This window comes from Carica papaya, chromosome 9 (genome assembly GCF_054855325.1).
Source record: "Carica papaya isolate Zhongbai chromosome 9, ASM5485532v1, whole genome shotgun sequence".
NCBI lineage: Eukaryota > Viridiplantae > Streptophyta > Magnoliopsida > Brassicales > Caricaceae > Carica > Carica papaya.
In genome coordinates, this window is record NC_142317.1 from 1,038,831 (window position 1) to 1,169,823 (window position 130,993).

General features: G+C 34.2%; 14 protein-coding genes across 33 annotated transcripts; 4 read left to right on the top strand and 10 right to left on the bottom strand.

Moving 5' to 3' along the window:
* The first annotated feature begins 509 nt into the window (after nt 1-509).
* Nucleotides 510-12,227, top strand: LOC110823965 (uncharacterized). 4 transcript variants are annotated; one of them, XM_088210612.1, is made up of 12 exons: nt 511-794; nt 2,619-2,901; nt 3,995-4,183; nt 5,716-5,808; nt 5,920-6,102; nt 6,183-6,285; nt 6,384-6,569; nt 7,256-8,737; nt 8,849-9,618; nt 10,285-10,648; nt 10,754-10,874; nt 11,763-12,227. In XM_088210612.1, the coding sequence occupies exons 2-12, from the start codon at nt 2,671-2,673 to the stop codon at nt 11,770-11,772; spliced, it is 3,732 nt and encodes a 1,243-aa protein (XP_088066738.1). In that variant the 5' UTR covers nt 511-794; nt 2,619-2,670; the 3' UTR covers nt 11,773-12,227. The 4 variants fall into 4 exon arrangements, with proteins under 4 accessions (XP_088066736.1, XP_088066738.1, XP_088066737.1 ...); XM_088210611.1 differs by having other exon boundaries at nt 7,256-7,930; nt 8,006-9,618; XM_088210610.1 differs by having other exon boundaries at nt 510-794; nt 7,256-9,618; nt 10,300-10,648.
* A 648-nt stretch (nt 12,228-12,875) lies between these two features.
* Nucleotides 12,876-19,853, bottom strand: LOC110823955 (putative trehalose-phosphate phosphatase C). 2 transcript variants are annotated; one of them, XM_088210613.1, is made up of 10 exons: nt 19,633-19,853; nt 15,198-15,443; nt 14,921-15,061; nt 14,714-14,785; nt 14,444-14,572; nt 14,297-14,350; nt 14,100-14,201; nt 13,816-13,893; nt 13,560-13,700; nt 12,876-13,317 (listed from the first exon to the last, which is right to left on the bottom strand). In XM_088210613.1, the coding sequence occupies exons 2-10, from the start codon at nt 15,441-15,443 to the stop codon at nt 13,132-13,134; spliced, it is 1,149 nt and encodes a 382-aa protein (XP_088066739.1). In that variant the 5' UTR covers nt 19,633-19,853; the 3' UTR covers nt 12,876-13,131. The 2 variants fall into 2 exon arrangements, with proteins under 2 accessions (XP_088066739.1, XP_088066740.1); XM_088210614.1 differs by lacking the exon at nt 19,633-19,853 and adding an exon at nt 15,851-16,832.
* Nucleotides 19,854-23,271: 3,418 nt separating this feature from the next.
* LOC110823946 (DnaJ heat shock amino-terminal domain protein) lies at nt 23,272-28,929 on the bottom strand. 3 transcript variants are annotated; one of them, XM_088211264.1, is made up of 2 exons: nt 28,770-28,929; nt 23,272-26,026 (listed from the first exon to the last, which is right to left on the bottom strand). In XM_088211264.1, exon 2 carries the CDS (start codon nt 25,882-25,884, stop codon nt 23,587-23,589), a length of 2,298 nt encoding a protein of 765 aa, XP_088067390.1. In that variant the 5' UTR covers nt 25,885-26,026; nt 28,770-28,929; the 3' UTR covers nt 23,272-23,586. The 3 variants fall into 3 exon arrangements, with proteins under 3 accessions (XP_088067390.1, XP_088067392.1, XP_088067391.1); XM_088211266.1 differs by having other exon boundaries at nt 23,272-25,920; nt 28,770-28,927; XM_088211265.1 differs by having other exon boundaries at nt 23,272-25,930; nt 28,770-28,927.
* Nucleotides 28,930-30,638: 1,709 nt separating this feature from the next.
* On the top strand, nt 30,639-36,841 carry LOC110823937 (uncharacterized). Of its 3 annotated transcripts, XM_022054445.2 has the most exons (8): nt 30,639-30,793; nt 32,802-32,924; nt 33,352-33,507; nt 33,636-33,741; nt 34,408-34,590; nt 35,063-35,231; nt 35,552-35,901; nt 36,591-36,841. In XM_022054445.2, the coding sequence occupies exons 2-8, from the start codon at nt 32,919-32,921 to the stop codon at nt 36,689-36,691; spliced, it is 1,071 nt and encodes a 356-aa protein (XP_021910137.1). In that variant the 5' UTR covers nt 30,639-30,793; nt 32,802-32,918; the 3' UTR covers nt 36,692-36,841. The 3 variants fall into 3 exon arrangements, with proteins under 3 accessions (XP_021910137.1, XP_088066779.1, XP_088066780.1); XM_088210653.1 differs by lacking the exon at nt 36,591-36,841 and having other exon boundaries at nt 35,552-36,078; XM_088210654.1 differs by lacking the exons at nt 33,352-33,507; nt 36,591-36,841 and having other exon boundaries at nt 35,552-36,078.
* Nucleotides 36,842-37,108: 267 nt separating this feature from the next.
* On the bottom strand, nt 37,109-47,623 carry LOC110823927 (Protein phosphatase 2C family protein). The gene is made up of 9 exons (XM_088210655.1): nt 47,257-47,623; nt 46,253-46,563; nt 45,453-45,580; nt 44,572-44,670; nt 44,187-44,345; nt 38,729-38,815; nt 38,374-38,465; nt 37,989-38,063; nt 37,109-37,391 (listed from the first exon to the last, which is right to left on the bottom strand). Exons 2-9 carry the CDS (start codon nt 46,510-46,512, stop codon nt 37,233-37,235), a joined length of 1,059 nt encoding a protein of 352 aa, XP_088066781.1. The 5' UTR covers nt 46,513-46,563; nt 47,257-47,623; the 3' UTR covers nt 37,109-37,232.
* Nucleotides 47,624-62,296: 14,673 nt separating this feature from the next.
* CNGC1 (cyclic nucleotide gated channel 1) lies at nt 62,297-72,171 on the top strand. 2 transcript variants are annotated; one of them, XM_088211982.1, is made up of 8 exons: nt 62,297-62,552; nt 63,230-63,481; nt 64,405-64,966; nt 65,226-65,438; nt 66,412-66,692; nt 69,417-69,528; nt 70,937-71,173; nt 71,307-72,171. In XM_088211982.1, exons 2-8 carry the CDS (start codon nt 63,453-63,455, stop codon nt 72,003-72,005), a joined length of 2,133 nt encoding a protein of 710 aa, XP_088068108.1. In that variant the 5' UTR covers nt 62,297-62,552; nt 63,230-63,452; the 3' UTR covers nt 72,006-72,171. The 2 variants fall into 2 exon arrangements, with proteins under 2 accessions (XP_088068108.1, XP_088068109.1); XM_088211983.1 differs by lacking the exon at nt 62,297-62,552 and adding an exon at nt 62,698-62,720.
* Nucleotides 72,172-72,376: 205 nt separating this feature from the next.
* Nucleotides 72,377-77,510, bottom strand: LOC110823181 (pyruvate kinase family protein). 3 transcript variants are annotated; one of them, XM_088211979.1, is made up of 5 exons: nt 77,300-77,510; nt 76,947-77,053; nt 76,047-76,456; nt 73,835-75,481; nt 72,377-72,711 (listed from the first exon to the last, which is right to left on the bottom strand). In XM_088211979.1, exons 2-5 carry the CDS (start codon nt 77,004-77,006, stop codon nt 72,576-72,578), a joined length of 2,253 nt encoding a protein of 750 aa, XP_088068105.1. In that variant the 5' UTR covers nt 77,007-77,053; nt 77,300-77,510; the 3' UTR covers nt 72,377-72,575. The 3 variants fall into 3 exon arrangements, with proteins under 3 accessions (XP_088068105.1, XP_088068107.1, XP_088068106.1); XM_088211981.1 differs by having other exon boundaries at nt 77,264-77,510; XM_088211980.1 differs by lacking the exon at nt 77,300-77,510 and adding an exon at nt 77,153-77,255.
* A 1,852-nt stretch (nt 77,511-79,362) lies between these two features.
* Nucleotides 79,363-84,268, bottom strand: SPDS3 (spermidine synthase 3). Of its 6 annotated transcripts, XM_088210863.1 has the most exons (12): nt 84,069-84,268; nt 82,776-82,996; nt 82,577-82,621; nt 82,153-82,229; nt 81,902-82,024; nt 81,206-81,310; nt 81,021-81,093; nt 80,868-80,939; nt 80,450-80,645; nt 80,195-80,324; nt 79,740-79,797; nt 79,363-79,666 (listed from the first exon to the last, which is right to left on the bottom strand). In XM_088210863.1, the coding sequence occupies exons 2-12, from the start codon at nt 82,963-82,965 to the stop codon at nt 79,650-79,652; spliced, it is 1,086 nt and encodes a 361-aa protein (XP_088066989.1). In that variant the 5' UTR covers nt 82,966-82,996; nt 84,069-84,268; the 3' UTR covers nt 79,363-79,649. The 6 variants fall into 6 exon arrangements, with proteins under 6 accessions (XP_088066989.1, XP_088066990.1, XP_088066985.1 ...); XM_088210864.1 differs by lacking the exon at nt 79,740-79,797; XM_088210859.1 differs by having other exon boundaries at nt 79,363-79,797; nt 84,069-84,267.
* Nucleotides 84,269-90,205: 5,937 nt separating this feature from the next.
* On the bottom strand, nt 90,206-92,811 carry LOC110823243 (protein phosphatase 2C 51-like). The gene is made up of 4 exons (XM_088211530.1): nt 92,304-92,811; nt 91,744-92,225; nt 90,774-90,879; nt 90,206-90,620 (listed from the first exon to the last, which is right to left on the bottom strand). The coding sequence occupies exons 1-4, from the start codon at nt 92,809-92,811 to the stop codon at nt 90,304-90,306; spliced, it is 1,413 nt and encodes a 470-aa protein (XP_088067656.1). The 3' UTR covers nt 90,206-90,303.
* Nucleotides 92,812-93,798: 987 nt separating this feature from the next.
* EMB2261 (Tetratricopeptide repeat (TPR)-like superfamily protein) lies at nt 93,799-96,765 on the bottom strand. Its single transcript, XM_022053820.2, has 2 exons — nt 96,627-96,765; nt 93,799-96,460 (listed from the first exon to the last, which is right to left on the bottom strand). Exons 1-2 carry the CDS (start codon nt 96,645-96,647, stop codon nt 93,839-93,841), a joined length of 2,643 nt encoding a protein of 880 aa, XP_021909512.2. The 5' UTR covers nt 96,648-96,765; the 3' UTR covers nt 93,799-93,838.
* LOC110823443 (RING/U-box superfamily protein) lies at nt 96,514-99,211 on the bottom strand. Its single transcript, XM_022053821.2, has 2 exons — nt 98,419-99,211; nt 96,514-97,016 (listed from the first exon to the last, which is right to left on the bottom strand). Exons 1-2 carry the CDS (start codon nt 99,113-99,115, stop codon nt 96,589-96,591), a joined length of 1,125 nt encoding a protein of 374 aa, XP_021909513.1. The 5' UTR covers nt 99,116-99,211; the 3' UTR covers nt 96,514-96,588.
* Nucleotides 99,212-99,823: 612 nt separating this feature from the next.
* On the bottom strand, nt 99,824-100,499 carry LOC110823244 (succinate dehydrogenase assembly factor). Its single transcript, XM_022053592.2, has one exon. The coding sequence runs from the start codon at nt 100,370-100,372 to the stop codon at nt 100,019-100,021; it is 354 nt and encodes a 117-aa protein (XP_021909284.2). The 5' UTR covers nt 100,373-100,499; the 3' UTR covers nt 99,824-100,018.
* Nucleotides 100,500-100,584: 85 nt separating this feature from the next.
* LOC110823144 (uncharacterized) lies at nt 100,585-102,888 on the top strand. Its single transcript, XM_022053464.2, has 3 exons — nt 100,585-100,741; nt 101,788-101,945; nt 102,633-102,888. Exons 1-3 carry the CDS (start codon nt 100,663-100,665, stop codon nt 102,648-102,650), a joined length of 255 nt encoding a protein of 84 aa, XP_021909156.1. The 5' UTR covers nt 100,585-100,662; the 3' UTR covers nt 102,651-102,888.
* Nucleotides 102,889-103,103: 215 nt separating this feature from the next.
* Nucleotides 103,104-115,300, bottom strand: GLT1 (NADH-dependent glutamate synthase 1). Of its 4 annotated transcripts, XM_088211827.1 has the most exons (22): nt 114,272-115,300; nt 114,025-114,144; nt 113,687-113,800; nt 113,390-113,542; nt 113,028-113,128; nt 112,825-112,921; nt 112,220-112,329; nt 111,515-111,618; nt 111,218-111,397; nt 110,764-111,107; nt 110,618-110,688; nt 110,057-110,526; nt 109,064-109,933; nt 108,626-108,780; nt 108,210-108,371; nt 106,464-108,053; nt 105,916-106,134; nt 105,561-105,829; nt 105,052-105,357; nt 104,637-104,904; nt 104,017-104,274; nt 103,104-103,847 (listed from the first exon to the last, which is right to left on the bottom strand). In XM_088211827.1, the coding sequence occupies exons 1-22, from the start codon at nt 114,656-114,658 to the stop codon at nt 103,560-103,562; spliced, it is 6,636 nt and encodes a 2,211-aa protein (XP_088067953.1). In that variant the 5' UTR covers nt 114,659-115,300; the 3' UTR covers nt 103,104-103,559. The 4 variants fall into 4 exon arrangements, with proteins under 4 accessions (XP_088067953.1, XP_088067952.1, XP_088067954.1 ...); XM_088211826.1 differs by having other exon boundaries at nt 110,618-111,107; XM_088211828.1 differs by lacking the exons at nt 113,028-113,128; nt 113,390-113,542; nt 113,687-113,800; nt 114,025-114,144; nt 114,272-115,300 and adding an exon at nt 112,622-112,763 and having other exon boundaries at nt 112,847-112,921.
* Nucleotides 115,301-130,993: the final 15,693 nt, after the last annotated feature.

A 130,993-nucleotide genomic window follows, 5' to 3' on the forward strand; every position in this document is an offset into this window, starting at 1 on the left:
TCGTCACTTGAACATGAGAATTGAGGCCCACTGTTAGAAAAAATCCATCACATTTATTTTCTTTCGGGATAGACGTGTTGGATCATTCGTTACTTGAACATGAGAATTGAGACTTACTGATATAGAGGAGAATCGATTACATTTATTTATTTTTATGATAAAAATATTGGATCATTCGTCACTTGAACATGAGAATTAAGGTCAATCGGCATAGAGAATTCAGTACATTTATTTATTTCGCAATAAATATGTTGGATTTATATATGAAAATTTTGTACTAACCGGATAACAGTTTTATTAAATAATAAAAATTGTAAGTATAAATATATTATTTTTTTAAAAAAAGGTCACTTACCACTAGATATAGTTAAAAGAAAAAAGTATTTATGATATTTTTTTTAAAAAATATTTTATACTTTTATTACCAATATACCATCACCACCATATTTCTAAGCCGTACTAATACGCCGGGAAAGGAAAAAAATATAAAAGGGAAAAACCCCATTTCCACTTCCATAATTTGAAAAAACAAAACAATAAAAAACATCTTTACCGCACAGTGAACCTGGTCATATTCTTTTTCTTCATCTTCATCTTCATCTTCATCTTCTTCGTTTTCTCTCCATCTCCGAAACTTCACCATTTTTCTCTGCAATATCTTTTTCGCGATAACAGCGATAAGCAAAAATTTCCTGCGTTTCGGGAAATATTGGCCGTAAAACGGCGTGGAATTTGTCAAAAGGACGGGGCGTGAACTCGCGTAATTACGAGAGCATTTGATCAACATTAACGAGGTATCGCCCGTACTTGAAAGTTGTACTAGTTTCTTAGTTGCATATGGCGATTTCTTTTTTTCTTTTCATGATTTTGTGAACGTACTTAGCAGATAAGCGTTTGTGGGAATTTGAGCAGATGTTATTTGCTTGTCATTTTCAAGTTGTTGTTAGGTGTTTGGTTGGTGAGCTTGTTAATATTGTTTTTTATAATGTGAATTTTCATGGTAGAGTATGTTTCGGATTACTGGTTTATATAAATTTACTCATTTGGTTGCGAAGAAAATTAAGAGGTAAGAGGATTGTTGTTCTTTTAGCGTTTTATTTGTTTATGTTTATTTGAATGAATGTCGTTCAGCTGTCTAAGGTGAAAGACCGTACTAGTTTTGGTTGAGAATGGTTTATCTTCTGTTTGCTGCAAGGTATTGTAGGGGAATGATGAAGTTAAAGTCTGATTTCACTTGTTATTTTATCATTTATCAACAATAGGACTTGGAAGAACCAAACAGATTTAGTCAAGAAAACTAATTTTTTTAAAATTTTAGACAATGGCTCAATTTTACTTTCTCTTATGTGAAATATTGGTAGAATAATCAATTATCAAAACTTTGGAAGCTCAATATGACAAGAAAAGTATAACAAGTTTACCACCATACAACGAGAAAAATATGTAGGTGATTAATATCTTACAAGTTTAAAGTCAATAATAAGAAAACTTTATCACACATGAACATAAATCTAAGTAGAAAAGTTAATTCTAGTAAGATTATCTTACTGATAGATTATGGTTTGCCACAATGTGACTATGCACTTGCAAAAAGCCTAATTACAGGCGAGAAGCAGGTGAGAAATGAAGAGTATGGTTTTGATAGTTTGAACTCAAGACCTCAACTTTAAGAATTGATTCAGTGACCAGGTAACTGAAAAGTTAAACTGATAAAAACAGGCTCAACTTTACTAATTAGACTTTGGTAGATTACAGATGGATGCTCATAAATGTTGGGAGTTTTGTGTGCTTCTGTCTCTTTTTATATGTTTTGAGGAATTTTTTTCTGTTTCTTTTTTAGTTATTAATGCATGAATATAAGCATCAGAGTATTCATTGTTTCAGTTTTTTATGATACAGCTGTTAATACGAAATATTAATCATTTTTCAATCTGATTGTGCAAATAAGACCTGTAGAAGCTTGGACTTGGTGTCTACCACCAATTAGACTTCAGCATCGATGCTGATTACTTGTTTACGGTTCCTAAGATCTAGTTTTGAGAATTAGGAAATATATCTACAAAATTAAAAATGGAGAAGCTATAATGCAAATGAAACTATTTGTGTGTAATTAATGCTTGTTGTATACATTTTAGAAAATGTTGCCTTAAAGGTGTTTTGCGGTCCTTAGCTGAGAAAACTATGCTATTTGTTTGAACCCTTATACATGTTATGTGGTAGTAAGTAAAGCTAGAATATTGCAATGGAAGAAATACCGAGCAAAGGTTAGGTAGTTAACAAGAATCAAGAATTGTACCTGCTACTTGAATAAATACATGGAGGCTAGCCTGTAATAGGCATGCCATTGGTGAAATGTCCATTGACCCTTTGTTCCTTGGTGAATTCTCTCTCTCTGCCTCCGATTTCTTCTATGCTTCCTGTTCTCTTCTCTTTTCTGAGTTTACTCCTTAACAATACCTCAACTATGCGATTAAGTTTTATTTTCCTTCCTTCTCTATTGGTCTTGTTTTCATGCTGCAAATTAGTAGATAATATGTTATTTTAATTTTTTTTTGTCCAAATGAGGAATCAAGGTAGAGTTCTGGCTGATTGCTGTGTTATTTTCTCCCCTCTATAAGGACTTCAAGCTGGAATTCATTAAGACAGCAGCACGACACAATAGCATATTCCATGGGTGGGCATAAGGGCCGCGCACATTCAGCTGACTTTTTACCTAATGGTCTCTTGTCTAATGAAGTTGCCTCTGTGACTCAAGTTCTTGACCTAGAGAGATGGTCACTAGCCGAAGAGAGAACTGCTGAGCTCATTGCATGCATACAGCCGAATCAGTTTTCTGAGCAGCATAGAAATGCTGTTGCAAATTATGTTCAGAACCTCATTATGAAGTGCTTCCCTTGTCAGGTAATACCTCCCCTCAAAATTTGAATAGTTTTTGGTTCTCTCTCTCTCACCCTCTCACCCTCAAACTCTCTCCAACTTCACTATCAACCCAAGTGAAATTTGTATAGTAATTTTCACTTGAAATAATATCATATGTATTTATTCATCATGGGTATAAAAAGTAGGCTATTTACTGAGTAGACTAATGATTACCACAGGACGTTGTCAGTATGTTATCATGACACATATGGAAATTTATATCGTCCAGTTATGTAAGCTTTTTGTAAAGTATGCCATGTAAGTTACCTTGTAAAAGAGTGCCATTCATCGTTACGCAGGGTATTCTTAATAGTTTACTTGTATATACAGATTCGACAAGCAACATGAACATTAAGATCATGTTTATTTGTAGGTAACTGTTTTTTTTCTTAATTCATATACATAAGTAAAAAACATTTATAACTGTTTGAAAATGACAGTGGAAGGATGGTATGAGTTTGAAAAGAATAAAGAGTTATTTTCAAATAACCCATACATATTTTCATAATCATTTTTCAAAATGTGCATTCATGTTCAACGACTATATATTTTAACATAAACCCTATATAAATTTAAAAATTAAAACTCAAAATAATTATCTACAACTAAGCAAGGCATTATCTTGAATATGTTTTTTTTTTTTATCTATTTGGACATCTCAAAATTTTATATAATCATAATATTTTTGCTGATAGACCAAGGATTATTGTCCCATCATAAGTGAATATACAGAGTGATTTCAAGTTCTCATGACTCGAGTGAAAGCTGAAGACAAGAAAACCCTTGTACCAGTTGAGAGGGACATGGGCATGCGAAAAGTAAACAGTAGATAATGTTCCCAAAGTAAAGTCATGAACCAAGCAGGATGAGAATGCTTAACAATAGTTTTCACTGTGGTTCCCTTGTATGTGGAAACATTTTTAATTGTCTATATATGCAATCTCTTAGGCTGACTGAATTTTCTTGGCATGGGAATAGCTTCTTTCTGCATCTTTCTTCACATGGCCCAGTTGGAGTTATAGAAAAATTTCTGGTCATGTTTAGCTATTCTAATCTGACCCTTTCTGCTCTACAGGTGTTCACCTTTGGCTCTGTACCTCTAAAAACTTACCTGCCAGATGGGGATATTGATTTAACAGCATTCACTGAGAATCAAAGTTTGAAAGACAGTTGGGTCAAAGAGGTACTAAATATTTTAGAGAGTGAAGAGAAGAATGAAAATGCTGAATTCCATGTGAAAGAGGTCCACTACATCCAAGCCGAGGTTAAGTCCTTCTGCATGTCTATTTTTTTCTCTTTTCCCCTACTGAATGTGTTAATCTCCTGCTTTGCTAATAATAGTAAGTACCATGACAAATAGGATTAGTGGGGCAATTAATTGATTTCCTGCATTGTCCAAGTGCACGATTTTCTTGCTGGTCCACCTTTTTTCAATTATTAATGGTTTTTATGTCTTCTGGGCTTGCTAACCAGGTGCAAGGACTCGCTTCACCGTCTTTACTTTAAAATATAGGGCAAACCTTGGATAGTCATTCATTTTTGGATTTTCCTTTTGTTTGTCCACTGAATATCTGTAAATCTGTCTCTATGCTTTCCTAATTCCTTGTCCAGCTGTGATTGCTTTAGGATTTTCCCTTTTAAAGAAACAAAAGAACTTGCTTATTGTTTAAGTGTTTTTACCCTTTCCCTACCTATTAATTTTCAGGTGAAAGCAATAATATCTGGAGGATATATTGACTAGAATTTACATCTAATCACTCTATTCAGCTGCACTTGTGTGTTAAGCATGACACTATTGAATTTCCGCCGTGGATCTTGTTCAGCTGTCATTTGTTTAATTAATTTCTTTCTTTTTTTTAGTCTTTTGAAATTACAAAAATAACATGCGGCAGTCCTTGTGTGTCCTGCTGGCAGTCCTTGTGTATTTTTTCTATTACTTTTCCAAATGCCATTTCTTTAAGGTTTTTCTCTTTCTTTTTTTTTAAATGAAAGTTTCTTTGATCTTCCGGTCTTTTTATCTTTTCCTAACCTATGAGTTTGTAGGTGAAGATCATAGCTGATAGAAAATTTCATCTAGAACTTGCCACTAACTATTCAACCTAGGGCCTTCTATAATAAGGGAAAAGCCTTCCCATTTCCGTCAAATGACTCGGCCTCCCCTGGCTCTTCCACTGTCCGAGCTCCCTTTCCTCCCTATGCTATGCTCCCCCGGCGCAGGCCTACCATGCTTCGTGCCTGCAGCGTTTTTGCCAGACGGTCTTTGCCAGTAGTGCCATCCTCTCCGCTGGCTGTATGGGCGGGTTGTCCCTCGATGATTTAAGCATGATACTATGGGGTTTCTTGGCTGTATTGTTCCAGTAATAGGTAGATTAATGGAACAGTTAGTGGATAAGGACAAATAAAGAGATATATATATATATATATATATGTATATATATATATGGTTCAGTGACTGTGCCTATTTCCATGGGAGGGATGAATCTTTGATTCACTGTAAAAATATTTAGGAATTTATATACGAGATCTTGCTACATGAAAAAACCCAAATTTACAGGTATCTTGATGTGGTGAAATCAAGACACATCTTAACATGAATATTGTTTAACTGCTGTCTCTTTTGTTAGTGCCTGTTGTGTTCATCTATGGCGTATACATAAACATTATGTAACTGTATACATGTGTGACACAGCATGTCCATCTCTATCTTTACCTAATTTTTGTTCCAATGCCACTTTTTATTAATCAGTGCAAGTTTCCTTAATGTTTGATTTACCCCTTACCCATTTCTATTTTCAGGTGAAAATAATAAAGTGTCTGGTAGAAAATATTGTTGTGGACATATCGTTCAACCAGCTTGGTGGTCTATGCACTCTTTGCTTCCTTGAGGAGGTGAAATTCTGAAAATAAGTTGCTCATTACTCACTGGTCTTTTGGGTCAAATATTGATAGAGTTCCGCCCCCTGGTAGAGCTTTAACTAACAAATTCTTCTCATCTTCTAGGTTGACAATCTGATAAGTAAAAATCATCTATTCAAGCGTAGCATTATCTTGATTAAAGCATGGTGTTATTATGAGAGTCGTATCTTGGGTGCTCATCATGGCCTTATTTCAACTTATGCACTGGAGACTTTGGTCTTGTACATATTTCATGTTTTCAACAATTCCTTTGCTGGACCACTTGAGGTGAAAAGTTATATTTTTTCCATTGATGTAACAATTACTTGTTTTGCATTCCTTGCTAAAGAGTTTTGGCAAACCTGCAGGTACTTCATCGTTTTTTAGAATTTTTCAGTAAATTTGATTGGGATAACTTTTGTGTAAGTCTCTCGGGCCCAGTGCCCATTAGTTCCCTTCCTGATATGACTGGTATGTGTAGATCCAAGTAGTCAGATTCATGTTATCTTCCACTTGAACTTTATCTATATATGTGCAATTCTGGGTCTGAATGTTTAAATGTATTCCAGCTGACTCTCCAAGAAAGGATGACGGAGAGATACTACTTAGCAAAATGTTTCTTGATGCATGTAGTTCTGTTTATTCTGTTTTGCCCGGTGGCCAAGAAAATATGGAACAGTCATTCATTTGTAAACATTTCAATGTCATTGATCCCTTGCGTACAAACAATAATCTCGGTCGCAGTGTCAGTAAAGGTAACGCCATTGTAAACTCAAGATAAAATGATTATGTTTGAGCAGATTCAGTTGTTTGTGTCAATTTTTTTTGCATTGGTTTATGTTTGTAGCCACGTTTTTGTCAATTGTAATGTGATATTGTGCAAGCCTAGAGAGATAAGCCTATGCTGATTGTTCTTGTTGTTCAACTAGCTCCAATGGTTGGTACTGATTTGTTGCCACTTTCTTCTCTTCTTTATATGTTTGAAAATTTATATCAGTTATGGAATATTGTATGGTAAATTTCACGACAAAATAACTTATCAAATCCAACATCAGAAGAGTAAAAGCAATGAATGTCATTCTTTTGCATCCTGACTCATTGAAATACCATTTCTCTTATACTTTTATGGGTGAACTGTACAGTTTATTTCTTATATTTCAGTAACTATACACAGTTTATGAGTTAGAGATTTTAAGATGTCTCTAGTAGTGTGAGGTGATTTATGTTTTAGTGACTATAAGTGTTTCCTGGTTAGTGAAGTTGCACTTGGATGCAAGCATTCAATCACAGGCTCATTCTTAGCATGCATATGGTGCCCGTAACTGGATATCCATTCTTATGTTGACTGAAAATTATTGTTGGTGCAGTTGTATCTGTTTATTTTGGTGCCAAAGTTTTCAAAATAAATTGTCTCGATTCTTTACCTCTAAGTTCCTTTCAGGTAACTTCTATAGGATTCGTAGTGCTTTTGCTTTTGGAGCCCGTCGGCTGGCAAAGTTACTTGATTGCCCAAAAGAAAATTTAATTGCTGAAATCAACCAGTTTTTCATGAACACATTGGACCGACATGGAAATGGTCATCGTCCTGATGTTCCTGATATCTATAATATGCAGTTGGTGTATTTTGATGAGCCTGATGGGTCTGAAAGTTTTAGAAACCATTTGAGCAATAAACACGGGAAAGAAAATTCTAATTGTCTTGAATCTGTGGTGGAGGTGACTCGAGTATCTCACAGATCAAATGTTTCTCCATTCCTGCATGATGATGCCTCCTTTAAACAGCTGTCTAGGCCGGATCATGTTTCTGGTGTTTCTCATACTGAGACTCAGAAGACTAATGCTGGCTTAAATGGTTCCATCACCGCTGATAAGAGGCAGCAGAAGTTACAGAATGATTCTAATGGGACTGGAAATACCCATAAAGGTAAAGGTTCTAGACCAGGCTTCTCAAGGAATGAACAACATGCCATATTTCATCTTGCAAGGACACAGTCTAGTCCAGACCTGTCATTAAATGAAGCTCCATATAAAGGAAGGCATGATAGGGTTGTCACTCCAGGAATCTCAGATAACAGCAGGAGAAGGGATAGGGGCCCTGAACTTTTGGACAATCATGGTACAAGATTTTCAACTAAAAACTCACCATCATCATTGTCAGGTGCTAGTGTTAATTACCATCATTCTGTTGCAGAGACCATGCAAATGCATCAGGAAGAGCAAGATTTGGTCAACATGAAAGCTTTCAGGAGCTATAATTCAACTGGGCAGGTTCCGGTGTCTGTGAATGTAACTTCTGTTCTTCCATGTCATTCAAATCCACTTTCTGTATCAGTTGGATATACTCAGAAAAACCTTGCTGCTATGATGCCCGCAGACATTCTTTCTTTTGAGTCCAATTGGGACCGAAATATGCATTATTCTCAAGGTTTAATGCATCTGCCAGTATGCCAATATCTTCCAAGCGTTGGGGTAGCCTCAGATCAAGAAGAAATGGATGGGCTGGTTGATGGTAGTTTGTTATCAACGGAGCCGAATCAAGTGGGTGGTCATAATGGCTTCTGGTCTGCACAGAGTGTGATGTCTGTGAGAAGTGGTGAGTGTAGTAGTAAACCTCTCCAAGCTCAATCTTTGGAGGACAGACAGCAGTTCGCTTCAGCAAATTCTAACCTTTCGCAATCATCTCAGGTAAGCGGCTCTAATCATTTTACACTGAAAAGTCATGAAGTGATTCCTGAAGAGAGAGGATTCACTGGGGAATATTATGGCGAACAGTCACAGTTTCAAAGTATTGGAGAAAATGACTTATATTCTACATCCAAGTCAAGGAGCACATCCACCTCAGAGTCTACTTCCTCAAGAAACGAATTGTCTTCTGAAAATTACTGGGATGGATCACCTTTGGGAATGTCCAAGCCAGTAGCAGGTAAATGGCAAAAGAAACTGGTTACTTCAGATCCTTCTGTTTTATATGGATTAGGTAATAATGGTTCCCAAAATGGGTTTGAATCAGCTGATATTGGCTCTTCTCATGCAGATGACCACATAAGAGATTGGATTCCACTTTCAACAGTGGATACTGATGTGGATGAAAGGTTAATTTCTGAAGCTACTACTCCACATTTTCAGACTCACCCTACACATGTTTATAAATCAGCACTAATGAGGGGATCAAATTCAATTTTCCCAGTTGCTCCAGTGCTTGTAGGTTCTGAATCATGGCAGAGAACTGTTGGTAACCATGGGATTTTACCATTTGCATTTTGTCCCGCTGGGCTACCAGTCACTTTTGTAACCATGCTTCCTGCATACAATCTAACTGAGATAGAAGCTTCAAGTAATCATTCTGAAAGGGGAGGTGAGTTTAAGAATCAGCAAAATGGACTACTGGATCATTTGAATTCAGTCAAAAATCTTGATCATCCAGAAGCTCTTAATACTGGTACAACTATTCAGAATGTTGCAACTACGGAGGGCTTTGGCAATTTCAAGACTGACATGCTAAATAGTGATTTTGCCAACCATTGGCAGAATTTACAGTATGGGCGTTTTTGCCAGAATGCTCAACAACAGTGGCCCTCACTTTATCCGTCTTTTTTTGGACAACCTGTCTACTTACAGGGATATTTTCCTGGGGATCGTCCTGAAAGACCTAGGAACAGGAACCTCTTCACTACGCTTATGACTTATAATTCTCCCTTCATTCCCATGTCACCACTAAAGCCAGATTCTAATGGTCCTTATCAACATTATGCTGATGAAATTCATACATATCGAGCTGGCACTGAAATGTATCTGCCTAATCCTGTAAGATTATTTGCGTCAAATCACTTGTGGATTATTTTATTTGTCTTTAGAATGAGCTTTTCATTTTAACTATAGTACTTGCATGTTGAGTGGTGCATGTAGGTTAATGCTTGCTCCCAAGTCACTTATCCCTTTGTTATGTGCTTTCTATTTTGCTATAGAGCTAAGTGTAACAAATGTTAGTTAAGTATTACTGAAGTAATGATGCATTAAGGATGAAGTTAGAATAAGAAAAAAAAAAAAAAGAATCAGTGTGCCTACTGCTTATGTGAATCAATTGATATGATACATAAAGCTGGATTTCCAGTAATATTTCTTTACTATGTCAGGTTCCAAATGTTGCAAGTACAGTCTCTAACTTACTACTGACGTGACCTTGGGATAGTGCATTAGGTTCTGAAGTACTTAAAATCCGTTTGCGGGGGCTTGGACATTTTTAGGCTACTTGAATGTCTATTTTGGTAATATACATAATTGAAAAGTGTGAAACTTTTACTGGCTAGATGCTGTGAATTATTTCTGTAGAGTGTTGTGGCCTTTTGTTTGGTTGTATATTTATGGTTGATTAAAATTAATTTAACCTGGCTTCTAGATAAGACTTTGGCATGCTGATGTCTGTAACAGTGTAGGTAATTTTGTTTGATTTACAATTCTTTTATCCTGCAGAAATTTTCTTTTCAGAACAGGGAATCCACAAATAGCAGGCACTACAGGGGCAATTACAACTACCCTAAGAAGGATTTCAGTATTGATGGGGAAGGGAGGTGGAACATGAACTCCAAGCCACAATACACTGGTCGTGGCCAAGGTCTCAACCGAGTTGATAAACCTAACATGAGGACTGATAGGGGACCAAACAGTAGGCGGTCTAATAGGCAGAATTGGGGTTCACGCAAGCGTGATTCATTTCCATCAAGCTATTACCAGAATGGTTCTATTGGTCCCTCAAACTATATAAACAGCAGTTATTCGAATGTGGCTGACGGCATGTACCCTCTGCCAGTTTATCCCAATGGCCTGTATCCATCTGGTACAACCTTGCTATCTAGCCGTTCTATTTATATCATCAAGACATGGATTTTAATTCTTCTTCTAAGCAGTTTGATTTTGGCCCACTTGGTCTGTGCATTTTCAGGTGTAGACGAGGCATCACATGTTGATGAAAGTTCACCAGGGAGTGTCAATGAACAAGGATGTTACCAAGGAGATTCTGGACATTCTTCCCCAGATCTATCCTCCTCACCCAAGCTCCCAAGGTGATTGCTCTTTTCCTCAACATACAAGATGAATTAAAATGTCTGAGGTATTAATATGCCCTTCAAGAGATTTTCCATAGGAGATGCTTGCAGGCTTACTAGCCTGCTTCTGGTTTTTTACTTAATTTGGTCATTAATCAAGCACAATCCAATTTACTAATTTGACTTCACTCCAAGACCAGTGGGAAACTAGGTGATTTGATATAGTAATTAAGATGCTACTTGAGTAAGTGTATGACCAAGCTTTATGAAGATTAACAATAAACAAAGGGCATATTTAGAATAAATTTAAAAATTTTGTGGAATTTATTTGTAAATTCAAATTCAACGTAGCTATTATAGATGTAATTGTATTAAAAGGCTACATAATTAACCTCATATGGATTTTCAGGGGAAATTATATAAATAAACTCTAAATTCCATCTATTTTCACAGACTCAGGTATTTGCTGTATAAATTTCAAGTTAAATTCGTTATAAAGTTACTTCTTATCAGTTTAAGAGAACCTTTCACACTCTTCTTATTGAAGTAAGTATGAATTCACAGTTGAGTTGTAGAAAATTTATAAATTTATCATAAACAGAGAAAAGATATTTATGGAATTCTCTTGGTTGTTCCCGAACTGTTACTCCTATCGGGTTTCTAAGGACAACATAAGTAGGGTTAGGTTGCATATTGAATATTTTCTAGTCTTCCATTTTTCAGGTACAACTTACCTGGTAGCAATAAGAATTACTGGCATTATTCTGGCATTTTATTTTGACGACTGATGTGCATGCACCTTAAACATGTGGATTTAATTTTTTTTGGGTCATTTCTACAGATTTTCCGTCTGACTTGCTAATTTTCTGGGATGTCTCTGATGCTTTTTACTCGTCATTTTGACAGTGTGGGTTGAGTGTTCTGCTGCATTATCGGGCGAGTAAGACACACAAGATGTCAGTAACCTTGCGAGTAAATCCTCCCAACTTGCTTTCTTTAGGAAGAATTTTTGATCTTCTGCGGGGATGCTCTTTTCATCCCCTTCGATACACAGGTAAAAGGGTCATCTTACTCCACAGTCATGGCTCATGAATGTACATTAAAAATATGATGTCTCTTTTTGTGAACTATATAGAAAAATCGTCTGTTCATTCCTTAGGTGGTAAAAATAGTCACCTTACACCAGCCTTGTTGATGGATGTACATTAAAAATTTATATCCCATTTTGTTAACTACAGAAGGATGCGTTTAGTTGGGAAAGGCGTTTTTACCGGAGAAAAATGTAGAAAGTCTTCCGTAGCTTATGGTCCGTTATCTTTCTTATTTTTCACCTTTCTCAGATGAAGAATACAGGGTATAGTTAGGAGATTACTTGTGTTGTATGCCTTGTGTAGTATTAGTTCTCTTGATGGAATATATATATATATATATATGATGCATTAGGTCTTACTGTATTATTATCAGAAAAAACCGTGAAAGTCTTTTACATACAAATTTACCAGACCGTCTTTCAAAAGAGAATGCAATTTCATTGTTCTCATATGATCATCTACTACTAAAAACTTATTGCTTAAAGCTGTATTAATGTGGTTTTTTTTAGTGTATGTTTTGAATTAAAATTGAGTTGGAGAACCTTTTTATCATGTAAATTTATTTTATTATTTTTTTAAAGATAAAAGTGAGTAGTAATATTAAAAAACGGCTAAGAAGATGAATCCATGTACAAAAGAAAGTATTTACAGATAAGTAAATATATCTATAATGTGACTAAGATCGTCAAAAGAGTTAAAAGATTACGACCAAAGATGATGGATCAAAGATTATTGTCTATCAAGTTTCTGTACAGAGATTTGACGGTAAATTTATTTGATCATATTTTATAGTTTTTGTTATCAAACATAAAATAATTACTTTTCCGAAAGATATTTACACATGTCTAAGCTTCCAAATATACATTTAAAATTAAAAAAGAAATTTCAAACACAAAGTACTGAAGTTCTACCAAGCAAATAATCTAAATTTAAATTACAATAATATTGATTTTACCAGTAAAGATAATACAAATTACAGAACAATAGTTCTTTACTTCCAAAAGTCACCTATATCTTAAAATAACTATAGGCCCTGAAAGCAAAGAACAACTAAGAACAAACACCTTCTTTTAAAGAAAAAGAAAAACATGGAGGAATCATATCCTCCTCCTTTTATACTTGTCATTTTCTAAAACTTTACACAAGTCCAAAACTATTTGAACTTCATTGGACTTCTTCTGACTTCAATCCTCTACAGCCCAGACCTGAGAAAGAGCCCTAAAAGAAGTAGAAGAAGATCTCCTCCATCTGGCTAATTTTAGCAAGAAGGATAGTACCTCTGAAGGGTCACGAAGAGAGTGGGAAGCTTCAGTTTCTTTTGCAACAGTAGATACAATGATTGGATACCCTTGTCCTCTGCTTTTTAGAGCCTGAAAACACAAATCACTGTTTGATCTTTTTCTGTGAACTTCAATTTTTGGGAGTGTGTTTATTGAAATATTAATATGGTAAAAGTTGATTTGTGTTTATAATATTTGTATTTAATTCTTAAATTAAAACGAAAACGCTCCAAAAAAAAAAAAAAAAAAAATTTATTCATATTCTTCTAGCAGCTATTAACTATATATATATATATATATATATATATATATAGAGATAAGGAAAAGATTACCTTGAATGCATCTTCGTCTGTTCGATCATCCCCAATGTAAATTGGGAGAACGTCAGAAGATTTGCTTAACCCTAAAGCATCCAGCAAGTACTCTAGGGCATGACCTTTGTTCCACTCAATGAATGGTCGTATTTCTATAACCTTGACTTGAAATTTAATTACAAAAAATAATTAATGAGGACGAAAAGTTGAAGTTCATAGATTTATATATATATATATATATATATAATCATTTGAAAAGCATGCATGATAATACCTTTATGCCCTCACGTGAGCAGAAATCTGGATAGCCCACCAGTACAGATTTCACCTTCTCCTCCAATAACCCATAATCCTACACATAACAAGACTTTTTATGGCAAGTAGTATAAATGCTCTGGAAGAATTAAGCAAAAAACAAAAGTTGAAAAGAATGGGATTACTGAGGGAATCAGTATTGATCTTTATAGTTCTCTGTGTCTGTGTGTGTGTGTGTATATGTTTACATATATATATATATATATATATATATAGAATAATGGGTAATCTGAAAATTATTACCTCTTCTCGGACATTTCTGAAGTGGACTGAAATGCAAAATCTGTTGTTCTCTACTTTGGCACCTTTTATTTTCCTAACATTTTCTTCCAGTGCTGCTTGCATCTGTTACAAACACACGAAGAATCGTCTTTACAAAATTTTAAAAACCAAAACCAGTGGATATATACATATATATATATATAATAATAATAACTTACCGATTGAATTGCAGGCAAAAATTCCTTGGCTGGTTGAAAAGGGACTTGATTTGCCTGCCATGGAGATTAAAAACTAAATAAATAATCAAATACTATTTAAACATTATTTATAATCATTATAAATGAGATTTAGCATTAATTAAATACCTTATTATCAATGGCTATGGTGCTGTACTTGCTAATATCAATAGACTTCGCCGCTCTCGGTGGCGACACTATGTCCATTCCATGACTCCCAGCATAATACACGTTGTTCAACTTCACAAATTCTTTAACCTGAATTTTTTTACAATTAACATTTAATTACTTAATTAATTAAGACGGCCTCGTAATAATTAGTGATAAATTGTATTAGAAATTAATAACTTAAAAGGAGAGATTTAAAAATTAAATTAGAAAAAAAAATAATAATATTACTTTCTCTCGGCTTCTGCCGCTGATAATAGCGGTTGGAAAATATTTTGCGACTTGACGCACCGCTGCACGCATCTGGATTTACATAATTAATAGAATATCAATTACAGATATTCTTGACGTATAAAAATGATACGCGATGCGTTTTAAACGTATATATATATATATGTATATATAATGTCTGTGAATATATGTAAAGAATATATTTACCTCATCAGACATGAAAGCTCGGTCAGGCTCATCTACAATTGGCGAGAGAGTCCCATCATAATCTAAGAACACCACCACTTTTTTCCCTTTCACTTCTTTCATCATCAGATCAAACGATCCCAAAGCAGACGGGTGTTCTCTCTGGAATTTTTAGAACAATATTTGGCAAGTATATTAGACACGTGTGTGTGTGTGTGTGTATATATATGCATACAAACACATTATACGTATATGTTCATAAATTGTGAAAATGGAAATAGAAATCATTAAAACCTACCACCCATGAGTCGTAAGTGGCATCTGAATAAGTAGGATTGACGACACTAGGAATATAATTCTGTAGATTTGGGAATGTTATTGTGTTTTCGGAGATTATGATTTCACCAATAATGTTATTGTTTTTCTGATCATCTTCAACCTTTGACTGATCTGAAATAGGCTGCACTTTTTGAGTAGTAATGGCGTGTGATCTCTGGAAACCCATTAGCTGGTTAAGCTTTGCCAAGTTTCTGATTATCATCATCTGTGCGCAATGAGTGAAAATTGAAAAGAAATTAATTAAACCAAAACATATATATATATATATACACACACACACACACACATATAGCTATCAATCATATTAGTTTTTCATACATTTTTACGTAGTTTTCATCAGAGAACCTTACCATGAATAAGACCCTTAAGGCCTACAATTTTTTTTTTTTTTTCAGAAGGAAGATAATTTTTATGAAACTTAAAAAAGTATATACACTACTCCGCCACGGATAGGCTAGATGCATTCCTCTACACACACACACACACACATATATATATATATACCCAGAAACACACATATATACAGTGTGTGTGTGTGTGTGTGTATAAATTGAAATGACATTAGGGAATTAAACGAGAAACAAAGACATCACAAGAGGCAAGAATACTCACATGAAATCAGAATGCAGGGAAGTGAGAATATCCGAGAAGCCTCCAATTAGATTCAAAACCTCAATACTTGAAAAATTCTCTCTCTCTACTCGTATACATGTAGATATATACATACATATATATATATGAAGGAAACTTTTCTGTAATTATCAAGCAGATCTCCCAAGAAAGTTTTTCTTTCCTTTTTTTTTTTTCTAAACAGTAATTAATTACGCGTGATCTTAATTGATTCTAATTTCCTTTTCTCTTTCTTTAATCAGTTCATCTAATCACCCAATTAAGATACATATTACAAAATTAATTGTTTGAGAAAGTTTGTTCCACCCATCCATATAAGAACTAATCTCCATCTACTAATTACATTCTTTTAAGTTAAATCTTATTAATTCCCTGAAACAATTGTTCTCTATTTTCAACAAAGAAAAAGTTAAATGTAAAGATAAAAAATATACTTGTCAAAGACAAGTACGTGCACGTGTAGAACACAAAGAATATCAAACAAAAAGTAGTAATAATATATATATATATATATATATATATATATATATATATCTGAATTTCAATGACTTGGACATAATCACGAAAGCTTGTCTCATCTTACTAAGGTTAACATCAGCTGAATCAGCGTGACTACAACATGTCCGGGGGTTTATTTCAGGGTGACAATCAAATAATTACTGGATCAAGAGAAGATCATAAAAGTTAATGTATTAGCTTCACAAGGTCGGCATCCACTCACACACATATATATATATGTATATATAATTACAGAAACACACCTATATGGATATATATATATATATATGTATGTAAGGAGATATCTATGTATGATCTAATTCATCCATCAACTCCTATCAACTCAATTATAATCTACATGTATGTAATCAATGATTATAAAAGCAAAACAAAATGTAGATACTCTTAATCGACAATTTTAAAATTATGAAAATGAAAAAGAGAGCTATTATTATTTTTATGGCTACGCATTTCTATATGCGTGTATATATATAATCACAAACATATAAAGATCCACAGATTTAGCAAACCGATGTGCTGCCGCTGCCCTACCAAAACAAGCTAACTCGTTTTTAGTGGACAATCAAACTTTTTAATTATTTATTAGAAAAAAAGGGAGCACACAGATTGTCCAATGCACACGCATGCACAAATTTATTAAAAAAAAAAAAAACAAAAGGGAACATTTGCGACGGTAATTTTCTTTTGCGACACTATCGAAATCGCCGGTAATTTTTATCAACCGAGATAGTTTTTCCACCCTTTTTAAATGAAGAATTCCATAAATTTAACTAAACAAAAGGAAGAAGAAAACGCCCTAATTCCGTAATTAGGGCTTCATCTTCTTTTCACGGAGCCGCTACCTCTACTTCATCTCGCCTGCTTCCTCAGCAGCAGAGATTCTTCTTGCTTTATCATCACCGACTGTGTCAATCACAGCTGCCACTTGGCGGAACTTGTCGCGGGGTTGCGCAATGTACGCCGTTGTGTTACTTTTTCGAAGTGCCATCATTACCGGCAGTTTTAATCATTCGCCACGAAAAGTAAACCGCCGGTAATTCTCTTTTGTAGTGTATATAATATTCCCCACACACTAGGGAAAAAACAGTAAATTTCTTGCACGTGTGAAACGCGACCACGTGTGTCATTTGAAACAAAGAAATTTTAACTTCTACTTTATTTGGTAAGCTAATAAAGCAAACGAATAAAAATATAGAACCCTTTATGACTTTAGAACTTAATGTCCGAACAAAAAAGAAAATATATATATATATATGAAAAAGACAATCTAGACTTTGTAAGATGTACACGTCTAAACGTGGGTTCGACTTTAACTAGATACGACGAAAATGATGTTGTCTGAATCTACGTGGAACTGAATTTTTTTATTAGGGAAACCAGAGTCAAGACAATAACTTGAATCCGTAGTTAAATTTTTTTAAAAAATAAATAAATTAGTATTTTTACGTTGTAAATAAATAATTTTCATATTGCTAATAATGCATCGAAACTATTGATTATTAATTAATTAAGTATTTAAAGTAAACCATTTGAAGTAGACTAGGCAGAAGTTTAAAATGAGTTTAATTAATGATACTTCTACGGACATATATACATATATATATATATATATATTATAAATATAATTACTTTTTAGTTGTTTACTTACAATAAACCTTGGGTTAATCATGGTTATCGATTGATTAATTGTCTAAATTAAGGCTCAAGTAGCTTTATCATGATTCAGCTCATAGTAAAACAGGTGGCCCATAATTAATCTTGTATCTACATGCATGTTGCATATATATGTGTATATAGATAGAGAATATATATATTTATATATATAGTAAACACGTTCTTTAAATTAATATATATGTATGTATGTATGTATGTATGTTGATTATGTGTGTACGTGAAGATTTCAGAGAAGTAATAATTAGGTTTTAAAAAATAAAATTTTTTATGTCACATCACACATGCATGTGATCCAACATAATGACTCGCTTGAAAATTCTGCAAAAAAGAAAAGTTCTAATGATACAATAGATCATCAATATACAACTATATATATATATATATATATATATCATATTCGATACATTTACGTCCTATAAAATATCAGCCACACACATATATATATATATATACACACACACACACACCACTATCTATATATATATATATATATCAACAGCTTATGCCTTACTTTTTGTTTTAATTTAGTGAATTAGCATAACTAAACATTCTGGCTATTTGAAGTTGGTTTTCAAAAGGTCGGGCTTTTCAAGTTTAAAGCCGTTTATTTACGTTAAACTCCGTTATCTTCCGTGAAAGCGACATCTTTCCCCTTCCTCCCTTGTGCCTCCTCGCCAAATGCCACGGACGTGTAACGGTCGTAGAAGCTGGCTTGCCTCCGAAGAATCTTAGCCGTACAAGTGGCAGATCCAGTCACAGTCATAACACGTGTCATCCATCGTGGGGCTTAATAAAAACCGGGTTTGTTGAAACTTGAAATCCCCATATCTTCCAAAAAAAAAAAGCACAGACAACGATGTACCACGTAACGTATGAGCACGTTGGGTCAGATGGACTCCAAGGACAGTCAACTCTACGGTCTGGAAAGTGACACGTGTACGGTCAGATGGGAACCGTTGTCGAAAACCGGTGACTTTCTTCCCTGTTGCCTGTTGGGGCAAGAAACCGACGCTAACCGCTTTTTTGTTTTCTTTTTCGCAGTACTTTGGTCGGAAAAATTAATTTCTTTTTTCATTTTTTTAAATTACGACTAAATGAAACCGGAGTTCTGATAAGAACACCCATGAAAAAATATGATGTCTGTGCACCCAAAAAAAAATATATGTATATATATATATATAATGTTGAAATATATCTATAGCGGCTAAATGAGCAGATAGATCAGATCAAGTGATAAAAATCTGTCGGTTAATTTAGCACGTTGTGATTATCAGTAGAAACCTAGAAACGGTTGCTCCCCTATTTGAAGACGAAAAACCAGAGAAAACTTATTTTTCAGTAACTTGAATATATATCACGCGATCATCCGCAATACAGCTTGAAAGTCAAATTTAGCTAAAAATATGAAGGATATCACAGGAAATCAACATATATGTCAGTGTTTGAAGAGTGAGATAGTGCATATATATGGAAGATTGAGCTTATGTATACACACACACACACACACGCACGCACGCACGAACAGACATATATACAGAAGTGTAAAAGGCGAAAGGAAGAGATCAGCTTACCTCGAAAGCTTGACGAATGATCAGCTATGTCTTCTGGTTTCTGGAACGATTTAGATGTGTATATTTATGTATAATACACAGTATCTATCTATCTATATATATATATATATGCAATCTGATATGATAGCAAGTGAAAAGGAGAAAAAGCTGAAGGAGTTTTTACAGAGAGAGAATGGAGGTGAGTCGTTGATGATGAAAAGAAAAGGGAGTTTATTTATAAGGGGAAATTTTGGAAGTATGCTCAACGTTCTTCGTTCATTGCATTAAAACTTTCCTGGCTACAGCTATATATAATTACCAAAATACCCTTACGTGTATATAAGTAATTACTTAATAACTTCGAAATTTTGAATTTTGTATTTAAAAAAAAAATTATGAATTTTATATGTGTATAATTACTCAAATACCCCTGCATATAATTAAATAATTAAACTTCTTAATTTAATTTTTAAAATTACGGTGTGAGTAATTTAAAAAAGGTTCAAAAATATATTATTTTATTATATTTTGGAAAAGTTTGTGCTCAGTTTCATTTAAAAATAATATTTATCAGAGCTCCTGCTCATTATGTTAATTTATTCTACTGACACGTAAACAGATGTCTATACATATATATATATATATATATATATTTGGTTCTATACGTATTTTACAAGTAAACACAGTTGAATTACTTATGTAGCGGATTTGTTAAAACCTGGGTTATTTTATAGATATATTATAAATTATCATTTATAATATTTAATTTAGTAAATTTAATAATTTAATTTAATAATATATTAATAAATTTATATATATTTTCAATAATAATTAAAAACTTAATTATTTTTATAAATAAATTATAAATTAACATAGAACGATTCATAATATTTGATTCAATAAAATTCGAAGCTGCAAATAATTAAATTAAATTAAATTTTAACGAGTTTATTATATTTTTTTAAATTTAATCTTATTTTTTTATTACTAAATAGAGAGTGTATTTTTAAAAAATAAAATAAAATCTATTAAAAATTGTAGTAATAAGTTTATTTTAGAAGTGGTGATTACAACAAAATATACTTCAATTGTAATTGTTATTAAATAATTACGTGAAATTATGAAAATAGATACTATATATTCATATACTAATATATACATATATATATATATATACGTATGTATGTATATGAATTTTGATAATAATAGAGTCATTATCATAGATGAAAAAATTAATTTCAAGATTACAATATCATTTGATAAGAAAAATGTTGGATTAGAAGTAAACGGTTTTAAACCCAAAAAACCAACATCTTTCGTATACATGAATATTATAATTTAATTATAATATAAAGAATAAATATTCAATAATAACAAATAATAGTACACTTGAAAAAATAAATTTAAAAAGTATAAATAAATCTCGTACTAAATTAAATAGAATAAATACGTAAGAGTACATGAATATATGGTAAAAAACTTATTTTTACTACTGACGGGTTAAGAAGAAATAAATTAAGCGCATATGTGATATGGGACTACAACCGCTTTTTATATTGTCGAATTTTGTTATTTTTTATTTTGTTCGTTATGAAACGAGAAATTATAAATATAGTATATGTACATGTTACAAACTCATACTTAAATTTAAATCTGATGCATTAAGCCTCAATCGTTTAACTTAATTGATCACTTTTAAACAAACTTTATAATTAATAGTCTGTTACGCACACTGAATCCCATATTAAATTCACTTATAGATAAAAAAATCTAAAGGTACAACTTAAATTAAAATCATAATTTCTTGTAAAGAAATAAACTTGCTAATAGTTGAGATAAATAATAGTTGATAATAAATACAAAGTTTTGAAATGATCTAAAGAAAGAACTGAGAAAATAAACTAATTTTAAAAATTAAAAAACTCAATTATCATATATATATATATATATATATATATATTCGTGTAATTTGGGGTGTGATTTATGACTCTTATTTTCTTCACTATAAAAATAATTAATAACAATTTTGGAAAAAAAAAATTATTTGATTTGACCAGATTTTTAAAAAAAAAGGAATATCCAGGAAACTTCCTTAGCCATATATTTTAATTTTTGAATTAATTATAATACTCTCCATATTACATAGACTTTGAACCATTATGTATTCCCTACCAACTTTACACGAAATTGTACCAAAAAATTTCCATTGAGAAACGACCGACTATGGATTAAACTAAATTGATTTAATATATAGATATAATGCATATAAACTATATATCATATATAAATAATATGCTAAAATCCAAAATTAAAAAGAATAAAAACTTTGGCTAATTTTTCGGTTCTTCAATATTTTAAAAAATTTAATTTTTAAAGTATGCGCAATCAACACAAATTATAATTAAAAATAATAATAATATAGAATTTTACGTAGTTCAACAGTGTGCTTATATTTACGAGTAAGACCAGTAAAAAAAAATATTCTACTATGATCAAAATAAACTATATATAATCTATAAATAATATGCTAAAATTCAAAATTAAAAAAAAAATAAAAACTTTTGCTAATTTTTCAGTTCTTTGATATTTAAAAAAAAAAATTAATCTTTAAAAAATGCGCAATCAACACAAATTATAAGTAAAAAAAAAAATAATACAGAATTTTACGTAGTTCAACAGTGTGCCTATATTTACGAGTAAGACCAGTAAAAAATATATTTTACTATGATCAAAATAAACTATATATAATATATAAATAATATGCTAAAATCCAAAATTAAAAAGAATAAAAACTTTTGCTAATTTTTTGGTTCTTTGATATTTTAAAAAAAATTAATCTTTAAAGCATGCACAATCAATACAAATTAAAAGTAGAAAAAAAATAATACAGAATTTTACGTAGTTTAACAGTGTACCTATATTTACAGGTAAGACCAGTAAAAAAAGTATTATACTATGATCAAAATAAACTATATAATATATATATATAAGATAATTACTTAATTAATTATAAAGAAATTAACATGCCGAAGCACATGTATGATGATGCCGTGGTTCTTTCGTTGAATTTGTTGCAGGTTCTAACTTCAGATTCGGTGCTGTAGTACTCTGTATAATCTTTTATTCAATTCAATGTATGTGGTAACATATGAATTTTCTTTTTTAGAGTAAAATATAAAAATCTTATTCAGAATTCGAATCTTTCCCTAAGAAATGTTTGAAGTAATTAATAAATTGTATATTATAAGCCATTTAATTTTCGACCCACATGCTGCCGGTCCAGAAAATTTAATTCCAAAAAATTTCAAGAAGCATGTTTTAGTCTAATGAAAACAAAGAATTTTCTTGACAAGGATATATATATATATATATATACATATGTGTGTACACTTTACAATTTCTTATAAACAAAGACTTGTAAAGTTGCAGACTCTTGGTTTCTTCCAAGTCAAAACCTGTGGGAAAAAGAAACAAGTTAAAAGGCATATTTATTAAAAGTAACCGACAGATTTGTTTTCTTTGGTAGCTTCCTTGAAAACTTCGTAACACGACACAGCATTTTACCAAGTATCATCTCAAGAAAATCTGCCAATTCACATACCGCAGGGACGGTTCCATGATGTCCCAAGAAAATCTGCATGCGCGGTGACAGTGATACAGTTTAAAAAACAATTCATGTTTCCCAACTTTCTTTTCCGGTATGGTTATCCACGAGCTTTTTATGCATAGTTTCGACTGTGCAACAAAGGACTTATACATCAATAAAATCCAGAAACAAAAAGAGGTCATGCATCGCTCTAGATCCAGTTATGGCACAAAAGAACGATTCTACAATTTGGATCAGGCTACCAATATAAAAAAAAACTCAATCACCTGAAATTGGTGTAACTTAGCAGTCGGGTGTATCCTAACTTCTCGGTTTTCCAGCCTCTCAATAAATCAGTTCTCTCCGTTTCTGTAGTGCAGCTTGCCCCGTTATCTATCACCAGAGGCCTCTTTGTCTTTCTTGTTTTCCTCTACCCTCTCTACCTTCATGGCTTCAGGAGGATTAGCGACCTTCTCATCTTCTTTTGATACTGGAGTTACTTCCTCAGCTTTTCTGTTCTCTCCTGCCAATGTCTCCTTGGCCTCCGTGACCACCTGAAGTAGTTCCAAAGGGGTTGCAGCTGGGTCTAACTCCCGGAATCCTGCTGGAGCATTTGGTGCTTCTTTGCCGGTAAGCACGTAATTAGGAACCTGGTGTGAGAATCGAAACATTTCTCCCTTGGGAATTCTCCTAACTTCGTTGGAGTCAATGCACTTACGGAACACTGTCCTGAGACCAGCAACCTTAACTAGCAGACTGACAGTCACACCTTCTTCCTCATTATAGTCATCGAGCACCTCCACCATGTCGTATTTATGAATCACCTCATCTGGAGTATGCTCATCCCAATCAGAGGACCAGTTTCTGTAAAGAGCCCAGACATCCCCCTTTCTAGGATATATGCGAATAACCCCGCGTGAACCCTTCATCCATTGAACTTTGTGAGAGAAAGAATTCAATGTTTCAGTGATTTCATGTCTGCCACACCTGAAATCCCCACAAGTTTTGGAGAAACCAGAACCTACCCAATCTAGAGGGCCCAACTCAGTGTTACTTCTTGAGTTAAGCCAACTAATCTTCATTTTAAATGGTTTCAAAGAGATTACCTTGTGGATTCGAGCATAGTAACGAGGCATCCCATCATCATCATCATAGGCAGCCCAGACTTGATCATCTGCAAAGGAATTTTCAGCTCTATCCAGATCAAAATTGTGAAAATCAGGATCAGGAACATTGATTGACAGTGGTTCATCTGAATCATCAGCAACTGAGACAGGGCAGGAGTTCTTGTCCTGGTATTCTTTACCAGCAACAGCTGATCCACCACGCTCATATATGCTTCTATGTCCTCTTTTCTCTCTATCTCGTGGCTTTTCCTTCTCCTTATTTGTAGCCCTGACTTCAGTTACTGAACTCCCTTTGAGATTCTTCAAAATAGCATCTCGAGCCTTCTTTATCAACATATCACGAATTTCAAGTGGTGACAAGTCTCTCTCAATTTTGGGCTTATTATAGAAGCCGGAAAACCCAAAGTTACTTGCTGCATCAAACTTACCCCTTCCAGATTCATATGAGCTTCCCGGGCCAGTTCCAGTTCCCATTGACATTTGATTTGTCATGCTGCCTACATATCCATTAACACGAATATCCTCACCTCGTCTTTTCTTAAAAGCCCTATTTGCTTTAAGAGCAGAGCTTCCTGCTCTCTTAGAGGCATCCCACTCCGAAGTAGCCCGTGCTTCCTCAAGTTCTCTTTTCACCTTCTCATGTGCTTGCTGAACCACACTTGCCGCTTGAGCAGCAGTGGAAGGTGACGCAGATGTGCCATTAACACCACCCGATCTGGAAAAAGAACCCCATTGGAAGTTCATATTATTAGATGAATGAGGACCTGCAGAATCTCTTCTTGGATTAAATGTTTTTCTACCTGCAGAATGATGCCCTGAATTCTGATGCTGTTGGTTAGAAGACCAATTGGATGCCTTCAAAACATTTGGTGGTGGAGCTCTCTCCAAAGCTAAGAAGGCCTCATGACAATTAGGGCAAAGTAGAGTGTGATTGAGATAAATTCTGAGATACTCATACTGTGTCTTGCATCCATTGCAAATAGTCCAAAAAGTTGAAGGTTTTTGATGTAATGGAGAAGAAAATGAGGCCGGATCTCCCTGAAGATTACCATTGCTAGCCCGAACTTTCGAAGTTGTTGTATTTGTTGAATTGTGAAAGCCATTTGCAGACGGTGCCTGTGATGAGACCCCACTTTGGGTTGCAAACTTTTGCTGAACGGCCCCTGAACCCCTCTTCTGGTTATAATTTAATCTCTTAGCCTTATCCGACAACAAACTCCAAGCCTCGGAAACCAACTTAAATGCACCATCTGCACCTCTTGATTTGTTTTTGTCAGGGTGAAGTATCAAAGCCAACTTTCTGTATTGTCTCCTTACTGTCTCCTCATCAGCCAGGGGGTTCACACCAAGTACACCATACCAATCCGCTTCCCCATTAATTTTCTTCTCTGCAGAGATGTGAACATCAATAATTGTCAACATTTGCGAGAGACCATCAAGCTGAGGATACAAATTCTGAGCCTTCAAAGTAAACTTTCTTGCACCAGTATAATCCTTTTCAGTAATCTTTCTTTCAGCGATTTCCTTAGCCCTAACTGCCTCATCCTTATTGCATTCCATAACTACCCCAGGTGTTTTGATATGCTTCTTGCTCACCTAGTTACAGCTATATGCATCAACAAAGTTGCAAGAAGTAACCAAAATAAAGTCAAAGCTTTTCCACACCTTGGAAAACAAGAATTTAACCTTCAATGGTCGACATCTGATTAAAGAGAAAATATTTGTAAACACTATAGTCAGAAAATCAATCAATGCACCAGAATATTTGTTAATCGAATAACCGAAAGATCTATTAGTTCAATCATCATGGAGGAATTCTCATCTCAACCTTAGAATTCACCAAAAGCAAGCCATATTTCAAACAGAACTTTTGGCACAGACCTAATGTTTCTTTGCCAACTAGAATCAACAATAGGGAACATCTTTTACTTAAGTGGAAGAAAATAAGTATGACATTCATCTAAATTTAAGCAAAAATATCAATGCTAGCAGCAACATGAAGAAATATCCAATCAAAAAAAATCTCAACCAAAAATGATATTTTAACTACACCAGTCCAGTTCACAAAGAAAAAAAAACTACACTAGCTCAAAATTAGAAGCCTTTCACCATATATATTTGTGCCTAATTTAGAAATTAGATTTTCAAATTCCATCAACAAACAACAAACCAATTACCATTAACAAACCCATGCATATTTGTGCCTGATATAGAAAAATAGGTTTTCTAAATAATCAATTAACCAGATTAACACTGTCTATATAAAGCACAAATCTTTTTAAGACAGCAAGTAATAGGAAAAGGGCGAGAGTGGAATGCAGCCCAGGGTACAAATGAATATCAAGTGTACCAGGGGAAAACAATCTTAAAGAAGATACTTTGCAAGTTCTAACAGGAAATAGCAGTGATTATAAAGTAGGTTTTTGTGAGTAGACTTGAAGTAAAAGAAAATGGTTACGACAACTAGCCAAATTCTGGACAGATAGAGATTACAAGGTGATATTCATTAGTTGACATATACTTAACTATTTTTTGCCTGTTAAATTAATGTATACTTATCGTTCTTGCTGCTATGAGAAAACTAAATCATGGATACAGCTAAAACAAGTTCCAAACATATGTTTCCTTCAGAACAGATAGGAATCTTAAGGACCCGGGATATCTGTCTGCCAGCAAAATGAAATGTGGAAACTGTCCACACATTGTACCCTCTATGCTTTTATTTCTGAAAACATGCGTTCGCATTTTTTCTAGTCCTTATGACAGTTGTTAATTATCAGACAATTTCTGAATCCCATCCAAGTATGAGCATTGGGCATGCAAATATCAACAAGGAATCACAATGTTCCAATTTTTAAATAAAGTGAATAACAACTGAATTTTTCACTTCATGGCTTTCAGACATAAAGTGAATAAGAACATTCGTGAGCTGTAGCTTTTCCCCAGCACAAAACCATGCATTTTTTTACTGCCAAAGCTTATGATACATGTATAGGAAACCCTTGGAAACTCATGCCAGACACTAGAAATGCCAGAAAAAGAAGCCACATGGAGACGAGATCATGCACTCTTTGGTGAAATGCCATGCAAATACTGCATTTTCAAATTAACTAATTTAAACTTTGAAGTGCTCATAATTGCCTACGCCAAAAATTCTAAGGGCGTCATCAACAAATTTAAAAGACTAGGTAAAAGTCGAAAAGATTCACATGTATATATATAACTAGAAAGAATAAAAGGTAAGTTCAAAAGACACTTGAATGCCTTACAAGTTTTGACTCTACAAAGTTGTTACCTAGGTGAAAATAACTAAATCCAGGAAGGCTAGAATCCCACTTTTATAAGAAGAGCTATTTTCAGCCACAACAGACTGTTTTCTTATCTTCGACTATCAACAGTGGGAATTGAATGGGACGATGAATTCTTTAGAATCAAAATAAGACACTTGAAACAAAAGAGAGAAGAACAACGATTGGTGACGGTACCAGAATTCCCAAACAAAATCATTTATCAACAATTTTCCTTCCACAGTTAAAGGTGTTAAATTAAAATGCTGGGAATACCAATCCACAAAAACTTTTAACACTTTATTGACCTCTGGTAATCACAACAACAAAATAAAAAGGCAATATTGTCATCCTCATTTGCTCGAGAACATTAATGGAAACTGAACGAATAAAGTTTTTGCGCCTTCAAATGCAATAATTAATACTTGAGCATGGACATTAGGACATTGTACATGCACAATAGCTGTAATCCTTAAATCCCTGCCAAAATTTTGCACTTGTCCCTTCTCTTATCATAATTTTCTAAAAGCTAAATATCCATTTGAGGTACCAAAAAAAAAAACTCATGCTACCCTCTTAACAGCAAAGAGCATTCATGTAAAGCTCCATCTATACGGAAAGGGAATGATTTAAAAATTTATAACAGTTCAAAATACTCATAAGGTCCGATCTTCGGTAGATATGAGTTAGAGACTACTACACAACACGAAAATTACCTCAATTAACCTCACAACGAAAAAAAAATAAAAAAAAAAAAATCAAATGTATTCGTTTATGAGCAACCGTAGACACCGTACAGCGTATACACGCAATGCAGAAATTCAAACCCGATTTCATCGTCTTCTTCCTGCAAAACCTAACGAGGAAACACCTAAGCCACATTAAACCCCTCTAATCCCCCCCCACCAACTTATACAAATATAGTTTCAAACTACTCGAAAAGAAACCACGCTAAAGGAGGGAATCGAACTCTTAAGGTCAGTCATGGATCTACAGTAAACGACGAATCAACGAACTCTCAACGGTCAAAATTCAACATCATGAATCCCATTACTCGGGTAAGAACTGAAACCCTAGATTCCATAATATTCACGGACAATGTAAATTAAAAATGCCATCCTAAATGGATATAACAAAATTAAAACTGCGTGCCGTTACCTATTTCAGAGAAAGTCTCTCCAGGGACGACGGAAATTTGAATCTGGTACAACACAATCAATCAGGAGGTACACTGTGACTCATTTTGTCAAACCCCTGAGAAACCTACGAGAATTTTTTTTTTTTGAAGAACCGAAAATTATGACCGAAAAATAAATTTTCTTTTTTTTTAAAAAAAAAAAAGGAAAAATAAAAGTAAGTATTAAGTTTGATTTATTAACTCTTTTTTTTTTTTTCTTAACCCAAATGCTCCCTTTTTTTATAATGTAAAACTTAACTGTGGTTAATATTTAACTCTTGTACTGAGTTTGGAGTAGTATCCCAAATGTATTTTATGTTAAAATTTTATTAAAATAAAATAAAATAATGAGAAAATAGATGGGTGATTATTATATATTTATTCAGCATAATTTTCACTCTTTTTGTAATTATATATATACACACACATATATATATTATTGTTTATGTATACAAACAATTTAAAGTGAGGTTCTGTTTTTAAAGTTGGTTTGTAAGTATATAACATTCTGAATTATGCACTAATTTGTTCAATAACAATGTTTTGTAATACATCAAATATTATACATAATATATATATATGATTGTTTTAGTAAAAAATTGAATTTATATATCTAGATACGAAGTAAGTTATATAGCATTTGTTATTAGTTCTTATTAATTTACGATTTACGTAATTTACTAAATAATATTTATTTATAACCGTATAATTTATCATTTTGTGGTGTATTATGAATTAACAGATGTTGACTTATAATGTTGAATGAAACTTACTTATAACGAAATCAAGTGACTTTAAAGTTCGTGGAGCCACTACTAATAAGTTTTGGAAATTACGAAAAAAATTAAAGTTCGTGTTGGTCATGGGTTGAGAACGGGAATTAATTAATGTTCTTATTATTTTTTTTTTACGTGCGATATTATATTATCACTTATCAAACAAATACAGAACATACTAATATTTTAATGCTTTATCATAAAATATTACAAGCCAAGTATCTAATAATTAACAAATATCAAACCACAAGATTATTTAGTCATTACATACATTTTTTAAAATTTAAAATAAACTATTGTCTATATTATAATCTATTATTTTAATAATTTGAATTAATCTCACTCATATTTTTAATTACCAAGGTGTAAAATATAAATAATAAAAATATAGAATTTGAATTAACTATTAATATTATATTAATATTTCAATTTAATGTGGTCACAATCATTTTTGCTTCACTTTGAAAAATAGCTTGAGAGAAACATGATTTATTTTTAATAAATAAATAAAGATTTTTTTATCAGCTTTTGAATTAAATTTAATTTTAGTTTGTAAAATTACAATATTTTTTTAAAAATATAGCAATTTTAATTACTTTTAGTGACATTTTTAATTAAATTTAGGTGTATTTATATACTAATAAGGGAGCATACAAATACAAATTTATAAATTTCAATATATAAATAAAATATTACATAATAATAATAATAATAATTTTTTGTAAAACTCAAGTTAAATATTGTATTTTTTTATAGCAAAAATGAATATTTAGGAGGAAAAAAATGAATTATAATAATGACGTAAAAATTTATTTTAACCAGTAAATAAATTTTCTTCATATAAAATTATTTAAATTTTATTTGTAATTTTACAATTATTTATTCACAAACAATATGATAGTTGAAAATAAAAATAATATTTAAAATTTTTTGAAGTTAATAATATTTGGGCCCAAGTTTCTTATTCTTTTACATTCGATGTTGGGCCGGGCCCATAAAACCAGACCCATGAAAATCAAAAGCAAGCCCATAACAACCTATAAAAGCCGATTTGGCCGAGCAAGCTCAGAGGTGTTCTTTTTCCTGGTGGCCCGGTCATTCAGTGTTCAGTTCTGAGTTTCTCCTCCACAGCTCCGCCTGTTTTCTGGTTATCAGGCGGTGGCGGTGTAGCAGAGAAGAAGAAAAAGGAAGCATATGTCACTTTATCGCTGACGAAGAAACCCTAACAGGTTGTTAGATAAAGTTTTTGTGCGTTTACTCGTTTCATGATACGCGTTAAGAACTTATACTCTGTTGTGTGGTATTTGTTTTTATTTATTTTTCATGTTTTACAATCTGAAAATCGCGGAACAATTTGACGTAATAGATATCTAGGGTTTTGTAGGTTTTTTCGCTGTCGGTTTAGTGTTTCTAAGACGTTTTATATGGCCGATAAAAAAACATGGAGAATGAGAAGAAGAAGATTTATTTTGAGTTGTGGATGTCTGGTTATGATGCTTGATCATGTAATCAAAGAGAGTGAGATGACTTATTTTCAGTCGAAACGATTTCGCGAATTTGATGCTTTTTCACAGACCAATCTTTCGTTTTTTTGGTTGTGTTTTTTTTTCAATGAATTTTCTCATCAACCAAACAGCGTTCAGTTCAGCATGCGTGTGAACCTTTTGTTCTTATTATTATTTCGTCTTCCACAATGTTTTCAATTTCTTCTGATTAGTTGCAGAGTAATGTGGTAATGCTTACATCCTAAATTGGTTGTTATCACCCCGTTTAACTCCATAAGTGAACTATGCCTTAGATGTTGTATATATATATATATATTTTTTTGGATAAACAACTATTCAGCCTTCATGGACAGTCACCGTTGAATAAAAGTACATAGTAATTAGGTTTACGACAGACGGTGTAATCCTAAAGCTAAACTTTTGTTTCATTGTCTTTCTCTTTTCATCACTTTATTGGCAATAATTCATGGGAAAGGTCGATCTATAGGAGACTTCATCTTATCCATGTAATGTGTTAGTGTTCCTCGATACTGTATCATCGATTCATGACAAATTATTCATAAATTTGCATTATCAAATACTGCCCTTGCTTTACTGGATTCTCTTAGTATATAAAAGGTGCTTCTTATTTTTCTCCTTCAGTTGTTTATTGTATATTCCAGATAACGTCGTAGTTTGGTTGGAAGAGATGTGATTTTGGTAATAAATTACTGTTTATATTTTTGCGCATATTGGACAGGCCATGTGACATAAGAAGGAAAACTGTAATTTAATTCCCAAAGCTAACAAAAGGTGCAACTATATTAAGAATATTTTGGTTATCTTTATGATTTTATTCCAAGAGATTACCAAGGGTGCAAACATTGAGACTATTAACTATCTAAGGGAAATCAGTGGCTCTTATCACTCAAAGGCAGTCTAGTTTCATCTGAGTAAGACAATAAAAGAAATTGCTGATCACTTGTACTTGGTGATATTGGATCTGTTCTAGTTGACGAGAAGCACAAAACGTACTTGTATATCTTAGTTTTTGTAGGATAGCTGACATATTTATAACTGTTCAAGCTGTAGTGATAAGAGTAATGCCTACTAATGCAGTGTAAAGTACAATGTAATTGTGGAATATCCAAAAATATTTTAGGCAACCACATTTATTGTGTTAATATGCGATATTTATGATTATGCCTACTAAGCTGTAGAGTTATGCATACTAATGCAACGTACAATGTAACTGCAGAATGTCCAAAAATATTTTAGGCAATTGCATTTATCATGTTGATGTGCAGTATTTATGAGTACATCCGAGTGGCAGTTAACAGCTTATCATTTTTAAACACTTCGAGTAGTTCTTATACAGAGAATTGTCGTAGTTATTAGTATCATTTGTTACTAAACATGCTTGAGGAAAAACTAATGATTTCTGCATGTTTGACTTTACATTGATTGCTTGTAGTTGAATTTGATTAGGGGAAACGTGATTCACTTGTGCTTTTTAGAAATTACAACTCTGATAATTTTGGGGTGTTTCATTATTCTTCTGATATAATTCAGTAATTTTAACCCCATTATGTTATGATTGGAATATCTTCTCCACAAATGCATTCTCGAGGATGACCATTAAATTAATGAGAGATGCTCCCAAAAGTTTTTTTTTTTTTTTTGTGAAATAGAGAAATCCTCTCAAAAGTTGCTTTCACTATTTCTAAATATTTGAGTTATTGGCTTGTTGCAGGTGCTATAAGTTGTAAACTGTGGACTATTTAGCTTTTTTCCAACCACTTCTTTGGATAGCATTAAGGGAGTTTTCGCTTACAAATAAATTGAAGGGATTGGCCTGCTTCAATGCAAAATGGAGGTGTATAAGTTTATCGTTGCTCTCATTTTCATGTCTTTGAGACATGTGGTGAACATTTTATCTTTCTTTTTTCTCCAATTAAATCTTCTTATAACTAGAAGGAAATGAAAAGGTTAAGACTATGTTCTAGTAATGAGCATGTTGTATTTGCAAAGTCGGTCTAATAACTATCTATTTTTCATGCATATGCTACCCGTGATTTATATTGTCGAACTCCTAATTAGTTGGATTGGAACATTTATAATTTAATCTGCCTGAAATGTTGCACCATGAAAATAAAGAGTAACTGTATAATAATCGAAAACATAGACCCTTATTACCACGTTGTTTAGTTTTATTTTATTTTATTTTTTAAATGAATATAGTCATATTAAGTGATTTTTCGGAATTGACTTATTCTTCAAATTAACGTAAGAGAATTTCACAGGATCCTAAAGATTCAACAGAATCACAGTTCCTGACGCCAGTATCACATGGTCCATCAAACAACGATCAAAATATAACACCTGAGACTCTTATTGTAGATTCTGGTTCAGTATCCGATCTTAGTACCAGAAAGCTTGTTAGTGACCATGTTGACGTAGTAAGGAATTCAATCAACCATTTACTGTATAACTAATGGATTAACAAGTGAATAACTAAAATGACAGGAACATTACCATTTTAATATTCCCATTTCTTTTCTTTTCTGAAATAAAATCTCTGTTGTAGGTCCAGAATTTGATTGAAAGGTGTCTGCTGTTGTACATGAATAGAGACGAAGTGGTGAGGACACTCTTTTCTTGCGCCCAAATTACACCTGGAGTTACAATGCTTGGTGATCCCCTATTTCTCTACCTGTACCACTTTGCCCTCCTAAAATGGAATACAGTTGATGCAATTGCTTTTAAGCATTATTTATTGAGAATGGAAAAAAAGATTATGGTGTGAGTGAATCCATTAGAGTTTGAAATCCTGAAAATGATGTACCATTTAGCACGAAAGCACCTAAACCAAATTTTGGTTTACATTAATATTGGTATTTAAGTTCATCTTGGCCCAACCTTTTAGGCAGTCTGCTTTTCCCTCGATTGAGTTCCAAAACTTTACAAAAATATTTTGGACATCAAGTTGCTAAAAGTTCTCATAAACCAGTGAAGTTATATGATACTGAAATCTGTTAAAATGTCTTTATCTGCTGCAGGTGCTAAAGACTGTTTTGACAAGTTGAACTAAAGTTTTTGGTCTATACATGATATGTTCAAATAGTGCTAATGTCCAAACTTTTTTAGAAAAATATAAAAGCTTTCTACCTTTTTAGCCATAATCCATGTTGTAGTTGTGTGTATAACAATCAAGGAGTCGAGATAGTTTTATTTTTCTGTTCGAAAGAAAGTTTTATATTGCCATATTAACACGTATTCTTTATATCATGCTAATAATTATCTTTCCATGCAGTAGCTCTAATATCCTTTCTTGTATTTAATATATTTCCATGGTTCAGTATGGCAGAGACTGGAAGAACAAAATGCTGATTTTTTCAAGGCCTACTATTTAAGGCTAAAGCTGAAAGAACAAATATTACTGTTCAATCAGTTACTTGAGCAGCAAGCCTGTCTGATGAACCAACCAGCACACCAGAAGCTTCCATTGCCTCATATACAAAGTGAAGCTCATCGCATGCCTGGTTAGTTCTACAATGTTGGAATGCTAGAAAAGATAGTAAAATCATAGTTGTCATCCTTATATGTGTGTCTATGTGAATGATATCTTTTCTGTTAATAATAAAGGTCTTATTTGTTTGTTTTCTTGTTCATTTCCTAACTTGAAAATTCGACACTATAAATATGAGTCATTTATGATTAACAATTCTCTTCTCTAAGTCATGTTTTGTAGTCAAATTTCTAGCCTTTGTTAAATGTTTCTTACATTTTGCTTTTGTTTGACTTCTCTTAGATACGGTTATTTAATTTTCTTTTCGCTTTTTGACTGGCAGAATTTGACTTAATAAGATTAACATTGTCAAATTTGATCGCAATACAGAAATTTATGGGAATCTATTATTTGTTCAAGTTTATTGGGATTTTAGAGGTTTTAACACCTTTTTACCCACATGGTTGTCTAATTCAGAACTTCTGCCTTTTTCTTTTGTGGTAAAGTAAACAATTTGCGGATGGGATACCCTGTTAACCAGCAGCTCCCTATTACATCTAGCGGTCATCCTCAGATGGGTTTCACTGGCGGTATGCCCAGTCATCATGCAGCTAGTGAAATCCCTGCTGCACACAGTTTCCAAATTCCCCAGCCGCAGCTAGGTTTCAGAAGAGAGTATGCTTTTCTCATTTTCTCCCTCTCCCCCTCTCCCATTCGTTATTGTCCTTGTTATTTATTAATATTCATCGCTTGTGTTACGTGCACACATAAAAAATGAACCTTCATCCTTATTATGCTTCTATATATTTCTTTTTCCATGCACAATTTTGCTCATATGCTAACATCTGTAAAGATTTCCCCTTCTTTTTCATCTTATGCGTGTTACTTTCAATTAAACATTTAATGTTAGATTATAATCTAGTTATGGAATGACATGGCTGGAAAAATGGTGGGACCTTATTGCCTTGCTCTGATTTGATAATGGTGATAAGCAGAAATTTAGCTAATTCAGTCCTTCCTAGAAGTGGTATCATGAACCCAGATACTTCTTTTGGCCCTGGATCGTCAACAGCATCCGGTGGGCAATTTGCTTTTGCTTCACCGCAGATGCTGGATTGGAATGTGAATGCACCCGTGATCAACTCTAATCTCCAATCTCAATTGGCGCCAGTTCACTCTGCCTTCCCATCTCAAATGGCGAGTTCAGAAGGATTGCAAATTGGGATGAATGCAGAGACGCATGGGCAGATGGGAAACTCTGAAGAGTCCTTGCAACAGTTGGATCCGATACCTTGGGATTTTAGTTTCCCAGACCTTGTTTTTCCGGAACTGACAAATGAGGAAGGTAAGACGTTTGTTGGTGCAATTTCTAGCCGTTACTTTACAGGATCACCATGGATATGTTTGGAACAAATGGATTATTTATGTGAAATTTATTTGGAGCACTCATAGTTTCTATAATTATTTCAAGCATGTGAACATAAAAATTCAATTCCTAATAAAATCTAAATGGAAACGAGCAGATATATTCTCTATTTTAAGGTTTACGAAAATTTGGTGAAATTTTAAAAATGAGTTCATTTTTCAGACTCCCACACTGACAGAACCATTTAATAAAATATGATGTTCTTAAATAAAATTTTTTTTCACAAGACTACACGTTCCGATATATTATACAAAAATTATTCATTTGTTCCAAAATACCTGAAAGCAATAGTTCTTTTTACCCATCATTTCTTCATTTTTAGACTCCATATTCTACAACTAATTCGCAGTTAATAAGAAATCGGAATTGAGGAAGTACCGAACAGCAACTTAAGATTCATATTACTGGCGAAACTCATTTGAAAAGGAAAATTAATCATTTTGGTAAAGTAAAACGATAATAACAGGGAAAATCGAATTGAATGTCAAACTAATTTGAAAAAGAAAATTGAGCCTTTTACAGTGTTGTCTAACATTGTTAATCTTGAGCTTTTTAGATAGTGTTCTTTCTAACACTGTTACTCTTTCTTTTTTACCTTCTTTTTTCAGTTGAGTTCATCTTTTCTGATGACATACCTGGGCCCCCGGTAGCAGCCGTTCAATCTGGGGAGGAAAATCCACCCACCATGCCCGGTGAGAATAAATTTTAAGCTGCTGCTTCTCTTTACAACTTAGGCGTTCTTTACAGAATCATTAAACTCTCTCTCGTAGATTATAAAGAAAGGTGAATATTTATGGTTGTTCAGGGTCAAGTAAATATATGTTATAAGTTCCCATGCAACGTGTGTTTCTGAATCATGGTTCCCATAATGCTTCCTTCTAGGGGCTACTAAAAATCTACTATATCCAAAGCATGAATTGAGTTTTTTTTAGGTCAAAACAATTTTGGAAATGAAATTTTAGAACTTAAAAATCGTTATTTAACTTGGAGAAATCGCACTGCTTGAAGCCAGGCTTTAGGGTAGAAAAGATCCAATTAACCACATGCAGAAATATGCACAATTTATGAAACCAGGATACAAATAGTACTCAATTAAAAGAGTGAATTAGGGCAAAAACAAAGCAAGGAATAAACAAATTGCCTCAATTGATGATATGCATGTTGGGCCCATGGTATGCTTTGTGCAAATCTGAATGTCAAATAACGAACTTTGAATGGATTTACACATGCATTTATAGAATAAGGGATTTCTAATCATGCTGGGGGTTGGCTGAATCTGCATTTTCGTGGTGGAATCTCACCACAATGCATGTTATGTTGTCAGCACTACCACGGGTGAATGCAGTCTCCGTCAACTTTCGTGCAGCTGCCTCGGGCTCTTCCTCTGTTTGGGCAAGTGAAACAGCATCCTGGAACCAGTAGAAACATTTTAGTGTAGGTATTAACAAGACTGTAACAGTTCATGACAAGTAGAAATATTTTAGTACAGGGATTTACTATGAATAGAAAAAATCAAGAATTCATCTAGAAATCAATGCCTAGCTATTAAGGACTGATGAAAATTCCATCTACAAGACCATAGAGTAGAAACAATTCACATCAAATTCTGTCAGCTTTGACAAATTTGGAGGTCACTTCCCAGTTCTATTTTGAACTCATCAATTTTGTATGATTTTCTAGTACACAAAAGGACATAACTTGTTCAAAAAACATAACCTTTCATCCCATTTGTTTGAAGTTGAAATTGCAGCAAGAAATAATTCCATAATTTTCACCATTTATCTCCTAGGCAAGGAAAACGAAATAAATGACATAAACTTGATAATTTATGGTGTTGCATCGGAAACCTCAGACATCCATCAAGCATATGATCCTTGAAAGGTAACGAGTTTCTTAAAGGATGATAGCATGTTCATTCTTTGAACAATAACAAATCCACAAGTGTTTTGTCTACTACTGAATCAGTGAAGATGTAGAGAGAGAGGAAGAGAAAAAAACTACTTTACCTCATTCGGGACCACATCCCATAGTCCATCGCTTGCGAGCACAAGCAACTCCAACTCTTCGTCTATTTCTTGATCCTAAATAGATGAACAAATTAAGATATCTCTCATTCATCTCTAACACAAAATTGGAATAAAATGGAAAAAGTTCCAATATCAAATAAGAGCTACAAAGGGGTTTTGAATCTGCAATTCAGTAACCCCTGAACATAAACCCACGTTCCAGCCCTCATCATTTTGACAACCTATTTTTAGTTGTGTCATCCACAAACATCCTTAATCAATTAAATGCGAGACAGTAGACACTAAAAATGTCGGTGAGGGAAAAGAGATGGGATAGGATATCACAAATTTATCCAAATAAAGATACTACATTTATGAAGCTTACCTGGATCTCGGGCTCTGCAACAACAAATTGTTTTAACATCCGGTTGCCAAAAGCACGGGACATAGCTAAAACACCTCCAACTCTCCAAGTCCCTAACAATAAAACACCTTCAGTTTACAGCTAAAAATAATCCCCCAAATGCCATAACAATGACATCAGTTTCCTCTCTCCAGCAATTTCAATGTGTAGTACAGTAAAATAAAAACTATATTTTGAAAATTAAGTCGTAGAGACGACTGCATGAGTCAGTTGTATTAAGCAAAATTCCCTATCTTTTTTAAATCAAAATTCTACATGTAAGAAGTAAAGCAAAATTCCCCATGTATTCTGTTTCTTGCTGTTTACGTAATCTTACCTGCCCACATAACGACTCCTCCAGCGCTTTCAATTCTCTTCCTCTCGTCACTTCTATTTGGCTTATGATCCTCAGAGAGAGGAATTGCTGTAGAAAAGGAAAAAACTGCTTTTACAAAATGACACAACATTCCATCATTCACTTACAGGGTTTAGAAAGAACTCCCTACCGATATTAAGTTAGGAGTTAGCTGTATGGCAGGGGAAGAAGAAAATAAAAAATTGATGTTAGTTTTCTTTCGTTTTTTTTTTTCTGTTTAGAAACTCTAGTTTTCTGTAATTACTAGTGTATTAAGAGAAGGACAGGTAACAGCTGCATAATACCTGGGGGAATCTAACCATTACTGGCCACCATGTTTGGCCGCAGTACTCTACATATAAGCAAAATCTTTAATGAAAAGCAGTGAATTGTCCAATTCCTCTCCCTTCTCTTTTTCCATTCTACCCTACTCTTTCTTATCTGTTCTACCTCCCTCATTTGTCTCTCTCTCTCTATCTCTCTCCGTAAACCATCAACTAAGGCTAACCCATGAACCAGTACCTTGACAAACTAGTACTGGAGCTCTCTGAACTGCCTCTTCCACCATCAAGCTGGCCAAGAACAACGGCAGATCCACTATGACTGCTGCCCAGAAAATGAACCAAACGGAGGAAACTTTACATGACATGCAACAAAGATTGTAGGACTTCATGACAGAGATCTATAAAACTGTCGATGCCAAACTATATACTAAGTTGGACACTTAGCTAGATGCAAACTTAGAACAACACCCAACTCCGGCTTATAGTGGCTGCAATGGTATAGGCTATGTTGAGTAACCAGCATCTACACACCAAAGCTCAATCCCTTCCCACCACCCTAGATCTTTCCTCGTCTAGAACTTTTCTCAAGCTCAAAACTTTCCTCTTCAAGCTCCAACTAAACACCACACCAAAAAAATAAACCATCATTTTGTAGTAATCAAAAGGCATATTGCCTACAACGCTGGCAATGGAGACGAGGTCATAGGTAGACTCAGATTTTTTCCACTTATCACTTGACACATGAGAATGCTCCCAAGGGTGACACCCCACCTTTGATGGTCAAAATCCCCAATCTCAGATAAGGAGGTGCAACGAGCTTCCAGATTTGCTTGGTGCCAGATGAATAGAAGGTCGAGATAGCTACTCTTTACTTGGGAGATAAGCCAAATACCTGGTATCAAGGCTGCATGCACAGCATGGAGAGCTGCGCTAGAATGCCTTTGAAGAAGAGATTTGTTGAAGGTTTCAGGATCTAAATGTGGCGAACGTTGTAGAGGAATTTAACAAGCTGAAACCGGATAACAATTTGTCAGATTACCAAGAAAAGTTCTTCAAACTAAGGTACATCATGCTAAGAGACAACCCATACCTTAGCAATTTACTTCATCTCAAGCTTTATCCGTGGGGTGAATGAGGAACTAACGCTGATAGCAAAGCTCTTCAAGACAAGGACCCAAACCCGGCCATGGGCTAGCTCAGTTACAATCTCGACACATTGAGGCTATGCTCAAGCACTAAAGAACCTAATACGAATACCTACCCTCCACCTCAAACTTTCCTCAGCAACACACCCAACCACAAAATTCAGCCTCCAACCATGCTCACATCAACACCAAAGGCAGAACAGGAGGGCATCGGTAGCTGACACCCGAAGGATCTCTAACTGATGTCACAGGTGCAGGGAATGCTACTCCATAAGGCACTAGTGCAGGCCTAAACAACAGATTATGATGGAAGCCACAGAAGAGAAGAAGAAGGAGGAAGTGCAGGAAGGACCTAAGGTGGACAAATACACAGGAGAGATATCATTCCCTGCCATAGAATGGCAGGAAAAGATGCACAGTCAAGGTTCGGGGATTCATTAACTCTAAGCTTATACTTCAGCACCCACTCCTTCATGGGATGCTAGAGCTGCCAAAAGGTGTGACAAAAACTCTACAGGTGCTAGTAGCAAAAAGAATGAGTGCTAAGCACACATAAAAATCCAATACTGAACTGGAAATATAATTGATGTTCCTTGCCACTTTGAAATACTGGATCTTGGACTTTATGGCATTGTATTGGGCATATAGCGGATGAAAACGCAAAACCTGCTGACCTCGAGAAGATGCATGTGGAAATCAATATGGAAGAAGGTTATAGATACAAGGAGTTGTAAACATATGAGTTGCAAACCAATTAACTGAAAAACGGCTTACCAGGTTGATTTAGAAAAGCTGGGATGATTTGTTCGGTGGAAAGAATGATGGTAGCAGAAGATGTGAAGGAAGTTGAAGAATACCAACCTCTTCAGACCATATTACATCAATACCGAGGATCTTGAAGGGGCCAAAGTCTTTTCCTCCCCTAAGAGACTTGGATCATGCCATCCCATTACTGTCAGGGTCACAACCAGTTAAGTAGAACAGTATAGTTACCCACTTTTCTAGAAGGGGATTGGTCTTGTTGCTTAGAAGAGACTTGGATCATGCCATCCCATTACTGTCAGGGTCACAACCAGTTAAGTAGAACAGTATAGTTACCCACTTTTCTAGAAGGGGATTGGTCTTGTTGCTTAGAAGTTGCCCTGCCACCAAGTGTCACCGCCCACCCAGTTTTCATATAATTATGCGGCAGCTAGTTTCCAACCAACTAATGAAGACATCTCTATCATAGACACAGAAGGAAATTCTAGTGGAGCTTGAAATGATCATGCAAAGGCGAGCCCACCACCGAAACAAGCAAGTGGAGCATGTTTTAGTTATGTCAAAAGCCAATTTCTAACACTAAACCTTGAGAACAAGGTTTTGCAGCAAGGTAAGGGACATGTTAGGAATTACCTGTATGTCGGGAGAAGAAAATATTTTTTAAAAACAAAAAAATTAAATTTTACGTTTTTGTAAGCTTTCCGTTACGGTTTCCTTAGAAACCTTGGACACTATACCACTATATGAGAGTATTACTCTTACTGGCAACCCCTGACCTTATATATATCTAAGACTTTTCTCAAATGAAAAGCAGTGAAAAATTATCATAATTGCTTAAAACTTATCATAATTGCCTTATCCCTCTCTCTCTCTCTCTCTCTCTCTCTCTCTCTCTCTCTCTCTCTCTCTCTCACACACACACACACACACACACACTAAATTATCAACTATTCCTGTACTATTCACATAATGATTTTTTGAATTTACTTTGCCATGAGTACATATTAATTTGCTTACAAGTCCCGGTTGGTTTTGTGTGATTTCCTTTTTTTTTTTGAAATAAAAGAGAAGTATAACATTATAAACAAAGGTACCAAGTGGCCAATAAGCATCCCAATCTCTCATGTTATGACCCAACAAAATAGAACCAAAAGTGTTAATCCATCTATCTCTAATTTTTACAAAGTCATTTTCAATACTCTCAAAAACTCTCGCATTTCTTTCCTTCCACACTACCTAAAAAATGGTAAGCAAAACTAAGAATAAATGTTTTTTCCTTTTGCATATACCTGACCAAGCCCACAGTTCCTTACTAACCGTCTCAGTTATTCCCATAAGCCCATACACCGTTGTCCAAATATTGTAAACAGCCAGGCTATTGAGTAAAATATGATTGCATGATTCCTCATCAATTTTACATAGATAACATCTATTTACCAAAGTGTTGTCTCCCCTCTTCAGCATATCAATAGCTAGGATACTTTCTCGAGCAGCTTCCCAAGCAAAAATGACATTCTAGGAGGAGCTTTTGATTTCCAGATCTGCTTGCAAGGTGCTGTCAGCTCATTTTCTCTCTCTTTTACAAAAATAAATGTAATAGGACTTCACCGAGAAGCCCTTCTGCTTGTCTAATTTCAATGTTCTACTGTCTGTATTCTCCATCAGATTGATATCGGCCAAACAGAGAACTAAGTTACAATATTCTTCAACTTCCCAATCTTCAAATTTCTTTTAACCCACACATTCCAACCTCTCCCCCCATATATCTCTCATACACCTTCCCCACCAAAACCTCTCTCACAAGCAATGGCATATATGTTCGGAAACTTTTCCTTCAAATTTTCCCTCACCCAGCCATTCATCTGCTTGCAAAGAAATTGGAAGGTGTATGAGAGAGGTGTAGGGAGGAGAGGTTGGAATGTGCGGGTTAAAAGAAATTTGAAGATTGGGAAGTTGAAGAATATTGTAACTTAGTTCTGCTGTCTGTATTCTCCATCAGCTTGATATCGGCCAAACAGAGAACTAAGTTACAATATTCTTCAACTTCCCAATCTTCAAATTTCTTTTAACCTGCACATTCCAACCTCTCGCCCCTACACCTCTCTCATACACCTTCCCCACCAAAACCTCTCTCACAAGCAATGGCATATATGTTCGGAAACTTTTCCTTCAAATTTTCCCTCACCCACCCATTCATCCTGCCAGAAACGAATGCCCCCTACCCCCCCTCCCCCCACCCCGTTCCCAATTTGCCACCCAATACACTCCAGAAACCTACTGCCTCCCCCACAGATTTTCTTCCAAAGACTCACTCCATGCAGTTTATACTTCCCCCTTCTCCCCCCGTCCCGTTCCCAATCAGTCCACCTCACCTCCACCACCCTTTTCCGTAATTTTCCTTCCTCGTTGACAAACCTCCACAACCATTTACCTTGAAGCGCACAATTTATCTCCACAATAGATCTTATAGACCAAGTCCCCCCCATACATAGAATTCTTCACATCATCCCACTTCACTAAATGGTATTTCCTACTCCCCTCATCATCACCCTAAAGGAATCTACATTGAATCCTCTCAAGTTTAACAGCAATACTAGCTGGAAGGAATCAAACCCAATTCATTGTGTGTCATTTCCTTCTTTAAGTATCTCAATTTGATATTGGGTTATCATACTATTTTCTGGGTGGTGTGGAAGGAAAGGAATAGAAGGGTTTTTGATGGTGTTGAAAATGTTAATGGTTTCAATATTCTTAAAAATATATGGTTCCACACGCATTTTTTTGCCAAGGGATTATCCTCTGTATTCTAGGGAAGATTTAGAGACCGTTTCTACACTTTATTGACTTGTAAATATTGTACATGGGTGGCAACCCCCCGTGTCAATATAAGTTCACACTTCTTAATTAAAAAAAAAAAAGCATTATGTCGTTCCTTGAACTATTTCGTGGAACAGTACTATACAGGCTGACAACTAGAAATGTCAGTTCTGTTCTTGAACCTGATATCAGTATTGAACGCCGTTATTTAAACTTATCATTAGGAGAAAATGGTCAATTCTGTAATATTTGTCACACATTTTCTTTGAAAACAAAGATTTAACAGCAAAGAGATACAGATTCTTCAATGCCTGAAGGACTTCCTCCATTGTACCCTTGTAACTTCTCACCCATCCCACAGATACTCCATTAGTTTCTAGTGATTACTGCCCCTAGATACATACAAAATTCAAAAGATAGGATAGATTGTACCTTTTCCGGCTTTGGAGATTATTGTCCTAGAGTCTCCAACATTGGCAACATATAGATGGTTACCAACCAACACAGCGGTAGATGCAGTAGAACCATCATCTCTATAAGTGTCTCTTTCGGAACCCAAAAAGTCCACATCAGTCTGTTGATACGTTTCACCTGCAAACTTAATCAGCTTAGATGTCAAATCGCATAAAACTATATGAAATAGTAGAAGGCTACATGCAAAATCCCAGAGGCTTTCCTTAGCAAATTCTGAATCTGGCCCAGACAGATATTAACAATTGTATGGTCTGGGGTACAGCATGAGCTTTAAGAACAATGGATATGTCATAATCACATCATCTAGCACTTCATGATAAGTAGTTTATTGATAGGAGCGCACTTATTGCTAATTTTGTGTCTGTAATAAACTGTGGATGCTTCATAAGATTCTCAAAGAGGTGTTCCTTCAGATACTCAGCAGCACGAGAACCTCCATGACCTGTAATGATATATCCAGTTGTAAAAAGAAAAAGTTAACAATAACAAAGCCCTTTCCAACAGAAGTTTCTAATTCCATAAATCATAACTATAAAGCATTAATATTTACTGAGGAGTTTTAGACAAAAAGAAACAGAAAATCAAAGATACTACATCGAATTAATTGTCTATTTCATGGATAGTATTTAGATATACTTCTCATTGACAATAAGCTTCTATTGACAAGAGGATATGGACTTTGCTTGACGATCATACTACTTGAACCTTCAGTTTACTCTTTATTTAGTGATTCCCTTCTTAAAAAACCACAACTTGCAACAATTATCATTTACCACCAGATTTCATATTCTACAACAACACGTTCCTATGTTTGAGCTATATTTTTATTTGAATAAATCCCTGGCTATAAGCATCTTACAAAACCCTAACTCACATTCTCAGACATCCCTAAAATGATTGCAATCAGCATCTACATGACAGGTGGCCCCAAGCGATAGCATTCTGTCATGAGTTTGTTATGGACATACCAAAACCAGTGGTAACACCAACCCAGATGGCACATTCACAACATTGAAATTGTAACCATGTCTGTTTCTACCGGGTTTATATTCCTCCGACCACCAAATCAGGGACCTTGTGATCATGTCCCTGAATTGCAGCTCACTATACATTTTTCTTTTAGACAATAGAAACTTCTATTTTTTTGGGAAAAAAGCTATACACTTGGCAGGAAACCTGCTACTGTATCCCTCCAAGGCAAGAAATGCTGAGAGCAAATCTAACCGTCAAAGATTCCAAACATGCAGACTCTCTTCCCATCAATCTTGGAAGACTTGATATCATAGAAATCCTCCATGGTCAGCCTCTTCCCTCTGAAACTTGAATAACCACAGCTCAGGCTTCCATCTTCACTGTCAATCAGACAAGAAACAAGATAAAAAGACTTTATTTTCATCATAATGTTCAACTAGCTCCTAGTGTCAGAAAATAAACAACCTCAACAAGCTTACATCATTCTGTTCCAAATGTCATCCATAAAGATAAAACATGTCCATGAGGCTCCAAGGCAAAAGAAAGACAAGCCAAAATGACTTCAGAAATGATGAATGATGAGAAACAGACTCTTTAAAATTTTCATTTCCCTGAGAAACTGACCTAAAAGGAATAAAATGATAACAAAATTTTGAATCTAGTGAGTGAGAATTGAGTTCTATTTCTAACCATCCTGTTATGGTTAGGAACCACTCAGCCAGTCAGATTTTGACATTTAGTTAAACATGTTTCACACTCTTGAGAACATTAATCAAGTTCACAAACACGAACAAGATGCTCGAATATTGAATTCAACCATCACAAGTTAGCTAAAACATGCTTACAAGTTGACATCTTAGCAAGTGCATGTTTTGTACCCATACCAACCATAAAGAGACCCTCAATCAAGAGGGGAACAAGATGTCACTGGACTAGCTGTTTTAGTGCCTAGGATGAACATCCTCTCCTACAACTATCCTTCTTTTGCTTAAATTTTCTAAACTGTCACAGCCAACAGATGAAAACATATAAACATAAAAATCAATAATCACCTTTTCCACCCTCCACTAACGTATCCACCATCCTCATCCTTCTCTGGCTGAAGACCAACTATTGATGCCCGTTTTGCAGTTGCTGTTGAATCAACCATCATCTTCACACTTGTTCTAAACTCACGGTTCCTTATATAAGTTGAGCCAAGACCCACGTGCAAAATTCTCCTGATAATGCTTAGCTGCACCCTCCCTTGGGTGAACACTTCTATATGCCCAGCTTGAACAATTGCACTTCTTATGCAACTCCCACATACCATTTAAGTTGATGAGTCTGGCCTTCAATACCAGAATTTCACCAGGTAAAAGAACTGCACAACAACAACATATAAAATATCAAGCAATAGCACATCTCCTCAAAATGATCAGATAAAAAGAAAACACAACGTAATTTTCCAATTCGCTATGCCTATTTGGTAACACAGAAACTCGGGCAACGTCAAGGAAATTTCAAATGTAACAAGTAACAAAGATCATTGTTATTACTGTTATTATCCCAAATGGATCCACTTTCTGATTTGCAACTTCTTTTATGAATTATCCAGTCATTTTGCAAAAGAAACAAAACATGAAATACGGAAAACCAAATTTTCTTTTAGCATTGGAAATTTAGTAGACATTTTTCTTTACTCTTCTATCTCACTTTCGTTTCATCAAAACGTGCAGCAATATTTAATTAAATAAGTTGATAGGTTCTAGATTGATATTATCAATATTTGCTTCAAAAGGGAGGGGAAGAACCTGGAATTATAAACGGAGCTGTATTTATTATTGAAAGAAAAACAAAATCATATGATACTCTTCTTCAGTTCTTCCTCAATTACGCAAAAACCGCATATAAAATGGAACCGTATTTGTCATTCAAATGATAAACACGTACATACATATATGATCCCGGCAAACGCACAAGAGAAATGATGATATAAATAACAAACGAACAAAAAAACCAAAAAGAAAAAGACAGACAGGAGAAATATGCATTAGAAATGGTAAATAACCCTTACTTTTTTAAAGTACTTCACTCATTCGGCCGACTAATCGGTATAAACTGAAAAGAGCTAAGGAAAGCCTATTTCCAATAAAATTTGACGATGACGCTTGGACAATCACAGATCTCTCTCGAAATCTTATGATACGCAGCTACAAAAATTCGTCGGATCTGATCGGATGAACCACACTCTTGTGACTGGCCCGGTCCAAAGCTGGTTCAGGATCCAAATCCGATACGGAGCTGTACGTAGAATCAACTGCAGAATTACTACTCTCTCTAAATTTCTAATAAATGAGGGAATCTGAAACCCTAGCGGGCGAGAGAGAGAGAGAGAGAGTTTTCTTTATATAGTGGGCGGTGTGTAAAGAAGAGAAAATGCCAAGCCAAAACGAAAGAGAGAGAGAGAGGTAACTTTTCCCAGCTTGACACCGAGGAGAAGCGGCAACGTGGCACCCGCACTCTTCATGCATTCACTATGGGGTGTGATCATATGCGATCCGGATTAATTGTACTTATTTATTTATTAAGAAATAAATAAATAAAAATATAAGAGGGTTAGCCTATTTATATTTAAATAAGATAATATTTAGACTGAAATTGGGATTATAATTATTCATATTTAAAAAGTAAAATTTTTCATTAATTTATTATTATTCAAATTTCTTGTTATAACTCAATCATTGTATAATTTTTTTATATCAAGTATGCTTTTAATTTAATATATTAATTTATTATTTAATTTAAGTATTCAATTATATAAAAATAAATTTTCACTGCATATTTGAATATATTTTAAATTTTGTAACAATAATTATAATTATTACTACAATATTTCACCAATTTAATATATGTATATATATATATATATTGAGCTATTTGAAATGTAAAAATAAATTAGTATTAGCTCCATATTTTTAGATCATATTCTATTTCTAATGGTATGTTTTAGTATAATATAATTTGTAAATAAACTATATTAAAATAAATTTAATAAGTTTAGAATATGTATTTAAATATATGTTTTGTTATGTATTTAATCATATTCTGTATGAACAATAATTTACGTAATTAAATATTAATTAAGTACGATTAATTATTTTTCTCATTTTTTTTACTTTTGGTCTGTATTGAGATGTACTATTTTCGTATTTTTTCACTTTTTTTTTCTCGTAAAGTCAATAAAAAATATATTTTTCACTTTTTTTTCTCGTAAAGTCAATGAAAAAGATCTTAACGTTGCTTGAACTTTAACACTCGAGTTCTTTAACCTTTTTAAATTTATTGTTGAAAGATTTGGATTTTTTTAAAAATATTAAATATGCACTTTTGATTTGAAGCATAAGTATTAAATAGGCTATCGTAATATAAATTTAAGAAATAAATTATTTAATTAAATTTTATAAAACATTTAACCGTTTAAATATGTCATAATATATTAGATAATAAAAATAACATATGATTTTAGTTACATAGTTCAATTCAATCTGATCATATTTACAATTATCATAAAAAATATCTTATAAAATCTATGTGTCTGATCAAATTTTATTTAAGAATTTATTGTAAAGTTTTACATTTGAATTGTATTTTAATTGACAGTTTAAATATAAAATAAAAACATATAAATGAATAATAAGTATATGATATACTTCCACGAAAAAAAAATCTTATTATATTTCTCATAATGAATATAATAACGTAAATAAAATATTTTACTTAGAAACGTAACTTCTTAGTATAGATAATTATAATAAAAATAATTATTTATTACTAAAATTATATCCACTGTCGTACGAGATAATTCAGTTATTATCTATAACAAATAGTTACATTTTGTCAAAAAATTATTATAATAACAAAATAATTTTTTACCTCATACAAAAAATCAAACTAGCATAATATATATATATATATAGATTTTGTTATATGTAGTAATTATATAATACTGTACTTTTATCTTGTAATACTTTATAATGTTACATTAATTTTATCATTAAGGTGATTTTCACATGAACATTCGGAAGTACGTATTTACTATTATTTAAGTAAATAAATTGTAATTAAGGTAAAAAATAAAAAACCGGAGTCTCACTTTAAGATCAATGAAACAACTTGAAGAATTACAATAAGAAAAACTTAATCAACTAAATTTTGTATTGGTCTTAGTTAATATATTTTTACATAAAGTTAACATGTATCGTTTTAAAATAGATTAATCGATGTTTTAGTAATAAATTTAACACGTGTAATTAATTTATCGTATTAAATTATTTACGTAAAACACAGCATTTCAATTATAATTTTCTCAAATTAATAAAACTTATTTATAATTAACTCAATATTCAATAACCATTTCTTATTTTCTCCTATAATTTATTTTCAAGCATCGTGGGTAGGGACCATTTGCCCTCGGCTTTCATGTGACAACGAGTTTATAATCCGATGAACAATGTATATATATTTATGAAAAAGTAAATACTAATTAATTTTATTTATTCAACACAAAATTTTATTTAGTTCATAATTCACAATCAATGAGTTAATAATAATTAAACTTACACCAATTTAATATATGAGGAATTTAGTGTTTGTGTTAAATAAAGTTATGTAAGCGAATATGGGTTATTGAATTTTGTTTCCTTAATTAAAATTCTATTTGATTTTAATTTTAGTAATTTTTATTTCTAAGCATACAACAAATTTTATCGGTCATATTTAAAAGTATATTAAATCAAAAACTAACCTCTTCAAGTGTAAATGTATTTATTTAAATAATACATCATTATTAAATCGAGTACTTATTTGATGTACATTATAAAGTATTTAATAAGTAACTGATTTATTAAACTATAATAATATAGATAGAATGAAACATCTTTTAATACTCGTATGATATATCAATTAAATCGAGTTCTCTGTAACACGAGCCTATTAGTGTATTATTTATATTTTAAGTACAATTGAATCAAAAAATTGTGTTGGCATTTCTCGTTGCAAAATTAATGACTCAAAATTTGTCTCTCACTTTACCTTAAATAGATAAAATTCATAACTAATATTACAGAAGAATAAATTATAACATATCTTAATACCGTTAAATAATATATTTTAAAACATTAATTTCTATTAATGCATCCACTATGGGGTGTGATCATATGCTTTTCGGATTAATTGTACTTATTTATTTATTAAGAAAAAAAATAAATAAAAATATAAGACGGTTAGCTTATCAATATTTAAATAAGATAATATTTAGGCTGAATTTTGGATAATAATTATTCATATTTAAAAAGTAAAATTTTTCATTAATTTATTATTATTCAAATTACTTGTTATAACTCAATCATTGTATAATTTTTTTATATCAAGTATCCTTTCAATTTAATATATTAATTTATTATTTGATTTAAGTATTTAATTATATAAAAATAAATTTTCACTGCATATTTGAATATATTTTAAATTTTGTAACAATAATTATAATTATTACTACAATATTTTACCAATTTAATATATGTATATATATATATATATATATATATTGAGCTATTTGAAATGTAAAAATAAATTAGTATTACCTCCATATTTTTAGATCATATTCTATTTCTAATAGTATGTTTTAGTATAATATAATTTGTAAATAAATTATATTAAAATAAATTTAATAAGTTTAGAATATGTATTTAAATATATGAGTAATAATTTATGTAATTAATTATTAATTAAGTACGACTAATTATTTTTCTCATTTCTCTTATTTTTTGTATGTATTGAGATGTATTATTTTTATATTTTTTCATTTTTTTCTCGCGTGAAGTCAATGGAAAAAACTTTAGCGTGGCTTGAACTTTAACATTCGGGCTCTTTAGCATTTTCAAATTTTGTAACGGCCCCGTAAATTTGAAATGAAATATGTGTATTAAAAAGGTCAAATGCGGAAGCGTAATAAAAATTTTGATTAAACATCTCTTACACTAAAACAAAAAACGTGCTCAGAGTATAAAAGAACAAACTAACTAAAAGAGAAACTCGAAAATAAAAGCTATAAAAATGACTACGAAGTCTTCAGGCGTCCCATTCGCCGTCTTCCTGCGGAACGGGCTCGGAAACAATGTCCTCCTGATCTGAAATGATTAAATAAGGAGTGAGCTACACCAGTCCAGTAAAGACATCACACTATCTCACCGTCACGGAGGTAAAGGTGGGTAGAAAACACAAAAAGACCAATAGAGCAAATTTACAACAAATTATTTTATCAATAATAAAATCCTTTACCATCCACTTACCTCGGTGAAATTCATAAAACAATATATGGAAGCAATAACATTATCATTATCATGAAATCATATGAGCTGTATAACATAATACTTATCACACCTTTGCAATTCAATCATTACACAACATATTTTTCCTCATTTACCAGCCTACTAGTATCCATGGGGATCCATAGGGGTCCCGCTACCCGTGAACCCTTAACACTTGTAATCAGATTCCAGGGCCGTCCCCATACCCCGTCCGGTATGGGCACCAAAACTATAAACCTCAATACCCTGTCCGGTATGAGGGTGAAACGGGTCATCCTCATACCTCGTCCGGTATGGGCGCCAAAACACATAAGGTCTCCATACCCCGTCCGGTATGAGAGACCACAATCCCGGTAGGGTTCCCTACGGACCCGGTCCGTCCACCATCTCCCAGGATATCTAGTCAGGCTGATCACATTATACAATTATCAATTTACATAACCTTTCATTCCCCTTTTCCTCAGTCAGCATCATCAATTCACACACAAACAAGCAAACCAATAATTTATGCCAAACAAGACAACATACAACATCGGGTTCTCAGTCATTCAACCCATAATCAATAAAACAGTAATATATGCACACGAAACTATGAAATGAAAACATCAGACCTCATACTACGTTTAAAACCGTAAAATAGGCCAAACAACAGCTAACAGACAAACACACCAGACTCGGGCTCTATTAGCGACCTTAAACAATTTCACACATCTGTTGATTCATGAAATACCGTTTTATCATTTATTGAACCTTAATACCGTGATAGGAAATATGGTGAGAGGTCCTTACTTGTTTCGGGGTCCGAACACGGCTCCACAGTGCGCCTACAGGTTGTCCTTAATTTTCTCTGAATTTTTTTCGGGGAACTGGAACGCACTACTAGTACTTGCACGTGTCCCAAAAAATCTCAAATTAGACCCAGGGCCCCTTTCGGCCAATATCGCAATTTTGGCACGGCGGCGATTCGCCTCGGGTTGGCCGTTTTCGGTCATTTTCGACCGGATTCGACCACACTTGCATCGGTCCCTGCGATAAAACAACCCTAGGGCCCTCGGGGGGCCAAAAAAATTACGAAAAACCGAAGCTTACCAGCGACGGTGCTCTCGGGTGCGGCGGCTCTCCGGTGAGGTTCGTGTTTTGGTGATTCGGCTCCGATCAACCTGTAGAGAAAAGAATGGTGATCATGGTGATATAAAAATTATATCAAACAGAGGCCGGGAAGGGCCTCATCGGAGGCAAAAACCGAGGAGGAGTGCGACGGCGCCGCTGGATTTCGGCCATATTTTCTGGTCGTTTGGCCGGGATTTTGGCTCCGATTTGGCCACAGGAGAACTCAGCGTGGAAAAACAAGCTGGGGGTATGAAATTTACCTCGATCGGCGGTCGAAAAACTCCCCGGTGAGGCGGCGGGTGGCGGCAGCCAGCTCCTCCGGCGTCTGGTTCGTCTTCTCCGGCAAGGGCAGGCGGCTAGGGTTTTCGTGGTCAGGTGTGGGGGTTTTATTTATACTCTTTTGCCTTTTGATCACAGCCGTTCGTTTTGATTAAATCTGGGCCGTCCGTGCGCGTGCATCTGGGCCGTCCGTGCGATTGCATCTGGGCCGTCCATGAGCACGCTTGATCTTGGCCGTCCGTGCGCGCGGGGACGCATCTGAGCTGTCCGATCGCGCGCAAGCGGATCACCCACGTGGCCCGTTCCCCGGTCGACGTGGTCTTGCCACGCGGCAGGTCCTGGTTGGCCAGGGTTGCTGACTGGGCCGCTGACGTGGCTGCTGACGTGGCGCTGACGGGACACAATTTTTCTAAATTGCGTTTTGACCACCGGTTTCCGATTTTCTTTTAAAAAATACTCCAAGAATCCTAATTTTCACCCCTTTTTCCCAAAATCAATTTCAATTAAATTCAAATAATATTTTTACCCAATTTTACAATTATTATTATTATTTTTTTATTAAATTAAATTAAATTAAATTAAACAAAATAAAATAAAATAAATAAAAATAAAATTAATAATAATAATAAAAATAATTTAAAATTATTTGGGCGTTACAAATTTATTGTTGAAAGATTTAGATTTTTCAAAAATATCAAATATGCATTTTTGGTTTGAAACATAGGTATCAAATAGGCTATCATACTATAAATTTAAGAAATAAATTATTTAATTTAATTCAACTAAATTTTATAAAATATTTAACCATTTAAATATGTTATAATATATTAAATAACGAAAATAACATATGATTTTAGTTATATAGTTCAATTCAATCTGATCATATTTACAATTATTATAAAAAAATATCCTATAAAATCTATTTGTTTTATCAAAATTTACTTAAGAATTGATTGTCAATTTTCACATTTGAGTTGTATTTTAATTGACAGTTTAAATATAAAATAAAAACATACATGAATAATAATTATTTGATATATTTTCATGAAAAAAAAATCTGATTATATTTCTCATAATGAGTATAATAACGTAAATAAAATATTTTACTTAAAAACGTAACTTTTTAGTATAGATAATTATGATAAAAATAACTATTTGTTACTAAAATTATATCCGTTGTCGTATGAAATAATTCAATTTTTATCTATAACGAATAGTTACCTTTCGTCAAAAAATTATTATAATAACATAATAATTTTTCACCTCATACAAAAAGTCAAACTAGCATAATATATATATATATAGATTTTGTTACATGTAGTAATTATATAATACTGTACTTTTATCTTGTAATACTTTATAATGTTAAATTAATTTTATCATTAAGGTGATTTTCTGTAGTAACTAAAAAAAAAAAGAGGGGGGAAACTGTAACACCCCGTTTTTTTTTTATTTTTCTTAACGGTATACGATAAAGCACTCATACAACACAATACCGAAATCCATATTATTCCAACCATGCACAAGAGAAACTTGTCCACCTTCCTTGTTCCAAATCAATTGTACATACATCTCTACCTCTACAACACATAGTAATACAACATCAAACATTCCTAGATATTCAATATCCAGACTAAACCATCCTTTCAAACTACTTTAAATCACAAACAAAACTTGTGCCCTATGGCACTACCGACGGGGCTCTGTTACCAGCCACTCGGATCCCAATTCCGTTCTTACTCCACCTGTGAATGATGAGAAGTGAGTTCACATAACTCAATACGATAAAAATCAAGTTGTAAGTGCAATATGCAGTGACAAGAATTCCCAGAAATGTCTATATGCATTTATCCTACCCAACCCCAACCAACTCATAACCCCCTCCCTACACTAATCATCAAGGTCCTATTCCAATGAAATAGCACGACCAAACAACCACACCCACCCAACAATCATCCATTAACTCCCGTCACCAACATCAGCGACTCATACACTCTTCCTCCATCTCCCGACCTCACGAGGCCACACACACACACACACAACCACCTTCACTCCACGCCACCAATATCGGCGCCTCATACCCATATCTCCACCTCTCCACCTAATAGGCCACGCACACACACAAACACCATTATTCTGCGTCACCAACATCGGCGACTCATACTCACTCCTCCACCTCTCGACCTAAAGAGGCCACACACACACACGAATACCATCCTCTCGCGTCACCACCACCACCGACCTACACTCCCTCCTCCACCCCTCCACCCAAAGACGCCACACACACACACAAATACCATCATCTCGCGTCACCAACATCGGTGACTTATACTCACTCCTCCAACTCTCGACCTCGTTGGGCCACGCACACACACAAACATTTCCACCTCCCGTCACCACCATCCGTGACTCATACACCCTCCTACCCCTCTCAACCTTGCTAGGCCACACCCACACACATATCCCCTCCCTGCTCCACCAACATCAGCGACTCAACCCGCCCCCACCAACGGCCTCCAAATCTCCCATCCCAACCGCATGCTCCCATCTCCCCTTATACCATGCTAGTCCCAAGCGCTCTAACTTGCTAACTCCTACTGACCACATTACTCCTCTTCTCTCATCCAATCCCCCTCAAATCCTGTTTCCTAGTCCCCTCTGCCGTACCTTCCAGCCCCCTTCCCTCTCCTACTGCCCCCTACCCGCTACCTCCCCCATCCTCCTGCCTCCTCCCGTTTCCTATACACTTTTGCCTACCTAGGGCGATTAACCTCTCAGCTTGCACCGTTTCACGCCACACACACGCCCTCACCACCGTGCATTTCGGGGAAACACATCGCCGCCTATTAGCGGCTCCCTCCACATCCCCACCCACGCACACACCTCTTCTGTCCTCTCGAGTTTTTATCCCACCCGCGCCCCCTAGATTGTCCTCTCACATCCTCCTCACTCTGTTCTACCCGCACCACCCCCATCCTTCCCCACGGCTCCCCACACGCCTCCAACACCGCCACACCTTCAATTCCTCCCCCGGTCACCTCCGTGAGCGCGCAGGACAACCCCACGCTTACGGCCTACCTTCACTGCTCCACCCCGTCGCGCCATTGCCGACGCCGCAACCTGCAACAAAATTCTCTACACACACACACCACACCAAACAACTCAAATTTTCACCGTACCTCCCGTTTCCATCTTCATTCTTCCTGCTGGTCGCGTCGTCCGTCCACGGCCTCCTTCCCTCTCCCTTCTCGCTCCCCTCCGCCCCGACTCTCTCCTCTCTCCTTCTGGAACTTTCCTCTTCTTCTTCGTCTCCGCTGCCCTCCTTCCCTCCTTTTCTCTTTTTTCTCTTTTTCCTTTTCTTTCTTTTTTTTCTTTTATCTTTTTCTTCTCCCTTTCCCGACCTCCCTTTATACTCTGCCAGCCTACCCCAAAACGACGTCGTTTTCCTTCATCCCAAAACGACGCCGTTTTTCTTTCTTTCAAAACGACGTCGTTTTTCCCCTCTCTAAAACGACGTCGTTTCCTACCTGATAGAAATTTATTTAATTATTATATTTTTATTTTTATTATTATTATTATTATTATTTATTTATTATTTATTTTTTCTTTCTAGTCTTTCTACTTTCTAGTCCTTACAGAAACGATGCCGTTTTGAAGAGGGGAAAGTGATGTCGTCATTTTGAAGAGGGGAAAACGACGTTGTTTTGAAAGGGAGAAAACGACGTTGTTTTGAGAAAGCTGGTGGGATATAAATAGGGGACGAGGAAGGAAAGAAAAAGAGAAGAGGGAAAAAAAAAGAAAGAAAATAGAAAAAACAGAGAAGGAAGAGAGCGGGAATGAGAAAGAAGAGAGGAAGGAAGGTTCCAGAAAGAGAGAGAAGGGAATCGGAGCGGAGAGGAGCGAGACGGGAGAGAGAAGGAGATCACAGACGGTGATAGCGCGATCGACAGGAGGAAGGAAGATGGAAATGGGAGGTACGGTAAAGATTCAATTTCATGTGTGGATTTAGGATTGGAATGCTGATGAGAGATTTGGCTTGGTTAGAGGTGTAGTGTTTATTTGTGAGTGCATATAGAGGTGGCGGTGTACGGAGGAGGCCGTGTAGGGAGTGAGTGTGCGATATGAGTGAGGTATGTGGGAGGAAGTAGGTCCGCGTGAGCACCGCAGGATGAGAAAGAAGGAGGATGGTGGTGTGAGTGAGGTTCGAGAGAGAGGTAGGGATGCAGAGTGAGTGAAAGCTGGGAGAGAGAAGGATTTGTGGTGTAAGTGAGGTGTGTGTGAGAGAGTCGGTCTGTATGAGCATCGCGGGAGGAGAAAGAAGGAGGATGGCGGTGGGAGTGAGGTCCAAGAGAGAGGTGGGGATACGAAGTGAGCGAAGGCCGGGAGAGAGAAGGATTTACAGTGTGAGTGAGGTCTATGAGGGAGAGGAGTGTGATTGTTAGGGGTATTACTAGAGAGAGTAGGTTCAGGGAGCACCGAGGGAGGAGAAAGAAGGAGTAGGTGGAGTGAGTGTGCAGTGTGAGTGAGGTTCGTGAGGGAGATGAGTGTGATTGTTGGGGCTTTGTGAGAGAGTAGGACTGGGTGAGCACCAAGGGGGAGAGAGAAAAGGGGTAAGTAGTGTGAGTGAAGTCTGTGACGGAGAGGGAATGCGGTGTGAGTGAGGTCCATAAGGGGGAGGAGTGTGGTTGTTGAGATTAGTGAGAGAGAGCAGATTTGTGTGGGCATGCCTGTAGGAGACCAAAGAAGGAGAGAGAATAAGGAATGCGGTGTGAGTGGGAACCCTTAGAGTGTGCCGCATGAAGAGGGAGAACGAGGAACAGTGGGAGGTTGGGATTAGTGCAAGCAGAAGAAAGGAAAACGGGGTTGGGAGTAGAGGTATGCTGGGAAATTAGAGAGTAGGAAAGGGAGATATGTGGAGCATGCATGGTGGGAATTACATATAGGTTGTCGTGTCTTAGTGGTCAGCAAGGGGAATTTGCGGTTGTGTGCATGTTAAATATTATTGGATACACTATAAGGGGAACGCCGATATTGGCAGTTACGAGTAAAGAGAGTAGGTTGGCCACCGATAGTGGTGTTAGTCGGGAGATCCTGATGGACAGGGGGCTAGGTCGCCGATATTAGTGACGGGAGAGAATGATAATTGTGTGTGTGTGTGTGGCCCATTAGAGGTCGAGAGGTGGCTAATGGTCGCCGATGTTATTGACAAGAGAGAATAATAACTGTGTGTATGTGTGGCCCACTAGAGGTCGAGAGGTGGCTAATGGTCGTCGATGTTGGTGACGGGAGAGAATGATAACTGTGTGTATGTGTAGCCCACTAGAGGTCGAGAGGTGGCTAATGGTCGTCAATGTTGGTGACGGAAGAGAATGATAACTGTGTATGTGTGTGTGTGGCCCATTAGAGGTCGAGAGGTGGCTAATGGTCGCCGATGTTGGTGACGGGAGAGAATGATCATTATTTGTGTGTGACCCATTAGAGGTTAAGAGGTGACTAATGGTCGCCGATATTGGTTACGGGAGATAATGATCATTGTGTGTGTGTGTGGCCCATTAGAGGTCGAGAGGTGGCTAATGGTCGCCGATGTTGGTGACAGGAGAGAATGATCATTGTGTGTGTGTGTGACCCATTAGAGGTTAAGAGGTGGCTAATGGTCGCCGACGTTGGTGATGGGAGAGAATGATCATTATGTGTGTGTGTGGCCCATTAGGGGTCGGTAGGTGGATGATAGTCGCCGATGTTGATGACGAGAGTGAATGATAATGGTGTGCGTGCGTGGCCTGGTAGGGGTCAAGAGGCGGATGGTGGTCGCCGATTTTGGTGGTGGGTGACAATGTTAGTACGCTTGGGGTAGCGTTGGAGGATGGTCACCCTTGATAGGTATGATCGTTGAGATACCGGGGTGAGCTTTAGCCTTGAGTAGTCTCATGGTGATAGTAAGGTGGGGTTTGGGTTAAATAATGAAATATTTGTAGAAGTATGAGGTTTTATATTGTTGCATCTCATACCTGTAACTTGATTATTACTGTACTGAATTATATGAATTTACTCTTTATTCTTTACAGATGATATAGGAACAGAGTCCGGATCGAAGTTGCTGGTGTCCGAACCTAGTATATAGAGCGACAGGATAAAGATTTTCCTTTCTTTTGACAGAATTGAGTGTGTAAAAGTTGATAGTAGTGTAAATAGTGAGTACGGCTATATTGTATGCGATGTCTCGTACATGATTGTAGGTTTATCTTGACATTGAATATGAGATCGTGATAGTGTTTCTATGTGCATGACTGATTTGATTATGGAATTAGTTGTTTTAATTACGCCATTAGAAGTGAAAAGATAAAAAAGGAAAAAAAAAAAACGGGGCGTTACATTTTCACATGAACACTCGGAAGCACGCATTTACTATTATTTAAGTAAATAAATTGTAATTAAGGTAAAAAATAAAAAACTCGTGTCTCACTTTAAGATCAATAAAACAATTCGAAGAATTACAATAAGAAAAACTTAATCAATTAAATTTTTTACTGGTTTTAGTTAATATATTTTTACATAAAGTTAACGTGTATCGTTTTAAAATAGATTAATCGATGTCTTAGTAATAAATTTAACACATATAATTAGTTTATCGTATTAAATTATAGTATTTACTCAAAATACAGCATTTCAATTGTAATTTTCTCAAATTAATAAAACTTACTTATAATTAACTCAATATTCAATAACCATTTCTTATTTTCTCCTATAATTTATTTTCACGCATCGTGGGTAGGGATCATTTGCCCTCATATTTCATGTGACAACAAGTTTATAATCCGACGAACAATATATATATATATTTATGAAAAAGTAAATACGAATTAATTTTATTTATTCAACACAAAATTTTATTTAGTTCGTAATTCACAATCAATGAGTTAATAATAATTAAGCTTGCACCAATTTAATATATGAGGAATTTAGTGTTTGTGTTAAATAAAGTTATGTAAGTGAATACGGGGTATTTAATTTTGTCTCGTTAATTAAAATTCTATTTGATTTTAATTTTAGTAATTTTTATTTCTAACGAATACAACAAATTTTATCGGTCATATTTAAAAGTAGATTAAATCGAGAACTAACCCCTTCAAGTGTAAATGTATTTATTTAAATAATACATCATTAAATCGAGTACTTATTTGATGTATATTATAAAATATTTAATAAGTAGCAGATTTATTAAACTGTAATAATATAGGTAGGATGAAACATCTTTTAGTGCTCGTATGATATATCAGTTAAAAAATATATCGACAAGTTCTCTGTAACACGAGCCTGTTAGTGTATTATTTATATTTTAAGTACAATTGAATCAAAAAATTGTATTGGCATTTCTCGTTGCAAAATTAATAACTCAAAATTTGTCTATCACTTTACCTTAAATAGATAAAATTCATAACTAATATTACAGAAGAATAAATTATAACATGTATTAATATTGTTAAATAACATATTTTAAAAAATTAATTTATATCAATACTAATTCCAACATGATTCTAGTTATAAAGACTTAATTATTGAAAGATTGAAATGTTAAGATTCAGGTGTGTACTGTGAGTATAACTGTAGTACTAACTATTTAGCTAACTGAATATTTTTTTAGTTTCATAACTCATACTTGAATTTTTCTGATTATTTTTTAATAGGGGTTGTTGAATATCAAAAACTTATTACACGAAATCCTATTTTTTTAGAACGAGTTGAAGGAGTAGGCATTATTAGTGGAGAAGAAGCAATAAATTGGGGTTTATCCGGACCAATGCTACGTGCGTCTGGGATAGAGGGATATTCGTAAAGTTGATCGTTCTGAGTGTTACAATGAATTTGATTAGGAAGTCCAGTGACAAAAAGAAGGAGATTCATTAGCTCGTTATTTAGTGCGAATAAGTAAAATAACAAAATCCATAAAAATTATTCAACAGGCTCTTAAGGAAATTCCAAAAAGCCCCTATGAGAATTCAGAAATCCGATGTTTTGATAGAAAAAAGGATCCAATCCAGCGTCACTCATCTACGGAGCTCATAAACTTCACGAAAGATGATCTCTTTGGGTTTCACGGCCTTATAATATGTAACTTCTAGGTTTTGCTGTGTCCCTGTCTCTTTGTTGTTCATAGTTTTCATTTATTTTGTATAAAAAATAATAATAACATGCATACAAGTAAATTCATGAATATATATATTGGGTTCACTTCAATGTATACAGAAAAAGAACAAACAAATTATAAAATTCAATAAAATTCCTAATTAAAAACTGTTTTACCATTGCCTCCATTTTATATTTATACAGGTGGTCATGAACATATATATATATATATATATATCAGTAGTGCCATTGGAGTTTGATTATTTGTAACGAGTTGGTTTATCTTCTGACCAAGCCTCCCCTCGCTTGCCTGGTTTGGCAACGTTCGATGGCAAGGTGGGAATAATAATAAATAATAATAAAATTAACCGCATCCTTAAATAACTATACCTACTACGTAGACATACATTGATTTTGACCCAAGTAGAGACTTCACGTGGGTTGTTGGTAAGAATTCCCATTTAAGAAAATAATAAGTGGGTTATTTATTAATACGAAAAAAGTTAATTTCTATTTTTTTTAATTAGGTAAATTGAATTTTTCTTAAAAATATAAAAAAATTTAAAAAAGCCGAAAAATACTAAAATCAATTAAAATACTGTTGGCTAACAATATTTTTATACAAAAAATTATTTAATATTTAATAAAAATAATTATTGAAAATACCGTGACTTAAAAAAGAAAAATCATAAATGTTGGGTTTGGTGGAAGATGGGGATGCCCTGTAAAATTTGCCGACAACTTAACCGTACAGTACAATGGGAAGTCAACGAAAGTTGAGAATCTCTGTGGTTCTTTGACTTGCTCTGCATCCGAACAAACGGCAGACACTTACCGTGCTCACGGGGTGGAAAAAAAGAAATCGTCTCCGGTTCATATTGAAACGTAACGACGAAGAAATTATTTGTATTTATATAAATATGTTTTCAAAATTAATATTAGATTTTATATTCGATATCTATTTTTTTTAAATATTTAACTGTTTGCATAGTAAAATATTAATAATAAAAATTAGTTTGGTAAATATATAATTATTCATAATTATAAATCACTCACATAATGGAAATTTCTGGTTTGACCGTTAAATTTAACGGAACAATACTCCAGACAGCGGTCAATTGCTATTAGACCGGAACAACCGGACTGAATCGCACCGTAGGCAACGATCAGAAACCTTTACTCTGTATGAAAGTTTCGCAGTGGGACCCAATGCACAAGATTTTCATTTTCCCATCCGGTGTATCCTGTTGGACTCTCTCTACTCTCTCCCTCTCTCTCTCTCTCTCTCTCTCTCGCCCAAATTGTGAGAAATTTTTTTTCAAAACATAATTACTGAAGAAGACGATCCCAGTCCCTGTTGGAGAGAGACTGGAGGTTTCTGCGAAGCTTCTCTCTCCCTCTCTTTCTCTCTCTTCTACAAGCAGAAGAGAAGTACCCGCTCGTGATTACAGTCTGTTTGGTGACCTCTGCTTCAACATCTGGTGGATGTTTGGTAGCTTTGCTTCTCTTTTTCTTTTTATTTTCTTCGCTGTAGGCTCTTTGTTAGTATTCTATCTTCTCTCTTTCTCCTTCAATCACTGTAAAATATGTTAGATATCCATGTGGTTCTCAATTCAAGTTTTGTTTGTTGTGGTTTTGTTGCTTACGGATTGTGCTATATGTACGTATTTTGTTCTGTATTTCATATTTGTTTTCATTATTTCGTACTTTCTTAATGAAATAAATGAAGTTATTGTCATTTTCTGGAGGAAGTTTTGGATTCTGTTGATCAAATGGTTGCAAAATTGATTCCGGACAATTTAGGAGATATAATTCAATTTTTTCTTTGTCACGCATGTTTCTTGATTCCTTTTTTGTTTGCTATTTTCCCGCAAAAATTTCTTTTAATTTATTCTCTAATTGGAAGTTTGTTAATTTTTGGTTTGTAGAAGTAGTGGCTTTTTGCAATTTTAGATATTTTTGATGCCGATGTTAGTGGAATATCTGTAACTTTTGGAATAATGGAGACATGCGCCAGATGTAACTTTTTAGTCTTTTCATTGTGTTTAATCACTATCAGTTAGCACACATGGTATACTGCGTTCTAGGTTGTTCCTAAGTTGTATGTTAAATTGAGTATTTTATCTCTTATCAGGTCTGGCTTACGTTTTCTTGTTGCTTTGGTTCTAGATAATGTCCTTTGGTGTACGGCCTGCACCTGGATTTGATGCCAATGAACATGTCAAGCCACCAGAGCTTCTTACCCAAAATACATGAACTTGTAGTTTTTTGCTTTTTTTCCCCCTTGAAATCCGGCACTGAGAACTTTGAGAGTACTTGAAGAAGTTTCTTCTGTTATTTTATCCAAGATCGGTTGTTCATCGAGCAACAGTATTGTGAAAAAGCAATAGTTATGAATTTCCGGCAGGAGAAGTTTGTGAGGTTGGTTCCTTTTCATTGATTTCTCATGTTTAGTTATTTCCATGTTGGTGATAGTTTCAGTTTGTGTTAGATCTAAAAGAGAGTAAAATAAGAATAAACTCAGGCGAGAGGAGAAGAAAATTTGATACTGATATAAATTTTATGATCTGAATTTTCAGCCAATTAGCTAATCTTTAAATAAGTAAATTACAACAAAAAGACAGTCAAGAATTCCTATAGATTAGGTTCAGCATAAAATCCTTATGGATTAGGTAATTCAAATTAACTAATAAGGCTACAAATAATAAAACATTTAAAACATGCAAATTCATTCAACAGATTGATAAGTTGTTTAATGAAGTGTACAGACTATGCTTTTTAGACATTCTTGAATCTTTAACAAGTGTATTGCTTTCTTAAGCAAAAGCAGAAAATTCATTTTCTTCATTTTTGAAATTCATACTTACGAGCTTGATGCAATGAGTGTCCTTGTTTCCATGCTACTTATTACTAGGCCCAATATAATTATCTTGCCTGTTATGGAATATGGACAACCCATCCAAGATTGATGTTACCAACTGCACCCATAGTGGGTTTTTCTTGGTGAATAACCAAGACATTCGAGTTAGCAACTCTTACTGCCTCTGAAAAAACAACTTTCTATTTGTTTGCATGTAGTACCTCCACTAATGTTGCTGCTACTGAATGATTGTTATCTCCCATGATCTAAAATGTTTTTTCTTTAACAAATTGATACAAGCCAATCCACATGTAGAAAGTGATGGATCAAATTTATATAGTCTTTCTGTGCTTTGGAGAAGTATGTTGCAAAATTTCATTATCATCTTTTGCTTACTATTGCTTCGTGCTCTTAAGATGTTTTTCCTTCATTTGAGCATAGAGTAATGTCATGATCTGAATATCGAAGATAACATGTTTTTCAGGTTCCAGGATTGGAACTCGGAGAAGAGTCCTGAAGCACAATATTCTGCTACTAATGGATTCTATTCAGGGAGAATCAGGACAATGATAAACTCCTTCTCTGAAAAGTTTCAAAGAAGTATTGAATCTGGTTCAGAAAGGATTAAACGGATAAAGAAATCCTTGAAATCCTGCTCATTTAATAGCATTGTTGCACGTGGCTTGGGTTCTGCAAAGAAAATTCTTGATCCTCAGGGCCCATTCCTCCAACGGTGGAATAAGATATTTGTTTTGGCATGTGTAATTGCAGTATCACTGGATCCTTTGTTTCTCTATGTCCCCATAGTCAATGATGAACACAAGTGCCTGGACTTGGACAAGAAGATGGAGATTACAGCTAGTGTATTGCGTTCGTTCACAGATATCTTTTATATACTTCACATAATTTTTCAGTTTCGTACTGGCTTCATTTCTTCTCGAGTATTTGGAAGAGGTGTATTAGTTGAAGACACATGGGCAATAGCAAGGAGATATCTATCTTCGTATTTCATTATTGATATTCTTGCGGTTCTTCCACTTCCCCAGGTAGAGGAACTTTTCTGCTTTGCTGGTTTTTTCCTACCATGCCAATATGATGTCTATAAGAACCTTTATTATCAAGTGCAAAAAAAAATGGGAACACTTCATACTTCTTACTAAAAATTTCTTATTTTGACACTTTTTGCTCTTCTAAAACTTCATTTTTCAGATTTTTTATCCTTAGGAAATATGACAGGTCAATTTTGTTAAATAACATCATCTTATAAGTTATGGGGTTAGTTTTAACCTGCTATCAAATGCTCAGGTGGTTATATTAATTGTCATTCCTCAATTGGGAGGCTCAAAGCCCTTGAATACGAAGAATTTGTTGAAATTTGTTATCACCCTCCAATATATTCCTCGATTGATTAGAATATATCCATTATACAAGGAAGTAACCAGGACTTCGGGCATACTGACTGAGACTGCTTGGCTTGGAGCTGCATTTAATCTCTTTCTTTACATGCTTGTCAGTCATGTAAGTATGATAGCTAAAAATAGTATAAATACAAATGCTGCATTACATTTTTCATGGTTTATGTCAGTTGCCTCTCTATATGCTCTTTGGCTGTTTCTTCTGAGAGGTTGATGCTCCGCAAATGATAATTGGTATATATGATATCCTTTTAAGAGGAAACTATAAAATCTTCTAAGAGCAAATGGAATATTTTATAAGAAGAAGTCATATAGTTATTTAAAAAAAAAAATAAAAGAGGAAGCCATATGGTGTATATGTGGGATGGAAAGACCATATTAAAAACAAAGCTGTTTAATGCGGAAAATTTGCAATGCATGTGATTGATGAATGTGGTTCCATATCAAAGATGTGAGGACATGTTTCAGTCAAACTGAATAACAAGTCCAATTTGCTTTACTAAGGAGTGATTTCCAGTCAAATCAAGCTACCAATGCATACTGTTGATTAGAGGTGAAAACAGGAAGTGGGAAAATCCAGAACCCTTATGCAGAGTGGTTTCATTTGTCATTGAGGATAGATGGTGGTTAAACGTGAAAGAACTATGAAGAGATACCAAAGTATGATGATGCCTCTTTGAATGTTATCATTGACACTGTAATGAAATATAGAAGCAAAACACTTTGATCACTGAAGAACGGACTGAAGCATTCAAACTCTTGATTATTTCTTTTAAAGAGTTCATTTTTGAGCTGTAAATTTGATGTGGCATGTTTAGTTAGTCTTTTTATTTGTACGTAATATACTCTTTCTTGCCTTTTTGATGTTATGTTGGCAACCTGCTAGGCTCAAGTCACATAATGTCCTACATGGAACCGGTGGAGGTGGTTTTGAACCCACTCCCCACCATTATCAGGAGCCATCCTCCACATAACACTGAAAAAAAAAAAACAAAACTTATAAGTTAATTTTTATTGTCATTATTGTCTCTCTTGCAGGTCTTTCTGTTTTATGAACTGATTAGCTTTTCTTACAGGGTCTTGGAGCCTTTTGGTACTTGTTTTCTATCGAAAGAGAAACAGTATGCTGGAGACAGGCCTGTGGAAAGAATTCTACCTGTTCCCCTGAGGCTCTTTACTGTGATAGTAACTTAGGAAGTAACGTGTTTCTGAATAAATCCTGTCCTATTCAGACACCAAATACAACACTTTTTGATTTTGGAATATTCCTCGACGCTCTTCAATCCGGTGTTGTGACATCAACAGATTTCCCACAGAAATTCTTTTACTGCTTTTGGTGGGGCCTGCAAAATCTGAGGTTGGAACATGTGATATTCCTTTTAAAAATAATGAGAAATTCAGGATTGATGATTTGCAATATGTTTCTTTGTCAGTTGGGATATCATGCTTTTTTTCATGTGTATTTTTCGGTTGTTGTATGCTTCCTAGAAGACCCAAAATTACAGTGAGCTGGCTCTAATTTGAACATGTTATTCATGCATTGTGCACACAATTGCACACAGATACAAATAGCTTGATTGTTTCCTTTTTGGAGAGGCAGGATAGGGTAGGTTCTTAGTGTATGTGGACAATGATTTGAACCTAAGGTGATTTATGCTGAAAACTTTAGTCCTACTTAATTGATTCTTTTTTTTGCTGATTAGGAAATTATCCATGGTTGTTAGGACAGGCAAGTTGAATGGTTTTGATTTCTGACATATTGATTGTGTTACCTCAACAGATGATTGTCCTAATCAGATCTGCTTATCTTCAGTTTTATTTTAAATTTGAAAATGTCAGTTTGTTTCTGTGTTTCTGGTCTCTAGATAGCAGTTTCTCGTCAGTTATGTCAGTTTGAAATGCAGTTTTGTGTACTGTTGTAGCCTTGAAAGACTACTGCTGTTTGAATAAGATTTTTATGCAGAAAATAATTTAGAAGTTCCTGAATTGTGTTTTTTTTTGAACTTTTGGAGATTGTTGCAATTTCTCTTAATGAGTTTATAGTGAGTCAGAACAAGATCCCGAAGTAGGGATCATAACTATTTGATAGCAGAGCCATCTGTTGTTATTGATGTATGATCTTTCCGACAACATTTTAGTTTTTCCTTAAATTGTACCAGGAGGATAGGGCATAAGATAGTCTTGAGCGGAAGCAAGAGAGGGAAGTGTTTGCACACAACGCCACAAATTGGCTGGTTGTCTAGATTAGTTATGGGCCGATGTATCTATCTGATGTCCAGAAGTCAGAGGTGATGTTGGTGAAGGAAGCGTTAGTAGAGAAAGGTTGAGATAAAAGAAGTCCAGGGGCTGGAACATGTGGCAGTCCCATTTTATCCCAAAATATATTTAGTTGGATTTTCCCAAATATAATGGGAAGATAGATAGTTTAAGATGGATAAATAGGTTTATCCCAAAAAAAAAGAGATAGATAAATAAGTGCTTAGCATTTCTTTAGACACCAAGACACACCTGGAGAAAAAAAGTTTGAACTGCCATCATTCCACTTGGTAAGGAGTTGCTTAGTTGTGGTTTTTGGAATTGCAGAGAGATGGGCCAACCGTTTCATGTGATGGTTTTAAGCATCAGTGCACTTTGGGCCTCATATACGAAGCAACAAGTTAAGAGAACTAGTGAAATTGAGCGTGATCAGTTTGGTTGAAAATAGCAATGTCAATTTGAACAATTGACAGCATGGGCAAGTTCTAACACTCCAGATCAAGAGGTTGAAATTTTCTTAACCAGGCTTCAAGATTATATTCAACAGAAGAGGAATTACACAAACCAATTAATTTGCCAAATGCCATGAGTTTGGCCAGACTTCATGAATATTGTGGTGATCCTTATCCAACAAAGTCTTCCATGCTAGAGACAGATGTAAATATATAGGGTGGAATGTATATATGTAAATATATAGCATTTGAGGGGATTAACAGTGAAATATATAAAGTTAGAAATAGATGGTTACACTATTTTTTGGCTGTTTAATTTTGGGTTATGACATTTAATTTTGGGGTATGATTTTGGAAATATCATAGATATAGTTACTGAGATATAAATATTTGTATATGGGTCGCACCCCTTTAGTGTCTTACTTTTTATTTCAAAGAAAAAAAAAAACAAAGTCTTCCATGCTAGGGGAGGCTCAGTCCTACTTTTTCTCATCACAGGCAAGATAAATGGCTATATCAGCTAGAAGTTTAAGAACAGCAGCTAAAAGGTCATTGTTTTAATTATGATGAAAAGTTTACCCCTGGTTACCCTTCTCAGAAGCTTTTCTGGTTTTTGAAGAACTAGTGGAGATTGCAATCACCAGAGAGCATTTTAGGTCATATTGAATCCAACCTTTAAAATTAAGCAATGGTTCCACCTTTTGCACTTATTATAAATTTAAAAATGTCAGTTTGTACATATTAGTTTATCATTCGGTGTTTTTGGTTTTTCAGGTGGCGACTTACTCTCAGCTATGTCAAATTTAGGTCTTTTTTCAGATTTGATGAGTTAGAACTCGAAATCGAATAATTGATCTCCAGTAAATGAGCCTCATGCCATCCGAGCTATATGCTTTGCCTGTCAGGTTTATGTTTGCAATGCAGTTATTTGTGTGCTGTTGTATGCCTTCACAAGGCTATTATGCAGAAAATAATTTTAGGAGTTCTTGAGTTCTTTTAAACTTATGGAGATTGTTAGGTTCTCTTAGTGAGCTCATCAAATTCTTAAAAACCAAAGAAATAACGGAAGAAGATAGAAGAGGTATTCATCTTTTATGGCTTCTGATTTTTATTCTACCAGACCCATACAAGATTCCAAATTGGGATCTTAACATTTAGGCTAACAAAATTTTAGTTCTGTTGCCCTTAGCAGCTGTTATGACCCAGTGTTGTTGTTTTCACTGTATGATGCATGTTTCTTAATGTATTTATTATCATTGCATAGTCATGCTTTTTCTTGAATGAGAAATGCACATTTTGTTATCTCCTGATTTTCTACTCATTATGTTTAACTTCTATGGATGAAGAAAACTAAATGATTCTTCTTTTTGCAGTTCTCTTGGTCAAAATCTTAAAACAAGTACCTTTTTCTGGGAAATCTGCTTTGCAGTCGCTATTTCCATCTCTGGGTTGGTGTTGTTTTCATTTCTAATAGGAAACATGCAGGTGTGCACCTCTCTGTTTCTCTCTCTCTCTCTCCCTCCCTCCTCTCCTCCCCCCCCCCCCCAGGCGAAACCCAGAAAAGTACATTCAAAACATGATTATTCTGCTTGCGGTATGGGACAATGATGCGACACAGCATAATTTTTGTACTTTTTTTTGTTGAAAATGCATAGTTTTCCGCACTTTGCTTAGCTTTATGGTATATAAATTGGTTAAGAGACTCGGTTTATAATCAAATTTGGGTACCATTAGTTTTTGGTTTGAACTTTGAATTTGACAGTGAGATTATAGTCAAGTTAGAGAGGAATAATTTAACCTAACTTACAAACATCCCCTCTTTCAAGAAGTTAATGTTAGGTTTGAAAGGGTAAGAAATAGGCAAAACCCTTACTACCCTTAAAACAAAGATTTACAGGACCCCTAAAATTATATATTTTATTACTTGTTAAGGAAATGTTTGGAGTAGATTTAGAAATTTAGAACTTATCTGCAAACCATGGTTCAACTAGGAATGGTAAAAAGTTCGTTCATAAAATGATAAAAATTGACCTCATGAAAATTTATGTGGAATTAGAATAATGTATTCGAAATTCAGTCAAATTTAATTGAGTTTGGAATGCATTTTTCCATTACATGTGGAATTCTATGTGGAATTAATTTTTTATTTTCTAACAGAATTTACGTTTCAGCTTAGTGAAAACTAAATGTGGGTTGCAAATGAAATAAATTCCACTAAATTTTTGGACTTGTCCAAACATAGCCAAAATGTTTAAAAATTATTGTTAAAAAACTATAGAATTCTAGTTTAATTTCTTTTATATATAATTATCAAAATTATTGAAATAAAAAAAATCAAAACTAAATCCCTGCCAAGAATTGGCAGTAGGTAGCTGGCAACCAGAGCTACCGGGCCAGACCTGGTCTGGCAGTGGGAAACCTAGGTCAAACTAGGTTGTTGTCACCTTGTGTTGCTGCTGTGAGGGTTGTACATCGTTGCAGCTTAGGCGCTTTGCTTTGCTGCTGCGTCAAGCACTTTGTGTCCTATCATGACCACGGGCCTTAGCCATCTCAAATGCCTGGTGTGCAGCGTGAGCTAGCACATCTCGAGCTCAGGATTTTCCTGGCCAAATGAGCATCAGGCACATAATGTTAAATAAAAATATGTTTCCTTTGTTTTCTCTTCTAAATTATTACTATTTATTATTATTATTATTATTATTATTACTATAATTGCTATTATTGTTATTTATTTTATTTCTGGCTTCTTTTCAAGAGGGTACATGCATCATGCTGAGGAAGGGAATTAATTTTGAAGAGACAAAAATTGAGCTTATTTTTAGGTTTTAAAGAACTTGCATGAATCTTGTCGGGATGTCATAAACACCTATTGTTCTTTGATTCTCTGAAACAGACGTATCTGCAGTCTACAACTACTAGATTGGAGGAGATGAGAGTAAAGAGGCAAGACGCTCAGCAATGGATGGCTCATCGCCTGCTCCCTGAGAATCTAAGGGAGAGAATTCGACGGTATGAACAATACAGATGGCAAGAAACTAGAGGTGTTGATGAGGAGAACCTCCTACGCAATCTCCCCAAGGACCTCAGGAGGGACATTAAGCGGCATCTTTGCCTGGCTCTTCTCATGAGAGTAAGCTCTTCTACATTTTCACGACATAATTTTTACCTCTATTCCATTTTCTTGCATGGAGTGATGAATATTTAAGCTTTTTCTGCCAATTCGAGATTAACTTATTTATATTTGCTTTTTGGATTAATTCAAGGTACCGATGTTTGAAAAAATGGATGAACAACTGTTGGATGCAATGTGTGATCTCCTGAAGCCAGTGCTCTACACAGAGGAAAGCCACATTGTTCGTGAGGGAGACCCGGTTGATGAGATGCTCTTCATTATGCGAGGGCAGCTTTTGACCATGACCACAAATGGGGGAAGAACCGGGTTCTTCAACTCTGAATATCTCAAAGCTGGTGACTTCTGTGGTGAAGAGCTGCTTACATGGGCTCTGGATCCCCTTTCATCATCCAATCTTCCTATCTCTACTAGAACGGTCCGCGCACTGACTGAAGTCGAAGCATTTGCTTTAATGGCTGATGACTTGAAGTTTGTCGCCTCCCAATTTCGGAGGCTTCACAGTAAGCAGCTCCGACACACTTTCAGGTTTTACTCTCAGCAATGGAGGACTTGGGCAGCTTGCTTTATACAAGCTGCGTGGCGCCGGTACACGAAAAAGAAACTAGAAGAGTCCCTTAGGGAAGAAGAAAATAGGTTGAAAGATGCATTGGCGAAGTCTGGTGGAAATTCTCCAAGTCTGGGTGCCACTATTTACGCCTCACGATTTGCCGCTAATGTACTTCGTGCTATACGTCGCAATGGTCCTCGTAAGCCTAGAGTGCCGGAGAGGGTACCACCCATGCTGCTTCAGAAGCCAGCAGAGCCAGATTTTACTGCCGAGGAGCAATAGGTATGAATATTTTTTGGTTTAATCTTTATGCGTGTTTTGTTGTATAAAAAGTGGAAATTTTAGACTACGAAAGGGTTGGAAATTCTTAGATAGCCTTTGTTGATTGTATGATGTTTGTACAGGATGTTGTATATTTTTAATTTAAACCTTCGTCCTTTCGCACGAATCATCTGAGCGGAATTTCTTCGTTTGAATTTTTGATCTCAGAATCCCACCTCCCTACTCTCGCCTTACCCTCCCACCTTCGTCACATTCCTCACTTTTCATGTTTAATGTAATATACATCATGTATTATTCTGAACAAATAATTTTCATTTTTTTCCGTCGATATTTGCATTTTAAATTATTTCTCAGAAAAACTTAACAGAAACTTTTTAACTTTTTAACTTCTTAACTTGAATTTATAGATTAGCTTCTAGTACAATTATATCTTATGACGAACTTATGGACAAGGATGCTGCCCTACGAAAATTGTAAATACAGTCCTAACCCTTTGTTTAATGCCCCCTAGCAAGTGAGTAGCTGGACCATCTAGATGGACAAATTTTCCAACGAGAAGTCAGAGTAAACTTAGACTAAATGACTAGATAATACAATGGGCTTCAGCTCAGATTTCACCTGCATTGAGTTTGCCCGGAGCATGGTATCCAAAGTTGAAACAGCTTCCACAACATGCTTTCCTTTGTTCAACATGATGCAACTTGACCTGGAGAAATAAAAGAAAGTAATTCATTTAGCTTATGTTAAGAAAAAATCTAATATTTATATGAAAGTTATTTACAAATTTATACTTTTGTTAATTAAAAACGATGACTAAAGATGATAAAAATTGAGTCCATACATTGTACATATGGAAATGAAATATTACATTCTAAATTCCATAGAGATATGAAATTCTATATGTACTCAATCTTTTTTGTCATTCTAGTGTGATTTAGACAATTTCTAATTAACCAAGCAGTGAATTTACAAATGAATCCCACATCATTTCTGGATTTCTTTCCCCACATTCTTAATCATTCCTAGTTTTGATTTACCTCTACTCACTTGCTCAAGACATGGTCAAAAAAATTGACACTCTGAGATTGTTGTTATGATTTGGAACTTGGGCTCAGTTGAAATAAATGAATTCTAATTACCACTATCAGGCTATTAGGCTCTGGAGACAATTTCAACGCTAACCAGGAAACCGTTGATAAGCTGGCAAGCTTCAATCGATGCCCAACGTTTCATGCCAAAGTACTTCAATAGGAAATCCTAGCAGAGCAAACTTGGTGCTCGATTTTGGAAGGTTATCAAAGTGGACAATACAAATGCCTAAGCTTATTGAGGGCGTTCTGCTAGTGTGTGTTTAGGCTCTACCTCACTAAGCTTCTGCTATCAAATATCGACCGTAATGGTCTGTTTAGTTCATTTTCAATCAATTGCTCGATTTAATATTCATATTAATATTTCTATCATCAAAATTTTCATGGTGGGAATAGAATGTGCAAAAGTTACTGGTAATTATAAATATCAAGACAGTATCAGAAATTTACTAAAAGTGAATGAGAAATGAATCGAACTGGACAAAAATGGCTTTATGGATACCTGAACTAAGCAAATGAATGAGAAATGAACCAAACGACCACAATTTGTTTTCTAATGCTACCGATTTATATAAATAGATTATCAGTGTCTTAGAACGAAAATTGGCTCCAATTACCAACAAAGAAATTTAGAAGGGAATTAGTATTTAGAGTATCCAATGTAGTTCACCAGTAATCTCTAGGAAAGTCTTGACAAATAAATCAAGATAATGGCCAGATGAAAACAGAAGGACAACTTACCTCCTTCCACTGGCAACATCGGTAATTTCAGCTCTTGTAGGCACGCCAGACTTGACAAGCGACTCCAAGACTTGAGTTGCCCAAATAACTGGTACATGGGCAGCAGTACAGATAGATAGAATCTCTTCCTGTATATCGGCTAGCTTTTCCCACCCACACTCCACTGCGAGATCTCCTCTAGCAATCATAACTCCAAGAGGATTTGGTGACTTCATTGCCTCTAAGAGCATTTGAGGCAATTTCTCAAACCCACTCCTTGTTTCAATCTTTAAAACAATACCTAGCTTATTAAGTCTCCGTTTCTCCAGCTCTTGTTGAAGCAAAACAATATCACAAACATCTCGAACGAAGGAAATACCCACCATGTCAGCATGGGAAGCAACAAATTCAAGATCTACTAGGTCCTTTGAAGTGAGGCCTTGAAATCGAATATTGCTATCTGGGATGTTAAGGGACTTCTCTGATCCAAGTTTAGTTCCTCTTGGACCAGCATGGGTGATCGAAACAATAATCTCTGAAATACTTGTTCCTTGGATTATTCCCCAAATCTTTCCATCATCAAAAGCAATGCTTTCTCCAGGTTTGACTGAATCAAATAGATAGCCAGAGGGACAAGTAACTTTAGGAGCACCGCTTGTGAGCATAAATGATTCTTCTTGTGTGGATGTGCTATCTCGTGTTATAGTTAGCAGGTCTCCCACTCTTAATCTAACAAATGGCTCCTTTGCAGGGACATCCACCACTCTTCCAACTAAAAAATTGCCTTTTTTTCTCTTAATATACATTTCTGTTCCGGACTGCACGTAAGCAGTCATATCACATTCAACCACATACCCAGTACTAGTAAATACATGAAACTTTTTAGAGATTTTTAGCCTCCTCTTTTTCCCTCTAGCATCGTGGAATCTTACAGTATCACCAATCTCGAGTTTAGCGAGATTCTCTTGGTTGTCTATGAATAACATTCCATCTGGTGAGAAGTGAGCAGGAGGACTCACTCCTTTGCTAGAGAGCCAAATTTGAGCAGGCAATATCACATTTCCAGCAGCATCTCTCTTGGGAGATAGTTTCATCACACATGGGCCACTCTTTAGGTGACCAGTCCGGAGTTTTGGTCCAGCTAAATCCATGAGAATTCGACAGGGCATCTCCAGCATCTGAGAACTTGTTTTCACTCTTCTGATGATTTCACTCCACACAGTGGGGTTTCCATGTGCGCAATTGATTCGAATAATTGAGGTCCCAGCCTTTAGGAGATTGGTTATATGAGATTCATTTTCCACAGCTTCTTGGCCAACTGTCACCATGATGTGAGTAGTTCTGCCATCTCGAAATGAACCCAGTAATAACTCTCTATTGGATGAAGCCTTCTGACGTGTTGCATTTATAGTGAATATCCCCGTCTTCAGTTCACCTGAACTTCCGTGACTGCATATCTCTGTCCTGATATTCTCTTTAGTAGTTCGAAGATTCAAATTCAAGTTCTCCACTAGTTGTATGGCAGCACTAAGACTGGCAAGCACATTTGAATTAATGATCTCCAAATTCAGTAGGCCAGTAGAAGAAAGATCTTCTTTGAGCTGCTTAACATCAAGGCATTTCAGTGCCAAGTGATGAATTAAGTTTGTAGCACTCATGAAGTAATTTCTGCAGTAACAGAAAGGTCAAGATAAGAAGAAAGCTCATGATATAACTAACTTGACCTAGCAGAAGAAAGCTTAACTTACAAGGGCTAGGGGCTAGGACAGGAGCAACAAAGTATAATTTTGTCACAAACATTTCCAAATATCAAAATAGTTCAGGAATTTCTGATAAGATATGCAGTTCTTAACATGCATGCAGATGAACGCAGATCATCAAAATCAATAGAACATCTACCAAATATAAATATCAAGCAAAGCCTATCCTTTAACAGCAGTGAAGCACAACATAAATCAACTAGCATCTCTGATAAGAGACTGACTACAGATCCATGTGTGGCACAGTTAATAAGACAACAAAAACAAAAGATAAAAACATAACATACGGTTACATGAGAATGATAAGACCTCAAGAACAGGATATTAATAAGAATCTTCTCAATTATTCTTCAATATCATTAATCATAGGAATATTGTAGCATATGCTGTCAACTGTCTCGTTTAATAAGCAGACTATACAGAATCGATGAAGCCTTAGGTAATAAAATAAGAAAATTAGAAATCTAACAAACCTGTGACTTAATTTGAGTCGAGAAGCATTCCACTGTTCTGATGCTAATACATGTAAGTGTACGGCCTTCAGTTTGTCTAAAAGGCTTCCTTCATTTGCCAGGTATTCAGCACTTCCAGAGATGTCTGGTTGTGATTGTGTCAAGGACACATCAACTTCCACATCTGGATGGTTGGAACTGCCATTACATTCTAAAGGTAGAACATGATCAGAGCATGTATTTGAACTGCCTCTTTCAGCTTCATCTTTTCGATTTGCAAAAGCTAAAGTGTTTGACCTAAAGTTTCTTTTATGAATTGCTCTCGGATCATATTGAGTCGGTTGTCCTATGTGAAGTCTACATGGAAAATCAATCCTCTTTCCCCTTAGGTTGAATGTTGAAACTTCTAAAAGATCAGCTACTTGAGTACTCTGAAAGGAAAAAGAAAACCATTTAAAAGAATCCCAGACAGGGCAAAAGAACATTAAATACAAAACTGTGAAAAATGTCTAGTACTCCATCCAGGTAGTAATAGAAGCACCGAATACCAGTACAAGAGGCAAACATAAGACAGAAACATGAAACCATGCACGGGAAGGAAAATTTACAGAATACGACTACTACGGCCATTTCTTGAAATTAAAAAATTCTCAGTGAATTTTCATGAAAATAATGTAAAAACAAATTATCACGTTTCCGCCTGTCAGTTAATTTGAATTATAATCTGAAACCAATTAGTCAACCAGCTTACTTCCTCCAACAATGTGAAGCGCCCTACCGAAATAACAAGGTGACTATGGCGTTACGTATCATCCTAATTAATCCCAAAAGTGAAAGAGCTAACGCAGGAATTCATACGCACAAAGATAGAAAAAGAAAAGCATAAAATGATTTTTCGATATAAAATAAATGGTCAATTACATGGTCCGGAATGCCCCATTGATGTGGAACAGCAAAGCCTGAATGCGTACTCAGTTTCATCTACTCAGTCACAGAACTTCCAGCAATACGTACGGAAGAGAAGAAATCTGCAGAAAACCAAAAACCATAGATAAGGATAAAATCTTAATTCCGAAGACAAAATATCAAGGAACTACATAATCAACAAAACTAACGACAACAATAACCTCTCTGCAATTGAATGAAAGAGAGAAACACGATCCAAAAGTAAAAAGAAACATTTATCTTAATCTACTAAGATTATATACAGGCTCACAGAGAAAGCTGATCTTACGTACACAAAATCGAGAAAAAAATCACGAGAACTAGCTCACCAAGGGATAAGTCAAAGCTAGGCTGCGTTTTAGCACGGTTTGCGTAAGCTTCAGGAAGGAAGATGAGAAGCTCCCCGGATACCGAACACGAGCTCCTGTTGATGTTTGGCTGCCGAGACTTTTCGCGAGAAAGAGAGAGAAAAGGAGGATATCGAAGAGTGTGGAGAGCGCGTGCCAGATTCTGTAAAGGTCAACACGTGGTAAGGCCTTGTAAATCAGGACTATATGAGTGGTTTGGTTCTCCTCCGGATAAGAAGGGATTTGTTAGCGTAATTATCTTCTCTAATTTAAAATAAATATTAACTATATTCTTAATAATAATTTCCGAAAAAAATAAAATAAAATAATTTATTTAAAGTTTTAATTTTTATCACGTGATTAGTGGATATTACACTTCGGCTCTTGTAGTTTTGTATACATACAATACCATATTGCGGTTTTGTTTAAGTGATATTTTTTTTAAAAAAATTCAGTTATACGTAAGATTTTAAAATAAATTAAAGATAAAATCAAATAATCATGTTTGTATTGAATTAAAATGATTATATTTATAATCGAAAGCGTATCCGAACTTATAGTGTAAGAAATAGTATAAAAAAAAAATTTCTATTTTCACTTATAGGATAACAAAAAAAATAAACTCAACACGCAAGATTTGAGAACTATAACTGATTTTTTATATTGTCAAATTTCGTTATTTTTAATTTAATTCATTATAAAAGTAGAAATAACAATTTTAGTCTCTGTACATAAAAGATATTTATGTTTTATCAAATGCATTAAGACCTAATATCTTGATCACTTTTAAACGAATTCAATAAAACCGATAGTCTTTTATGCACAATAAAACTCACACGATTGATTAAAACCTAACATTATATAAATGACTCGATTGAATGATATAAGTACATCAATTATAATATAATTAAAATAATATTCAAATCAAGATATACTCAAAAACATAATTTAATTTAAATATATAATTTTTTTCATAAAAAAATAGAGGTACTAATTATTATTATTAGTTAGTTTATTGTTATTAATTTTAAAATATGTAAATCTAATTTATTTAAGTTTGAAGCCCATCTTCATAAACACACATATATATATATATATATCTTCAGAAAATAATAGTATTATGTAAAATGAAAACCACAGCGAAATATATGTCTAATCTTGGCTGAAGTAAGATCTCAAGTCCAAAGCTAAAACCACAATTTTAAACATGGCAGCAAGTTCGTTCTCGTAACCCAACATTAACAATCTGCTGGGTTAAAATTACTATAAGTCAACTTTTTTTTAATAATAATAAAAGACTAGTCTAGCTTTTTTTAATCTGTAATTTCTAGGATATGTCATGATTAATTTTAAAAAAATTATGTATTTATTATAATTTCATCAATAAATTATTAATATAATAATATATTACGACTGATCGATATAAATTTATAATACAATTATAAAATAATAAATGCATTCTTGGGTGCACTTTGTTGTCTTTTTCAATTTTGATATTTCATTTTTGGGTAGTGGTTTATTCTATGGAAAATTAAAAACTAATGTGAAGGTAATGTATTTAAACAAACAGAAAATATTATTGTGTTAACGAAAAAAGTAAATTAATTATGGTACATTAGAAGAGGAAATTTCAGTACTTGTACATTACAATGTTTATCAATTACCAACATTTAAAAGAATTAAAATCCATCCAATCCCATTTTACTGAACATATTATTGTATGCTGTCTTGTACTGTTGTGTCCTATTTGATTCCCTTCTTGTTCTGCTGTTATCATTCTAGCATACGCTGCATGAAGCAACAATTAGGTGGTGGTGTAATATCAAGTTTCAAATCAAGACATTAGATTTCAACGCACCCATTATTTCAAAGCTGGTACTGGCCCATGAAATTATGAAATGCTAGGAGCCCGATGGTAGGAATTAGCAAAGCTACTAATTCTGACATAAACTGCAAGCGGCATTGTGCCTAGAGCTATCCTGCTTTGAACTATTATTTCTTTTCATATTTACAACAATTTAATCAGATACATATTCTGTAACACATTGTCAGATAACTGCAGTAAGATTTATTTAATTATTTAAAATATATATTAAAAAGAGTACCACACAAGCACAACAACTGGGAGAAGCTATAGAACGTTCCTACAAATACAATATCGTATGATATATATATATATATATATATCTAATATAAATTAAAAAGGTCATCCACCGGATAACATTGTTGGAAGAAATAACAATACACGCTAGAATAGAAATCCTCCTCAAAGCCCTGAAAGCTTCTCATGCCCTCACCTTGCTGTAGTCTATTATCCATGTAGGGTTAAACTTCACATAAATCTTTTTCCTGGAAAAATATATTAGGATTGCTAAAATCAATTTTCAAAGAAAAAGTTGTCATGGGCAGGTTGGAGACGCACCGAGTCCGCTCACTTCTCTCCGAAAAAATGTTGGCAGAGCAAAAGCGGCCGAGTGCAACTGTCAGAGTGGGTGTTCCATAAATCATATATGCAAAACCATAAATTTAAGCAAAATAAACAAGAAAATAAAAGTTTTACAAGGAGTTGCATTCTAGTTTGTGATTCTCAAACACTATAAAACAGAAGAAGCCAATTTACAATGATCCAGAATTGAACAATTTAGATGAACTTATTTGAGACCCTGTTGACAAACAAGAAGAGATTTACAGCAACGAAAACGACAAGAGAGCCTAAAAGTTCAACATCACCTCCAACTTAAGGCTAAATTCATGTTTTCTAAGGGTCTGTCTTCCGCAACTAGAGAAACTTTATGATTTGAACATTTAGCATATGAAGGAAACAGCATTTTAACAAATAATGAGCTGAAACAATTTAAGATGTGAGGAATAGTTTACCTCTGAATTGTAAAACCTAAGTTCTCTTTTATCCTTGCCAGCTGCTTGCAATTTTTCAATAGGATTGATGGGATTCTTGAAATCAACAGGAGGACCCTCCGTAGAGCACAGAAGAAATCCAATTACTCCACTGCAATTCAAGTAATTGTACCAGTCAGAACCGACAGACTTCTACATTTATATTATTGTTCAAGATTTCAGCAAAAATAATAGAACAGTATAAGTCAATGAAGGCCGTAAGGCTACATCATTTACCTTGGATATGTTGGTACACTTGTCCATGCATAATGGACAGAACCCTTGAAAGCATCACGGCAAATAGAGATCATGTCTTGAATAAGATGTGTATGTAGCCACAAGCTTTCTGCCATATTACAGACGACACCACCAGGTCTTAATGCTCTAGCTATTGTTTCAAAAAATGGCTTCTCCACAAGCTCTTGAGCAGGACCTGAATCAGTAGGAGAAATGACAAATAAGATTTTGTTTGACAGAAACACTTCAAACCATGTCATATCTGGAAGGAAAGAACTTGCCATCAGCAACTATTCGTGACACATTGCAACCACTAATATACTAAGGCCTCCACCACCTTAGTTATCTTGTCAAAAGATACGTGCAAATCAAATCATGTCTATGCATCTAGATTAATCATAATGGATCAAGAACATACCAACAGGGTCTGATGAATCAACAATGATGGCATCATACATCCCCTCAGGTGCATTACGCAGAAATTCAGCCGCTGTTAGGATATTTAAGTGAGTAACCAGATGTTTCAACCATTTCAACAAAAGAACAGAAAAATTATTACAGTTGGACGTACCATCACCAACATGAAGTCGGACACGAGGGTCGTCAAATCCAACAGATAACTCTGGGAAAAATTCCTTACTCACCTAGTGGATAACAAGATTATGAAATTAACTAAGTTGAGCACATGGACACATTTGTTAAACTATTACCAGGAGAGGGGAAAAAGAGCTAAGGATACAAAATACCACCACTTACATCTATAACCATCTTATCAATCTCACAAATGTCAATGACCTCCACAGAGCTATGGCGAGAAATTTCCCTAAGAACCCCACCATCACCACCACCAACAACCAGAACCTGAAACATGTTTTAAATAATTTCTTTGCCATATAAAAAGCGCAGATAGATTGCCACCCACTTATGCTTTAATATAAATTACAAGCATGAAGAAATCCATAGAGAGTATATCTATCATTCAAAGTAATGGTGACAGAAACTATATCCAACTAAACCAAGAAGTCTCGAACAAAATAAATTTGGTTGCAAACGTTTCTTTCTCAAAAAATTCAGAATAAAGAAATATAACAAGAATTGTTTGAAACCTACATCGTTATTCCTATTTACTTCACATGGGAATCTTTTCTAAGTGAAAGCAACCAACACATATTTCATTTGAATCTACTGTACTCACAATGCCACCCTAGCGACTAGAACACTAAATGTTAAGACAAGCCTTCCTCAACAGATGTAATCAGATAAGCATGATTCTGCTTTGTTGACATCTTGGGGCATTTGCCTTCTAACATCAACAAAAAGAAAGTTGCCAGAGATTGAATGTAGGCCACCAAATTAAAACCAAAGTAGAAAAATTTAAAGCAAGATCCATGCTAAATAAAAATCATACACAGCTAAGCATTAAAAAAGGAAGCTTAGATTGTATGGAATTACCTTTTTAGGAGATGGAATTGAACAAAGTGGAAGATGAGCTATCATTTCCTGGTAGGCACATTCATCTTTCTCGGTTAACTGTACAATGCCATCAAGAACGAGCACTTTTCCATATGTTGCTGACTGAACACAAGAGGAAACATCATCTAAATCTCATATAAGTGCGTGAGTTTAATTAATGCACATGAAAACACTCTGTAGATAGGTTGACAAGAAAACAGAAAATATGCGCGACATTGGGGATGTCAAACCTCAAAAACTAGGATCTCTTGGTAATCTGACTTCTCCTTGTGTAAAACTTTCTCAACCTTCAGTGAATGTGCTTCACCTGCAGTCATATTTAAACAAATTAGAGGAAGATCAGCTGATTAAAACAAAAAAGCAAGCAATGAAATCCAACAAGGAAAATACTCTAGCATAAAAGGGTTACCACAGGTACTTTCAGAGGCAGGACAGCTCCTTCCTCATACTCTTAAGAGGTTAACAATTCAATTTCACTCTAATAAAAAGAGGCACAGAAATGACTGAGGCCACAATTGTTAGAAAAATGATAAGGACTTTGATTTTGCAGATAATAGATATGACTTTAAGTTCACTAATGAAAATGTGATAATATCAAATTTTGGAGAGAAAAGATGTGCATAGCAGAAAATATTTAAGTCAGAACAAGCTTACCAGGCCACATAGGGTTGTTGAAGTAAATGCTTTTGTTAGCTTTATCTGCAGTAGAGAAGTGCGCATAAAGAAGGGATCAATTCAGCGATAGTGTCAATTAAATTCAAGAACTGTGTGGACTTAAATGATGAATACCATCAACAAAAAAACAAACACCAAGACAGAGAGAGAGAGAGAGAAAGAAGAATTTGATAATGACCAGTGCAAGACTGAGATACTGAGAACCATCCAGAGACAACAGTGGAATGGCATCTGGCTTCAAGTTCAGGGAGAGAAGCCCTAGCCTTCAAGCAACAAGAAGGGATTGGCTTCTCTGAACCATTCTCATTATTCACCTTCCCATCCATAATCTTCTGGCATTCCAAACCTCTTCCTGCGCCGTCCTCCATATACTATCTTTTTCTTCTCTGGCTCCAGCCTCTGGATACAAAAACATTAAAATCATATAAAATTAGAAAAAACTTGATAACAGAAACCTTTGAAGTTTGGGGAAAAAAAAATTAAAATATGAAAGTAGCTTCCATCAAAAAAGGCAGGAATATTAAAAAAATGGAAGCTCCGGAAAACTTGATAAAAAAATCTGACCTGCTAAAACAGAAATATATTGTCTATGATCATTGGACAAATCGAGGAAAAAAAAATATATATCCTAAATTGACCAACAAAAGAACGGCCCTCTAACCAATACAGTAATATTAATAGAAACAAAATCGAATCATGTCACCAGTTACTCAGGCAGAAGCCTCGGCTATAGAATTTAAACGCCTAAACTACGTTTCTCCAGTGGACAATACCGAAAATTTACAGCAGCAATTCGAAAAACTACAAAGCAAGATCACGGAAAAAGCCATCAAGCTATCGGTTTTCATATGCGGCAATAATCCAAGCCAGTAAGACTTTTCCAAACCTTTGTGATGACTTTTCAAGCAACAGTGAAAAATGACAAGTCAAATTCCACAAGCTTACCTAAAACAAATATCTTCCGTTTCAGTATTTCGGCAGCAGGAAACTAAGAAAAGACTAACTTCACCTTTCCAATTCCAAATCAGGAAGTTAGGAGTTCACATATTTTCTGCCTAAAAATTTATTGCACGAAGTTAAATTTTGTTTTCGCTTGTGTTCGGAAATAAACCGTACAGAGTCCACAAACCTATATTTTCCCGGAGTCAAACGGAAAAGGCCTAGGGTTTAGACAGAATGGGACGAAAAAACGAACTCCGTTAACTGCAACACCCTTGGAATTAGATAAATTACGGAAATATCAAAACAATGAACAAAGAAACAGCAAGTGAAGGAGAATAAACACGTTTCCAGTCAAAACTCATGAGTCCTAGATAGTATCGAACAGTCGATTGTGTATAAAGATAAACCTGAAAACTAAATAGAGAGATATGCGGAGCGCAAAAGAGAAAGCAAACCTATCGATAATCATATACAGTGTACTGATACGCGTATATATATATATATAGATAGATATAGAGATATATCTTACCTAGTGTTAATGGCGAGGAAGGGTGAGATACCATGCAGTACAGTAATCTGAAGAGGGGAACAGTGAGCGGGAAAGGAAATAAAGCAGGGTGTCCTCGTTTTCAGTTTCTCTCTAATCTCCTATTTCTCGCTCGCAGAAACTTTATTTGTTTGGAAGAAAACTTACAGAAAATTAAGCATAACCGAAAGCCTTCCTTGTATGCCGTATATATAGAGCCTCTTACCAGATATATAGTTGTTAGTTATTTATTATTGTGCTTTAAGTTAAGTTAATTATAAAATTATTAATTTTTAAATTATACTAAACTTCGTATTATATATTGATGACTGTTAATTTATAAATATTAATAAAATAATAAATTATATATTATGTAAAATTTTAATATATAATATAAATATTTTAACTGTTAATAATTAAATTATGACGTAATTAATTTGACATGGAACGGAGCGTTTCAAACTTTTTGTTGGCGCTGGTAAGTTAAAGTTTACTTTGTTTTATTCCTTTTTGGTGTTGTCCTTGTAAATCCAAGGAGCTGCTGAAAATGACAGCAGCTGATAGTTTCCAGTTCCGTCTTAAATCATCATACATTACTCTAATTATCAATTGATGCTTTTTGTAATTAGCAAAAAGGTTTTAGAAAAAGTACTGTAGAATTTCTGAAATTTTATTTTTTCAAGTTAATCATAAAATTATGTGAATTACATTATAATAATAATAAAAAAATCTTTTAACAATAAAATTCGTACTGTTAAATTTTAAAATAAATTAGATCTGAAATTATATAATCGTACTCGTATTGAATCAAAAGAATTAGATTTGTAATCAGAATCGTATTTGAATCTATAACGAACGAAATTTTCACATCATACGGTACATATTTTAAATCAATACGTGACTTTATAGAGATTTCAAACTCTATTTTTCTCTACTGATATAATAACATGAAAAATAAATCATACATGCGATTTTGAGAGCACGACCATTTTTTATATCGTCAAGTTTCGTTATTTTTTATTTATTCGATCGTAAAATCAGAAATAACATTTTTTTAGTATCTGCACGTAAAAAAATATTCATACTTTTACCAAATGTATTAGAACTTAATATCTATTTAACTGTAACCGGTTACTTTTAAACGAGTTCAATAAAATCAATAGTATTTGATGTACAATAAGATATACATTAAATATGCGCGATCGATTGAAACTCGACATATACATGTTATAATCACATAAATTAATTTTACAACTAACTTTACTTAAAAGGTATTGATTGTTATTGAATTTGATAATATTTTTTAAAAATTATATATTATAATATTTGTTTAATATTGTGTTATAAGTTATATTCAATAATTTCGCAATGCACTATTATATAATTAATTTTATAAAGCAATGTAATATAATTTATATTTACAACCCTTTAATAATTATTAAAATTAAAGTTGCAATCATTATTTATTATAATATTTTTATATTATATTATTTATTAAAAAAAAAACTAAAAGTTATATTTACTTTTAACATTGAGTGTGCAATTTTTTCTAAAGGTAAAAATAAATCTCATAATTTTTTTTTAATATTTTAATCAATTTCAAAATATTTCGTTATAATATTATAAATTTAATTTTTTAAGAATAAAAACTTTAATATTTTTATTGTAATTATTTTAATTAAAATAATTAATGTGATATAATGTTTTTTACCCATAAATATAACATAACCCAACTTATCATTATAATTTTAAATTCACTAATATACTAATTTTATGTGAAATATAAAAAATTTAGTTATTAAATTATTGTGGTGTTGGTTTATAATATATTTTACTTGTTAAGTTTTATTTATTGAAAGCTATTATATATATATATATATATATACATATGTGTTTGTGTGTCACGTCATACCAACAACTACTTATAGGTCCACCGTATGTAAATTTCCACCTATAAAGAGGGGTGGTAATGAAAGTCGAAGCATCTTATAAACATTATTATTATTTAATTAATTTCCTTCATTGAAAATCCTACTCTATCTTTTTTTTTTTAAGAACTTCAAATTTTAAAAAAATTAAAAAGAATCCACTTTATAAGCGTGGAACCTTTTATATAAAAAATAATTCTTTATATTATTACCGTTTTGCCGTGCAACACGTTTGTTAGTTAGGAAATAAATTATAATTTATGAAATTTTAAATTTATTATTATTAAAGATATCTATTCCTATTAAATTAATTAATTAATTAAAAGTATTTTTAAATATATGTAATACACGGTGCCAAAATTTGGATCAAAATTAATTTTAACATTTTAAATATATATAAAAAAAATATTTTTAAATTAATTTATTTTAATTTTTGTTAAATTTGTGAAAAAAAATAAGTTATGCATGAAATTAAAAATAATTTTGAAAAAAAAAGTAAAAATTTGGGTTCGGATGATATTTTTAAAAGAAAAAATAAAAATTGGTGGTCAGAGTGCAAATAAGAAAAATTTTGCCACGTAGGACTGCCCAGTCAGCAATCTCGACGAATCGGAGCACGCCGTGTGGTAAGGCGTGCTGACGTCGATGTCACGCGAAATGCCACGCGGGCAATCCGCGTGTCCCGCAATTGAACAGGTCATAATTAATCCCGCGCGTGTGGACAGCCCAAATTTATTATTTATTTAAACGCGATCGGACGGTCGAGATCAAATCGCGATGAACGGTTCATATTTATTTTATCTTTAAACGCGATTGGACGGTCGAGATCAAACGCAATAAATGGTTCAGATTAATGCGATGAACAGTTCAGATTAACGCGAGATTGGTATAAATATTTCCTATCAAACTGAACCTAAACCCTTCGTGTCAGCGTCCCATCGGAGAAGAAGAACCAGTTGCTGGAGAAGAGAGCCGACTGTTGACCGTCGCAGCACCGAAACCACCTCCGACTGCCAAAAAGGTAAAAATTCGCCTACCCGCTCGAAATTCGATTCCAAACACTCTTACTGTCATATTGGAGCAAAACGAACGGCGGGTGAGCCAAAAATTGCGGGTTAGGCCTGGCGGCGGTGTCGCGAGCAAAACCCGTAACCTCATTCGATGAGCCCCTTTTTATTTTCCGTTTCGTACGATTTTTTTTACTATTGTGTTTATCGTTCTGTTTTTTGCATATTGACTGAAGAAAAACTCTTAGCCGCAAAGGTGAGTTGGCGGAGCCGCCGCACCTGGAAAATCTCATCGTCGGTATGTTCCTGTTTTCTTATTTTTTTGGGCCAACTGAGATTCTCTAACGTATTTTTTCGCAGAGATATATATAAAGTCAGCCGAAATCGGCCAAAATCGACCGAAAATAGCCAGGCGAAGGCAAACTGCCACCACGGGTGGTGGTGCCGTCGCCGGAGCACAATGATGTCGTCGTGCCAAAACCCCAAAATTGGCCGAAAATAATTTTTTTTTACACCAATTTTGGATTTATATGGTATTTTTAGATACATAACAAGTATTTTGGATTACGTATGGATAATTTATGAATCCCGGGGACCGCCAATATGCACAATAGAAAGTTCAATATTTCAGATACTGATTCGGGTAAGGATATATCAGCATTTTCTCCATTACGGTAAATTAAGGTTTAATAATTAATAATTATGTGTCTTTATAAAAAAATTAGAGAATCTTAAAAATAATTACAGGTCATTAATAGAGGCGAAATTTGTTAGTTCACAGTCATTTTGATTTCCTGTTTATTTTTCTGTATTATCTATATTTATTTACTATTATACTGTGCGTAACTCAATTGATAAGTTTTAAGGTCTTTTTGGTTATTTGTTATTTGTTTCTCCTATATTGCGTGTCGGTATTCCAGTCATTGTTTATTTGACTGTATTAAACTATATTGTTATTTAAATGAATGGTGAGTATAAAATGAGATATGGTTATTGCATGATTGATTGTTATGCTAATAGAAATCTGTATGGAAATAACTTACTGGGTGCCCCATAAAAGGCGAACGGGTCTAATACATAGGAAATACTGCCGTGAACGTTACCTTAGTCGAACAGGAATAGAAAATCCCTTACCAGTAAGGTTTGAGAGATATGATTCACCTTCATATCGGACTGAGTATCGAAATAGTGGAATGTTTGACGCTCATTACTGGATGGGGTATGGGGACGACCGGTTAATTGTTTAATTGAATATTGCATTCATGAGTAAGAGGACATTCATATGGACAAAAAATGGTACCGGTAAGTGGTCAAAAATATAAAATGGTCGGTTTTTATCATATTATATGTGATAAATAATAGTGCATGAATATGAGTTTTCATAAGTTATTGTTGAAAAATATTTGTTATATAATATAAAATAAATGACTTTTTTTATAATAAATAAATTTATATTAAATTAAGCTTTGATTTTTTTTTTCTTTTACAAATCTTCAGCTTTACATATATGTGATTAATGTGATATTCTCTAAGCTAGTGTCGTTCACCCATTTATTAATTATTTCATATCAAGAGAATCAATATCCAAATTCCGATCAATAAAAGATTTGTGAGTAATTAACCACCCGGACTCCCTTCAATAAATAGTGAATGTCGTCATATAATTGCTTAATTATTTATCTTTTGTTTATTTTTTTTAAATTTTCATTTGTTATTTTATAATGAATATTGTGTAAGAAATATAAACTCTAAATCTATTATTTTCTTTCCGAATTTAATTCGTAACTTTATTTCTATTTAACTTCCGGACATTTACAATATATATAAATATAATTTAGTTATTTTAATTTTTTTTTTTTCATATTATGCCTTTAAAAAGGCAAAAGAATATAAATCATCAAATTATAATACAAAAATATTACTAACTAAATTATAAGAAACGTGAAAATTTTAAAATCAATGTATAAATTTTATGGTCAAATGTATAAATTTTATTAATTTTTAAAAAAATTGCATGTATTTAGGATAGGCTATACATCCAGTTTGGGATATATCTATATATATATATATGTGTGTGTGTGTATACATGTATGTAAAGATATGATTTTATGTGCCTCTCGTTTGTCTTTTTGAAAAGTGAAGCAAACTCAAGAAGTACGAAGTATACGTGGTTGGCCATGAATTAAAGGTGTGGTGGACTATTTTATAAAATGTGTCTTTGAAGTTTTTGCCCTAAAAGATATATTTCGTATCGATTAATTTTTACTAATTATAATAATTACAATAATTTAAAATTTTTATTATAAAAATATATTTAACTATGAAAAAAGAGTTTATTGCATATTCGATAAATTAAAAAAAAAATTATTGTGTATTATGAATTTTTAATAAAATTACATATATGGGTTTTTTTAAACTTATTTATTTTTAAATAAAAATCGAAATATTTAACTATAAGGTAAAATTATCTAATTATTTTTTTATGATAAATAAGTTGATGATGGTATTTATGGTAGCTATATATTATATATATATGTATATCATAAGTAACAAATAGATTAGTTCGCGGTAACATTCAATTAACCATGTGGATATATATATATATATAGCTATAATAAAATACTAATTATGATTTCACATCAAAATATTATTTATGATGTATGCATGTTGTTATCGTGTTCTTAAATTATTCTCTTTGTTTTATGATTATGTCTAATGAATATGTATAGTGTAAGAGGGTCTGTATTTCTAAAAGAGAAAGGCAAGGTCAAAATTAATAATTTAAACTAATTAAATAAAAGGGTTAAGTTAATAGAAAATTTTGATTATTAATTTATGACAGAAAATTCAATGCCATATATATATATATATTAGTGGTATATATATATATATATATATATAAATTGTTTACATCATGTCAAATAACCCAAATCCATGAGCTCTTTCAAAGGCCCATGTTGATTGTTGACATTGGTGTAATTCTCCATTTTAACCTTGTAATTAATTATCTATTTTGTAACTTGTTAATTAAAAAGAGACAAGTCCAAATCTTATTATGTACATAAGATTTATTATTTTATGGGTTAATGATGATTAACCCATAAAATTAATTTAATTTATAACTTAAAAATGTATTTATATGTTAATAAAATTAAAACGATCACATTGGGTTTTATTATAATAAGTGATTACGATTATAATAAAATAAATATTACGTAAAAATTAAATTTTTTTAATTAAAATAATTATATTAAGTTAATACACAATTTAACCTTCGATATGAAAAAAAAAAAAAAAAACTAATTAAATGTACTTACAAAAGTTGAACCTGTTTAACTCGACAACCACAACGCTAATATTGTCTCTGCTACCTCGAGCCATGGCTAACTCTGCCAACACTAACGCTGCCATCGCAGCTACTGATTTTTCTTGCACAACCTTATAGCCATGCACTTGGCCATTGCCATTAAGGCATTTCCTCACAATACGACATGCTTCTTCATTCGATACGACATCCCACAAGCCATCGCTTGCTAGAATGAGGAACTCATCGGCTTCGGTCCGCTCGAGTACTATTACTTCTGGTTTGGAGATTATGAAGGGTTTGAGGTACTGATCACCTACGTGTTAAAATTTTATTATCGTATCATTAATTTTTTTTTTTAAAGTTAAATTTTCAACGGTTAATTTGGTTAATTAGTAATCAAATGGGTAAAAAAGTGTGGTAATTAATTAAGTTAAAAAAGTAAAATTTGTGGTGATTTGTTATTTACCTATGGATCTGGAGGTAGCAAGAACTCCCAAGACACGGTGGCCATTCCAGTTTATGACCCTTCCACCGGCGCCTTCAATTCTCTCCAATTCATCAACCCTGTCAGGCTACGCACCGTTTTAAGAGTGTCAATTCAAACATAAAAAATAAATTAAAATTAAAATTAAGTATTTAAAACAAAAATTAAATCTTAAACTAAATTATAATAAATGAGAATTATTATAAACCAATTTAATAATTTATCATATGTTGTCACGTATGACGATGATTATACACAAATCATAGAAGTAAAAATAATACTAATTAAATGAAACAAGGCAATTAATATCCTAAGATACATTATTTAAACTAATTACACTTTGTTAATTATGATCCAATCGAGCACACTACGATTTCTCTGTCTCAACAATGAAATTAATTATTTTTTATTAATTATAATCAGCATGCAATTATATTTTTTAATAAAAAAGTTAGATTAAATTTTTAATCTATTTTAATTAAAAAAATTAATTACTATAGAATATATATATATATATATTAAAAATATCATCAACTTAGTTGGGGAATCGCTGCAAGACACTTACAGCTATAATTAATTTCTACTTCTAGTTCTGTGTAATCATCACCAGCTAGCTTAGGTAGCTGCCAGGCAGTAGTACTGAAGTTGGCCTTTATTGTCTGTGTATATATAATATATATATATAGTTTTGTTCAACATTATATATATATATATTTTTTTTGTTCATTCATTATCACGAAGGAACCAGATAAACATTCCCAACCCATTTTATCATTTTCCCCCAGAATCCAGAAAAATTCAGAATCATCTGTGCCCGTAATATATATATATATATATGTATATATATATGGTAATATATAAGGCTTGAAATTTATAAATTAATCGTAAAATAAAGTAGAAAAATATTGTTATATATATATATATGTAGATTATATATTTTAAATAAAGTTACCTTATGATCAGTAGACAAGGCCAAAGGAGAACCACCACGAGCAATAACAGCCCTGGAATCCCCGCAGTTAGCCACCACCACTTCTTCTTTCCCCACCACCGCCACCACCGCCGTCGACCCCATCGTTTTCACCGACGCATCAAAACGCCCCGTTTCACGCACCTCCTCATCCATCCTCTCAAATCCCTGTTCCATCACTTTCTCCCAATCCACCCTCTTCCTCCCATTTCCTCCCCACGCTGCAATTTCCTCTCCTAAAACTCTATGGAGCCTTTCCCTGCACGCTTCCGCCACGCGCGCACCACCATGCCCGTCGTAAACGCCGAAGAAGTCGTACTTTCCGCTTTCGGTAGCTACAAAACCTAGCTCCACTTTCACCGTATCCTCCATCTCTCTCCTCATCCCTATCAGCGACACCCACCCGTGTGAATCTCCCCCAGCCCTGTCTCCGAAACCGGATGAAACGACGCCGTTTTGAGAACCTGATGAGGAAGAGTTTATATTTACATCCGTAGAAGACGACAGCACCGACAGTGATATCTCCGTTAAAGTACTCTCACCTGCGGAATTCGATTCACCATTTTGGCTTCCCCCTTTTTCCAGGCAACGATTATTGCCGGAGAAGCTTTCAAAGTTTTTGCTTTCCGTGATCATGGATATCTGTGTCCTGGTCTGGTAAGTGTACTTCACTCGTCGGATTGGCAATCTTTTACGACGGCCATTATTCTTGGTTTCGATCATTGTGAGCTGACTCATTTCGTCGGCCATATCTGAAGTCATTTGCCGGAGATCTTTTCCCGACGGAGAATAGAGCCGTGGTATCTTCTTCTTCTTCTTCTCTGGTTGCATGAAAGCTGAACTAACAGATGAACGACAATGTAATATCAAAGTTGAAATCCATTCAATATATCGATAATCCTCGAAAAAAGGAGTGACTAAACAGCAACGAATCTCAGCCGTTGATTTTCGATGTTCCCCTTGGCTTGCGCCACATGGGTTTGCTTTGCGCCACTGACTTGGATTTTTCAACCGAGACGTGGACGGCTCCGATACTCTGATCGGACACATGGAGCTTCATATTTAAAGTTAGTGATTCTGTCCGGTACGGGTGGGGCCCACAACAGGTGGTCCCGCCAAACTCGGTAATTCCGTGGTGTCTCGTGTTGTAACTCTGCGATTTGTTTGTGCCATTCTCTCTCTCTCTCTCGCTCTCTCTCTTTTTCTACTTTTCGCCCTGCGAGGAATTTTGACTTCTCGTATCTTGAGGACACGTGTCCGATGATGCTGGATCACACGTCATAAGTCGGACCTCGCGTGTTGTGTCAAAATGCCGATATTTCGCGCCTGGTGTGGTGCGAGATTCTCGAACATATTTTCTATGTCGCGTGGTGTGGTGACGTGGCCCGAAAATGTGGGGCCTCGGGGATGAAATACATCACGAGTTTTGATTGGGCTGTTGTTGGAGACGGTGACCGACTTGTACGTTAAACCCGATTTCAACAATTTGGCCTTTTAGGTCCACGTGTTAATTTTCGAGTCGTAGATACTCATGACCTGCACGACTTCTTGAGCAGTGGCATTGACTTTAAAATTCCAATTTTCTTTGGAGAAACTTTAGATTGCATTTTAAAAAATTTCCACAAGAACTTATATTTAACAAAATTATTGAGAAAATATAATTTCTATTTGTACATAATCATATAAATCAAAGTATTAAATTAAAAAAAATATAAATTTATCGTAATTCGATAAAAATTACTTACGATTACATATAAAAGCGAAACAAAATTTATATCTTATGATAAAATAAAGAGTATATAGAACTCTTATAAAAATAAATTAACGAAATTTTTTTAAAAATATTTTCGTATTACTTTTTAAGATATACACAAATTTTTTTTTAAAATATATACACAATATTCACGTAATCAAATCACATCAAAAAATTTTGAGTCCAAAATGGTGGGTTCTCCGATTACTCATTCCAATAATTTAAAAAATGAGAGAAATCAAAATATGAACAATAATCACAAGCCTCCAAAGAACATAAGCATGAAGCAAATCTCATGAACTTCCAAAAGCAATTATAATCTTATCACCAATAATCATTGCAAGAGCATCTTCCATCTCTAAAATGATGGAATCGATTCGAATCCCTTATTATTATTTCTCTTCTATATGCAACCGAGATGTACTTGATTGCATTATGACAGTCCCCACATACACGAAGGTTCTTGAACACCCGAATAGGTTTGAGTTTGGCTGTGTTTATCAGACCAAATGCAACAGCAATTTTTTCGCTGTGCTGAAACAAAAATTTCTCCTTCTGTTCCTCCTCTAGTTCTTCATGAAGAACAAATTTGGTGTCAGGAACATACCCCAGTCTCTTTATTTTCAAAGCCAGTTTGTCTAGTTCATCATAGATTTCTAGAGCTTGTGGGTGTAAAGTATCCCCCACATAGAACTTGTGGACCTTATTTTCCACCTCTATCCAGCTATAACCTGCTTCTTTAATCAAATTGCTTTCTTTCATGGTTTTTCTAGTGTCTGCCACTTTATCCCACTGACCCAAAGAAGCATACAAGTTTGATAACAATATATAGGCTGCTGGATCATGCTTGTCCTTTTCAAGAATCATATTTGCAGCAAGCTTTCCCAGTTCTATTTCACCATGAACTCGACAAGCTCCAAGAAATGTTCGCCAAATGAGAGTATCAGCAGGGAAGGGCATTGAGTTTATAAACTCAAAAGCTTCTGTAAGAGAACCAGATCTTCCCAGTAAATCAACCATGCATGCATAGTGTTCTGTTCTGGGAGAAATTCCATGGTCTTTGCACATTGAATTGAAATGTTTCCATCCCTCTGAAACCAGACCAACATGGCTGCAAGCAGATAAAACAGGAATATAAGTGATCTCGTTTGGCTTCACACGTAACTCAATCATGTTGTTGAATGTTTCTAACGCTCTTTCAGCATATCCATGCTTTGCATAACCAGTGATCATTGAAGTCCAAGATATAACGTTTCTATCTTCCATCTTGTTGAATACTTTGGAAGCAGCCTCTATGTCTCCACATTTAGAATACATATCTACCAAAGCATTGCAAATCTGTTGGTTTGATCTGAACCCTGATTTTAGTACTTGAGCATGAATCTGCTCTCCTTTATTAAGAGCACCAATGCTTGCAGCTCCGCTCAATAGGCTACCAAAAACAAAAGCAGAAACTCCCATTTTCTTATCCACAATTTCGTGAAAGAATTCAAATGCTTTCTTAGGATTCAAATTCTTCGAATACGCATCAACTATAATGTTATAAGAGACCAAGTTCTTCTCAAATACAGAATCAAATGCTTTTCGTGCATCTTCCAGCCTCTCACAGCGAGCATACATGCTAATCAAAGAGTTTCCAACACAAGTATCTGCAGCAAGACCCAGTTTGATTGCATGGCTGTAGACCTGCTTGCCAATTCGAGGATCCAAAAGGTTTCCACAAGCCTTAAGAACAATCGCAAAAGTAAAATGATTTGGCAGAATACACCCATTAATCATTCGGTGAAAAAGCTCAATAGCTTCTTTATCATGTCTGCCACTTTGAACATATCCTGTAATAATGGCAGTCCAAGACATAACATTATGATCAAGCATCCTATCAAACACCTTCCTAGAATCATCCATGGATCCATCCCTAACACATTTTGCATACATGTCTACTAAACTACATGCAACACAAACATCTGAGTTCAATCCTGATCGAATAATCCAAGAATGCAACTGCTGACCCAGCGAGAAGGACTCTACCTCCGCACAGGCGGAAACCACACCGCTTAATGTGAACTTGTCGGGAATGTAACCACTAGAAATCATATCTAGAAAGAAATCAATCGCGTCCAACGGGTAACCCAGCTGCGTAAATCGAGTTATCATCAAAGTCCAAGTTACTACATTTCTTTCAGGCATTTTGTCGAACACTTTACACGCAGAGTCCAGATCGTGGCTGCCCTTCACAAACATATCGATCAGAGCACATCCGACACAGACGTCTGACTCAAAGTAGCAAGATTTTATCAACAACCCAAAAATAATTCTTCCAATAAAAACATAATCCACATTTGAACAAGCACGGATTACCGCTGCAAAGCAATATTCATTAGGCTCAAACTCAGTTTTGAGCAAATCAAGGAACGTGACAATAGCTTTAAATTCCATTCCATTATTTGCGAAGCAAGAAATCATAGCACTCCATGAAACCAAATCTCTCTTCTTTCCCATACTTCGAAATATCGCATTAGCTCGCACCCAGTCGCCGCATTTTGAGTACAAGCTAATCAGCGAGTTGCAAATGACAGAGTCAAGTTCGAGTCCGGACCGAGTCAAGTGGACATGCACGAGCTTGCCGAGCTGGAAATCGCGGGCCCTGATACAAGATTTAAGGAGGAGGGAGTAGGTAATGAGGTCGGGGTGGGCACCCTGTCGAGTCGAGAGTTCAAGAGCGGAGACTGCTTTGCGGAGGCGACCAGCATCGAGTTGCTCGATCAGACGGTCCTTAAGGAGCTCAGGGTTGTTGATGGGTTTGATGGACGGTGACGACGATGGCGAGCGAGAAGGCTTTTGGCCGGGAGGGTTTGAGGGTCTGAAAGAAAATGGCGGGATTTTGGCGGGTGACGGAGGAAGGGAGAAGCTCGGTATCATCCCTGTGGTTGGCGAGCTTGACAGAACCTGAATTGGTTGTACTTATCAAAATTATAAATTGTTGTTAAACAAAATATGTATTCTACCAAAAAACCATAGCCAAAATTAACATTACAAAAAAATTTATATACAAAATGAGGAATCAAAAACGTGAGTCAACAAGGTTGAGATTCAAGTGGGGGTGGAGAATTACGGCAAATTGGGCAAGAAGCATTCAATCTCAGCCACTCATCAATGCAATCAGCATGGAAAGAATGGTGACAATTGGGTATTGTCTTCAGCGTCTCCTTAGCCTTGTACTCGCACAAGCAAATAGCGCAGGTATTATCATCTGGCTTCGGCAGCCTCTTGCTCTCTCCCAGCTCAATTTTCGGATACGACTCAATTGTCGGACCATCCAGACCCGTTATTATTACGGGTTCGGGTGCGATTGAGCTGCCGAATTCAAATTCTCTGACCCTGTTACCCCTCCCCGCGTACGACTTCACCTTGCCGGAAATAAAGCATATCAGGCCTAACATACACAACACTGCCGGCACGCCGGCGCCGATCGTCACCGCGTACCTTGCGCTCCTCGGAAGTCCTGAGAATGGTTTTGTGGATTACTCAGTTTTTAGAACATCAATCAAATCAAATTTGTAATAAACCAATTATGGGCTCTTCTTGGGCTTCTCTTGGATTCACCAAATTTAAGCCCATATTATTTTAATTTCATAAATCCAATACTGTAAATTCGTAATCTCATAGTCAACCAATATACTTTGTTGACCAAGCGGATTAGATTCCGTAATTATTCGCATCTTAATTTGAGATAAAAATTTGAGTTTCGCTTCTTCCCATCTAAAGATAAACTTAAAACGTAATTATCGGCAATGTGAAAGTGTTGACCGGAGCCAGGAGGGCCAAATATTTTCTAAAGTCAACGGACTTTAAGAACAGAGTTTGAAAGATCTGGTCCGTCCGATTGTCCTACAAAATATTTCGTCAACACTTACCCTTGACGGGCTTAAAGGTCAAGTTTAAAAAAGTCAAACGACAGGCCGCTTCGACATTAAAAAACAAAAAAATCACACTCCATCAAGTCTAACATTTCCATTTGTTTTCTTCCGTCGTCTAGATTTACGCTTGGTTTTTTTCTTGGCGTTGAATGTTTGACTTGTACTAATTAAATTTCTTCTTCTCTTATAAAATTTATTATTATTTTTTTAATTTATAAAGTATAGTAAATATCTTATTGTTAATTTATTATCACTATCGTTACAAGATATGGTAAATACCTTATCTAAGATTATAAAAATTTAATTTCTATGAAAATTCAAATACCCTTAATCTTATCTTTTATATTAATGTTATTTGTAATTAGATTAAAAAATAATTTTTATAATATATAAAATTTATCTAATAAAATATAATAACTAAATTTTTTATGTATATAATCATAATCAATTTATTGAAAAATCATTATGTAACATCATTGAAAATTTATCATTTTATAGTAACGAAAATTTAGGTTTAGTAAAATAAGGAAGACAAATATTTTTTTTATAGAAAAACTAAAAAGATAAATTATAAAAATAAATGTCAACTATTCATTTAAATTACTAAGCTAACTCGTGATATGTTTTTTTAAATATTGTATAATTATATTTTATATTGTATAAGTGTAAAATTAAGAGTTTCAAAATCCTAAAACGTGTCGTCCATTTGATGAGAAATATAGTAGTATTATATATATATATGTATATATAAAACATACTTGTCAAGTCCTATTACTTACATTTTCTATTGTTATTCTTTATACTTACTTAGCCAAATACTTATATATTAAGAATTTATTTAGCTTATAAGTCAAGTTCCATATAAATTTCAACTTTATTTTTTTTAAATTCAATTAATACCATATTTAATGAATAAAATAAAATAAAAATAATGGAAAAAAGCCATCAACTTTCTTTAAACGAAAAAATAAAAAGTAAATTACTTACCATGTTGATGAACATTGAAGCAAACAATCTCCCGGCTAGAATTGCTCGTGAACCCACACCGCCCACCTCTCGACTCGCACTTGCCGCACCTTGGCCGCCTCCACTCGAGCCGCAGATCGCCGCCGAGGTCCGACGACGGCACCTGCTCGTAAAACGGCCACTCGACCGGGACACTTACGGTTTTCACCACCCGGCAGGACTTCGCCAGCGAACTTATAACCACCGAAGACGACGTAGCAAAAACTGTGTCGTTTCGGTCACTGAGACACGCTATCGGATTCAGCCCATACCTCAAGTAATCGGCTGAGCAACTAAAGAACGTAAAATCTTGATAGTAAACTCCTTTGAACGGCGAACCCGATAGATTCAGAGAGAGAATCCGTTTAGGTAAGCAGTTTTCCGGGTCGCTGACCCAGATTTCTTGCGTTGCATAATCTACGCCTCTGACTGTGAACTTTCCTGAATATGGAAGATTTATTGTCGTTTGATTCACGGCGTCGCAAGATAGATCGAAACCGGGTCGGTATCCGCAAGATTCAGGTTGGCGGTTCTTGATCCGAAAAGGAAACCGGATGGTTGGCTCGTTTCGGCCGCAAACGGCGCCGTTTGTACATGCATCAGTGCTTGCTGCGATTTGGAGTAATAATAATAAAGGGAGGAAGCAAAGAGAAGAAGAGATGACTTTCGGATTGTTCATGGAAAATTTCTGATGGGTTTTTTCTTTCCTCTGGTTGGAGTTGGTAGTTTAGCTGTAAATAAACACACACCCACTCACACACACACACACACATGTGTGTGTGTGTATATATATATATATATATAATATGTAATAGCGTGTATAGGAAAAAGTCTACATGGGTTTTAATTATAACTTAATACGGTAATAATCCAGTAATATATAAATAGTATTTTCCCAAATGCTCCAAGCATTCAAATTGATCCAACCTGTGAGAGATGTGACTACACTTCAGTCAATATTTGGACAGAGAGGGAAAATTGTGTTGTTTGAAATTTATCATTACATATATATATATATATATAGAGAACAATAAATATACTAAATATATAAATTAATTGTTGTTTATAACAAAAATTCAATAAAAATATCTAATAACCAAATGCCAGGTACATGAATTTGAAGGCTTTCAAATTTAAATTAACAAAACATAAATTAAATTAATTGGGATGTATAATATGGCCATGTGAAGGCTTATCTAAATTGATTGGATCCACCAAACAAATGATTCTACGAGTGCAAAGGGTATCTCTAATTTGATAAATTCAATGTGACCCAATAAATGTTGTATTACATTTTATTAAATTTTAAATTTTAATATTTTTTAATAAAAAGTTTAAAGTAATTAATTTATATTTATATATTTTAAAAATAATTTTTATGATCAAATTATAATAAATTTTACACCAAATTTTATTCAAACACTCTGCGCAGAGATTCGCAGGCATTCTCGTACATAATTTTATCATCAAAATTTAACAGAAAAGACAACTATGATGTTTATTAGCGAAAGAAAAATTCTAAAGTAAGGAACTTTAGACCAAAAGAAGATTACACTAATGCTTAAACCCTGATGAACAAGGTTCAAAAATCAGAGCAGCGACCTTTCAGCTCCCAATCACCGTAGCGAGTGGGTTCGGGTCCTCGAGGACCACCGATCTCACCGGTTTCTTTGTTCACGTATTCCTCCTCATCATCGTCATCATCATCATCTTCTTCATTGTCTTGTCGTTGATCTTCTTGGGTTTCGTTTGGGAGCTTTCCTTGGAAGCTGTCTTCTTGTTGCTTTTGTTCTGTGTTTTCTCGGGGGTGTATTTGAGAGTAAGGAGCTGAGGAGAAGACGAGTCGACTCACCGGAGGGATGACGAAATGGTTTATTTTGGGCGTAGAAAGGTCGGAAATTGATGAAAATATACGGCCAAGATTGCTTCTTGCCATTCTTCGATCTTCTTCTCCTCTGCGAAACAAAGGAAAGGAACCCTAGTTTATGAAAGAGGCGAAAGAAAATGTGGTGCTTTTGTTTATACAGAAATGAAACGGTGTCGTGTTTGCTGCGGAGGGAGTAGGGTTCATTTTGGGGCTATAAGTCAACAGGTTAATTGGGTATTTGAATTTGAATCTCTTTCGATAATGGGCTTGAAGCCCAGAGTTCAAGCTATGGTTAAATGGAGAGAGAGAGAGAGCAGCGAGTGAAGTGAGGAAAGGTGAAGTGGATAGAAAGGAACGAAATGGGGGGAGCAGGACAGGCGATGAAGAGAATTCCCCGCATCAGATTTCCGCAAAGACACCAAAATTCATCAAGCTCAGGTTTCTTCTTCTTCTTCTTCTTCTTCTTCTTCTTTGGGTTGTTATGGTTCATGTTATTATTGCTGTTTCAATTTGAATAAATAACACAGTTAAGAGGCTCAAATAGTATCTGAATTTATTATTTCTTTTACCCTTTCCTCTGTTTAGAGATTATCAATTGAGTTTTACGTGATTTCTCGATGTTATACTAAATGAGAATGAGATCAATTGCGCCTGTTTAATTAAGAGCAGTGGTTCGAATTGTTTTGGGAAAGCTTTGTGGATGAAGAGATTCTGTGTGTAAGATACGAAATAAAATTATGAAAGATCAACATTAAAATACTCTCAGGGTTGGAACTTATTTGGCAAAGAACAGGAAGAGAGTGATAGATTTGTTAGTGTTGAAGTTACGGGATAGTAGTATGAAAGAGATGATGTAGTGACACAATAAGAAGTCTTTTTCGTGCATCTTAAATTTATTTTAAGAAATTTTGGCCTGGAGAGACTGAGAAGATGAAGGCCAAATAGCAAAGAAGGAGAGGAATAAACTGTAAAGCTTGGTGTGTGTCAGTGTGCTTATTATCTCGTGATGTTAACATCACATGGAATTATCTGTGTATAATATATTCCATACATATATATATAACTAAGAATACTCGGTGGTGGGTCTGCCTGTTTTACTATACCCTCTGCATGAGTTTGTGTTAGGTTATTGGGGATAGAAGCTACTAGAAGAAGATCGAAGTAAAAAAAATGAACCACAAATTTTGCACTCTAAAGATGAAACATTACTGTGAAAATACTAGCATTCCTGAAGATATTAGTTTGTCTGGCACTTTGTCATTTCAGATTTTGGTGCTCCTTTGCAATTACTGAAGTCCCTGCTAAGGCATACATTTACTTTTCTGTTCTTGTGTGCTTCTCCTTTGCGAATAAGATGCCTTGTATTATGGATCTTGCATAAGCCATCCACAGAATAAGACATAATTAAATTAATAGTTTTTGGAGTTGGCCACATCGGTTCGTATCTTATTTGAGTTCAGAAGCTGATGACATCTGTTATGTAGGTTCTGTTTCCCAGGCACCAGTAGCTTCAAGCCATGAGAACTCTATAACTTTAGAATCGGATGTTCCGGCACCACCCACCAACACTGCTGTGGGAGGGAATGCATCGGTTCAGCCAAAACGTACACCAGTCTCAGAGAGGGAAATAGAAGCTATCCTTGTAAGTAAAAATTTTGTGCTTTCGGTTATTTTGGATTCACATTCTTGGGTTTGGTTTTTCTTGGAAGCTGATAAAACTTCAAAATACTAGATTTTTGCAATTTAAACAGCATCAAATTTAGGGTTCTCAATAGTGCATCCTTTTCAAGTTCCTATTTCCATCTTTGGGCTGAAAACGGAAGTTTTGCGGAGGACAGTATCTGATGTCACTCATGTAATTTATGTATCTTGGGGAGAAAGGAGAGGGAAGGAAAGTTATCCATAGATGACGAAAATTAGACCTTCCAATGGGATCAACATGTTATTCACTTTGTTCCCAAGCTCCACCATGGGTAACAGAAGGCCTTGACCCATTCACCAATGTTCAAATAAAGTTCTTCTATGTTAAAGAGTCAAAAAGAACATAAAAAAAAAAGCTTAGAAAAATTCTCCATAACTGAGAAAAATTTTCCCTGACGTGGCTTATACGTCTTTCAGACTAACTCTAATTATCACGGTATGTTCTTCTCATAGATTTAACTTGAAAATCTTAATGGTTTACTGTCCAGTAAAAAATTCAATAATTTGGAGACGTGCATTGACTTACACCGCTTTATATAAATTTTCGTTTTGTTCTTTGTACAACGCAGAAATTGATTTAATGGTGTTAACCGACCCGTAATTATATATTCTTTTCTTGTGTTTGCAGTTGGGTGGCTGCTTCTGATCTTTCAATCCGGGAAGCCTTGGTGTGAGGATTTCTTCACGCCATTGACGGAATGGAGCTGGAAATGAGAGTTTTTCAAGATTAAGATTGAACATCCCCTATAAAAGCCCATAAAGGTTGAATGTGCTCCTTTTTGAAACCAGTTGATTTTCAGCAATGCTTTATTATGCAATTCATGTTGCGAACTGGGGATAGACTGAAACATCTAATCTAATAAATCTACTTTAGACCATGGCTATACGTCTGTGTCTGTTTGTGGCTGTTCAATTTCTCTTCTAAATTTTATTTGCACTGAAATCTTCTTTTTAGAAGAGTATGTCTCTTGGTAAAAAAAAGATGATATGGCAGAGCCAGGGACAATTACTATATCAACATGGAGAAGAGCAAATGGAAAGGTACGAGAGATTTCACCCTATACGGGATTTGATTTAATTGGAAGTAAGGGAAACTCTGATCTCACAAGCATGCATAAGTTTCAAATATTTTGAGCATGCACTAATTATAAGTAATTGGCTGATTCCACAGCTTTATAATGTTACTAAGAGTAAATATCAAATGTTCCCAATATTTATTTCCCGATCATGGATCAAGTAAAAAAAAAAAAAAAAAAACTGTACATTATTCATCCAAACCACCTCGAAGACCTTCAAAACAAGCTGAGAAAATATTATTTCAAAAGAACCTATGAACAAGATGAACAGCAGTATATCCTGTAACTTATCCCAGCCCTTCGGCTTAAAACCCTCTTCTTGCCTAAGTCACTGAGATTTAACCACCAAGGCTTGAGCATGCCTTGCCGATTTCCATGATTCCTCTGAAAGTCATCTGCACCAAACAATATCTGTGTTCTGCTATATGAATTTTTCTTATTTCTGTGTCTAAATGGGGGGAAAAAAATGCACCGGTCGTCTATGTCATGACACGAGTGCTGCTGTCCTGGTTCCTTTGGCTAAGGTCTTCGTGCCTCTTGACAAAGTCTTCCTGATTCTGAGTGATGTCAACTTCATCTTTTGTTAGGTATCTATCAACCTGGGCGGCTGCTTGCCTTCCCTCTGAGATTGCCCATACAACTAAGGATTGACCACGCCGGCAATCCCCAGCTGCAAACACACCTTCCACGTTGGTGGAGAAGCGACCATACTCGGCTTTGATATTGGACCTATTGTCTTGCTCCAAGCCCAACTTGTCTGCCACAGTCTGGGGAAAAAAAAGGCAGAACTTGTAAACGATATTATTCAAAAAGGAAATAGAATGAACTCAGGGAAATAGATTTGAAGGTTCACGACATTTCTTGTGAAGATAGTTGATTCTAACAAAAATATGCCACTGCAAAAATTACAAGAAACAAAAGCAATTAGTGCTTTACCGACTCAGGACCAAGAAATCCCATAGCCAAAAGGACCAGGTCAGCCTCAATAATTTCCTCTGAACCTTCAACCTCCTTGAACTGAAACCGTCCACTGGCATCCTTCTCCCATTTAACACGTACAAGCTCAAGACCTTTCACAACCCCATTTTCATCTCCAATAAATCGCTTCGTCAAAACCTCGTAGGATCTTGGGTCTTTGCCAAATTTGGTAGCAGCTTCCTGGTGCCCATAGTCTACACGGAATATTCGAGGCCACTGCCATACCAAAAATAATCAAAAACGAGTTAGATAAGGACATTGAACCTAAATATGCACTCTTACATTTTCTTGATACTAATTTTGATTGTAAATCTGTACAGATCAATTCACAAAATCTAGAATTGTCACTTCTCTTCCCATGCAGGAAACTGATCTTGGCAACATATGCACAGAAAAGAAGTGCACCAAAAACTAGAAAAGAAACAGAACCTTGTTCTTTCCTCAAATAAAATTGCCATTTAAATTAAAGAAGAAAAAGCTTAGCAATAAAAAATATCAGGATTCTTGGGAAATGAAGGAGAGAAGCATGCCACTGACAACTAGCACCAATAATAAAGAATCTGGAGAAGTTAACCAACCTGTGGCCAAGGGTTGCCAGGAGCTCTAGTTTGCGGTGGCTGGGGGAGAAGTTCTAAATTTATAATGCTAGTACATCCATGCCGAATAGATGTCCCAATGCAGTCTGTACCGGTGTCTCCTCCACCGATGACAACTACTTTCTTCCCTTTGGCAGATATGTAGTTGCCATCTTGGAGGTCGCTATCAAGCAAGCTTTTTGTGTTTGCATGCAGAAACTCCATGGCAAAATGAATACCAGATAACTCTCGTCCAGGAACAGGAAGATCCCTGTCATTAGATAGACAAGTCAGATTTTAAAATGTTTTTATTTTTCATAAGTTTGTTCTCACCACTGATATGTCCTTTCTAAGCAACCAATAATTTATTTATAAATAAGAAAAAATCATAAATAAATTCCAGCCTACAAAGGCTTACCTGGGTTTTGTCGCTCCTACTGCTAAAACAATTGCATCATTCTCTTCTCGGAGCCGATCAAGAGAGTACCTGGGATCAGTTCCAACACTAGCATTAACCACAAAATTAATCCCTTCCTCAGCCATAAGGTTAACGCGCCGTTGAACCACATCAACTTTGTCAGCCTTCATGTTGGGAACTCCATACATCATAAGACCTCCAATTCTATCTGCACGCTCATACACAGTCACCATATGACCCATCCTGTTTAGCTGATCAGCAGCAGCCAAACCAGATGGCCCACTACCAACTATAGCAACCCTTTTCCTGTAATAAGGAAGATAATAAATTACACTGACTATTAGAATTTCCATTAAAAAGATCTTATGCAGTTGTTCAGAAATATATATATACATATATACATATATGACCATTTTGAAGGAATTTTGCGATGGAAAATGGTTAGTAGGGACAGAATAGGAATGGCTCAAAGATAGAATGACATCTTAAGAAATCAAAAATATGCTTACCCAGTTCGCCTGACAGGAGGCCTAGGAACCATCCAACCTTCCTCAAAGGCCTTATCAATGATAGCACACTCAATACTCTTGATAGAGACAGGGTTCTCAATAATTCCTAGAACACAAGAACCTTCACAGGGTGCAGGGCAAACTCGCCCTGTAAACTCTGGAAAGTTGTTTGTCTCCAGGAGACGATCTAATGCTTCACGCCACCGATTCTGATACACCAACTCATTGAATTCGGGTATTTTGTTTCCAAGAGGACAACCAGAGTTCTCCTGCATATTTCATAACAGAAGGCTATTAAAATAAAATACCATGCATGTAAAGGTTCTTGTATTTATTTCGTTTCCGAAACACCTACTTGATGACAGAAAGGAGTACCACAGTCCATGCAACGTGCTGACTGAGTTTTCAAAAGTGGACCAGGTTCTGATTCCTCCGTAACTTCTTTCCAATCATTCAGTCGAACATTAGGATCCCTATACCTAACACCCTCACGCTCATAAGAAATGAAACCTCGATGCTTAACAGCATCAGAAACTTCACTAGGCCTATTTAACTGCAATGCTTCTTCAACAGTCTGTGAATCCAGAAATCATGTCAGGCCCTTATACAGATCATGCAAGCAATTAATATGGAGGTTACTGAAATTACAGGGAGCAAATATAAATATTATATTGCAGAAAAGTATCATCACTGGACAAAGCCATGAATCCTAGAAACCTTAATGAACAGTAAGAGGATCATGGAAAAGAAAATTTAAATCATGACAGGAGCAAGAAACAATACAGAAATGTATGACAGATGGAGCATATGATTAATGATTCAGCAAGAGAATCATAGAAAACAAAAGTTAAGACATGAGAAAAAAGAAGGGATACAAGAAATGATTTCAGGTGGAGTGTATACCTGACTGGACTTCCCATTCAAGGATGCTGCTGCCATCTTCTTGAGCTCTTCAAAAGCATCTTTCTTCATTAACTCAGCCTTCTCCTGCTCTTCATCTTGCCCTGCACCCTCTTCTGAGGCCTCCTCAACCTTCATGTTTGCAAGAACACGTTTGTAGTCACGAGGGAAGACTTTAATAAACTTTGGAAGGAGATTTTCAAAGTCAGCAAGGACTTCTTTGGCTAGCTGACTGTTTGTGTGACGTTGATGCTGCTGAATCATCATTCTTAGAGTCATGATATCCTCCTCTTCTTCCACTTTATCAAGATCGACCAGTTCCATATTGCAACGAGATTTAAATTTTCCATCCACATCAAGGACATAAGCGATACCACCACTCATGCCAGCAGCAAAGTTCCTGCCAGTTTTTCCAAGTACAACAACAGTCCCACCAGTCATGTACTCACATCCGTGATCACCAACACCTTCAACAACTGCTTTTGCTCCTGAGTTACGAACACAGAATCTTTCTGCTGCCATCCCATTGAAATATGCCTCCCCTTTGATAGCCCCATAGAGTGCCACATTGCCAATCACTATGTTTTCCTTGGGATCAAAACGACTTCCTTTTGGCGGATAAACTGCAATTTTACCACCAGATAATCCCTTGCCAACATAGTCATTACTATCGCCCTCAAGCTCTAGCATGATGCCGGGGCAGAGAAAAGCTCCAAGGCTCTGCCCTGCACTTCCAGTGAGTTTGATATGGATGGTATCAGCAGGAAGGCCCGCCAAGTTATACCGCTTGGTTACTTCATGGCTAAGCATTGTTCCAACAGCACGGTTGACATTGCAGATAGGAGTTTCAATATACACTTGGAGCCCCTTTTCTAAAGCAGCTTTAGATAATGCAGTAAGTTTCTGGTCCAAAGCCATGCCCAATCCGTGATCCTGTTTCTGAATGCAATACTGAGCAGCTCCAGGACGAATATCAGCAGCAGGTCTAAGTAATAGAGACAGATCAATATTCTCCAATTTCTCATTGTTCTTAATAACTTCCTTATCAACTTCAAGCATATCTGCACGGCCAACCATCTCATTGACTGTACGAAAACCAAGCTCAGACATGATCTCCCTCATCTCCTCTGCAAGCATAAAGAAGAAGTTAATGACATGTTCAGGCTCTCCTGCAAATTTCTCACGTAGAACCGGATCCTGAGTAGCAATGCCGACAGGGCATGTGTTTTTGTGGCACTTTCGCATCATAATGCAGCCGAGAGTTATAAGGGGGGCAGTACTGAAACCAAATTCTTCTGCACCAAGAAGTGCTGCAATTGCCACATCTCTTCCAGTTTTAAGCTGGCCATCTGTCTGGAGAACTGTTCGCCCACGGAGGTCGTTAGCAACCAAGGTCTGGTGAGTCTCAGCCAAACCAAGTTCCCATGGAAGACCAGCATTTTTTATTCCAGTCCATCGGGAAGCGCCAGTACCTCCATCATGACCTGATATCAAAACATGATCAGCATGACCCTTGACAACCCCACTTGCAATTACTCCTACACCAGCTTCAGAAACCAACTTTACACTAATACGGGCTCCAGGATTTGCATTCTGCAAAACAGAAGAAAATGACAAATAAAGAAATCAATTGATAGCGTCAGATGAAATCATGAAAGTAATTAAAACCCAATCCAAAAAAAGAATACTACAAAAAGCATATCTAACAACAAGCATATTATAGAAACAAGAGGAAGCATATCCATGTACCTTGAGATCATGGATTAACTGAGCAAGATCTTCAATCGAATAGATATCATGATGAGGAGGTGGACTTATAAGTCCCACACCAGCAGTTGAGTTCCTAGTTACTGCAATATCTCCTATAACCTTATGACCAGGAAGTTCACCTCCTTCACCAGGCTTGGCACCCTGAAAGAATCAAATACTAGTCAAAATCAACTCAAAGCAAATAAGTAACTTTAGCCCATATTTTTACCTCACCACATGCAAGGTGCAGCAATCAGTTAAAGATGCAAAAACACCACGAAGTGCTTTGCAAACACAGCATCATCAGACATGAATATGAATACATAAACAAGAACCTCTATTCCATGAGGAACATAGGGGGGGAGACAAAATTGCAGAATGCTTATCAACAACTTAGACATCAGACGCATAAATACCTGAGCCATTTTTATCTGTAGCTCGTCAGCATTTGTAAGATAATAACTCGAGACCCCAAATCTCCCACTAGCCACCTGCTTGATGGCACTCCTCCTTGGATTTCTTGAACCATCAGGCAAAGGTTCCATACGAGATGGTTGCTCACCTCCCTCACCTTCAACACCAGTTAAAGGAAATGATTTCTTGCAAAATATCTTAATGAACAGAAGTATAAGAAAATTAACCAACAGAAGAAGGTAAGCTCAGAAAAATTGAATTCTCAAGCTAACTACAATTTTTTAGAAGGAAAAAGGAAAAGGGAAATATATCTGCTCCCCGAGTATTGCAGAACAAAATATAAAAGAGCATTTAGGAATTCGCTGATCTGATCTAAAAGAACTATGAACACAAACATTTAAAAATTTTACTCCAGTTCATGTAGTTCTTCTGTGAAGTACCTGTGTTTGATTTGCCACCGATTCTATTCATTGCCATAGCCAGTGTTGTGTGGGCCTCTAGTGATATCGATCCATAACTCATGGCCCCAGTACAAAATCGTTTCACAATCTCACTAGCCGGCTCTACTTCATCCAAAGGAACTTTGACCTCAGCCTCTCTAAACTTTAAGATGCCCCGCAAGTTGCAGGATTTGTTTAACTCTTGAATGCGCTTGGAATATTCCTTATATGCAGCTACGCTATTGGTCCTTGCAGCTTCTTGCAACTTTGCCATAGCAAGTGGATCATTCAGGTGAATCTCACCACCTTTCCTCCAATGGTAATCCCCAGGATTAGGCAGTGCTACAGCTTCTGCACTTCCAGGAGGGAAAGCCCGAGATGGAAAAGCCAATTCATGTAAATGAAGTGCATCATGGGCAAGCATTTCAAATGTTGCTCCCTCTACTCTGCTTGGGGTTCCTGCAAAGCACTTCTCAATCACTTCTGATGACAGGCCTAGAGCTTCAAAAATCTGAGCACCCTTGTATGAAGCCAAAGTTGATATGCCCATCTTTGCAAGAACCTTCATCATTCCATAGTTGCTTGCCTTGAAATACTTCTTAACTAGCTCATCCTTCGAAGGGAACTCACCACTAGCTTTTGGTGGGATCTTTCCGTCAATCTGCAATCTCCAAATAGCCTCTATTGCCAGGTATGGGCATATAGCATCAGCACCAAATCCGACAAGCGTGCAGAAATGGTGCACTTCACGTGGCTCAGCAGATTCAACTATCAGTCCTATCCGAGTACGTTCAAGCTTTTTAACAAGATGGTGATGAACAGCACCAACAGCCAAAAGAGAGCTTACAGCAACATGGTTGGGTGAGAAAGCTGCATGTTGAAGAACCGTAAAAATTAACTAAGGTCCAATCAAAAGAAGAAATACGTGCGTTCTAGATATTTTTCTAATAAAGACTTTGGTTGCAAGTCTACTTCAATAGAACAAATGCACACCTCGATCAGAAAGCACCAGTAATGTATAACCATCCTTAATTGCTTCCCGTGCTTCAGCACATATCCTGTCCAAAGTCTCCTCCAATCCCTTGCTGCCACGGTTCTTTGGATAAGTTAAGTCTAGAACTTTGGTCCTCCAACCTCTGTAATTCATCTTTTTAATTGCTTCCATCTCTTCAATGGATAAGAGAGGACCTTTCAATGAAAGACGATGGCATTGCTCTTCTGTTGTTTCAGTCAGATCCCCTTCTGGACCAATCATACATTCCATTGAAGTGACTATCTTCTCTCGTATAGGATCAATGGGAGGATTGGTTACTTGTGCGAACATTTGCTTGAAGTATTCAAATGTAAGCTTCTCTCTGTCAGACATTACGGCCAAAGGAGTATCATTTCCCATTGAGCCAAGGGCCTCTGTGCCATCCTTTGCCATTGGAAGTAGCAACATCTCCAAGGCCTCAACCGTGTAACTGCACCAAGAGACCAGGGTTCACATATACTATCCATTGATAAAATGAGAGTTCAAGGAAAAAATGGAAACGAGCCATGACATTTACTTACCCAAAGGCCTTCAATGGAGCCAGCAGACCATGGATGCCCATGTTCTCCATGTTCTCATCATCATTCGATGCCTTTAAAAGAGAAATATTGAAGTTAATGCAAATCTCTAGTGATGAAAAACTGTCAAAAAGTAATGTGTTGCTTACAGGCAAAACTCCAGCTATGTCAGGAACAGTTATTTCAGTTTTTGGAACTGAATCAAGAATATCTTTGAGTTCAATCTTTTGCTTTTTCAGCCACTCTCCGTAAGGCCTTGCCATTGAATATTGCTGCTTTAAGGCCTCATCATCAACAACAATGTGCTTCTCAAAATCCACCAAAAGCATCATACCGGGGTTGAGCCTTCCCTTTCGGAGCACATCTTCAGGAGGAATGTCTACTACACCAACTTCACTTGCCATTATAACACGTCCACTGTGTGTTACATAAAAGCGACCGGGACGGAGGCCATTACGATCCAAAGTAGCTCCAAGGTAGCGACCATCAGTAACTGCAAATAATAAACTTATGAGTAAATTGTTTATAGATAGATGTAACATAAAATGAAAAAGAGAGAAATCAAATTCTTTCTACTAAAATATCTTAACATAAAATAATTACATGATATAAGAGCAGGCCCATCCCATGGCTCCATAAGAGCAGAAAAGTATTCATACAAGGCCTTCCTTTGTGGATCCATATTCTTATCATTTTGCCATGCCTCGGGGATCATCATCATAACTGCTTCTGGAAGGCTTCTACCAGAGCGAAGAAGAAGCTCAAGAACCCCATCAAAAGCTCCTATATTATGTAAAAAAATGAAAGGATAGTATTACTAAATGTTTGCCCTTGAAACAATGAGTACATGAAAGTTGTGAAGTGCATGTGAAATAATGAGCATGCAAATGCGGAAGTTACCTGAATCAGATGAACTAACATCCACAATGGGTAAAAGCTTCTTCATTTCATTCTTTGACAGACCAAGCTCCTTGCACTTCAACAGACCTTCACGAGCTTTCATCCTGATCAAAGCACAACAGAAGTCAAACAACATCCTCGTATGGTTTCAGATGACACTTAAGAAACAGCAAGTCATCAGACCAGCAGTTCAGCAATAAGGAGGCCTGGGCAGAAGACTGTACTGTCCAATTTTCCATAAAATTTAATGCACGGAGAAGAAGATTGTCAGAAAATGTCCAATATACATACCAGTCATACAAGACGGACCAATTTCTGCAAGCTATGGCTCTACAAATGAATTCTCTTTTTTAACTGAAGAGATTAACTTTTGGGAAGAAAAATCATACGATCTTGAGAAATTAATAAGAATTATAACTTCACAAAGAAGATGCTTAGTAATTTACCCAGTGAACTTGAGTTACTTATTGGAAAACAAAAAAGCATGTAGTGCCATAACAAAAGGCCAATTGTCCAAACAATGCAACATCAACTTAACAACTTACACCCCAGATGGATTCCAACATCTGATGTACAAATATTAACTGAGGGAAGAACTGGCCATAACCAAGAATAAGTAATGTGGCAGCATGCACCAAAGAAGTTGAATCTAAAATGATATCATTTTCTACAAGCTGGGAAAGAACTACTAGAAGTATTGCATACCAGTTTAGGTTGCCCCTAAGAGTATTAATTTCACCATTATGGCCTAAGACACGCATAGGTTGAGCACGATCCCAGCTAGGAAATGTATTTGTAGAAAATCGTGCATGTACCTGCACCAACAAAGGCCCAAAATTGTCATTCACAATTCTATCTTAAGTGGTCAGAGTATGGGGCTCTGATCTGAAAACAGCAAGCACATAATTTCATTATGGAGACTTGGATTGTGAATACTTCGTTGCAAATACAAAAGTCGTGGAAAATCCTAAGTCGAAGCTACCTTGACCAAGCACAAGTTTCTTTCCACCATTAAATTGGGAGTTTCTCCCGACAATTGATCATAAAGAGCACTGCAGCAAGTTTCTGCAAATATGATTTACTTTACTTGACAATTAGGTTTCTTACCAACTCACCCAAGGTATCCATCCAGCATCCAAATTCAAATAGTTATCAAGGGTGTGGAAGAACTTAAGAGATCATTCAAACTTCAATGCCTCAGAAGTAATTCCTCAACCTTGCATCCCTTCAGTTACTGGTGGTTCCCATGCTGTTTGTTGGAATATAAAGTTAGCGTGGGAAGAAGGAAAGTGAATGGATAAAATATTTACCAGGGCCATGTAGCTCGTAAACCTTTCATTGCCAAGATCAGCATAGTAGTATTCCTTCAACTGATCAGGCTTTAACTGACCTTTGTAAACGACAGTCCTGAAAACAAGATTCTAGTGTCAAAAGAACTTGCTGCAAAGGGTCATGTAAATTCAATGATTTTCAAATACTTGACGTGACAAAATAGACAGCCATAGAAAAGAACCTCGAGGAAAGAGAACATATATAGAAGTCTCTGACACCACCATGTTGGAGATTTAATGCAGCCCGGATGGCAACCATTGAAACCCTCCTAAGTATGTACATCTGTAAACAGAGCAAAAGGTGGGGAAACAGTGACTTAATAATGGTATCACACACCTCAAGACTATAAAGCAAAATGGATATTACATTGATTTGTTCCAAAATCAATCAAATGAAACGAACTAAACCAAAAGTTAAAATTGGTACTTAAATGGAATAAATTAGAAATAGAACTTAGTAAACACAATACAGGCTCCCTGTGCTTTCAGTCCTAGAAATCATAGTAGATGTAATGTCATATAAGAGGGAAAAAAAAAGCACAACCTGTTGCTCAAAATCAACTTTTGATCGAGGACTACGAGTAAGGAAAACTTGTTCAACCACTGGTTCTGTTTGCAGAGCAGAATTCCCCAATCCTGCATTATCAGTTGGCACAGTTCGCCACCCCAGAACCGTGTGGCCAAGAGACTCAGCAACCTTCAGACAAAATAAAAAAGTCTCTCATTAGTCTTAGAAGAAAAACAGAATGAAAATAAAAAATAAAATAAAATTCAAAGCAAAAACAAATGTAAAATCCTTAAGTTATCTCAAATCAATTAACATGGAACACTACAAAAGTACCTTAGAGAAAACATTTTTGCTCTCTTCCCTTCGGCTCTCTGATGTGGGTAAGAAGAACATGCCAATAGCATATTCGCCGGGCGGGGGAAGCTCAAAACCGATCTCTTTTGTAACCTGAAAAAAGCAATTAAAGAATAATCAAATACTTGTACTTGACAAGACAGAATGAAATTTAGAAATTCGCGAGGAGCGGAAATTTCCAAATCTAAACAATGAAGCCAGCTCTAGCGAACGAGAACTTCAATGTATATGTCAATAACAGGCAAAATTAACATTTATTTTCGCATAAGATCCAGAAAATTAGCAAAAATCCAAAGAACTTGAACAAAATAACATGCCTCCTTATAGAAATCGTGAGGAAGAGCCACGAGAATTCCAGCTCCATCTCCGGTATTAGTCTCGCATCCGCAGGCACCTCTATGAGACATCCGTATCAACATCTCCAAAGCATCCGTTACCTAACAAAACAAAGAAATAAATAAATAAAATTTACAAATAAAAATCGGAACAAAAACGATAACTACAAAGACAAAACAAAAACTATATGCATGTTCAAAGTTATGCATGCATAAGCATTAAACGCACCGTTCTGCGGTTGCTTTCGCCGGATAATTCAGCGGCAAACCCGACCCCACACGAATCCTTATCGAAAGATGGATCGTAGAGACCGAGAGGTTTCTCCGGCACCCCGGACAATGCAGAGCGGACCACCACTCGGAGCTTCGGTGAACGACCAGGACCGTCCGATTGCCAGAAATGAAGCCTCTCGGAACCGGATCCCCTCAAACGGGCCCCCATGAACTTCTTCTCCACGACCGTCGCTTTCTTCGCAGCAGAGCATCGTGCTGCTCTGGTTCTACGGCAGCTAACCGGAGCGATGTGCAACTGAGGAGTAGCAGAGGATTTGCTAAGAGAAGTCAGGGGACAATGATTGGTGCGAAGCTGGAGGATGGAGTTAGAAGTCGCCGACATTATTGAATAACCGGTTAACACTAATAAACAATGTTCAGAAGAGTATATTTTCCGGAGAATTACGACGACAAAGCTTTTCGACAAGGAAATTCTTATTGGAAAGAGGAACAAACACAAGCAGAACCGGATCTACACGATTACAATCAAACAGAGTTCTCAGAAACACAGGATTCCGGATCTGGGATGATTTCCACTACCAAATCTTTCACACAATGCTTCCAGTGCTCGGCAAGCAAGAAAGAAAGGAAAATCAGAACGGATTTAAAAGGAAAAGTGGAGGATCTTATGGTTCGGCAGGTTGTTTCGCGAGAAAACAGAACGAAGTCCACAGATTTATCCTTTCTTCAAATAAAAAAAGTCCACAGTGTTTTTATATTTGTTATAAACAAGGAATCCTCGTAGAAACCAAACACACCGCTTGCGTTTTATCACGTCGGGATTCCTCGAGATCGAGCCTAGACGAACTCGACAAGAAACCAAAAACCGTTTGACTTTCCAGGAAAATAAAACAGAAAATTAAAGCAACACTAGAAAAACCTCAGAAAGAAAACGAAGGAAAACAAAAGGAAGGAAGAGGATTTGAGAGGTGCAGCGAATCCTCTCAGGAGCCAGCTCTTCGGGTAGTCTTACAAGAGGCGAGCCCTTTGGATTTATAGAACGCGAGCGAGCGAGCGAGGGAGAGAGGCTTTTTTAACCCGGAGAGATAAAATGAAAATGAAAGTGTGGGGACCACAAGGAGGAGTTCTAAAATTACCCTCAATTATGACAGCTCAGCATTTCACAAAGCGCCACGTGTGCGTCTCCCTATGCGGCACGGGCTAGCCGCTCATGGTGGGCCCCGCCTCGGCGGGTGAGGAAGAAACAAGCTTGTGCGCAGATGGTTTTATTTTTAATTTAGAAATTTTAAATTATCGCAATTATAATTAAATTTTGATTACTGTTAAATAATATATAGCTTTATAGGCCACGTTCGGTTCCAAGCCTCCGCGGTAAATCTCTACAGCAAAAAGAATTCTTTATTAACTGTCATCATCAATTCAGTGTAAAAAAAAATTACCGCAGTAGATTTTAACTCCTTCGGACACTGCCGGGGAGGTGGAAGATTTAACCACGTATTTTATAACATCCAATGAATCTATTAAAAAAAAAATACATTATAAATTATAAATTATTTATATTAAGTAATTAAAATATAAAATAGGTATTATAGTTAAATTTAATTTAATTTAATTTTTTTTTTTTAATTAGGAAGTATCAAGTGAGTAATTTGCCACGTAACGTGACGTTAGGAATGACGGAATCGGAAACGAAGAAAAACGTTAAAAGACTCCTGGTACGCGGCCAACAGTAGCAGTGATTCAGCCAACAGATTTTGTATGCGGCCAACAGAAAAGGGACTATTGGTGCTTCTTTTGTCAAATACCATATATACACATATATATATATATATATGAATATATCAATACATAAATGATATCTATACATAGACAGATTTATGAATATATATATATATACCCAACATACCAAAAACTATACACATGATTATGTGTACATATATATTTATAACTGTATGCTGTATAATCTACACATACACCCACATACCAAATCATAAATGTAATTACATGTACCAATAGATACATGATAGCTGTATGTATCTATACATACATGATACATATACATGCACGATATACTTAGATATTTTTCAAATAAATATTTATTTATTAATGAGATAATTAATATTGTAATCCTTTATAGAAAACACGTAAAACATAGTCATGTGGGAATCATATCATATTTAGTTCCATTTTTGAATTATTATTATTATTTGTTTAAAGTATATAATTAGACGGAGTCAATGAGACTCGTGGGTTTATAATTTTGTTATTTATTTTATTATATATAAATATTTTGTATTTTTTATTTGAATGAGATGACATTTTTATTTATAAAATATACACTATTTTTTTATTTTTTAAAAAAAAGGGAAGAAAAAAACACCCACTAAAGTCCAATAAAACTACCGAGGCATTAATTACTAATTGTTACAATGGTAAAAATTAAGTAATTATATTTTATTACATAATTCACCAATTAACTAAACATTCTATAAATTATTCTATGTATTCAAAATTTTCACCAACCCGGTCAAAATTTGTCACTTGACCAAATTCTAGCCATAGACAAATTGTCACACTTAATTTATGGTGAAAAGTATTAATCAAATCTTATAGTAACACTACAACCTTCAATTATTTACATATTCCCATGTCTCAATCATTCATGGGTTTTACCAAATCCTCTCCCTACATTATATATATATATATATACCATAAATTATGATTGACTAATTATAAGATTTAGAATTTACATGGAAATAATTAAGCCCATTTAAGTCACAATTTTTATTCACTTGAAAATATGGTAATAAGTTCTTTATTACAAATTTGATTTGAAATAACACAAAATAATTAAGTTGCTAATTTTTAAAATTTAAAATAAAAAAAAAATTGTTATATATTTAAAATAAGAAAAAAAAATTCGTTTAGAAAGTAAAATAATTATTCATATTTCTAAATAAAACTTGAAAAAAATATATAGAAATACATTTATTGATATATATATATATATTTTTTATAATAAGCAAAAGGAATAGGTAGGGGCTTAAAAATAAAATGGAAATATGTCGGGGTCTTTTTTGTAAATAAAGTTAATAAGGACTCCTTGTTATCAAATATACCGAGAAGTACGGACGTCGTCAGTTTTTCCTCGTTAACAGAGCGAGGTTAGGTCTAATGTCTTAAAAAATTCGCACATGGCACACTTCACCAGACATGATAATCTCACCCGTCGAGTGGTCACAAGCGCAGAGAATGGATCCCCTGGCTTTTGACACTTGGAAATCGCTTATTGGTTAGGAATTTTTTTCTCTAATAAGAATAATAAATTTAGTATTTAAAATTTAAAAATATAATCACTATAAAAATATTTTTTTTCATAAACCCGTTTTATTTATTATAATTTATAAATTAAATTTATAATCACATTAAATAAAATATCATAAATTCGACACCATTAATTCACGTTGTTAGGTGAGATTATTAATTAAAATAAATATTAAAATAAACTAAGGCCAAAGTGGACCATTATGTCCCTACACTTATTTCCATATTTTTACAAAACATTTATTATTTAATTTATTCAATTTGATAAGTTTAGCTATTCAATTTTTAAATTTTCTTAAAAAAAAACTATTTATTTTTTACTTATTACAAAATATTTATTTTTTAAATTGTAATGGGTTTGAAAAAATATATATTTAATTTGAAATTAATAAAAATATTTATTTTTCAAACATTTATAATTCATTCTAAATGAGAGAATGACTTAATTGTTGGTCAAATCATGCCATACACTCATTATATAATTAGTTAAATATTAATATCTAAATATCTAAAATATTTTTTAAAAATAAGAATTTTAAAAGATAATTATATATTGTCATTGGGTAATTAATCAACCAATTAAAAAATTAAAAATAAGAAACCAACTCGAGAAACAAAAAGGGTCTGGTCCACAAATAGCAAGACAACTGACGCGATTGTCAACGATGTGATCGGGTCCAACACCAGCAGCCGTAACTGATAAACATCTAATCGCATCAACGGCTAGAAACTTGCCACGTCAACGCCATTAATGAATCTGTTACGAAAAAAAACATCACCAACCGAACACCAAACCCCTAAACGACAACATGTTGACGTCGTCTCGCTCTTTCGCTTTTTATTTTTTATTTTTATTTTTATTTTTTAATTTTTCCCGTCACGTGGGTTTATTGTTGGGCACGTGCACAAAGTATTTGACATCCACTCACTATTTTTTTTTTAATTTTTTTAAATCTCAATTTGATTATTTCCTTTAAAAAAAATTAGAAATTATTTTTTAAAAATTGTAAATTTCTGAAAAATAAATTTATTAGAAAATATTACTTTTTATTTTTTAAATAAAGAGGAACCCAATTTCGAGAGGTCTTAATTTTCTTTCACATTAAATTAAATTAATTTATTAATATTTTACAATTTCTGCAAGATTCTCGCTTTATTCCATTTCAATAATTGGGTTTTCTAATTGAATGTTTTATTTAATATATTTATTTTCCTTTATTGTTTAATTATATATTTGTTATAATATATAAATACATGATTCTTAATTTGAGACATGAACCTCCCCGAGATGAACCTCCTCTTTATAATATATACATGTATGTATAAAATATATCTATATATATAAATGCCAAGTGGGTGTATATAAGCTCGACATGTTGTTATTTGGAGCAAAAAGTAATGGTAGATGCTATGCCCAATATAGCATACAATTAAAAAAATAACTTTTAAGACACACCTATAATGTACATTTGGTTTTATACAAAATAAATATATATATATATTATCATGTATACATACATACATACATATATATTAAAATATATAGCATACTATTTCTTTCACTAACTCCGTCGTCGGTAATCTGCCTTTTTTCTTGTGATGAAATTTATTTAAGATTATTAAATTTTAATTTAAAATTGATATTTAAGTTTCAACTAATATCTATAATAATATTAACATAAATTATGTAACATTAAAAAAAAAAAGACAAACCCATTTTGTATATTTATAAAAAGCATACGATGTATATATATATATATATATATATATATTATATGTATGTATAATGAATTAAAAAAGAGAAAGAAAAACATATTGATTTAAATCACCAAATTAATTCAAATAAAGTGGACAATGAGGTCTTACCTGTTTTTGGTAAGCACACGAGAAAATGTTTGTGTATTTATATACACTGCATAAGAAAATCATTCGTACGTATATGCTGGATGTACATACATCCATGCTGCATCTACATACATAATTTACAAATGACACTCATACGAGTCAAATAAGCAGTTTTAAGCCTTCTGACATCCTAATAAATAATATATTAATTGAGTTAGAATCTGAATTTGATACTGAATCTAAACATTTTCTGCACCCATGTACTCAAATTTTTTTAAAAAATTTTTTTTGATAAAAATATTCAGAAAATTTAGCAAGTGACAGTGTATAAAAATTATTTATACCAAAGTTTTTTATTTTTTAGGATAATAAATAATATTTCATTTGGGTTAGGTTGATTTCATCAATTAAATAAATCAAGTTATAATATTTTTTAAAAGCCTGTAATTTGACTATCGATATTGACTTATTATATAATTAATTAAATTCATATTCATATTGTGATTTAATTAAAAATATATCTCCTTATATTATAATGTTTTTAATCTCCATTCATTTGTTCATGTACTGTTTGTTTAGTTGATTTGTCGTTGAAATTTTATTTTATAATTATTGTGGTAGTTTGTAGTTGCTGTAAATACTAATTTTTATAGTAGAGTTTTTTTACTTGAATTACGAGAATTTTCATGATTTTTATCATTCACATTGAATAAAATTTTCACATTAAAAATCTTAATATTATTGTGTAATTATTTTGAATATTTTAAATTAAATTTTACCATATTTATTTGGCTGTATTTTTACTTAGTTGTCACTCCTCATATATTTATTTAAATACTTATATTCATGACAATCGTCACGAGAGCATACATACAATTAACATGGTTCCCGAGCCCGATCCACAAGAAGACGGTGAGTAGAGGCTTAGATGTCTTATAGTTTTATTGATAGTCTTTCATTTTTAGTATTTTATTTATATAACTTATTTTTTTAATATTGTTAGTACGTTTGAGTTATTGTGTAAATGATATTAATGAGAACATTTTATTTCGCTTCCGCACTCAGATTTGTTTATATACACTTCATTTTAAATTTTCAGGGCCGTTATACTGTAAATACTAATTTTTATAGTAGAATTTTTTTACTTGAATTATGAGAATTTTCGTAATTTTTATCTTGTACATTGAATAAAATTTTCACGTTAAAAATCTTAATGTTATTATGTAATTATTTTGAATATTTTAAATTAAATTTTATAATATTTATTTGGTTGTATTTTTACTTAGTTGTCACTCTTCATAGATTTATTTAAATACTTATCTTTATAATTGTCATCACGAGAACATACATATAATTGTATAGTTTAAGTTCGTAAATATTCACGTTGAAATGTCATATATAGATTATGATAAAGATAAATAAATTAATTTATAATAAGATTCAATTACATATATTTCATCGCCAACGAGAATTCATTATTATTTTTTTAAAAAGGATTTAATTGGAAAAAAATATTCAATTGTTAAATATTGAAAGTCATTATCGCAGAATATTTTGTAAGGTCCGCTTTGAATAATTTATTCTACATGTCATAATGTTCGCATATTTTGGGTCACTAATTATCTTTATTCGTTAATTAATTAGTTAATTAATCACGTATTCTTGACAAATTAAAAAGATGGCCAATAAAATATCGTGGGTTTAATTATGCAGGCAAATTAATTTAATTATTTGTTAATTAGAAGCCGAGAGGCAGTTGCTTTGTAGAATATCAGCCAAGTGATTACATAAAATTATTTTTAATTAATCAGTGATTAGCAAATTAATCGTGGTTTAGTGACTACAGCCTTGAATAGAAAATTCTTAATTAGTTTATAAATATATATTTTAATTCAAATACAAGGCTGTAGCCGCCCGACGATACTGTCAAAATATATATAATTTTTTAAATTAAGGATAAAGTTAACTAAAAAATATATGTTAAATATATAAATTATTATTATTTTTTATATTTATTGAGAGATACATTTATAAAAATATATATATAATAAAAATATTAACTTACCAATATACGAATTTTTTTGGTTCCATGTTGTATCATGTAGTAACTGAAGAAAGAAAAAAAAAAGGGGGAAACGACATCATTTTGATAAGGCAGGTGAGGTATAGATAGGAGACGAGAAAGAAAAGAAAGAAGGAAGGAAAAAAAAAAGAAAGAAAAGAGAAAACAATGAAGTGAGAGAGCGGGGAGGAGAAAGAAAGAGAAAAGAAGGTTTGAGAAAGAGAGAGAGGGGAGTCGAAGCGGAGAGGAATAAGAAGGGAGAGAGAAGAAGAAAGAGTAGGGTGATAGTGCGATCAGCAGGAGGAAAGAAAATGGAAATGAGAGGTACGGTAATTTTAAGTTTCATGTTAGTTGATGTGGATTTGAAATTTGCTGTAGGTGGAGGAGCTGTGTGAACGTGAGTGGAGGCGTATATAGGAGGTTAGACCGCAGAAGGAGAGAGAGAAAAAAATGTGGCGTAGAAGAGAGGTCTGTGAGGGAGAGGTGAGGTCGTGAGTGAGAAAGGGTGTATGAAAGAGGTTGGGTCACGAGAGGAGGGAAAGGAAGGAGTGCGGTGTGTGTGAATGTGATATGTGGGGGAGAGGAGCTATTGTGTGTGAGTGAGGGCGTATGGAGGAGGTTAGGCTGCGAGAGGAGAGAAAGGAAGGAGTGTGGTGTGTGTGAGTGCGGTCTATGAGGGAGAGGAGTTGTTGTGTGTGCGTGAGGGTGAATGGAGGAGGTTAGGCCGCGAGAGGAGGAAAAGGAAGGAGTGCGGTGTGTGTGAGTGTGGTATGTGAGGGAGAGGAGCTATTGTGTGTGAGTGAGGGCGTATGGAGGAGGCTAAGGCCGCAGGAGGAGATAAAGGAATGAGTGCGGTCTATGAGGGAGAGGAGCTGTTATGTGTGAGTGAGGGCGTATGAAGGAGGCTAGGCCACGGGATAAGGGAAATGAAGATGTGTAGGGTGTGAGTGAGGTTCAAGAGAGGGATGAGATGTTGTGTGATTACGAATGGAGGTTGGCGGAGGGGACCACGGGAGGAGAGTGAGGTGATTTCAGGATTTGAGGTGAAGTATCTAGAGTAGGCCATGGAGGGGGAGAGAATAAGAGATTTGAGGAGTGAGGTAAATATGTGTAAGGGATGAAGTATTGCGTGTGGATGTAGAAAGTTTGGGATGAAGAAAGAGAGGCCGTATACCGTGGAAATGAAGTGTCGAAATAGAGGTGTGGGGGTGTCTTTATGTAGAACGAGGGGATGTGAGGGGTAGCTGTGTGGTGTGAGGGTATGGGTCGTATATAGGTTGGTATAGTAAATTTAGTAGTTGGCAAGGGAACATTACAAGTGTGGGTATGTTAAGTGTTAGTACGTGCATTATGGGGAGATGAATGTAGTTCAGGTACACAGGTTAAAAGTATAAGAAAGCTTCAAGATAAGGTGGGGGGAGTAAGGACAGGATGATGTTGTGTTGGGTCGGTAGCATCGGGGGACGCTGATATTGGTTGTTGCTACATAGGAAAAGTAAGTTGATCGCCGATGGTGGTAATGGTCGGGAGACTCCGACGAGAATGAATTTGGTCGCCGATATTGGTGACGGTAAATGATGGTATCTATGTGTGTGGGTGGCCTATTAGGGGTCGAGAGATAGACGATTTATTGGTAGTCGCCGATATTGGTGACGGGTGTGAATATTTGTACGCTTGAGGTGACGTTAAGGGATTGTCACACATGGTATGCATGATATTTAAGATACCGGTATACGTTTTAATCATGCGTAGTCCCATAATGATGACAAGGTAGACTTAGGTTGAGTGATGGGGTACATATAGAAATACTAGATTTCATATTTGGTGCATATCATAACTGTAACTTAATTTTTATTGTACTGAGTTATATGAACTCACCCTCTATTGTTTACAAATGATGTAGGAATGGAGTCGGGATCGGAGTTGCTAGTTTCCGAGGCTAACGTATAAAGCAACAAAAAAAGGATCTTTATGGACAGATTGAATGTGTAAAAGTTGGTAATAGAGTTAATAGTATGTCTGTTGATAGTGTATACAGCTGTATTTCACGTTATGTTACAGGTATGATTGCCGGTTTATCTTAACTTTGAACAACAGATTGTGATGATATATCTATGTGACTGCCTGACTTAAAACGAAATTTCTATATTTGATCATGAATTTATTGTAAAGTACGCCATTAAAAATATATAAAAAAAAAACGGAGCATTACATATCATACTGACTTAAAACTGAATAACACTAAGGGGCTACCATTTCATAAAACCACATCCAAACACCCCAAGCAAACAGAACTTTCTTAAACTAGGAACCAAACAGAAACCATTTCTCGTAATACAGAAAAAGCCAAGTGTCTTTACGTGGAGAAACGTGAAGTATATGAAAATTTGGAGACTGTTTATATATATGTAAATATGTGTATATAGATAGATAAATGTATAGATATCTTTTTTATACGGTAAGATATTCTACATAGTTTTTTCTTGTTTAATTTTCCATTATGGGTTTGCCTTAAAACGAAAAAGAGTTCGCATTCTCTTCTAACCAAACAAGCACTCAAATCTTCAAAACAATAGCTTAAATTTATCCTAAATTTATATAAATTAATAAAAAAATATAAAAAATAATATCATTAAATATTGAAAAAAATAATATTTATATTATTTTTTCTTTTTTATTTTTTAATTTTACATATTACAAAATGGGTAATTTTTTTTTTTTAAATACGATAATTAATTATTATTTTAAATTTTAAATAATACTTCCCAGACAGTTACGACTTATACAAATTAGGTCGGGTTCCATCACGAGTGATTTATTCGATTAAATTTAACGTAATTAATTATTGAAATATATATATATATATTTCTTAAAATAAAAAGAGGTATGGAGAATGGAGAGGAAAGCTTATTTTGCCCATGCCAAACACAACACAAACAGAACCAACTTGCAGATGGAGTTTCACGTGGAACTTAAACACTTCCATTCCATGCATGATTGGTAGTCCCTTTTTTAGTTGAATCTTTTTTTTGTATATATATAAATATGTATGTGTGTGTGTGTGTGTGTATACATATATTTATACCCATACATAACATATATATATATATATAAACAATATATTTTTATTTGCGGACAAACAAACCAAATAATGCAATGTGCAGAGAACATGCATAGTTTTATTTATTTATGTATTTGCTATACCAAACAAAAATATATGCTAGGCTAGTAATAGTAAGCTCACTTGTAGTGGGAATTGAACAGAAACAAAAATACACATACATATTTACGTATATACATACACACACACACATATATATATATATATATATATGTTATGTATATATGGTCAAGTAATGGCTTCGATTGCTGTGGTTTAATTTAATTGTAGTAAATATAAAAATTTAATACTAAATAAATCAAGATAGAAAATACAAAAAAAAAAAAAATTGTAATTATTTTATGTAATAATTACAAAAAAAATAGATATAACCCATTCCTCAAATCTTTACATACACACACACACATATATATATATATTTATATTTATATACTTATATATGTGTGATATGTTTTTAAATTCATGAAATTAAGAAGTTTGACTGTTGCAAGCATGGAGAGTATATTTAAGTCGTCTCAGTGATGTATTAGTTATTGAGATGAATTATTGGCTCATTAAATAAATATATTGGTAATTATTAATTAAAGATTAAATTATATAATTATAATAATAATAATTATATAATTTAAGAAATGCGGCTTATCGAAACAGATTATAAACAATAATATCTTTTATAAATCTGATACATATATATATATATAGATTTATATTAGTGCAAAGTGATCCAACCAAAATATGTATGTATACATGTATATAGCTTTTTTTAATTTTTGTGTCGAATAAATAAGTGATTTTTTGTCCTAGTTCCACTTTGACATCTCAATTACGGCAAATCATGAAAATTTATGATATATATATATATTACAACATGGGTAAATACATATACTATATATATATGCATACATATGCCAATATGCTTTATTTGTGATTATATAGTTCTACTTTGACATCTCAATTACGGCAAATCATGGAAATTTATGTGAATATTACAATATGGATGAATACATATACAGTATATATATATATATATGTATATGTATAGATATATACATGTCAACATGCTGTATTTGTGATTATATAATTTTAGGTTAAAGTTTACAATTACTTAAGCTATTATTCAATGAACCTAGTATTTTTTTTAAAAAATAATTTATTTAGTGATTCGAAAACTGTTGAATTTTAGTAATTATTACATATTAAAAAATGTTATTTTTCTCTCGGTCTTAAAATACGAGTTCAAGAATTCTCTCGTAGTAAAAAATGTTCACCATCATCCTTATTATCATCAATATATATAATATATATACATATATATAATATTTATTATTATTACACGAGAAATAATCGATTACGAGAGCTAAGTTTTCTTATCTAATACGTAAATTTTTTAATATAATAATGGGAATTTAAATTTTTAATTACATATATATATATATATTGTAAAAGAAAATATGCATTATTATAAATTTGTAATGTCATTGTATAAATTGATACTACAAAAATTATTAATCCAACAAATGATCATTAGCATACATTATTATAAAACCCACAACTTTTTATTACTTGATTATTAATGTATTGTGATATATATATATATATGTGTGTGTGTGTGTGTGTGTATGCATATAAGTATATAAATATATAAATATATATATGTAATGCCAAAGTGTAGTGAATTATTAAGAGGCAAACTGGCTGTTTGTTTTGTTGAGGAGTCCATGGAAGACACTCCTTCACAGATTGTAAGGGTCAATAACCCTTGCCTTGCTCGTCCCCACCCTTCTATTAATTCTACGCCGCATGTGATTTTTTTTTCTCTTTTTCAATTTTCAAACTATCTTTTTCTTATAATTTTCTAAAATTATTATTATAAAAAAAATACACTGTAACATATAATTAAAAATTCGAATAATATTTTCATAAAATACGTAAAAATAATAATTTTTTTACTCAAAAAAGGGTATATCATATTTAGTGTGAAATTTGATTACTACGACGAAGTAAAATCTAATTATAAAATTTGATTACTTAAATTTTATTTTAATTACGTCATTATTTAGAAAATTAAGAACTTATTTCGGTATGATTGATGTGTTCGTATTCAACATATTTATCATGAATGAAATAAATGTGCGAACCGATAGACGAATTTTAGTTTTTCTTTACAATTAGATTTTTATCAATATATTCGGCTGTCTAGTAATCTTTAGTAATTTTTCGTGAATAATGTCACACGTGAAAATTTTTTATATATTTTAAATTTTTTTATTTCTTATAATAAAAAAATAATTTAATCAAAATTAAAATCTCTAAGAATCACTGTTAGATAAAAATTTATTAATTATGGAAGCTAAATATTTAATTTTAAAAAGTTAAAATTTAACAAAAAATAATATATATATATATATATATATAAATCCAACTATATGCATGGATTTTACCCAACTACCACGTGTCATTAACATTACTTTGGTAGCACACCACCATTATTGCTTCTTCTTTTTTATTTTAATGCTTTCGACGCCGATGGTCAATCCACGCGCATTTTCGGGCTTCGTAGAACACGGACCAATCACTGGAGTGGAGGGATCTATTGCCTGGCCTCCATTGGCGAAGCGCGGAGTTAAAGGTTCAAAGCGCGTGGGTATTCTTCTTGTTCTTAATCTTCTTCTTCACCTACAAAAAAAAAATCAGAAGATGCTTTTTGGTGTTTGTTTGAAAAGAATCAAGAGATGCAAGATTTCACTTTTTAGGGTTTTAATAATGGAAAAGAAATCTTCTGAGGATCTTGTGAATTTTGTGCTCTGTGAGAATTTTCTAATTGTTTTTGTCTTGATTGCTCCTGTTGTTTTGTATATATTACAAATAGAGATAAACTATATATAATGAAAACTTATAGAATGAGTTTAATATATATATATATATATATCTGTGTGTGTATATATGTAAGTATATATTGTGCATCATATGAAACATGGGAAAGAAACTTGAATTCTGACAAAGTTGTTGGTTGAATATGAATCTGTAAATTATAGAATATGAAGCAGTATTTTTCTTTAAAAAAAAAAAAAAATCTGGGTGTCCATACACTACTACAATATTTATATTTTTTTAAGAGACTTTTTTTTTAATTGTTTAATGTTAAAATTGTGCTAATTAGATGAATGATTAATATGTATTTTCTTATAAAATAAAATTATAAATTTACGTCTATTTATACTTTCGTGTCTATTATTATTTCGAAGTTATTTTTTATTGAATTATAATTGATGTTTATTCATCATTTGTATTTGAGTTTTAAATTTAATATGCGAATTTATATATGTAATTATCGTGCGCAAAAGACTATCAAATTAATTGAATAAATATAAAAATAATCTAATACGATTAATGATATATTATGCCTTAATACATTAAATTAAAATGTGCAATTTTTTTATGTGTAAAAATCAGATCTGTAATATTTAATTTTATAATTGATTAAATTATTAATAGAAAAAAATTAACAGACATATTTGTTTATAATATAAAGTTATGGTTTCAAAAGTACATATAAAATTTTTTATTATGATATCTCATTATCATAAATAAAAAAATGAGAGAACTTTAAAAAATTACGTGTTAATTACGTATAATTTTTTTCCATTATAAATTTAGTTACGTTTTCAATACAGTTCTAGATCATTCTAGATTAATTTTATTTAGATTTATTTTATTCGCTATAATTTATTAATAAATATATGAATTTTATTATAAAAAAAATTAAATCATAATTATCATTCTCAAAAGGAAATTGAAAGTATAATTTAATTAAAATGCAAATAAATAATTATTCATTAGTTTCACAGTCAATTTAAAGTCAAATTTGGATTAAATTTTCAAAGCCTTGTCTCATTTTATAATCTAAACCAGTTGATTACTCCTCAATTATTATATAAGTAAAATTTTTGGTTATGTAATATCCGATTTTATCTATATTTATCAATGATATTCTTTACACGGGTAAAAGTAAATTCTATCAAATTAATATTTCACTCGGACTTTGTTTATATTCTAATTACCTCAAAAATTCATTTTCCGATAACTTGGCGACGAGACGATTCTTTAGTCTAAGAAATTATATTAATCCTAATAATTCGTGATTACAAAAAATTGATATAAACTCTGTCAAAAATACTTTCTCTAGAATCATGTTAGGTATGTTACTCAAACCTAATTTTGCAATTCACAGTAAATAACAGTAAATTTTGGTAACTAGCAACAATCAATTTGGTAAAATATGCTTTACAAGCACTTGGTGACCCACAAAAATCTAGTGGGGTTGATGAGAATGTTGAAGTGAAAAAGTAAAAGCTAACTAAAATAACAAATATCACAACAAATTTTTTGATGAAAATTTAATTTTTTAATAAATTTTTAAAAATAATAATAATTTGATATTTATAAAGTATATATTTTTTATTATTTTCGACATAAATTTTAACAGAGTATTAAATACGCGTCGTTTGTAAATTATATTATTGAAAGAAAGAAAAAAAAAGGGGTTTTCTTGCTTATCAAAAATAAATAGTATTATTTTGATTAGAGTTAGGAGTTATATTATTATATTATTTGGAATTTAAAAAAATGATGAAAGAGTTGTGTATAATAATATATTATAAAAATAAATGTAATTATTTAAATTAAAAAATAAAATTGTAATTTTAAATTACATGTTTGGTAATAATTAGTATAGTAAAACATCAATTGTTATTTTCTAAATATAAAAAAATCAAAAGTTATTGTCCGTATAAATTAGTAGTAGGAGACGAGTAAAATTCACTTTACGAACTGTGGGAGTTTCTTTTTTGGTTTTTGTTGTTGGAAAATAAAAGGTTGTTTTGCTTTAAGCAAAGCGAAATAATTCCACCTTGTTTGACAAAAAAAAAAAAAAAAAGAGGTTATGATTTTTGCAAAAGTAGAGCATTTGGATTTGGGGAATGATACATTGCATCATTGAAATGATTATAATTCTTTGTATAACGAATAAAAAAAGTTATATCGAAATTTGAATACGTTATACTTAACCCAATTAGAAGATCTAACCGTGACAGATTGTTTTGTTTACTTATAAATATAATTGATTTATTTAAGATTCAACACAATTCAGTCGATACAATACTATTAATATACTAAACTCTGAGTATTGCAATATAAACAAAGTCATCATCGTCACATAATATACCCACAAGATTTTTGTTCAAATAAATCAGTTTTAAGTCTTATATACTCATATAATTACATAAAATGAAACTATAAATATACATATATATATATATATACAGTTGCTACAGCTTTAATTATATACATACAAATATAGAACATGTAGTTGTTAATATTTTAAGTTTTGTGGTTCAATTTTCACTTTTTAGAGTAATATGCACCTAAGAAATGATTTATTTTTTCATGCACTTGGTTAAGTAATTTAATCAAATTTGATAATTTGATTTTCAATTTTAACAATTGTAAGAAGCATGTAAAAGTCATAACCTAAAATAATTTATCAAGAGATTTGACCATACATTACAATTTAAAAAGGAGAACATAGAAGAAAATGCAATTACAATATTAATTCCTAATTTAAGATACTGACAAAGAAGAACATGGAATTTTTCAACTTCATACCAACTCTTTCATTTTTCTTTTAATTGAAAAAGAATGGTTGAATTTATGATCTACCCAATGTGAATAAATTTTCTACGAAATTTTAAATATAACTAAATGAAATTCAACTTTTGATTCTCACACAATACACACACTAATTTTATCAACTGGAGTCACTTCTTCGGGCAGTCAAGATGCATATGGGCTTCCATGGGAAATCTCTCGAAAGGGTAAATTAAAAAAGACCTAGATGGATAGTTTTCGCCGTATGGATGATAATATCTTCCAAACCTTCACAGACTTTGGCCGGTAGGTTTTGATAGTCGACAGACAGACAACACGACTATAACTATATACTGCCACGTCATAAGATAGCTGACGTCTTTTGGTACAAACTTCATCATCAAGGGTGACTATTTGGCTTGTCGCCAGGGGGGTGAAAGAAAGATCTCTTATCACTTTCAGTGGCTACTCAGCAAAACCAACAGAAATCAAGCTCTCTTTTCTTATCTTGGTGATTCCGTCACTGTTTTGGACTGTTATGGGGTGACACGAGCAGGTCAGGAAGGGATGACAGAGGCGGCCGCACTGAGTTAGCCAAGTTGGGTACGGAACCAAACAAAGAGTCACCGTATCGTGGCATGGACACAGTGATCCGAAAAGGACTTGATGGGGATTGGATTTAAGAAGCGATTGGATTTGGTGCTCCCTGATTTGGATTT

What these genes read in the sequence shown, in the direction of transcription:
- LOC110823965 (XM_088210609.1), top strand. Translation starts at nt 2,671, where the DNA reads ATGGGTGGGCATAAGGGCCGCGCACATTCAGCTGACTTTTTACCTAAT. An exon ending in CGGTCGCAGTGTCAGTAAAG is followed by an intron (nt 6,570 to 7,255) that starts GTAACGCCATTG and finishes AGTTCCTTTCAG; the next exon opens with GTAACTTCTATAGGATTCGT. An exon ending in AAATGTATCTGCCTAATCCT is followed by an intron (nt 9,619 to 10,284) that starts GTAAGATTATTT and finishes TTTATCCTGCAG; the next exon opens with AAATTTTCTTTTCAGAACAG.
- LOC110823955 (XM_088210613.1), bottom strand. Translation starts at nt 15,443, where the DNA reads ATGATGATAATCAGAAACTTGGCAAAGCTTAACCAGCTAATGGGTTTC. An exon ending in CCACTTACGACTCATGGGTG is followed by an intron (nt 15,062 to 15,197) that starts GTAGGTTTTAAT and finishes TAAAAATTCCAG; the next exon opens with AGAGAACACCCGTCTGCTTT. An exon ending in GCTCACGTGAGGGCATAAAG is followed by an intron (nt 13,701 to 13,815) that starts GTATTATCATGC and finishes TTTCAAGTCAAG; the next exon opens with GTTATAGAAATACGACCATT.
- LOC110823946 (XM_088211264.1), bottom strand. Translation starts at nt 25,884, where the DNA reads ATGGAATGCAATAAGGATGAGGCAGTTAGGGCTAAGGAAATCGCTGAA.
- LOC110823937 (XM_088210653.1), top strand. An exon ending in ACCTGGAGTTACAATGCTTG is followed by an intron (nt 33,742 to 34,407) that starts GTGATCCCCTAT and finishes TCCATGGTTCAG; the next exon opens with TATGGCAGAGACTGGAAGAA. An exon ending in CAGCTAGGTTTCAGAAGAGA is followed by an intron (nt 35,232 to 35,551) that starts GTATGCTTTTCT and finishes GGTGATAAGCAG; the next exon opens with AAATTTAGCTAATTCAGTCC.
- LOC110823927 (XM_088210655.1), bottom strand. Translation starts at nt 46,512, where the DNA reads ATGGTATGTGGGAGTTGCATAAGAAGTGCAATTGTTCAAGCTGGGCAT. An exon ending in AATCTCCAAAGCCGGAAAAG is followed by an intron (nt 38,816 to 44,186) that starts GTACAATCTATC and finishes CCTTTTCTACAG; the next exon opens with CAATTCCTCTCTCTGAGGAT. An exon ending in GGGATGTGGTCCCGAATGAG is followed by an intron (nt 37,392 to 37,988) that starts GTAAAGTAGTTT and finishes TACTGGTTCCAG; the next exon opens with GATGCTGTTTCACTTGCCCA.
- CNGC1 (XM_088211982.1), top strand. Translation starts at nt 63,453, where the DNA reads ATGAATTTCCGGCAGGAGAAGTTTGTGAG. An exon ending in CGGCAGGAGAAGTTTGTGAG is followed by an intron (nt 63,482 to 64,404) that starts GTTGGTTCCTTT and finishes CATGTTTTTCAG; the next exon opens with GTTCCAGGATTGGAACTCGG. An exon ending in CGGTTCTTCCACTTCCCCAG is followed by an intron (nt 64,967 to 65,225) that starts GTAGAGGAACTT and finishes TCAAATGCTCAG; the next exon opens with GTGGTTATATTAATTGTCAT.
- LOC110823181 (XM_088211979.1), bottom strand. Translation starts at nt 77,006, where the DNA reads ATGAAACTGAGTACGCATTCAGGCTTTGCTGTTCCACATCAATGGGGC. An exon ending in AATGGGGCATTCCGGACCAT is followed by an intron (nt 76,457 to 76,946) that starts GTAATTGACCAT and finishes TTTTCCTTTCAG; the next exon opens with AGTACTCAAGTAGCTGATCT. An exon ending in CGACTCAAATTAAGTCACAG is followed by an intron (nt 75,482 to 76,046) that starts GTTTGTTAGATT and finishes CTGTTACTGCAG; the next exon opens with AAATTACTTCATGAGTGCTA.
- SPDS3 (XM_088210859.1), bottom strand. Translation starts at nt 82,965, where the DNA reads ATGGAGGACGGCGCAGGAAGAGGTTTGGAATGCCAGAAGATTATGGAT. An exon ending in CAATTCCATCTCCTAAAAAG is followed by an intron (nt 81,311 to 81,901) that starts GTAATTCCATAC and finishes AACATGTTTCAG; the next exon opens with GTTCTGGTTGTTGGTGGTGG. An exon ending in TGATTCATCAGACCCTGTTG is followed by an intron (nt 80,646 to 80,867) that starts GTATGTTCTTGA and finishes CTACTGATTCAG; the next exon opens with GTCCTGCTCAAGAGCTTGTG.
- LOC110823243 (XM_088211530.1), bottom strand. Translation starts at nt 92,811, where the DNA reads ATGTGTCCGATCAGAGTATCGGAGCCGTCCACGTCTCGGTTGAAAAAT. An exon ending in TGGTGAATCGAATTCCGCAG is followed by an intron (nt 92,226 to 92,303) that starts GTGAGAGTACTT and finishes CTTCCTCATCAG; the next exon opens with GTTCTCAAAACGGCGTCGTT. An exon ending in TGCTACCTCCAGATCCATAG is followed by an intron (nt 90,621 to 90,773) that starts GTAAATAACAAA and finishes TTTAACACGTAG; the next exon opens with GTGATCAGTACCTCAAACCC.
- EMB2261 (XM_022053820.2), bottom strand. Translation starts at nt 96,647, where the DNA reads ATGCTTCTTGCCCAATTTGCC. An exon ending in TGCTTCTTGCCCAATTTGCC is followed by an intron (nt 96,461 to 96,626) that starts GTAATTCTCCAC and finishes CAACCAATTCAG; the next exon opens with GTTCTGTCAAGCTCGCCAAC.
- LOC110823443 (XM_022053821.2), bottom strand. Translation starts at nt 99,115, where the DNA reads ATGAACAATCCGAAAGTCATCTCTTCTTCTCTTTGCTTCCTCCCTTTA. An exon ending in CTTCAATGTTCATCAACATG is followed by an intron (nt 97,017 to 98,418) that starts GTAAGTAATTTA and finishes AACCATTCTCAG; the next exon opens with GACTTCCGAGGAGCGCAAGG.
- LOC110823244 (XM_022053592.2), bottom strand. Translation starts at nt 100,372, where the DNA reads ATGGCAAGAAGCAATCTTGGCCGTATATTTTCATCAATTTCCGACCTT.
- LOC110823144 (XM_022053464.2), top strand. Translation starts at nt 100,663, where the DNA reads ATGGGGGGAGCAGGACAGGCGATGAAGAGAATTCCCCGCATCAGATTT. An exon ending in CCAAAATTCATCAAGCTCAG is followed by an intron (nt 100,742 to 101,787) that starts GTTTCTTCTTCT and finishes TCTGTTATGTAG; the next exon opens with GTTCTGTTTCCCAGGCACCA.
- GLT1 (XM_088211826.1), bottom strand. Translation starts at nt 114,658, where the DNA reads ATGTCGGCGACTTCTAACTCCATCCTCCAGCTTCGCACCAATCATTGT. An exon ending in GCGAAAGCAACCGCAGAACG is followed by an intron (nt 114,145 to 114,271) that starts GTGCGTTTAATG and finishes TTGTTTTGTTAG; the next exon opens with GTAACGGATGCTTTGGAGAT. An exon ending in CTTAGGGGCAACCTAAACTG is followed by an intron (nt 111,619 to 112,219) that starts GTATGCAATACT and finishes TGCTTTGATCAG; the next exon opens with GATGAAAGCTCGTGAAGGTC.